At 39.3% G+C, this 144,179-nt stretch overlaps 1 protein-coding gene across 2 annotated transcripts; it reads left to right on the top strand.

Annotated features, from left to right (window-relative positions):
* The first annotated feature begins 51,282 nt into the window (after positions 1–51,282).
* Positions 51,283–117,177, top strand: LOC306881976 (homeobox protein Meis1-like). Of its 2 annotated transcripts, XM_079436379.1 has the most exons (13): positions 51,283–51,946; positions 53,281–53,501; positions 54,564–54,705; positions 54,894–54,944; positions 55,396–55,446; positions 56,381–56,527; positions 66,027–66,138; positions 82,312–82,457; positions 99,787–99,863; positions 110,716–110,774; positions 111,700–111,789; positions 112,294–112,387; positions 115,854–117,170. In XM_079436379.1, exons 1-12 carry the CDS (start codon positions 51,935–51,937, stop codon positions 112,350–112,352), a joined length of 1,167 nt encoding a protein of 388 aa, XP_079292505.1. In that variant the 5' UTR covers positions 51,283–51,934; the 3' UTR covers positions 112,353–112,387; positions 115,854–117,170. The 2 variants fall into 2 exon arrangements, with proteins under 2 accessions (XP_079292505.1, XP_079292504.1); XM_079436378.1 differs by lacking the exon at positions 112,294–112,387 and having other exon boundaries at positions 115,854–117,177.
* The last annotated feature ends 27,002 nt before the right edge of the window (positions 117,178–144,179 follow it).

The following is a 144,179-nucleotide window of genomic DNA, read 5'->3' as shown; positions in this document are numbered from 1 at the left end:
GTCTCAGCCCGGAAAATGGAGCGCAGCTGGAGGAAAACAAAACTAGAGGTATTTCGTATAGCTTGGCGAGAAAGTACCCTATCCTACAGAAAAGCATTAAAAACTGCTAGATCTGATTACTTTTCGTCTCTTCTGGAAGAAAACAAACATAACCCCTGGTATGTATTCAATATAGTGGCTAAATTAACGAAAAATAAAGCATCAATAGGTGTTGGCATTCCCCAAGAGCACAGTAGTAATGACTTTGTGAACTACTTTACTTCCAAGATCAATACTATCAGAGATCAAATTGTAATCATGCAGCCGTCAGCTACAGTATCGCATCAGATCCCCTGAGGAACAATTCCACTCATTCTCTACTATAGGAGAGGAAGAATTGTATAAACTTGTTAAATCATCTAAACCAACAACATGTATGTTGACCCTATTCCATCTAAACTACTAAAAGAGCTGCTTCCAGAAGTCATGGATCCTCTTTTGGCTATTATTAATTTGTCACTGTCATTAGGATATGTCCCCAAAACCTTCAAATTGGCTGTAATTAAGCCTCTCATTAAAAAAACACAACTTGACCCCAAAGATCTAGTTAATTACAAACCGATCTAAAATCTCCCTTTTCTGTCAAAGATACTAGAAAAGTAGTATCCTCACAATTATATTCCTTCTTAGAGAAAAATCGTATCTGTGAGGAATTCCAGTCAGGATTCAGACCGTATCATAGTACTGAGACTGCTCTCATTAGAGTTACAAATGACCTGCTTCTATCATATGATCGTGGTTGTATCTCTTTATTAGTGCTACTGGATCTTAGCGCTGCGTTCGACACTATCGACCACAATATTCTTTTGAATAGACTAGAACACTTTATTGGCATTAGTGGAAGTGCCTTAGCATGGTTCAAATCATACTTATCTGACCGCCATCAATTCGTAGCAATGAATGAAGAGGTATCATATCGATCACAAGTGCAGTACGGAGTACCTCAAGGCTCAGTACTAGGGCCGTTACCATTCATGCTTTACATGTTACCCTTGGGAGATATTATCAGGAAACATGGTGTTAGCTTTCACTGTTATGCTGATGATACTCAGCTCTATATTTCTTTGCAGCCCGGTGAAACACAGCAAATTGAGAAACTAACAGAATACATAGTCGATATAAAAAACTGGATGACGAGTAATTTCTTACTGCTAAATTCTGAAAAAACAGAAGTGTTAATTATCGGACCTAAAAACCCCACATGTAATAACCTAGAACACTATCTAACACTTGACGGCTGCTCTGTCCATTCTTCGTCATCAGTAAGGAACCTAGGTGTGCTGTTTGATAGCAATCTTTCATTTGAAAGCCATGTTTCTACCATCTGTAAAACTGTGTTTTTCCATCTCAAAAACATATCTAAATTGCGACCTATGCTCTCAACGTCAAATGCAGAAATGCTAATTCATGCGTTTATGACCTCAAGGTTAGACTATTGTAATGCTTTATTGGGTGGTTGTTCTGCACGCTTTATCAACAAACTACATCTGGTTCAAAATGCAGCAGCCAGAGTTCTTACTAGAACCAGGAAGTATGACCATATTAGTCCGGTTCTGTCATCAATGCACTGGCTCCCTATCAAACATCGTATAGATTTAAAAATCTTGTTAACTACTTATAAAGCTCTGAATGGCTTAGCTCCTCAGTACCTGAGCAAGCTCTTATCACATTATAGTCCTCCACGTCCGCTGCGTTCTCAAAACTCTGGCCATTTGATAATACCTAGAATATCAAAATCGACTGCGGGTGGCAGATCCTTTTCCTATTTAGCGCACCCAAACTCTGGAACAATCTATCTAACGCTGTTCGGGAGGCAGACACACTCTGTCAGTTTAAATCTAGATTAAAGACACATTTCTTTAACCTGGTTTACACATAACACACTAATACGCTTCTATTATTCAAATCCATTAAAGGATTGTTAGGCTGCATTAATTAGATCAACCAGAACTGGGAACACTCCCCATAACACACGATGTACTCGTTACATCCTAAGAAGAATGGCATCTATGCTAATATTTGTCTGTTTCTTTCTTATTCTGTTTCTCAGTCCGTGTCCAGATCAGATAGTGGATCGGCGCCGGGAGATGATGTCTCCCTGATCATCGGCGGAGGCCGGGACACATGGATGAGCCCCGGGGACATATCCCCAGTGAAGACCTCGACTTAAATGCAATAAAACTAAAACTAAAAGAAAAGAAAATAGCTAAAAATATAATAAAATACCTAACTATATAATACTATTATTGTTAGAAATTGCAACAATATAAAATAGAAATAAATACATTTATACATTTAAAATTTTAATTAAAACAATAGGTAAACAATAAATAAACCATTATCCCCTGGCCAGAGGAGAACTGGCCCCCCAACTGAGCCTGGTTTCTTCCAAGTTTTTTTTTTTCTCCATTCTGTCACAGAGGGAGTTTTGGTTCCTTGCCGCTGTCGGCTCTGGCTTGCTCAGTTGGGGACACTTAATTTCTAGTGATTATCGTCAATTTGATTTAGCAGATACTATTTAAACTAAACTGATCTAGACAATGACATCTCTGAACTCAATAATGAAATGCCTTAACTGACAAATGAGTGTTGAATCTTATTTTTATACATTACTGACACTCTATCCTCCAATTTGATACTGTTAAGTACTTTGACACAATCTGTATTGTTAAAAGCGCTATATAAATAAAGGTGACTTGACTTGACTTTAATTTGAATCTTGAGTCTTTTCAGAACAGAGGAAAATATTCATAAACAATCTTCCCCTCTGCTGAAGCTCTGAAATCACATTTGCTCTAATGTTTGTTTAAAAAGTTCTGTTAGATGATTCATTTAAGCTTTTGATGTTTTGGCTGGTGGTTCCCAGGTGTCGGGTGAGCAGTTGTGACAGTTTATATATTATGAGATGAGGGCACCAGGAACCAGCACATCCACTGCAAGAAGGATCCTGTTACGGGATGAACGAGACGTGAGACATGCGGATCCATTTGCAAGCTTTATTCAAAGGCGTGGTTACAAAACAAGCAAGGTTCATTCAGTGGCAAACAGGAACACCACAGACAAGACAAAGAGTAATCCTTGGGCAAGCGTGGGTCAACGATCGGCGAAAAATATCCAACAGGGGCAAGGAAAGAGATAATCCAGGTTACACGGGCAGGTATCAAACACGAGAAAACTAACAAGGCAAGACTATAACAACTGAGCCAGCTCTGTAGAGTAGCTATCGCTAGGATATATGCTAAACAATACTCAGCAGAAAGGAAGAGGAAGTCCATGGTTTATGTAGGGTGTGTGATCAGTGCAGTCAGTTGTGTGATCAGTGCAATCAGCTGTGTGTGTCGTCAGTGCAATGGATGATGGGAATTGTAGTCTGAGGTGGCGTGCAACAGTTAGTGTAGTGCAAGAGTCCCTGTGGTGAGTGAGTGACCTCTGGTGGTGAGTTAATGGAAGTTCGTAGGCCAGATTCATGACAGATCCACTGAAAGATTTTTGCAATTTTAAGGTGCTCAGTTTTATTTTGGTTTTAAAAAATAAAAGTGATTGCTCTCCTCACAAATCAAATTTTCTTGTTTTTGTTACATGATCTTTGTGCCTTGTCTTGCACTTTTATGTCCCTTCCTGTCTCCTGTTGTCTTGTTAAGCTTGTTAGCCACCTGTGTATACAGTATATAGCCTTAGTATTTCTTCAGTTCTTTGTGAGTTGTTGAATGTAATGGTTGTATGTTTGCCCATCTTTGTTCCCTTTGGCTTTCGGTTTATTGTTTGTTCTAGTTTTTTCATTAAATACCTGCCTCTTATAGATCCTTGCCTCTGCCTGTTTTTCCCAGCTTCTCCACAATGTTACAGTTTTTGACTGGCATGTCTCTTTGACTAGTGCATCTTTGAGCCTATATTTTGAATAAAATACTTAAGTAAATCAGATATTCAATTCAATTCAATTCAAGTTTATTTGTAAAGCGCTTTTTACGATACAAATCGTTGCAAAGCAGCTCTACAGGAATTTAAGTTTCCACAATATATTTATATATTGCAAAACCTTAATATGTTTGACTTATGGCAAAATTTGGTAATTCTGCATTGGCATCCTCCGAAGTCCTCTGAGGGGTTGGCATTATCTTTTCTCAGGTGTTCGGTCATCTCAGATCATTTAAGGGTTGGATCCAGACTGAGGCTTCTGTCATTCCTAGTTACCACGGGATGTTAAGAAAACAGAGAAACAAATAGAGACATAAATAGCGTAGCTGCTGTTCCATCTAAGCAAAAATGATTTGTTCAACAAATGTACATTTGATCAGATATAACTGCAGTACAAGAGTATAAGATGCATTATGTGAATGCTTGGCTAAAGAGATGTGTCTTTAATCTAGAATTAAACAGAGAGAGTGTGTCTGAACCCCGAACGTTATCAGGAAGGCTATTCCAGAGTTTGGGACCCAAATGTGAAAAAGCTCTACCTCCTTTGGTGGACTTTGCTATCCTAGGTACTACCAAAAGTCCAGAGTTTTGCGACCTTAGGGAGCGGCTTGGATTGTAGCGTGGTAGAAGACAAGTTAGGTACGCAGGAGCTAAACCATTTAGGGCCTTATAGGCAAGTAATAATATTTTGTAAATGATACGGAACTGAATAGGTAGCCAGTGCAGAGACTGTAAAATTGGGGTAATATGATCATATTTTCTTGACCTGGTAAGAACTCTAGCCACTGCATTTTGGACTATCTGTAGCTTGTTTATTGAAGATGCAGGGCAGCCACCTAGCAGTGTGTTACAATAGTCCAGTCTAGAGGTCATGAATGCATGAACTAGCTTTTCTGCATCGGAAACAGGTAGCATGTTTCAAAGTTTGGCAATGTTTCTAAGATGGAAGAATGCTGTTTTTGTAACATGGGAAATATGATTTTCAAAGGACAAGTTGATGTCTAATATAACACCCAGATTTTTGACTTTAGAGGACGTGACAGTGCATCCGTTAAGTTGCAAATTGTAATCCAAGAGATTCAGTGTACTGTTTTTTGGTCCAATAAGTAATATCTCTGTCTTATCTGAATTTAATAGGAGGAAATTATTGGTCATCCAACCATTTACATTTTTTACACAATCTATTAGCTTAGATAGTTTAGAAGCTTCATCTGGTCTTGTTGAGATATATAGTTGAGTATCATCAGCATAACAATGAAAACTAATCCCGTATTGTCTAATAATATTGCCAAGAGGCAACATGTATATTGAAAATAGCAGAGGACCTAGGACAGATCCTTGTGGTACTCCATACTTTACTGGTGATAATTGTGATGACTCTCCTTTTAAATGAACAAAGTGGTAGCGATCGGACAGGTAGGATCTAAACCATCTTAAAGCGTGCCCTTGAATACCAGTATAGTTTTGTAATCGATCTATGAGTATATCATGGTCTATAGTGTCGAACGCAGCACTAAGATCAAGTAATACTAGCAATGAGATGCAGCCTTGATCTGAAGCAAGAAGCAAGTAATTTGTAATTTTAAGAAGTGCAGTTTCTGTACTATGGTGAGGCATGAAACCTGACTGAAATTCTTAATAGAGATCATTTTTTTTGCAAGAAGGAGCACAATTGAGCAGACACAACTTTTTCTAAAATTTTAGACATAAACGGAAGATTTGAAATGGGTCTGTAATTTTCCAGTTCATTAGAATCTAGTTGTGGTTTCTTTATAAGAGGCTTAATAACCGCCAGCTTGAATGGTTTTGGGACATGACCTAAAGATAACGATGAGTTAATAATATTGAGAAGCGGTTCTTCTGCTACAGGTAACAACTCTTTCAGTAGTTTAATGGGTACAGGATCTAATAAACATGTTGTTGGTTTAGATGCACTGATAAGTTTATTTAGCTCTTCCTGTCCTATAGTTGTAAAGCACTGCAGTTTTTCTTTGGGTGCGATGAATGAAGCTGAAATACTAGACGCAGTAGAATCTACATTTGATATTGTATTTCTGATGTTATCTATTTTATCAGTAAAGAAATTCATAAAGTCATTACTATTAAACTGTGAGGGAATATTTAGATCGGGCGGTGTCTGTTTATTTGTTAATCTAGCCACTGTGCTAAATAAGAACCTTGGATTGTTTTGGTTATTATCTATGAGTTTGCGGATATGCTCTACCCTGGCAGCTTTTAGAGCCTGTCTATAGCTGGACATACTGTTTTTCAACGCAATTCTAAAAACTTCCAAGTTAGTTTTTCTCCATTTGCGCTCAAGATTACGAGTTAATTTCTTGAGAGAATGGGTATAACTGTTGTACCATGGCACAGTACGTTTTTCTCTAACCTTTTTCAATTTGAGGGGGGCAACAGCTTCTAATGTATTAGAGAAGATAGTGCCCATGTTGCTAGTCATTTCGTCTAGTTCATGTGTATTTATCCGTACACAGAGCAGGCAGGTTATTTGTGAATCTGTCTTTGGTGGCTGGAACAATAGCTCTGCCCGGACGATAACGCGGAGCCATATAATTAATATCAGTAATACGCAGCATGCACGGTACAAGGAAATTATCAGTAACATCATCACTTTGAGGTACGATATCTATATTGGTAAGATCAATTCCATGCGATATAATTAAATCTAGCGTATGATTAAAACGATGAGGGCCCGGTGACATTTTGCTTGCCTCCAAAAGAGTTTATTAGGTCAGTAAACGCAAGTCCTAACGCATCATTTGTATTATCAACGTGAATGTTAAAATCTCCGACAATTAGCACTTTATCAACATTAACCAACAGATCTGAGAGGAAATCTGCAAATTCTTTTAGGAAATCTGTATATGGCCCTGGCGGTCTATACACCGTAGCCAGAACAAGAGATAGGAGAGATTTCTTTTGCATATCTAAGCAGAAGTATTTCGAATGAGTTAAACCTCCTGTATCCTGTTTTCTGAGTAACATTGAGAATATCACTATATATTGTTACCACACCACCGCCATGACCAGTCTGATCATGTTTATAACAGTAGCTTGGTGGAGTAGACTCATTTAGACCAAAATATTAATTTGGTTTCAGCCAGGTTTCAGTCAGGCAGAGTACATCAAAATTATTATCTGTGATCATTTCATTTACAATAACTGCTTTGGGTGCGAGTGATCTAATATTTAGGAGCCCAAGCTTTAAAAATAGTTTTTGTTCATTTATTTTGCATTTTTCTGGTTTAATCACGATCAGATTTTTTCTAGATCCTGCAATAAATTTATATTTTGACCTCGCTATTCGGGGAACAGACACAGTCTGTATAGATTGGACGACGCAAGTACTTCTATCATTTAAGTGGGTAGAACAAAAGTCATCATAGCAGTTATTTGAGAATTGGCTTACTGCTCTGAAGCTCGATGCGAGTCTGGACAGAGGTGTGAGAGATAGCAGTCAGGCTTGAGAACATGTTCGTCTGCTGATGACTGATGGAGGCTGACGGTGCCAGCGTCCATCAGCGTAAGTGAGCAGCCAGGAGCAAATGAGATTCATTGAAGTTAAACGCTCAGGTTTGGCTAGCCGGCCACACAGCACACTGGTGTCATGTCACATTATGACCTGAAAGTGACGAGAAGGGGGAGTGAATGTGGAGATGTGTGAGGAGTATGTGCTCTCTTAGTCATCTCAGAGAACATCCTTACTGCCAGAACACTTGCTTAACTGTGCTATTAGGGCGCATTTACATTTATCGACAATTAGTCCCATATGTCCTCAGTCTCAGCTTCAGATGGCACACCCAAGGTCTGTTCACTGATTTTCTGATGGTAACTGCACACAAAATTGGCAAGCGCTAGCCAAAAATCAACTGAATGGATGGCTTTACACAACTTCCAGCACTCAGCATGCACCAGTTTTGCTGGCGATGAAAGTGTGTTTACAAGGTCCTGGGCTGCTACAATGAGTGCTTTTTGAGGAAGAAAGTCTGGCAATTTATTGATATCAAATCTTTGAAAGATACTCGACATTTATTTGTCACAACTAAGTAAACTTGTAATCCACAAGTTTTTTTTGTTTTTTTTGTTTTGTCTTTGCATCTGTAGTTTACAGGGGGTCGTTAGAGAAATTTGTGTTTCACAGACGTACTTAGTGATTTTAATCCCGTCAAATCTGCCATGTCTGTGTTTTTCTCAGACAACCTCTGTAATAATTCCAGTGCAAATTACCTGCTGTTTTTCAGCAAACACAGTGATCCTCTGAAAAAACTAATCCCGTCCGAATGCGATGTCTGTGATTTCTGGTGAAATTTTTGGAAGAGTTTTCTGAAGAGTTTCCTTGTGTGTTTTGGCCAAAGTGAATAAATGTTTCTTCCTGGCTCAGTTTCAGAGAAAGTTCTGCAGTTTTTGCACACAATATGTGAGGCGGTCTGTGGGTGTACTGTCTGGAGTTGATACTAACTGACAGCAGAGGAATAATCAAATTAGCAAATAAGTGATTGAACTCACTTGATGACACTTTTTATGTCCCCCAGAAGTTGCATTAAATGCATATCCATCTTTACAAAGCTTCTGCTCTTGAGGTAGAATGCCATCCCATTCAACAAAGGAATGACATAAAACTCTGTCTTTTATTCCTTCCGTATTGACTTGTCGCATTTGGACATTGGGCCTTCAGAAACTCTTGGTTTAAAACAAAGAAAGCTCACTATTGTCCCTTGCAGGGAAATCAGTCAGAGGCTGAGAAAACAAAACAAAAAGCTCTTCTAAATGAGACAAACCTTACGAAGATAACATGACAATCAGAGCTCAGTCGATTCATGCCAGCTAAAACAAAGGAGGCCTTTATTGGCCTCTGTTGAATATAGGTGCTTTGATTGTGCAGAAACACAGCTGTGCATCTTTATAGAGACAAACTGATTGTCTGTCTATACCTTGACTGTGCTGTGCAGAATAAAGCCCCATTATCCACAGGCACCTTCATCTGTGTCAGACTTATAATGGAGATTTTATAAAGCTGGCACTTTAGACAAATGTTTTGGAGAGAATGTCACACAGCCAATACAATGGCATCACGAGGCAGCAGCGTGAATAATAAATACCTAACAGCAGATGTACAACGTAATTGTAGAGTTGATTTTTCATTCATTTTAGCCCTTGTCTGTCTTCTGCTATTGTGGTTTCAAGGACTTCTTATTCTCAGAAGTCGAACTAATAATAAGTCTGCCTGGGATCATAAAACTAAATTTAAATTTTATTGTCAACAGCATCAGTAATGGTTAATGTTCATGAATTAAGCCAAATTCAACCCAGGCTAGAGTAAAATCACCAGTGAGTTGTACTAAAAGCATGTTTATAGTTTATCCAAAACAGAAGCAATTTGGTAATATTTTATTTTATTTGTAGTATGTATCATGGCAATTTAGAAATTAAATGTCCGTTGAGTTGTGCTAAAACGTTAAAACTCTATCACATTTAAGAATAACATATTGTACCACCTACACTAAACCCATATAAACATAAGTTATTGTGCTAAAAAAAACAAATATGCAATAAAAAATATTAACTGAAGCAACTATGCTGTTTTAGCTTGCTTCTGCAAGTCTCTGAGCTCTTTTATCATGACTCGTGTTTCACAGATTCTATACCCAAGCATTTTGCATCTCAAGTGCAGTGCTGTAACGGGTGAGTTACTGAGCAAGTTTACTACACCTGGAAAGCCATACATATGGAGCTGGTTATGTGTGCAAATGCCAAAATGTAGTTGTTACGTCCAAGGACGTATTTTGTTTTGTTCTCTCTCTCTCTCTCTCTCTCTCCCCCCCCCCTTTCCCATAAGCAGGAGGTAATGGCTGCAACCTGATTCCAATGATTGGGGATCTGATGTGATTGCAGGAGGAGGGGAAACTGTGAGGATTTAACCTGCACCATTGCACTGCGCAGGGTGTGTGTGGAGGCTGCGTTGTGAGGCTTCTATTCTCAACCCAACAAGCTTTATTAGTTGGTTTGTTTAATATTTTGTTGATTGATTTTTTTGTAGTGTTATTGTGTTAACACGCTTGTGGTGACTGAGGCCTACGACAAGAAGTTTGGTTTGGAAGTTATTATCTGTTTGTATTTTCGTTTGTTATTTATGAAGTTTGTTAATTTATGGGGAATGTTAGTGGAGAGGTGGGTGCCATTTTCTTTACATCTTGATTTTCTCCTGTTTATGCTAGTTAGGGAGTTAGTGTATTTTTATTGTATTTTTGTTTCCTTTTCTTTGTTTTAGCTTAGTTAGTTGCTCCCTAATAGTTAGAGGTTATATGTTTGCTATTTTGGCCTTGCCCCCTCTTGAAGCTTCAACATCCTCTCATAACTTTAAAATAAAATAACTGGTTTCTTGATATTGAGTTGATTGTTGCATTTGTTAAGGCACCGGGGTTGGGAATTGAAACTTGCTGCCTCCACACATCACTTTTATTCTGTTACTTGTTCCCCTAACTGGGACTAGACTAACTGGGAACGTAACTGCTTAAAAAGGTGATGTGTGGAGGCAGCAAGGTTTAATTCCCAACCCCGGTGCTTTAACAAATGCAACAATCAACTCAATCTCAAGAAACCAGTTATTTTATTTTAAAGTTATGGGAGGATGTTGAAGCTTCAAGAGGGGTTGTAACAGTAGTAGTCATACATGTAAAAGCATGCAAAAATGTTTTGAGGTCATAGCATGAGTTTTGTAGTAATCTATAAACTATCTTTACACCAACCAAACCGCTTTTTGACAACAATCAAAAAGACTCAATAGGCACCAAGTATAAGAGCACCTAAAACATTGTAAGCAAAACTTATAATCAGGCCATGGCAATACATGCAGCATTTACAAAGCTCACACATCCCCTCAAACTTTAAGTGTTTTTGTTAGCCTTATTCAGATATCAATAAGCATCTTGGCTCCATTTAACACTTTTGCACCATGTTTCAAACCATTCCAAAAAATTGTCCTTCAAAATAGTGTAGAACATCTAGAAAGATTATGGCAATGCCAAGGTCATCGGTTCAATTCCCAAGTAATGTATGAACTCATCTATACCTTTTTTTTGTAATGTAAGTACATTTGGATAAAAGTCAGAATAAAAATAATCAATACACTGCTTTATACTTTTAGAATATTGTGAAGAAACCTTCCTTGATTTTGTACTATTGCAGCGTTAGCAAATCCAATACACCCGAACCTAATTTTTGTAATTCTTTTTTTTTAACGTACAAGCAGCAGTCCAGCAGTTTTGTCTTCTGCATCAGCCCACCCTGCTGGTGTGTGTACATGCATGTGTGAAACTTGCCCATTTTCCTGCGCTAACACAGATGCACCAACATCTGTGCACTGTGGCTCCTGCGTGCGGCCCACTCCCTCCTATCTCAGCACGGCCCTCTGACTGCCAGAGTGGATGGAGAGAACAATCTGGAACTTCTGTTGCATCACACGTCCTCTGGGATCTGGACTTATCAATTATAAATGTGCTGAGATGACACTCTCTCCTTTATTGTTTTACCTTTTTCTCTCATTTCCCATTTTTAAGTATTACATGTAGCCTAAATCCTAATAGAAAATACGCCATACATTCCCAGTGTTAAGTTACTCTGAAAATGTACTAATAATAATTTAATACACTTTCGATTAAGTAGTTAGTGTCATTACAAACTAAAAACAAGCTAACTATAACTATTTTAACTATTTGAGGGTGCAAGTATACATACATGTTCTAGACCATTCAAAATTGTATTGTTTTTAAAGGAAAAATATTTTTCTTTAGCAAGAATGTAACACATTGACCAAAATGCATTTTACATAGCTACAAATAAATAAATAGAATAGAAAACATGATTTGAAACTGTAAAATATTTTACGTTGTTTACTTTATTTATTGATTAGTGAAAAACAGTACTCAGCTAAATATTTTGCTCCAAAACACATACAAGTTTAGAAAATGAGTTTTTGAGGATAGTTTAGAACATTTGATTATTACGTCAGCTTGATCAAATTATTTATTTTGATTCAAATATAAAGCTATATGCACTATAGCTTTGGAAAAGTTACACTATTTAGAAAACAGCTGAGAAGCTTTAATCTTTCCTGACTGGTGGGTTCAAGGTCTTGAAGTTTACTTTAGTGTGGTAGATAGCTGCAAGTGAGCCTGTAGTTAGTGAACAGCTCAGGGCTAATGACTAGTCTGATAGGGGTGATTATTATCAGCTATCTAACTTTAGTCCACAGCGCAGGCCAAATGAGCGCCTTGTGTTAGCCAAGGCATGTTAATAAGGTGCCAAACCGATAATGACTTTATGATTGGATAATTAGACAAATGTGTGTAATTGCTTTCTCTCCTGGCTTTCTAACTGCAGGAAGACTCCCCACTGACTCGGCAAGGTTGTTTATATGCTGCCATGTGCAAACGTCACCTCCACAGACTGGCTGTGTAAATCTTTAAAGTTTAACAATGATACTTTCTCATTACAACTCTGTGGCTAGTGGTGCAGAAATGACTAACTTCAGCTTCAAAAGTGCACTAATTTCCCTTGGCCTTGAGTTCTTTTTTTAAGATTATATATTATAAAGTCAATTTTAAGGATACACGTTTTCATTAAATGTTATTTTATTAAGCTAGCTGATTAAATGATATATTTCCATTACAATTTATATCCCTAACGTGTATATGTTAGGGATACAGGTGCTGAAAGTTTGGTGTCATTTTATTTTATTTTATTAAGAATTAACACTTTCATTCAGCAAGGACTAATTAAATTGATCAAACATGACATTAAAGATATTTATAATGTTACAAAAAATATATTTCAAACCATAATCTATTCATAAGAATATTGAAACAAAATGTATCATGGTTTGAACAAAAATATCAAGAAGGACAGCTGTTTTGTACATAGATAATAATAATAAATGTTTCTTAATAACAACTAAATGATTGATTTCTGAAGGATCATGTAACAATGAAAACTGTAGTAAATTCAGCTGCTGAAAATACAGCTTTACGAAATAAATCATTTTTTAAAATGTATTATAATAGTAAACACTTAATAATATTTCACTGTATTTTTAATCAAATGAAGGCAGCTTTGGTGAGCATAAGAGACTTACTTCGAAAACATAAAAAAAAAAAAAAACTTTTGAACGGTACACATTCATTAGTTAAATTGTTATCAATGCTTATTGGATATTTTAACAGTTGGAATGCTATATTTGCTCAGTATCCATATGGGAAATCTCTGTTTTATAAAATATAATATTATATATCTTCTACCTGGTACAGAATGTGCTTTCAAGCCATTCAGATAAAAGATGCATGCCAGCTTTATATATTATTTATTTTATTTCATAGTAAAGCCCTTAAATCTCCAATAAACACAGTCCACAAGAGATTCTTATAAAAAGACACTGTAATTGAATAAATGCCTGCTAATTTCCTCTCTCACGCTTCATCAACAATGTTCAGTCTGACAAGTCAATAAGCTCCAATCATTATGTACCAATTACAGAAACTGACAAAACAGTCGGAATACTGACATATACTGAGACTGTTGAATAACAATTTAACAGAGCAATTAAGGCGTCAATTCCAAAGACAATTATGTTAAACTAATAATTAACAAAATGATTAATTCACAGTAAGATCAAAAAATAAATTAATGTAACAATTTCTTCCCGTCTGAAATGTGAAGAGCTTTGGTTTTTAGAGGGGGTATTTCCCTAACTTTCCACAGCCAGGCCTGCTGCTTTAAAAGATACGTTTTAATCCTTTGGAAAATTACTCTCCAGCTAACGAGTTCTCCTCAACCAACTCCAGACATCATTAAGGACTGGCTTTTGCCCAAGGCTGCGCATGAACCCCTTTTTCAGACTGTACACTTTATCCATAATTCAGCTATCTTTCTTCAATTATTCAAGCAAATAGTGCAGGAAAATAATGGAGTTCACTGGATCTTACACATAAAACAATTTTAATGTTAGTTTGAATTTTTGAGACTTTGAATTTGTGCGTACGAGCGAGAGAGAGGGTTAGTAGCACACTACTTCCCCACCCCGAACCGACCGGCCTGCCAGTGCCCATAAACACATTATCAAAGAGCCAGTGCAGTAAATATATGACCAGCGAAGCTGTGTTCGACCCGGTGTCTGACCATAATCGCTCGGGCCCGCAAGAGCTTTCTCCACAAAATGTGAATTCCATCCGTTCGAAGGTCCTGTGTGCATTAAACCTTTACAAATGTTAAAATGTTGAATATGCATCTGCACAGGATGCCAAAAATCATGATGATAATATCAATAAGTCTCTCTAAATTTGTAGTCTGAATTGTTTTTTAAAACGAAATGACATGATTATCCTCATTACTGACAGTTGTACAAACCACGGATTGCTTTGATGCTTCACGAGCCTATATGAATTAAGGGGTTGGCCTCACTAAACTGCTGGCATCATTAAAGATGACCTCTGGGGTTTAAGCTTATGCCGTCCACACACTGCTGCTTTTGATTTGGGCTCCTAATGTGTGAGAATAAAAAGAAAGGCAGTGATACGAATAAAATATGTTGGTTTAAACCCAGTATTTTCATAAATGGCTTCATTTCCAAGAATCTCCATTGGAAAAACTGCTTAATCCAGGGATTTATATGGCATCATCGTGCAACAGTTTGTAGCATCGCACAGAACTGCACAGACGTTAATCTGCAAGCATTTTGCAATAGCCAGTTTTCGAAGTAAAATAACAGTATAGCTTTTCCAGTAACAAATTAAGTAGTTGTACATGTCACATTGTATTACACACTTAACTTTACTGTTGAGTGAGCTGTAGTTTTATCAAATGTGCTTTTATAACAGGTCCTCTGTCTTATATCTAGCATTGATTCATTTTATTGAATCTGTTTGATTTCAAGAACAGTTCACCAATTCAAATGTACAGCATTTTAGGTCCTCTTTATAGCTGTATATATATATATATATATATATATATATATATATATATATATATATATTTAATTCTGCTGTTCATACTGTTTTCTACTGTAATTCAAAGTGTATCCTAGTAGCTTAGTTATATTAAGTGTAAATTTACACTTCTGGTCAAAGGTTTGAAATATATTAATGTGTAAAGATATGATTCATTAAGATATAGATAGTTAAGATATGATTAATTTTGAAAGAAGTTTCATATGCTTACCAAGGCTGCATTTATTTGATAAAAAATACAGTAAAACAGTAATATTATGAAATATTATTACATTTACATTTAGTTATTTAGCAGATGCTTTTATCCAAAGCGACTTACAAATAAGGACAATAGAAGCAATCGACAAGTCTCGGTTAGCCTAACGCAGTACAAGTTTTTTTTTTTTTTATAAAGAAGACAAGAAGACAGAATAATAAAAGAAAGAAAGCTACTGTTAGAGGGTCAGATAGTACGGAGCTCTAAGGGGCTCCGTAAGATAGATACAAAGAAGACTAATAAATACAAAGAAGATAGATAAATAAAACAGAATTAGAATAGAGAGTGCTAGAATTAGAGCGTCAAAAAAAGATGGAAGAAATTAAATTTCAGCAGTTTCTTGAAGATGGCTAAGGACTCAGCTGCTCGGATTGAGTTGGGCAGGTCATTCCACCAGGAGGGAACATTTAATGAAAAAGTCCATGAAAGGGATTTTGTGCCTCTTTGGGATGGTACAATAATGCATCGTTCACTTGCAGAATGCAAGCTTCTAGAGGGCACATAGGTCTGAAGTAGTGAATTTAAATGCATATAAATGCATCATTCATTCAGCCAGTGCCAGTGGTGGTTTTGTAAACATTAATGCCTTGAATTTTATGCGAGCAGCTATTGGTAGCCAGTGCAAATAGTTGAACAGAGGTGTGACGTGCGTTAATTTTGGCTCATTAAAGATTAATCTTGCAGCTGCATTTTGGATTAATTGTAGAGGTTTGATGGAACCGGCTGGAAGACCTGCCAAGAGAGCATTGCAATAGTCCAGTCTGGACAGAACAAGAGCTTGAACAAGGAGTTGTGTTGCATGTTCCGAAAGAAAGGGCCTGATTTTCCTAATGTTGTAAAAAGCAAATCTGCAGGACCGGGCAGTTTTAGCAATGTGGTCTGAGAAATTCAGCTTATCATCAATTACAACTCCAAGGTTTCTGGCTGTTTTTGAAAGAGTTATGGATGATGAGCCTAACTGGAAGATGAAATTGTGATGAAGTGATGGGTTTGTTGAAACCACAAGCAGTTCTGTCTTAGCTAGGTTGAGTTGAAGGTGATGGTCCATCATCCAGCAAGAAATGTCTGTTAGACATGCTGAGATGCGAGGAGCTATCGTCGGATCATCAGGATGGAATGAGAGGAAGAGTTGAGTGTCATCATCATAGCAGTGATATGAAGTTTCTGAATGACAGAAACTAGTGATACTATGTAGACAGAGAAGAGAAGTGGTCGAAGAACTGAGCCCTGAGGCACCCCAGTAGCTAGATGTTGTGACTTGTATACCTCACCTCTCCAAGATACCTTGAAGGACCTATTTGAGAGGCAAGACTCAAACCACTGGAGTGCGGTTCCTGAGATGCCCTTTCCCAAAAGGGTTGACAGGAGGATCTGGTGGTTGACCGTATCAAAGGCAGATCCAGCAAGATAAGTAATGAAGACTTGGAAGCCACTCTTGCAAGTCTTAGGGCTTCAACAACTGAGAGCAAGGCAGTTTCGGTTGAGTGTCCACTTCTGAAGCCAGAGTGGTTGCTGTCCAGGAATATAATATAACATATTAAATATAAAATAATATAATATAATAACACTTATTACAATAAAAATATATATATTTAAATATATTTTAGGATGTAATTTATTCCTGTGATACAAAGCTGAATTTTAAGCAATGAAACTTGAAACAATGAAACTTGAACAGAAATAATTACGACTTTTTAATGTTTTTAAAAGAAGCGTCTTAAAAATACATTAAAAACAGTGATATTGTGAAATATCTTTACGATTTAAAATAAGTGCATTTCATTGAATATATTTTAAGATATAATTTATTTCTGTGATGCAAAGCTGAATTTAACATTACTCCAGTCTCTATTGTCACATGATCCTTCAGAAATCATTCTAAAATGCTGATTTGGTGGTCAATTATTAGAAATACTTTACTTATTTATATTGACTTTTCTGATTTGAAGAACATTTATTTGAGATATACGTCTTTTGTAACATTATAAATGCCTTTACTATCATTTTTGATCAATTTGATGCCTCTTTCTGAATAAAAGTATAATTATTATTAAAAAATATATATTAAGTGGCAAAAAACTAAAGTTTTAACGTTGATAGTAATAAGAAATCTAACACCAAATTAGCATATTAAAATGATTTCTGAAGGATCATGTGACAATAGAGACTGGAGTAATGTTAAATTCAGCTTTGCATCACAGAAATAAATTATATCTTAAAATATATTCAATGAAATACACTTATTTTAAATCGTAAAGATATTTCACAATATCACTGTTTTTAATGTATTTTTAAAACGCTTCTTTTAAAAACATTAAAAAGTCGTAATTATTTCTGTTCAAGTTTCATTGTTTTTGTCATTTTAACTTTAGTGTTGTTTGCTATTTTTTAGGTAGCTTGTAGTGTAGCTTTTAAAGAAGTACAGTATATTTATTGTAGCTGAACTACTTTAAATGCTGACTAACTTGTAGTTCTGGCTACAGTAGTTTCCTCTAACACTGATTTACTCTTTCTATTTTTGTACACTTGACTTACATTACTCCTGCTGGCTCCAATAAAAAAGGCAAGGGGGCTTTTTAAGCAGAAAAGTTTGTTAATTGGGATGCAATCCATATTTTTTTTAACAGCGACTCATGTTTTGAATCTGTCGCTGCGCAGGCTGAATGTTTGAGAGCCCCAGTAGACGGCATGTGCAGTATTTCTCAGTAGGACAAAGACAGCTCGTGTCTGGCTGAGGTAGTGTCTAACTAATGGCCATCTGTGTGCGGCAATAATGAAAAATCTCAATCACGTATGGCCACGCCGGCTCGTTAGGGAGCAAAATAAAACAGACGATGGGCTCCGACGTGTGAGAGCCATTGCGCTAATTTCTCCCTAAAGGACACCTTTCAGATCTTCCAGACAGTGAAGTTTATTTCTTGGTAAAATTCCCTTTAATTTATACAAGACTCTTTCTGATGTAGTTAGTGGGTAGTCTGGCATGAATCCTGAAGGTCTTGTTCTTGTTGCCTAGAGTTAAACAAAACAGAAACAGGCAAAACCCACTGTTTTGCCAACAATCTTTCTTTAGACTGAGTGAGGTCTCGATGTTCCTTTCAAACCTGCTCCCGCACCGGAGGTGTGAACGACTGGGAGAAAAATAAAAACATACCACAGGCGTGTACATTTACAATCGTGGCGCTGTAGATGGTGTGCCTTTGCTCTGCTCAATATCATAATGTCTCACACATGATTCCAACTGCAGTTAGCTGTATGTGTGTGTGTATGTAAGGTATTCACGGCGCTCTCACCCCAAGCGTCCCAGGGCATTGGGTGTGTGGGTGTATGTGAGACTGTCCTGAGATAAAGCCACGCAAGTCCCTGAACGGCATGACTAATTTGACACATATCTCTGCATCTCTTCTCTCACTGTCTGCCACCATCAACACTTCCCTCCTTGCCAGCCTGCTGTGGAAATGATCCCAGCACGGTCCGATGCGGAAATCTCAAGCAGCCTTGACTTGCTTTTATTGTGGCAAAGGATCAGTCCTGGATTCGTTTAACCCCGCGTGAGAGATTGTTATGTGTTCGTCGAAAATTGGATGCATATGAGTGTCTCTCACTTTATGAGCGTCACGGTTTGGTTCCATTTACTTTCTCTTTCACTCATACACGTCTTTGAATAAAAGCTGTTGTGCATAAGTTCCCATCATGGTCCCAACCGCTTGTTAGTTAAGCAAACCAGCATGGCTGTGATGAGTGATAGGCCTGGTATAAGCAAAATTTTATATCATGGTATTGGTGATTTTATACCATTAATGTCTAAATTAATTATAATTCAGCATCTGATTATAAATCAAATCTGATTGGATGAGCCACATTCAAAGCCAATGTAAATAGTAGATGCACACAGCAGTCATAAAAAAATCTGACTATTTTGGTTACTTTTCTTTTAATTATTCACATTAAGAATGATTCATAACACCACTATTAGTGATTCCTTTAGTACTTGTAGATTCAGTGGTATTGCAGTGCCAGAGAAATTTATTACAGTTTTCCATCCAGACAAATGCGCGTACAACACAATAAAGGTTTTTTTTTTGTTGTTGTTGTTTCTTCCAAGAACTAGGACATGTTCCCAAAATCAGATTCTCACTACATGAATATCATCGACAAAAGAACACTTAAACACTCAGAAATAGATGTTAAAAATGTCTGAGGCCCTGTTTACACTTGGTATTAACATGCATTTTGCTCAATCGGATCACAAGTGGACAACACCAAATACAGGTGTAAACGGCTCAACGTTATGAGTTCGTCCACTTTTGAGCACTTCCAGAGGTAGTTCGAAAATGCATTCTACTGGATTGCGTTTGTAAGTGTAGACGCGGATGTGGTTGAATGTGTTCGAGCAGCCACTACTCACCGCCTACTGACCTAATAGGCCTACATGTGTAATCATTGCGAGACGTACAAGGACGTGCGCTTATCAGACGGGATTTAAACTTTGACAGGCCGAATTAGAAGAAGTATTATTTTCTGGTAACATGAAAAAGAAACAACAGCAGTAAGTACAAGCAGACACAATATTAGTGCACGATAACTTTAGCCCTCCTGCTCGTGTTTTGACGCCGACAGAGGGATCCACTCATTTATCCTTCTCTTGACGTAATCAGCACCATGGGGATAATCTGAAGTCAGAAGTGGTCGAAAGTGGACAGAAGAGGCAGATTACAACACCAGGTGTAAATGGACATGTGTCTCTGTTGTCCACTTGTGATCCGATCGACCAAAACGCACCTTAATACCAAGTGTAAACAGGGCCTGAGTGTTTGAGTGTAAGGAGGTGGAAAGATAGTTTGTTGCCATAACTGTATAAAAATTGAATTGCTCTTGTCGGCGCCGATAGCCTCGTGCTTACTGTGTCGACATATAGCACAACTGTGCTCGCAGCGACCTGAGTTTGATACCCGTCTCAAGGTCCTTTGCCGATCCCTCTCTCCACCCAAAACTTTCCTGTCGTCTCACTACTGTCCTATCCTAATAAAGCATAAAAACCCATCAAAAAATTAAAAAACTTACAAAAAGAAAATAGCTTGCACTTGATCTGCACTTTCTGCAGACTGTCTAAAGCAGGGGTTTTCAACCTTTTAGGACATGCGCCCCCCCAAGTTTGTCTAATTTTACTCATAAATCTTCAAGGCAATGTCTCTGAATTAATTGATGCTCGCGCCCCCCCTTGACAGATGCTGGCGCCCCCCTGGTCTAAAGGCGCGTTAACATTATTGAAATTTTGGTGAAAATTTTCAGACAAAAATGGTCAGTTGCCATTAGCGTAGGTGTGTATGAAGCAAAGCTCCCTTTTAAGTCACTTTCAAACCAAGCAATTTTATGTTTGTTAATGTGACAAATTCACACGACCAACTGAACCAATGCAAAATCTGTGTGGGGAAATCTTTCATTAAATTATGTGACATTACCGATTACGTGGATTCCTATTGAAATAATGGATTTCGCCTGTGATTACTCACCAAACACTGCTAAACGTCTTTTTTGTAATCCAGAAAACTTCCACACTGTCAAGCTTTTTTTCAGATGCGGGTAGAGTGTTTCATTTTCTCCAATTTTGTGCTGCAATAGTAGCTACATTGCATCTTTTGTTTTTTTTCCGTTTTATGACGGCCAGCAACCAGCGTTAAGGCGCAATACCGCCACCTACTATGTTGGAGTGTCAAGCAGTTATTGTTGCTGAATTACCATATGCCTAGTATTAACATAAAATTAATGTTTCATTTTTTAAATATTACAGTTGTCAATACTGGTATATCATAGCAACCCTATTTAAAATAATGGAAATACTTTATTTAAAGCCTTTATGTATAATGCCTTATAAAGGAATTTATTATATATATTGCCTAGCATATTGCCTTATATATTTGAAGGTTAATTTGTCATTTATTTTAATGCACACTTCAATGCATACTTTCTGTGTAACAATGAATAGATAAATATTTTAATGTACTATAACTGTGATTACAATTATTCATCCCACTATGCCTTATAAGGTGCATTACAAGGCAAATTTAATGCATTAAAACTATTTTTTAAATGCTTTAAGTAAAGTATTACCAAAATAAGTATAACCGGTTCTCAGTCACCAATGTTAATTTCTCATGATTTGAATTCTATATTAATGTGACAAAGTTGCATTATTGCATCATGGCTAAATTCCACTTTGTATAATGCCTAACAACACAATATATCTAAATAAATATAAATATATCTACTACCATACCGCAAAGTCCTAGTTGCGGCCTTCATTCATCTATGAGTGAAACAGGAAGACAGAGAGAGAGAGAGAGAGAGTCAGACAGTTCAAGTGAATACTAAACAAAGACTTTAACTCTTCTATTATGTCTCTATAGACATCCAATTAAATCACTTGAAGGTTTACATTATTCTTTAATGATAGCAAGTCAGATTATAGCCTGGTGAAATCTTAATGCATCAGACTCTTTTCGGTAAAAGTGGCCTTGTCTTCTGTAATGAGATATGCGCTGTGAAATGTTAATTACACGCAGGGCGAGAAGCAAGAACTGCTTCCAGTTCTGACCCCATTTCTATTCTTTTAATAACAATTACTTGAAGAGAAAGTGGGTTAGAAGAAATTGTAGAGACTTCACATCTGAGACAAAGAAAGCCCAATGCGAACACACCTTACGCTTGCGTTACGCACTGAACCGCCGATATCAGATACTCTTTCTAATATTCTTTCCCACCCTTTCTTGAATTCAAACCCGGACGGAATGTTCTGCGGAATTCTGTGAAATTAATTTAAACATTGTTAAAAGTGATAAACTGACCTGAGAGTCGCTGATCAAATTAGCCAAAATATGTCACAAACTAACTTTATGAACAAAAGTCTTGATTCCATGTGGGCCTTATTAGAAACGTTTTCTATCTTTTTATGAACCATAATAAGCTACACTTCCAATGTGTATTCACACCAGACACAGACTGACAGACGATTAAGAGTATTTCTACTCTTTGGGTGTGTCTGACACAAAACTGTTTCACGAATCTGGTCCTGAGTGCGCAGCGGCTCTGTTATGAATAACAGTAATTGTTCGGTCGCTCGCCGCCTTTGCGCCTTTGCCAACTGGCACCTGCTTCCCCCGCGTCACATGACACTACAGCTGTGTCCACATGTTCCCTGGGTCATCAGTGAGGATAATGCCTGCTTTTGATCAGTCCCCCTGACTTTTTCCAAATGATCTCATCATATTACCGCAGATTGCTACCTATTACGGAGCGATACTCATTCGGCGATTTAGCTACGAAAATTGCCCGGCTCCGAGGCTAATTTCAGCTGTGACATTTTACTGTGCCGCTGCTGGATAGACAGCAAATGACAAAGAGTAATTAATGCCAAATGAGTTCCTCGTTTTGTGTGTGTTTAAAGGTCTAGCCCATTCATTGAGTTCTCTTGTCTGACCCAGGAGGAATTAAACTTTGTGTTTGTCTATTAAAACAAAGGCGAACACAGCAGTGAGCTAAACAGCATAACTCAGGAGTCTAGGGTAATGCTACACTGCTTCAGGGACACTGTGAGATAATTGCTATGTGTTGTGTGTGTCTTACACCCCATTTCCCTCGCACACAAAGAGCTTCACACACTCACAAAAAGAAACACATGGATTTATTGTGTCGCCTCACTCACTTGCTGGTAATTTGTTTGTCTGCTTACAGAGGACATTGTTGTGGCAAAAAAAAAAAGACTGTGAGTGATTAGCTGTTTAGCATGATTGTGTTGCTCGGCCAGTCAGATGAATGAGCCACTGGCTTTTTCCCAGGCATTTCATGACACCACTTCAGGAAGAAAAGCAATTCCAGTGTAGATTTATGCTGGCTTATTTGACGTGAGTTAGTAGTTTTTTCTTTTCGTCGAATTAAATTGTACACAATAGATGTTAATTTGCGATTTACACGTTTTGGCATGTAATTAACTCCGTATTTTTGCTCTAATGTTGTCAGCTGTGTGGGTTACAGGAAGAGAGATGCACACAAAAATACGTCTACGTGCTCAAATAACCATTTCATCTAAGATGCATAAAAAAAAAACCACAGCGAAACGCGCAGAGAGTTATGAACTCATCTCCATTATGGACTGACCCCGGGATTTATGGAAGAGGAAGTTCAGACGAGGTAGTAAAAATGAAATCATGATGACATTTAAATACGCTGCCTATTAAACATACGAAAACAGAAGCTCCTCCTGCCAAAAATAACTCGCTGTGGCCCGCTGTCCAAGGCTAAAGAGTGGTGCATCGATCAGACCCCATATGTCTCTCACGTTCTGGAAAAATCTCCACAGGCTTATATATCGGCAATGTTATCTATTAGGAGAGATGAAAACCAAGAAATATCTTTCGTGGAAGGCTCGGATGATAGAAACGGCCTTGGTTACGAGCAACTTTGGGAAAAAAGCCACCTGAGATGCCATTATTAGATATAATTCCACATTAGCGAATGAACGGCATTCAAATTATATACTAATGATGACCTATTCGAGGATCCTACAGGACTCAGCTGTGTTTAGGGCCAGAAGTATTGGCCTTTGATGAGGAAAAGCCAGACCACTTAATGGAGAGAGCTCTGCAGAGTGGCTCTGCCACCAAAACATATATGCATAATGGAAAAATAATGGAATTTATAATAATTTGTTTAGCTGGAGAGAGAAACAGAGGGAATTAGAGCTGCTTGGTGCTGCAGCCTGCAGACTACATGCACCTCTGCCATAACAAGATTAGAATTTAAACTATGGAGCGAAAGACTCTCTCTGGCTAGATAAAATATTAAAATAGGCCATGCCTTGGCGCTAGGCTGGAAAGCCTAGCTCTGTCTCCTTCTCCATGTGACATTTTCCAATTCTGACATATGCCTGCCAATCAAAGTGATTGACACCGAACACATCAGGCCACCTGAGCCTGATGAATCGCTAAGCGCCGAATAAGCATACGTTACGTTTACGGTATATCTGTTTTTATGTTTTTTTTTGGGAGCTTTAGCCCCCGAATGTTCTATTCGTAACACTATTTGAATGTGAATTGTCATGAATTATCCACAGCGTTCAGGCTTGGCCAGCAGAGACTGGAAGAGCATCCTCATGTGTCTGTTTATTTCACAGGGAGACGGGTTAAAAGGTTGTCAGAGTCTTCCTCGGGGCTTTAGGCTGACGCGAACACGTGTTTCCTCCTGTGATCTTACGGAGCTGTGTGTGTTGTGTGGGGCTCGTCAGAAGGCATTTAGATCTAGAGAATCTCTGAATGATGCAGGAGGTATGGAGCACCGCCGTAACCTGCCCTCCAGGGAAAGAGACCAGTTCCAGACAGACCTGTGCCTGCTCTGTGAGTTGCAGCTCAATCTAAACACTAATGAGACTTTTTTTAGGATGCCATAATGAATAACTTTTGTGTGTGATTTCATTTTGGCCCTGCACTAGATTATCATAGTCGTTATCATAACTTTTGTGTCTCCCAGATGTATGTGTCTGATGTGACTAGGAATTAGTTGTATTATTGAAGTTATGACATCAGAAAGAACACAAAGTGCACTGAGCTGTAAAGGAGAACAGGAAGGTAAAGATTTTCACTCACTAATTTGTAATTGCCACCAGAGGGAGCTAGGATAGTAGCTTTGGGATAGGATGAAATGAGCCGCCTTTGAAACTTTCTTTTCCTGGCCAACCAGATGGAATATTGCAACACAAAAATGCCATTTATGAAACATTAAGAAAACCCTGGGAAAAACAAAGGATTAAAATCAGACAAGATTAAAAAAATTCTTACCTATTCTTACTTGCTAATAAATAAATAAATAAAAAGTGAAAAGTGAAACTATTCATAAAAACACCTAATTATATATTATTATTATTATTAGCATTCTGTTGTTATAATGAGAATAAGATTATTATTATTATCACCATCATCATTATTATTATTTTTATTTTTATTTTAAAATCTCTATTTTCATCTATTCTAATAAGAAGCCTAACTGGTTTAGAATGATCAGAATGCTGAGATAACACTTTTGTTATATTTTGCTAGATTTGTGTCTTCCCTTAACTGCATTCAAAGTGTGGTCAAATTCACTGTTGTCTCTCACATCGGTAACAGGGACCATGTTCCACTGCTGTTTCACCATCATAAATAGAGATATCCCCGACACATCTGCCGCAAGCTCACGCAGCCACATTTCAGAGAGCGCACTGTAAAATGCAAATTCCCTTCTTTATCATCTGATTCTAATTTTGATTTCAATTGTAGCCTAATGTCACGCCATAGCTTCCTGTACGTGAGTCATCACTGAGGAATCTGTACTGGCGTTGCCAGAAAGCTGTTTAGCAAGTGCATAACAGAGCAGCCCAATAGAGATGTCCCTTTATTGACACTGTTAGAGCAGACTCACCCTCACCCCGTGTGTTTACACACACAAATGAGCACACAAGCACCCACACACACAGATGTCCTGAAATCGAAGTCTTACAGCTGCCAACTCTCTCCCTCCTCATACCTGCTGCATTCTGGGATTCTTGTTACCCAGAACTGTTGTTGTATCTGCTAATGATATGTTTATTTTCACTCAGTAGGTGTTCATACTGTAAAAGCATAATGATCAATGTGAATGGAAAGTAAACTTAAAAACTAATCAAATGGACCAAAATGAGAATCTCAGCACAGTTTTAAGGTCATACTGAGGATGTAAAGGACTATTCGGATCGCTTTCTAGGTCCAATAAAGGGGGATAGTTCTGTTAAAGATACTCATGTGTAAAAATACTGTAGTCTTCAAGCATGAATAATTCTTCATGCCCCACAAAAATTGCCAAAAAGGTATAATGTCACACTTAAGGGTTCTGTTTGTATATTTGTTTGGAGGTTGTCAGTATTGTTTGGTTGTAGCTCACGGCTCAACTAATATGGAACATACGTACATCGGGCTAACGAACGGTTGGAGCTGGTGTGAATGTTCACCACTGCAGGGTGGAGATTAACACCAGAGCTTCTGAGATTGACTAGTAAAACACTGCATGGACTCCATCATTTCACAGACTTCTCCTTTTCCCAGTGCAATTTGGAAAACATATTTGCTTTTACAATTAAGTCAGTAGCATGAGGTGTAAGGGCTGTTTGCAACGCTGTCGCTAGGCAGTGTTCTGGGTTGATGTTTTGGCATTGCTAGTCAATTGTGAAAGAAAGAAAGAAAGAAAGAAAGAAAGAAAGAAAGAAAGAAAGAAAGAAAGAAAGAAAGAAAGAAAGAAAGAAAGAAAGAAAGAAAGAAAGAAACAAAATAAAAAATATATTTGGAAATGTATGGGATTTTCTTTTTTAATCAATGGGAAAAGTAGGTACAATCAGTTACAGTTAGTTTGTTGGGTTTTTAAAGTAATCTAATAAAAATGAACAAGACATGGAAATGTTACAGCAAAAAAAAAGAATAAATAAAACATAAACATTAAGTAATTATATATATATATATATAATTTTTTTTTTTTTTTTAAGAAGTTAGCAACTATTTAGCAGGGATGCATTAACAGATCAAAAGTGACAGAATGTTTTACAAAACATATATTTATTTTCAATAAATTCTGTTCTTTTGAACTTTCTGTTCATGAAAGAACAGAAGAAAAAAAAGATTGTTACTGAAGGATCATGTGACACTTTAATAATAGCTGCTTGAAATTCAACTTTGCATCACAGGAATAAATTAAATTTTAAAATATATTGATAGAATATATTTTAAAATTATTTATATATATATATATATATATATATATATATATATATATATATATATATATATATATATATATATATATATTTCTAATGTTTTACAATATTACAGCTTTTACTGTTTTTTGATCAGATAAATGCAGCCTTGGTGAACATAAGAGACATCTTTCAAAAACGTACCAATCCTAAACTTTTGAACAGTAACGTATATTTATATATATTAAATTATTTAGCAATTATTTTGTTAACAGTTTAGCTCTCTATATGCAAAACAGGCTGCTGACAAACAGTATGTTCTCACAGTCCTGTGGAGTTCCATACAGTGTGTGTGAGACACTGAATGGAGTGGAAGATACGGAGAGACACGCTGAGATAATGAAAAAGAGACAATTCTTCCAGACACTGTCTCTTCTCATACTCTGCTTCTCCTTCTGTTGCACAGTTCTGTTTGGAGCCAAACAGTCAAGAATGTGGGGTATCATTTCCTGCAGAGAGATGACGTTCATGGAAAGGAGGGGAAAAAAAGAGAAAATGGCGAAGGAAAAAAAGCCCTCGCCAAAGGGAGGCTTAGTGGTGTCAGACTCAGGAAACAGAGTTTTCAGATTTGAGGGGTTAGAGACTGAATGTGTGGGGAGAAAAGCACTGGAGCTTCCACGGAGAGTTTGTGTGTGTGTGTGAGGCCGAGCGCTGGCAGCTGCTGTTGTAGGGCAAGACTAGGCAGGCTCCGGTGCTCGGCCCCAGGGAAGCACCAAGCTGCCAAAGTGCCCTGGCAGGGGCCCGGGATGGGTCCGCAGGAACAGAAGAGCCTCTTTGTGCTCACCTTGTCAGCAGAAACCGGCCTGCCTCCTCTCCTCCGCACTCGAATCGGGTCTGCTCCGCTTTGCTGTGCTTACCGTGAGATACGGCGACCACGGCTAGCAGCGAAGCCACAAATCAGAGTCAGAGTCATGAAACGAGACTCTTCTCTCGAGACGTTCTAGATGTACAATGAATTCAGATCTTTTACGGACGAGGATGTTGCGCTCGTACATTCTTCTTCGGAGGTGAGAGACGTCTGCCAGGGTCAGGCAACTCTGGAGTCAGCTGTCTAACAGCGCTTCTCAGCTCATTAAATGAAATCCCACAGCCCGCATAGAAGAATTTAAATGAGAACGCGCGTTTGATGTGTGGGACTCCCCCTCCTTACTGGCCCTCCGTATGTGGTATGGTCAGGAAGAGGCTGGGTGGTAAACGCCTTGTTTAAGGCACTGATGGGTGAAGGTCCCGCAGGCCGACCTTGGGGAAGTTAGCTGAAACTGTATATGTGTAAATCCATTGCAAATCCCCAGACCTTTTTTCCCCCTTACAGCCCGACTGTCTCAAGAAACTGGATCACTGCAATGTTTACAAGACCTCATGATTCATTTGGGATAAGGGGGCTTGACAAGGCAAGACCCAGGTCACTATTTGCAAAGATTGTAACCTAAAACCAAGGTCGAAAAAATGTCTTTAATGAGGACATGAGGTAACTAGTATGAAATAATTGGACTTGTTGGACCCTGTTTTTACCTTTATCCTGAAAATAGGAGAGGAATTTAGAGGGTTTGACTGGATTGGGGTGATGCACGATTGAACCATTTTTTTTTTATTTTTTATGTATCTTCAAGAGGGCAACTGAGATTTGGTCAATGACATATGAAAGTGTCCAAAATAAAAAAAAGAGAAAATCTAGTTTAATTTAGTGTACTCCTTGAATTTATGTTGGTTCCATGTAGTTTTGGGGAAAATAATATTTAAAATAATAAATAAATAAATAAACTGGATGACTTCTGTTATGTGGTGTGACAATCAAGTGAAAACTTCAAACATGTTTTCCTTACACCTTGAAAACATGTGAGTGTACACATATTAATAATGATATATATTGTTTATTATTTTATTTAAATTATTTTTAATTTAATTGTTTTATTTAATTATTTTAATTATCATACTGTTTTCATTGTTATTTTGCACAATGAAAATAATTCACTAATATTTATTTTCTATCTAACTTTTTTGAAATTGTACTAATTACTGAAGCAGTTTGTTAAAATTGTTTTATATATTTAAAAAAAAAGATTATGCAAAAGTACTTGACAATGTTTTCTTTTCAAAAAGTTATTTGTGCATTTATTTAATTTTGTGTAATATCAGGACAGTTGTATATTAATTGTATAAAATTTGTATTTTAATTCAGAAATTAAATGCATGCTCATCATGTTGCCATATGTATAAGCTTAATTTTTTGGTATTTCTGAGTAAATTAATGAATAAGATAAAAAGAGTGTCACCTTATTGACCCTTGAAGTTAATAATGTGAAAATCGACTGAAATAAACTAATGCATTCTGTTCTCGATTCTTGATGTGTTTATTTGTGTCAGGCTACAACAAATGACAATGCTTTTGTTTGCATGGTGCCATCCTTTGTATACACTGTAATTATGTCTTACAGACCCTGTTTATGAGCAACACCTTTTTGATATCAGGCTTCTCTCGCTAGGCTGCATTCCCTGTTGGCGTGTTATTTGATTATTTGGTACTCGCACGAAACCACAAGGTCGAAACAATCACCAGCTCATAAATTCGCTGATCAGGTTTGTACATGGAATCATATCCACATGGCCACTCGATAATGATCAAATCTGCGATAAGCAATACAAGATTTTATGGGATATTGCAGAACTCACCCACTTGGCACCTGAGCTTAAGCGGTCGGGGTGGGAGAAATAAAGATCTGAAGCCTCTATTTGAGATAGCTGGAGGAGCTAGTGCATTTCAGAGGAGCATCTTAACCCACCTCAAACCCCCTCATTCTCCTCCTCCTCTCGCACCCCCCCCCCCCCCCCCCCCTCCAATCTCTGTATTGGGTTTTGTAAGGGATTTGCCTCCCGAATCCCTCAAATCAACAGAGGATAGATGCCCATTGTGTTTAATCAAAACACTTCCTTCCCATAATCCTTCAATTCTAACAGGAAGAATGGGAATGTGAAGGGGAATGTCATGGATGGAGCCCATGAAGGCACACATTATACAGTCTCATTTGGATTTCTCCAGCAGGCAGTGCCAGGACCCAGGCCTTGTTTGTTGATATTTCATTTATCCGTTCTTTCTTACTTTGGTTTGTGTGTATTGGGCTGTTTGTGTTTCCATTGCTGGCATGTTCAATTGTGGATAGATGTCAGCTCCCCAATCATGTTTACATTGGAGAATAATTGACTTGTCACCTGTAGAAACGTGCTTATGGGTTTAAATCTGTAGCTGTGTTTGGCAACGTAGCTGCATACTGTTTATGCTCCCGTCAGGTGAAAGCAGCAAAACATGTTGGAGTTGGCTTGCCGTAATTCTGTTCGGTCTGGTCTAGTAATCGAGTTAATCCTCGGGGACTCACCCTGTTTGCACTTTCTCCCATAATTCCCTTCTAACCATTGACGCCATTCCTCCAATGCTAACTTCACCGCCAACAACTCTCCGTTACCAGTGTCGTAGTTACGTTCGGCAGAGGACAATCGATGGGAGAAAAAAGCACAGGGATGCACTTTATCGTCCGAGGAAGCCCGCTGGGACAGCACCGCGCCTACCCCCTCCTCTGACGCGTCGACCTCCACCACAAACTGACGTGTGAAATCAGGGGCGATCAGAATGGGCGCCGAAACAATGCAGCGTTTCAATTTGGCAACCCCAGAAACCTCTGCAGGGCCTTACGGGAATCAGGGATTGCCCAATCCACCACAGCCTTAACCTTATTGAGGTCCATGCGAACTCCCTCGACCAAAACAATGTACCCTAAAAAAGGAACCGACTGTGCATGAAACGCGCACTTCTCTGCCTTGACAAAAAGCCCATTCTCAAGCAGCCTCTGGAGCACTCACCTGACGTGCTGCACATGTTCCTGGAGAGACGAAGAAAAATCAATATGTCATCCAGGTAAACATATATGAACTGATCTTCACAGAGATCTTGTGAAGGAGCAAGGTTGGAGGAATATGGAGCCGGTGAGCCAGAGTTCGTTCCATAAGGTTTCCTTTTGCCCCCGAATCCAGCAAAGCCGAACCATCATGTCTTCCGACCGCCCATTGCAGTCTTATTCAATTGCGGGAGGAGCGTGGTGGTTGAGGATTGATTCAACGATACTCCATCAGACAGTAACCTCAATTCTACTGTCGGACTTGCGCTTTTACTGGACATTCTGCCAGGAAGTGCCCTGACGCACCACATTATAAACACAATACTCTAGCTCGTCAACGCTCTCTCTCATCCCGAGAAAGCCGAGCTCTACCAACCCGCATGGGTTCGCTGTCGGACAATTGGTTGACAGTACGTCCAGACTCAACAGGGGAATAATCAGGTAATACTGGCAACAGCTGATGATGAGATCGCTGGTCACGTTGCTGTAACCGTGAATCTACACGGAGAGCTAAGTCAATCAGTCCATCCAAGCTGGTAGGCAATTCCATGACGAATATCTCCTTCTGGGCCCGGTCAGCCAACCCATGCAGGAACATGTCCCACTGCGCCTCCTCGTTCCACTTGCACTCGGCCGCCAGGGTTCGAAACTCGATGGAGAAGTCTGAGACAGATCTTTCACCCTGACGGAGATTGACCAGCCTGCATGCCGTTTCTCGCCCAAATACCGCGCGATCGAAGACTCTCTTCATCTCCTCAGAAAGTGCGTGGAACGAGGAACAGCAAGAATGATGATTCTCCCACACTGCCGTCCCCCATAAAGCTGCCTTCCCAGACAGCAGGGTGAGAACTAATGCCACCTTGGACTCCTCTGTGGCGAAAGCCTGTGATTGCAGGGAGAAAAATATTGAGCATTTTACAAGAATAGCTCGACCCAGGTTAGGCTCACCGTTGTATGCCTCCGGTGTCGGCAGCCGCGGCTCGCGTTGAGTCACGTTGTTAAGAGGAACCGGGGGAGCAGGCGGGGGGAGTTGTTGAAGTTGAGTGGTGAGCTCGGACACCTGCGCCACTAACGCTTGCACAGCTCGTCCCGTCGCGAGCAACTGCTCATCCTGACGATCCAATCGCGCGTTGTTATTTTCGAGGCATTCTTGAATGGTTAAGGCTTCCGCTGAATCCATTGATGGTCAGATCCTTCTGTTATGAAATCAAGAGAAAAGATTAAATTGCGGATATACAACAGTTTATTGAGAGAACAAACAAAGTCACTAGTCAGGGCGGAGCTCGTGCACAGCGTGGATGGAAACCGGATGCAGGGACGCAATAGGCAGCCAAGTCCACTAGTGGAATCCTCCGAAGCCAGGACAGAGACCAGAACACACCAGAAAACAGATCGAGTGGCAGAACAGGAACACCGAGAATCTCTGAGGATCTGACAATGAGAGGAACGTTAGCTGATGTTAAATATACCCAATAATGAGCCACAGCTGGGGCAGATCAGCCCGTGATCACGAGCTTGGACACATCCACTCACGCCACACACCACAACAGAACAAGCAAGGATGAGACCGTGATTCTATGAACTGTGACAGCACCCACCTGACACCAAGGTATTCTAGACTGTTGTTATTGCGCTTAACACACTGCTACAGGTACGCATGAGTTAAAGGAATATTCTAAGTTCAGTACAAGTTATGCACAATTGACCTGTGGCATACTGTTGAAAACCACAAAAATTATTTCTCTAATTTTAATTTTAATTTTTTTTTAAATCTGGGTTACAGTGACAAACTTGCAACGGATATGAATTTAGATCACTTGTAAACATGAAAATGCTCACTATTTCAATAGTATAGTAGCAACAAACAAAACATTTTATTGTGAAAAAAATGCATGCTAATCTTTCCTGTGTGACGTTATATCCAATTTATAACACTGTTTGCCATTATGACAATGCCATAAACAAAAAATCTTAAAAGGAACACTAAAATCGATTTTAGATTTTAAAATCTTTACAGATGAAACAATACAAGTTTCAGAAGAATGAATGTAAATGCTTTTCTAAAATAATAGCTACCCAGGCTCGTTGGAAACACATGCTTGTGGCGATGGAAAAAAGTACCTATATGTACAAATCACTTCAGTTTCCAGTTGAAATGAACACTAGAGGAAGTAAAACTCAGACAACTTTTACTCCTTTTCACACAAAATATGATTTACAGGGCCAGAGCTTCAAAGAAGAAAGCCTAATTTCCACACCGTTCCTTGCACAACATTATGTTATGACTGCAAAATGATTTTAACATGCTGCGAGATTTGAAAACTGATACTTTTGAATGTTAGTGTCACATATCCAGCTTCATATGTATGGGTTTTCTAATGCAATAAGTTTACCTGGTAGCTCACGGGATATGGCGTTACTCTTGTGTGTCGAAATATTTTCACACAATTTGCATTGTTAAAAGCGCTATACAAATAATAGTGGCTTGACTTGACTTGTGAGACTATGGTTTGACAAAACAGCTCAAACTCACATTTAAGGAAGTTAAAATAGCACGGATGCATCAGTGATTGTGTTTTTATATCACTTTTGCTATTGTTAACACTCTCGGGTAGATGTAGGTTTGAGTTTGGTGTATTTCAAACATGATAGAGCACTAACCTTTTAGCGACACTCCCCAGACATTTGAATTCTGAACCGCTGCAATACGTGCCTGAAGCAACGTAATAAAAATGTAGCCACAGTCAAATATTGAATGCATGTTTTAGTGTCACTCCATGGACAGTTCACTTTGAAACTGCTGCGAAAAGTGCAATAAGGTGTTGCAGAAATGTCGCCATAAGCACATATTTTCAGTGAACCTGGGTTGAATAATAAGTTTCACATTTCATCTTTAAAATCCTCCAAAAATTTGACCAATTCTCTTTCATTCTAATCTCCTCACTATAGCATTGTTTATTTTGCTTGTTTTTTTTTACAAGTCCTAATCAACATTATGCTACAAATGATTTACTTGTAGCAAACCTAGAAGATTAATTGAGCATGTTCTGCTGACTAAAATGCTTGTGCAGAATCCAATTCCCAAAACAGTATGTCATCGGCAAAGACGGCAGGCAAGAGAAAGCGGAGAAAGCAAAATGGTTTAAGTTCACACGACATGGACTCTTGGTGGATCATTCATCCTTTACTCTGGACCACAAGCCTGGGCTCAGATCCAAGCAGATCTCAGCCAAGGCCTTTCCATGGGCCTGTATTACTCCTGAGGGAAAGGTATCTAAGCCTTCCCCGCTACACAATTTCCCAGTGCCTTTCTACTTGAGTGGGTGGCCCCCATGTGCCCTGGCTCCTGGTCTTTCAGTGACAGAGACCGCCCTCTGCTCTGGAGGAGGTGAAATCAAATCCCACCGTCAGAGACAGCAGCGAACGGCAGGAGACCATAGAGCGAAGATTAAAGATCCATCTCATATTTTCCCTCCATGTGCACTGAATAAGCATTGTAATCCATGGAATCAAATGCTTCTAATGTAGCCCTCAAGGGTCATGATATCTCGCATGTGACATTTAGCTATTTTAAAACGTTTTCCCATCTCATATCAAATACTGACAGTGAAGTCTGAACAGAATACTGTGTGTCGTCTATACTGAAGGTCTGACAATGACATTACCTTGGATCTCATGCATTTCAGCTTGAGCTGGAAACAGATACTTCTGTATGTGATGTGTAAATTGATATTGATGATCAAAGTAAACAATGTGACCCTTCATATGAGGCTTTGATTTGAAACTTTTGAAGGGAGTCCAAACTAATTAATCAAGTTTGGAGTAGAGTCCCAAGAGCTTCATTAGAAGGCCAAACGGCGATTTCAAAGACAGCTGCCATTTCTCTCCTCTGGTTTCCTCTCAGCCCCATTCAGCACATTAGAGAACATCTAACAGTTCATTTCAGCTCAAAATTTGTTCAAGAAACCCAATTGCTGAGTAGAAATTTTGGGGTCTAAGATTTGAGAGAATGGAGCCAAACTAAGTTTCAGTTTCTTCTCGGAACATGACGTTGTCAGACAAGGATAAATGTCCTCCTTCCTGGGAATGATTAATGATGGCTGGTAATCTGACTAGGGTAGTTTAAGAGAGGAACAGGTTTGTTGGATATTGATAGCTATTCCCATCTTGGGTCATTCTCCAAGGAAACAGGAAGTGGCCATTGAGACTACTGAGCTTAGGAGGAAATGTGTTATAGCTGTTTGTGTCACTTGAGACAAGGAGTGCATTTAGATTTTTTACAGTGTTGGAGAGTTACTAGTTACATGTAACAGCATTATGTAATTTAATTACAAAACAAATGTAACTGTAATCTGTTACATTTAATGAGAAAAAAAAAGTGTAATTAAATTACAGTTCATCAAAAATAAGCAAATGTAACCAGTTACGTTACTTTAATTAAGTATTTGAAATAGTTGCACTACTTACTGCATTTTAGATATAGTAACTTGTAATCTGTTAACTATTACATTTCTAAAGTGTAACCTCCCCAACACTGGATTTTAATAAGCTAAATTGAGGGTTGAAAAAGAAAAGAAAAATAGACGACGGCATTACGTTTTTTTTTTTTCAAACTTGGTAGTACAGTGTGTATTATATAACTAGAGCAAATCAATGGCTTTTGGCATCATTGATATCAAATTTTGGCTGCATGGAAAAAAAAGCTAATGGCAATTTTTCATAAAAAAAACAAACAATTTGTTTTCAATCTGAATTTATTCCTCTTTTTAAGCTCCTGGGCTGCACAATTTTAGTTAGTGATTATACAAATCAATATGACTACGATACTACTAGCCTTGTAACTGCCAGTTTCTAAGTGCTTCTCATTACAAGTTTGGGAAGAAGGTTTGTTCATGTTACGTTCCCAAATGCACGTTACAAGCAACTTAAACACATGGACTCAAAGCATATGTATAGATGAGTTCTGTTCCACACTGCTCTGCTCTGAGATTATAAAAACACCAGATAACGAGCTGCTTGTGTGTGAAAGAACACAGTTCACTCACATATATTTATTTAATTAAATTACAGCCTTTGCAATCTGATAATCATACTAAGCCACATCGCGATTTCAGTTAATTTTGATTGTAATTGTATCTTCATGCATTTTGTTTGAATACTTACAAGCATGAAAGAGATTTGAAATAAAATTCAGTGTGTTCATCACATAAATAGCTTCAGAAGACTTGAAATACAGCGGTGATGTTGTAGAAGTAGTCGTACAGTCTTTTATGGTGTGATTACTAATTTTCATCTCTTAGCAGGACTGGGAGTCATACAGTTTTGGAACGACAAACTATAATGACTTGGGATTTGTTTATATGTTTATTTATTAAATGCATTTATTTGCATTATCATATATACTTTAACAGTTTTGCATTTAAACCTCATTTCTTTGGAGAGCGGCTTTTTCGTGCGGCTACTCTTCAGAAGTTACACACACTTATGAAAAGCAGCACAGCTTAACCGAAGCCGGCCTCCTGCAGGAGATTTTGTCAGTTCGCTTTTTTCCACCAGCAACAGGATCAGCCGTAAATACTCTCTTCCCAGGAGTGCGCATGGCTTCTCTTTTACAAAGATTCACACACTCTCTATAGCTCGCTCGCCCTTTCCCTCTCTCTCTCTCTCCCTCTTTTTGTGACTCCTACAAACAGTCCAACTCCTTTCTCAGCCATTGGTTCCTAACCCAGATCAAATGTTAGGGTTTAAAAAGCTAAAGTCTGATGTGGATGAGCAACTGCCCATAAAACACTTTAATCCCTAATGCTGTAATGTATTTAATTTCACACTCTCTGATGCCGTTGCCCCTTTTTAGGATTATTTAGGGTGGGGGCTGGGTCAGGGTCTGGGACAGAGGGGGCCACTCAAGCCCTTCCAATGCAAAAGATGAAGATTGAGGACGCCGCTCTAAAACAGTTGAGCTCTTCATAGAGCCAGATCCACAGAATGCCTCTGCACTGTTTGGACGCTTGTATTTAAATTGGAGCGGAGGGCTTTAAAGAGCAGGGGAATGCAATGATATCTGCATTGTCCTAAACCCCTGCTTGAGAGACCCGGGCAAATCCCATTGTATGCGTGTTACTATGGAGCTTCATAACGTTGAAGACCAATATAGTTGTGCCTTTATTAGATGAGGATCTGCACAGGCGGATGGGATATTGGATGCAATAATTCCCTGCTAGGAGCGCACACATAGCCTCTTTTATATCGCCCTCTAATATCCAATTTACGGGCGAGAGGACCTCAGCCAACTGAACCCACTAAGTTAAAATGCAAAGTCTTCAGCGTGAGATGGAATTAAGGCCAACTTTTCCTCTCTTCTGTTTGCCAACACGTTTGAGGTTTAAAGAAATATGAAACTTTTCCCCTTTTTTCTTATTTTCCCTAGTCTCATTCACATGTGAGATAGATGCAACTGAAAACAACAACTAACTCGGTGGGAGATGAAAACCTGCAGCTTTGTGGTTTCGGTGTTTGGTAAAGGGTTTATATCATGTTTGGATAACTGTGCGTTTAATTAAAAAGTAAATTAAGAAGATGACTGGCAAAGTTAGCAGTGTTGGGGCATACCAGCCATTAACGGTTTCCTTTGGACATACTAGAATCCTGTTATCCGGGTTAGGAAAATAACTTGAAACTTAACTTTGTGCTCTTTAACAAAAAAGAACAGACTTCTATCTGTTAAGACAAATCCTTTAGTGCCATTGTATTCAAGTGCTTTAGTTTCCCAGATCTTTGCTTGCATCTTCTAAGAGGTTTGTTTTACACATACACACACACACAGTCACTTTCCACTTTCATTCGCTGTCTAATTCTCCCATGGACTCTTGACACAATCACTGCCAGCGGATGTATTTACTCATAACAAGGGCTTAGCTGCAGCCCTGTAAATAAGAATATATGGTGATTTATACGCTAAGCAGCAAGGATTGTGTTGCCCTGCTGGTTTAAGCATTTTACACTTTGATACACTCACCCGAGGCTCTCTGCCACTTTGGGTACTAAACCCCCAGTGTTGACCCAGCCCTGCTGCCTTTTGCCCTATTAAGCAGGCAAAACCAATCTGATAAGTGCACATGCCGTTTTTTGGCTCTAAATGTTGTTAGAGCTCGCCATGCAGCTTTTGTTTTGGAGTTGTGGAGATGACCTCTGCAAAAATATCACTGAAAACAAAAAAAGCAAACCCATTGTAAAATATCGATGTCAGAGGCGACGCAAAAGCTTGAGATGATTTGGGATGTTTACTGCATTTATTATTTACTTTCCTGAATGCAAAAGCTAATGACAGTGTGCAGAAGTCATAAAACAATCCTCCATCTTATTATTTGATCATTTCTACTTGATGGCTTCATGGCCAAGAAAATGGAATGAAATACTGGCCATGTCAATAGTGGATCCATAATGACTGCGCTATTTGGCTTTTGCTTTAGAATAATTTAAAAGCTCAGTAATCAATAACTAATCTTGGCTATAGTCAGATGAAATGAAATAAAGTGGTAAATGATGAGGCACACTTTCAAAAGGTACGCTCACACCTTCCTAGGGAAAAATCACTATCACAATGACTTATTCGAAGAGCTTTGTTTTTTTTCTCTCTGCATTATTTGACGTGTTAGGTGAAAAATCTGATCAATTCTGTGGAATAGATCCTGACACAATTTGTTAAATGAGCTGAAAGTGCTAAATGCTGCATAAAATCATTTTCTTAATGACTATCTTTGTCTTGTTTCCTAACAGAACAATCTAAACATCCTTTAAACAATATTTTACCTGATTTGTCTGACATGATTTTAACATGTTTGGGGGGGGGGGGGGGGTCCCTTTTTTAAGGTTCCTTAAACAATTTTACAACTTTACTAATTAATAAGCAGAAAATTAGGAGTTTATTGAGGTTTATTAGTTTATTAATAGAGAGAATTAGACCTTAAAATAAAGTGTGACCAAATATTGTGTATAACAACTCAGTTCTCTGGAAATCTGTAGAATTATTTTTTGCAATTACAAACTCCCTTGTGGGTCTGCTAATTTCTGACGATTTTAAACTTTACAATCTGGAGTAAAACAGAAAGTATCTACAACTGTTAGGCTTGGGATCATGTCAAACTTCTTTATGTGACAATTCAAGTAGCCCAAAAAGTATTAGAAATGTCTGAATACCACTGCACTAAAATATCAAACCCATCTACACACAAATGCAACAGTTGCCTTTTCTGAGCTTTTTTGCAATGACTTTTGATCAACTGGTGTTTCTGTGATTTTTCGTGAATGTATGAAGTCGGTTCTCCTCAAATCCACACAGGTGCCCATCAAAGTAACCACAGGCTTAGAGAACCTCATTAACTATCAACCTGATCCACAAACATTTAACAACCACAAATGCGTTTCACAATACTTTTGTCCTAATTTGATCAGAATATATTATTTTATCATTTAAAACCATCAAACATCTTTTTTATGAAGTCCAAAGACTTTTTGGGGCCACTGTATGTAAAGGACATGCTGTTCACAGTGCAACATTTGAGACATGCAGTGGAATTCGGCTGCTTGCATTTATTAGCGCAGGCCCATCTGTAAATGTTTCTGGAGCTTTAGTGTGTAGTATTTAGTGGACACGCTCACAGCTGCTTTGAAACAGACCACTGCTTTGTGCAGTCACCCTGTGCCCTCTATGACCTCTACCTGCACTGCAGAGCAAACAGAGAGTCAGGAGAAGAGAAAGGATGAGAGTGAAAGAGAGGGAGAGTGGAGCTCTGTTAATTCTTCCATATCTAAGCCTCTTTGCTGAGGCTCTCTTTGTCTTCAAAGTCCGAGTCATTAAGGACTAATCCTATCACTCCACCTAATCTGAAGTCGTGGAGTCAGAGTCCAGCTTTCCCTAAAATGGCCTTTGTAGAGGCCAAACAGACACGGTTAGGTTTTAGTCAAGAGCATCCAAAAGTGCCCCTCTCCTCTCTTTTGCGACCCCGGCCCTTCAAGCTCAATCCTCCCCAAGAATTTAATGGAGTGCTGTTAATGAATCTTCCCCTTTGCTCCTCCTTCACTGCAGAAAAAGAAAGAAAAAAAAGAGCGCCGCTCTCTTTCACTAAAAAATAACCTGGTTAATTTTGTGGAAACTAAATAGACATTGAGATGGACAACTCCCTCACTACACTGTAAACATGATTTTTAGAAGTTGCAAATAAATAAAAAACACAATTTCAGTCTTTATAATTCATAATTTTATATGTGTTACTGTCACTATTTGTGAAAGTTACTACCAGTCGTTTCAAAGTAAATCCTACACCAGTTTTTTTCCTATCACATTTAAACTCGAATATGTCCTTCGTTTTGTAGCGTGCTTTAGAGCAGCATGACAACTGCCAGAGTGGATTTTCCCCCGGCTCTGTTTGAGGACAGCTGTTCCTAAACACACTGTTAAGGCATAGTTGTCTGCTGTATGAAACCGTTAAGAGAGTATTGCTCAAATAGTTCAAACCATTTGATTCTGGAGAGCACTGGAGGGAAGTGTTTACATAGTGTCTTTCTGGGGCTTGTTAGCCAGGCCGTTGTGGAGAGAGCTGGGTCTGCTCTGGTGAACTGGAGTGCTTTTGGCAGTTGCCCACCCTATTCGACTAGATGTGGCTTAATTAGGCTCAGACAAAACTTTGTAAACATCTTAAGGTAGCTTGCTAGTTAATGTGTTCCTTATCAGGAGCTGAAGCAGGAAATGAAAGATCAAGAAGTAACCAACGCAGATACTCTATTGTCTGGTATAAGTGAAGCATTTTTGATTACTATATGTTTGTGAGAGCCAAGTTTGTAAAAATGTCCTGACAAGAAATCTGTCAAGGATATGTCCGGGTTGTATTTCATGCCAAAAATCAGAAGAAAGAAATAAGCCTATTTTTAGGACCATTCATATTTTTTGCTTCGGTTGGCACGACAGTTAAGCATATTTTCAAGACATAAACATGCCTTCTTTGCAGTGTAAAGGCAATTACAGATGCATAGAAAGATGCAAAAAATAAACGACCAATCACAATTCAGTATGCAAATGAACACAATAAAGAAGAGCAATAGCGTTTGGTGTGCAGATAATTCAATGAGGTCACTGCTGTTATTTTAAAGTTGAATAGCAAACAATAATATAGGATTTGTAAACTTTAATATTAAGTGTCTTACGAAAAATTTAAAGAAAAATCTTACATTTATAATTGTAATCAAAAATTTCTGAAACTATTCAAAAGTGTGGGGTTTGTATGATTTTGTTTTTGTTTTTGAATGAAGTCTCACCAAGGCTGCCTTTATTTGAGCAACAATGCGTTTGAAGCTGTAATGTATCTATAATGGTAATAGCGTATAATGGTAATATATAAAAAAAAAAAAAAAAACAGTGAAAGTAAATTCAAACATTTATTTGAAACACAGATTTGCAATATACCCACTATGTAAACATGAAATTCGCAATTATTATCATATGTGTTATTTGCATTATTTATTTATTTAATAATATGGTATATTGCACATTAATTCCATGTAGAGACTTGCGTATACCCACCTTCAGCGATAAAGCCTGGTGTCTGTCGTTCTGCTTTTATCGTCACTGGAGGAAGAAATTAAACCCATGTGTCGTTCAAGTGTAATTATAGTGTTGTAAAGTGACAGAACAACAAGAGTGTAGTTTTACTGTGCCTTAAATGCAGGTACGAGTCTTTATCAAGGGATCTCATGTTGCAGGAATGCTGGTCTGGGAACTCTGATCCTGCCCATGGAGACACAAACGGCCCTCACTGTGGCTCCAGGGCCCCCACCCACACCAGGCATTACACCAACACAGAAGGGTCAGGGGTCAGTCTCTAAAATGTTTATTCTCCATCCTGTGATTTTGAACTCCCCCCGCTATTTTGGTAGGAGCCCCAAATTTCAAAATGACTTCAAATGTGTGTTTTTGTTGTCGCAGACTGGAGCTCTGAGAGATTGCTGGGAACACTGTCTCCGAAACGGCTGCTCTCGCAACAGCCAGTCGGCCGGTTATGGCTATACCGCATTAACTGCCATCACTATGGTGAACATAATGGAGCATATATCTTATTTTAGTTCATTATAAAATCAGGGTTATTATCGTTAACTAAACTAAAACAATAAAAAACCCTATAAAAATGAATTAATAAAACAAACAATATCAAATAAATAATAATAAAGCATTTTATTTCAGATATTTCAAAAATATTTTTATTTGCAAAGACAGAATTTGTCATTTTCATTTAGTTAAACTTGAAGTACTAAAATAGCTGAAAATAAATGAAAATTAAATAAAAATAAGTAAAACTATATGGACATATAAAAAACAAAAAAAGATAGATCATACTTAAAAAAGAGAAAGTATAAAAGAAAATATAAAAAGAAAATATCATTCAAAATAATAACACCATAAGATACTAAAATAACATTTTTTTTTTTTTTTGTCTATGAAGTACTTCAATGACACATTTCAATAAAATATCTGTGAGGCACATCAGTTCATGAAAAATATAATAACCTGTCGTAATAAGTGCCATTCACAAAGGCTAAAATTGTATTTGACATTTTTTTAGAATAGATCTTTTTATTAACCGCAAAAAATCCCCAGCATAGGTTTTTTAATAAAGAAAATATCATCTATATGTCAACAAAGTCACAGATGACAAACACGGCTATCTCATGCCCGTAACAACCTTCTTGTAAAGCCACACAATCACTATAGGGGGGTAAAACTCTGACAGCTTGTTATCTTTCAGTGACAGAAGCCAAATCAACCTGGCTTACCGACCCAATGTAAATCAGCAGTGTAAAATAAGCAGTGGCTAAATCAGCCAGAGACAGAGAGGCTCTTTGTTGCAGAGTGCAGATTAATATCTTAAGCGTGTACCATTGTTCAGAGTTATGTCACCAGTGGCCGTAATGATATCTTAAATTAATGAAGTGATGAAAGCGGCGAGGGAGAGGCCTGTGATTTACAGGATTGCTTTTAGCTGATGCACACCGCCATCACTGGAGATAAATCAGCCGCTGGGAGCCATGGGGGAAAATGAATGGATCTGCACACGGGTTTACAGTTCAATTAGTAAAGCACAAGGACGCCAACGCAATGTAATTCGCCCCGGCCAGGTGTTTGGATGAAATGAAACAATGTATGTTCTGTTGATGGAGGAACATCTTAGGTCTTTGCTGAGTTTACATCTAGTAAAATAGATGTACAGTAAACACATTATTTCAGAACTTTTTGATGTTATGACTTTGTGACTCCAAGGCAAATTCAATCACGTCAAGGCAAAGTGTATTATTCTTGCACAAACTAATTCTAAATAATAATTTCTAAACAGGAATTGATTGGTTGCACAAACAGACAGTCCCGGCCCAAACTCACACTATTGGTCCAACTGATTGAGATGCAGTGTTTAATAGAACCAGAACTGTCATCTCTGCATGTTCAGCTGAGAAATATTTTAACAGAAAAAAAACAATCAAACGTGTGTAACTGATAATGGTTAAAGTTCGCCCTGATTACTACCAACCTGAGCCGGCTCCCCAGTAAAGCAGAATGACCTCCACATGCCCTGACCTTCCTTTTATTCTGCTTAAGAGGCAGGCTTAGGTAACTGCTGAGGTAACTGATGCCACTTTCTCAGAAAATCAATAATTAAATTCGGTCGTACACGGACCGGTGGCCTGCACCTGAACTGGAGTTTTGTATTCCATTCCCCCCCAAAGTGGTCCAGCATTCGCTCCAGATTACTTTCCGCCATGTCAGATCACACACACCACCAGTCAAAAGTTGGGACACACATACTCATTGTTTATTATTACTATTTTGCACGTTTTAGAGTAATAGTAAAATCTGTAATGAAATGTCTATGAAGACATGGAAATTATAAAACACTAAAAAAAAATAAAAAAATAAAAACAACTTTATGAGGCAGGATGCTTTATTTAACAGTATTGAAGGAGATCACATGCTGGACACTTGTTGACTGATTTTCATTCATTTCACTAATCTCATTAATTGCATTAATATTTCAGTGTTCAGTTTGATTTTAATTGTTACTTAATTTTTTTAAATGAATGGATGGATGGGTGCAATTATTTGATTAAAAAGTAATATTGCAGTAATATTATTGAAATATTATTAGCATGTAAAATAATTTTTCTAGTTTAATTTCTGGATGGATGGATCAATCAATCAATCAATAGACAAGCAAATAAGCACAAGTAATATTATTGTAATATTATCAACCGTGATAACAATAAATGTTTCTTGAGCAGCAAATCAGCATGAAGGATCTTGTGACACAGAAGACTGGAGTAAATGATGCTGAAAATTCAGCTTTGATCACAGGAATAAATTTCAAATTTGGAAAAAATATTAAACTAGAAAATTATTTTACATGCCAATAATATTTCTGAATATTATAGCATTTTTTTTAACCTTTGTGAGCATAAGAAACTTTTAAAAATCTCGCCGACTCCAAACTGTTGAACGGTAACTCTTTGAGGTCTTGTTATAACATCAATTCTCAGCTGTCAGTTTCCTGTATATGTTTAAAGGGTGTTGTGGCATTACCGTGCTGTAGTTATCACCTTATCTGATGTTGTTTTTTGTTGAAGTGAGCTGTAAACTCATTTAACGGGGTGCTGCATGTGACAGTGGTGTAAACTTCACTCTCCAGCAGCACCTCAGTGTAAACCACATTCCCTGTGGCCCAGCTCAGCGCTCCTGTTCCCAGACCATTTGTTCACAAATGCAATCTCGCTTTCCTGTGGCATGAGAGCTTCACCTTGTGAGTGAGAATAACTTTGCTGGTGAGCCCTGTTTGTGTAATTTGACTTGTATGTTAAACCATCTTTTAATGTACTTCTCTGCAGTATAAAATTATAGTGCGTTTTGTATTTGAAAACTGCTAATTTTTAATGTTTTTTTCACAAATTTCATAAACTGTAAATGTGATTACAGATCAGCTCACACACACACACACGACCAGCGATGGCCAAGCTTATGTTTGCCTGAATGCAGCCCGTTTCGTCTTGGAGCACCTCTCTCACTCTCTGGTTTAAGTTTCCTTTAGGGATTCGGCGAGACCCACAGCGTCAGACCCCATTCAGTCTATTGTTAATCGAGAGCGTCTACAATCAAAGTGTGGAGTGTTTGGGTCAGAAGCCTCAGCGATTGTGGCCTACCCCAGGGAAAGAGTGTGGCCCCCTGAGACACAAGCTCACCAACCTCCTTTACACCGCACAGCTATGAGGTTTAGCCTGGGGACTCGAGTACTTCGAGAGCTAATGACCAACTCCAGAGATGTTTGCTTGATTGAGTACGTGGTTGACTTGAAGGCTACCTTTTTTCTCGTATTGATCCACAGGTGAGGTCTTCCGTTTCACTTCTAACCAGCCAACTCATTTATCAACCTTAACTATTAAAGTGAAATTGTAGTAGCAGATGTTCACTCGTTCATTCATTCATTCATTCATCCTATCCTATGCATCCATCAAATATCCAGTTTTCTGGCTTTACACTTTACAGTAAGGTTCATTAGTTAACAGTAGTTAACAACATTAGTTAATATGAACTAAGAATGAACAATACTACTACAGCATCTATTAATCTTAGTTAATGCTATTTTCAGCATTTACTAATGCATTATTAAAATCAAAATTTGTGTTTGTTAACATTAATTAATGCACTGTGAGCTAACATGAACTAACAATGAATGATTATATTTTTTATAAACTAACGTTAACAAAGATGATTAAATACTGTAATAAATGCATTTTTCATTGTTTGTTCATGTTAATTAATACATTAACTAATGTTAACAAATGACACCTTATTATAAAGTGTTATCCATAATTCAAATAATATTAATGACTCTTCTTGCACCAATGTGCATATCCAAATTTTTGTCCAATAAAATGCACTCTAGATATCAAACAGCATAGTATGGTTCAAGGCTATGAGATAAATGAAAGGCTGTTGCTGTTTAAAGATTCAACCATTCAACATTGTTCAACACTAGAAAGAAAACTATGTTCATCAAGCCATTTCAAAGGTTTTCAGAGATGGTGTAACCTCATGAGGTTGATTATATTTTTCAACTTTAATAGAACTGGCATACTCATTTTTACAGTCCACGCTCATGTATAACCTTAGTTGGCATTGGTGTACAGTACAGTACATCCAAAAGCATGGGCTATGTCTTCAGTATGCAAAAGCGCTGAATGTAAGGAGGTAGATGTGATGATGAACAAGAAGTGCGCTGGCCCGGCCCGGCCCTCAAAGATGGTCTTAATTTTAAGACAACCTTTCGGCGTGTACAGACAGAGCTCATTAGAGTGTGCTGGTACTCTGAGCGCAGGCCTGGCCCTCCCGGTGTCCTTGCACGAATATATGGGTCTTCACACGTCCTCTGCAAAAGCACTCTTTGCATCCCCCCCCGCTTCTTTTTTCCCCCCTTCTCTCTTTCTCTCAAAGGTGCTGATCAATTCACAGCCTCCTCTGGAGGTGTGAGACTCATCCCTGCACTTTGTGATTGGCTCAGGCGTCACAAACCTTCTGTAGTCCGCTCCCGTTCTCTTTCTCCCCCTCGTGCTATCTCTCATTGAGGGCAGCTGCCTACTCTTTTCACCTCTGGGCTCTGCCAGCCTGTGGCCAGGCTTCGGTCAAATGAAATCACACTAATCAAACTCCCCCCTCTCCTTCTGCCTCTCTCTCCCACTTTCTCCTCCTCTCTCGTGGCTCTGAGCCCATTAGCACACCTGAAATAATAACTCAAGTGACAAATGTTTTGGCACTTATAGCTGATAGACCAAGAGAAAGGGTGGGAGAGAGCACACCAAGCTCTCAGAGACTCAGACACGGTATTTTCCAATCCCAACTGTGTCAACAGGGCAAGCTGACAAATTCAGAAATCATCCTGTGAAAACTCCAAAGCTTGATGTTAGTAATAAAACCACAAATTCAAGTGCAAGTATTTGTGTGTTGCTTTAATAGAAATCTCATTTTCAAGACATTGACAGAGAGCTTCATTGATAACGTTGTTTTAACAGTGCTCTTATAATATAACAAAAATCTCAAAAGTGCTTTTTTATGCTTGACAATAATTTACTGATATTTATTGGAAACTTGAAAGAAAACTTAAAGGAAAGTATGTAGTAGTATAATTTGTGAAGTGTATCGACTCTTCTGTTGTTTGGTTCCTAATTTTTAATTTTGACGCAGCCGTGCGTATAGATGAAAGACATTATAATTATCTGCATGTTCATTTAGATTTATAATTTTAATGTTTCTGTTTGTGCTTCATTCCTAACTGATGTTTGCTAGTTACGGGAAAATACAACATAATAATTTGCAACCGAAAACTTCGAGAAGGCAACGGGCAATTTATTTAATTCATTTTGGCTTTACCCTATTAATAAAGTGAGACATTTTCAGTTGATTTGTCATTAGCGTTCTTCTTAACAAACATTACCCAAAAACACATCAGTCATCATAGTAGTATCATCTCATACTACTATGATAAACAAGGCAGATTTTTGATATATATATATATATTAATTAATGGAAGAATAAACATTTTGTAAAGATTTTAAGTTACAATATCTGTCACAATGATCCGTCAAGTAGTTTTAAATGTGAATGAATGCATAGCCTGTACAGCCTCCTAAATTGTCATAATTGATTATCATCATTATTAAACTAAGAATTAGTGTTTTAACAATTATTTAGGAGTTTCGCGACATTATTGACTGCATTTTGCCTGTTTTTGTGCGTGCAGAAAAGTAATTGCGTCTCATTAAGAAACAAAGAAAGAAAATCCTGTATGTTTCCAGTAGAAGGCGCACATGATCAAGCATAGAGGACACTGCAAGCCTTTGCATATGATAAATATGTTTTTCTTTTGGATCTTGTGTGGTAGTTTACATTATTGCAAATCCAATAGGGCTGCAGCACGTTTCTCAATTAAGAAAGTTTGTTAAAATTATAAGATTAAGCCTAAATTAAAGCAAGCATGAATACAACAACAAAGTTAAATACAATAAAAACACACTGATTTCTAATTTTTATTAGACCTATGAATATGTACATCAAAATACATAAATGCTCAGTCAAAATAGCGCGTTCTTTTTAATGTTTCCAATTAATAAAATGTAAGGAAAGGCTAAATTTAATAATTTTAACTACACCTGTAATATATATATAATTATATATATTTTAGCCAGTGTGTTTTTTCCTTCAGACTAATCGTAGCTAAAGTTCCCGGACTCATAATTAATTTACGTATAGCCTATAAAACGTATGAACTATCCAAAGTGCCCAAAGTTTTTTGTATAGTTTTACAGTTTTGCCATCATTTTATAGCTGTGTAACCTTGTCAAGTCAATGAATTTAATTTTCCTCACGATTAGAAAAAACTCATTCCCTTTTATTATTAGCTATACTAATTATCTAAAACGTCTCTGTTGCGCGCTTGGGTAAGGAAACTCTTAAAATAAATAGATACACGATTATTTGAATATTCACACAGTTTACAATTGACAAGCACTTGAAACACGCTGTAAGAGCATTATAACCAGGCAGTGGCAAGATCAAGAAAAAGTTAGTAGCCTGCTGTTTTATCCCAGCGCGTCTTACCCATTCCCGATAGTCTTGTAACTTTGAGGCAGTTGTCAGGAGTGGAGATGGCAGGGTTCACTGCTGACTGGCCCCTGGTCGCAGATTGCTGCGGGGGGGATATAAAGGATGACCTCCGTTTGACTTCTAAACCACAGCGGCATGTTGATTTCAATAGCGACTTGGGCAGAGAAAGATTCAAATGAATAACAAATATTGAGGCAGAATGGGAACGTTCCTGTAATAAACACCCAAATGACTTTATGCGTTCCAACACGTTCTTGTTTTCAAGATTAGGACTAAAATGAATTTCTGTTAGATGGAGCTGTCGATTTATTTAGAGGGCCCTTGTTGTAAAAATAGGCAATTTTTTTTATATGCCACTTCATACTAAATACATATGTATATAGATATTTTCCTAATTATATACATACATTTGAATCAACAAAATAAATGACGTCTAAATTAAGTTATATAAAATATTTGTAAGCGCACTCAACCCCATTGCGCAGTTGTACAAATGTTGCCAGTGATGCAAAGATATGCTTTATCTTTTTCATTTGATAATGCATCAGGCGCACAGTTCAATTTACTTGGTAAAGAGTCGGGTTTGTTTTTAAACTCCCAATTTAATTTCACCTCGAAAGATTCACATCTCTTTCTAAATCCAAATTATCCGAAATGATGGCATTAACTCACTGATGCGTGCTGCAATCTGCTGACCCTCACTAAAAGGCAACCTAAACAGTGAAAGTCCGTGCCCTCATTGTGCTCTATAGCGTGCTTTTATAGATGCTAATTGAAGGAACTTAATTACTTTATAATGCTATTCTGGTACTGTGACAGCAGTTAAGCGTTTGGGTAAGCACAGCTTTCATGTCATCCCGTTTGCTTCTCACATAATTGAGACAGACACAAAACTAATGTTGAGATTACAAACATCAATAAAACAATTGAGTTCACTAATAACTAACTATAATATACAGTACATACTCAACTGAAATTAAAATAATAATTTAGGTAAACCAAAACTTTATTGTCATAGTATGTACTTGAAAAAGACATTATAGCCTACTTACCACTAAACGCGAGCGTGTTTATCTGTTGTACGGCGTCGGGTTAGGCGTATATCTGTTCTATCTGTTGCATGAATCCTCCTTTCATTTGAGTTTAAGTCCTCATCAGATCCCTCGCCCGCGTAACGCGCACCCATCGTTTGCCGAGCGCTTTGGGGATTTGATAGTAATTTCATGCCTGTAAATGTGCGCGGCGGATCCTACCGCTGCTCTTCCGCGGGAAGCGAGGGTTGTCTGATGCTCACGGCAGCTGATAAGACACTGTTCCTTGCATTAATCGCTTCTGATCGATGACAGATGCTCCTCAGACAAACTTCATACACCTTGTCACCGGGTCAGTTGCATTGCCCACAATGGTGCACTACAGCAGTCAGCGTGCGCCTCTTATTCAGCTATTTCATTTCAGCATTTTATGGAATGTGTATTATTTATATCAACAGAGAGGTTCCTTTATTTAGGCAGGTGTACCCTATTTTAATTTTACCAGAACACAAACCAGTTCTCCAAATTGTAAATCTGAATATTTTGCACTGTACAGACTGACAGTGAAACTACTGGGATGCCTGTTAAAAGTTCTATCCTCGACTATAGGAATATGATGGCAGGAAAGAGTTATTGTAAGAGGAAAAAAACAACAACAAAACTTTATAGCATACAATCTCAAAAACATTCTCGGTTTTCCTTTTAACTACAAAATAAATAAGTAAATATACATTCACGTTTATATATTACACATATTTATTATATTTTCTCAGTGAGTAGGCTATTATGTGTGTTTGAGAGACACTGTGTGTATGTGTATGTGTGTGTGTGTGTGTGTGTGTGTGAAAAGGAGAGAGAGTAGCATTAGAACAAAACAGAATACAAAGACTATATTTTCCCTCCAGATTACAATATTTTCATTCCACCCTTTCTTCATTTATGGAAGCATATCGACCGATAAATTAATGATTGATCATTCTTTGAACCAATAGACGACTTGATTCACTGTAGCACGCTTTCATTGGACACTGCACCAAACTCCTAAGATCCTACAGTAAGTGGATGAGCCCATTCACAAATGGTGGGGGTGTTTTGGCTGAGAGCGCACGCAGCACTGCTGAAGCGCAGCATATGCTGTTTCTGAATAATGCTGTTTGTGTGAAATGTAAAGTACACAGGCATATGGTAAAAACAATATTTCGTATTATTAGTGCAGTTCATTTCTACAGGCTTCCGCGTAAAACACAGGCGTGCCGGAAAACTTCATTACGCACACTAAACATGGTTTCCAAGTTTCTCTACTATTGTACATAGCGCTCTACCATTTGGATACTCTGATCAGAAGTGATAATAAACAGTGTGTTGAGAGTGACCTGATGTGAAAGAGCCCACGTTCCATTTGGAGCTATATTTAAAGCATTGTTTGTGTATAAAACCTACATTACTTTATACATCGCGTGTCTTGGCACGCACAACGAACGCAGTGCAAACAGCGCGGTCTCTGCGTGTTAGAGCACGGTTCATGTTGAATCGTGGTAGTAGTGGTCTGCGCTTTTCTGCGTCCCACACATCTCACCCCCCTGCTTTGGTTGGAACTTGATGTTGCCCATCGCATTGTGCAAGACGCGACCTGTTATGGCCACCACTACTTCCGGGTTTCAGCAGTCTGGTCCAGATTCAGCTGCTGAGCCGCGTTCAACACACACTCATTGTACACAAACGGGGAAAGGCAGCTCGCAGCATCGATCGTGGCTCCTTTAAGAAAAACTAAGCCAGAATTATCAGCCCACCTCCTCTTGATCTCATTTAGAAGCTATTGCATAAAAAATCAACTCAGGAGCCGAGAGTGATCAAAGAAACGAGAGAGAGCTTCATTTTTGTGCATTTGAGTAGTATTCTCGTTAGGGGTGCTAACCAGTGGAAGCGCGCAGAGGATCATCATTCATTCAGCACTTTGACAAGCTCGCGTTTGATTGATTGACAGCCGGAGTGGCAAAAAGCCATGAGATGCGCTAGTTTTGTTTGAGGGGCTATTTTCATATTGCTTTGGAAAAGAAGAATTTGCTCGATCCTTGTCGCTGTCCACGGGAAAGCAAGCGAAGGGGACCTATACGCTGAACGCGTCTGGCTGAACTTGTGGTGAAGGACTGGCTTCATCGCTCGCTTGAAAGAGGCAGTTGGATTTTTTGGGGAAAACATATCCCACGTTTGGAATTTGCGTGCTTATTTCCTATTCACCCTGGCCTCATAGGGGATATATTTTTGATTAAAGGAAGCCGAGGGAGTGTGGAGGGCGATGGCGCAGAGGGTACGTATCCCGAAAAGTTTCTTCGACTCCGTATTGTTGAATGCAGTTGGAAATACTGAAACGTGGCCGATGACAGTCAGACTCGCAGTCAAACTTTCTCTTCTTTTGCCTACCAGCTTTGTTGTAACATTCAACTTTACATCGCTCACATTCATGCATGTGTCTCTGTATAGAGTTCTGAGACACTGAAACCATTTTTAAACAGAATACTCTCTAATTATGTTTGACAGGGAGCAATTCATATTTTTTTTAAACCATAGTTTTTCTATATGCACTGCATTTGTTGAAGTTTCTTTAGTTTCGTCGTGTGGACAAATAATAAAAAACTTTAAAACCAATTGGAATAGTTCAACTCTCATAACTAAAAGTAATTACAATACATGTTATGATAATACACTGTGCAGGAATATTATTAGGGAGTTCAACAAATTCAACTCAGCTATATTGTTTATATATTCTATACAAAATAGTCTTATTTTCAAACAGCATTACAGTGAAACATAGTTGTGCGCTTTAACTCGTAAAGTTGACATTTACGGGTTGGACACATTTTCTTTGCATTTGTAATCAAATGTAAACTATCACATCGCAACTCTCCGACCTTTTGCTTTTGATGGTGGAAGTACAACAGCACCCTGCTGTCTTGCTTACACCTCTTTAGATTTAGATTTCAAATGTGTTATGGTCTCATCATCACACTTTCCCAACAATATCATGAAATTATAATAATTATGATAAATTGTCAATGCCACTGATATATTATTTTAAACAAACTAATCAAATGTTTCATTGAACTGTCAATGTAAATTTGTGTTTAATTAGACTAATCCTAAAAGTGCTACGTATTCGAACTAGTGTATATAATGAATTTAGTTTGACAACAGTAGGGTATAATAGCCTATATAATACACAGTTATTACATGCAAATGACATTATTACTTCAGTTGCATTTATAAAATTAAAAATTCGCATAAAAAGTGGCACAACACAACACTGCTCAGTCGTGTGATATTTTTGTGATCTCAATAAAGCTGTAGCTCATTACTCCATGTTGATGTGTCCGAAGTCTGTCTGTTTCAGTCTGTTTTTAAAAAGCATATGAGTTTTGCTAAATTTTTAAGGTTAGAACCACGGGATAGTCTGCATGTACCCTTGATATATTTAATTACTTTGTAATACCAGAACAAAGTGTTTTCATTTCGCAAAAGCTATACTTTTTTTTTGTCCGAGAACATCCGATTTATATTTTCTTTTAGGGTATTTTTTTCCTATGTATATATTGTGTAAGAGGTAAAAGTGACAACATGGGAATGTTGCCCTTCGTGTGTGTGCAGTACGAAGATATACCCCACTATGGGATGGACGGAGTAGGAATCCCGGGCACGATGTACGGGGACCCGCACGCCGCCAGATCCATGCAGGCTGTTCACCTGAACCACGGGCCCCAGCTCCACTCCCACCAGTACCCACACACAGCCCACGCCAACGCCATGCCGCCCAGCATGGGCTCATCCGTCAACGACGCTCTAAAAAGAGATAAAGACTCCATTTACGGGTACGTGCAGATAGCCAAGACATATTCTTTATGATGAACACTGCCAGTAACACATTATTTGACCTGCAGTAGTTTCTGTAAAAAATAATGTTTGTTTGAATGTTTAATCCTTTTAAAAGTTCCTTTTATTCTAAAAGTTCCCCTCTCTCACTTTTATGTTAGTTCACCATCTGCCTTTCTTTTTGTGACATGCAGCGTTCTTTATTAGTTTGTTTAAAAAAAATCTTACTAATATTTAAACTTCAAAATTAAAGTTGATAAATAGCCTACTGAACTGAAAAAAAAAAAAACACGATTGCGCATAAAACATCAATATGTTTTAACCTATAACTTTTTAATTTGGTTAAACTTCAGGCCTAGTTATTAGTTAAATGTATAAAATACAATTTTGGACAGCTGCGCAAAGTGATTTCCGTGAAAATTACAATGAACACTGACAAAACCATAAAGGATATTTTCCATAGAGATTATCGGTTCTGGTCATAAAATGTGCAAACATATCAGGACGTGCGGAGTTACTCTAAATGCGCTCGAGCACAAGAGTTCTCATCACAGCACTGTTTATAAATGTTTTTGCAGTTCAAAACAGCTATTTATGCGCCATAGAATTTATGAATTAGATACGTTCCTAAACATTTACACAATATTGAATGCATGGTTAAATTGCATGCTTGGCCTAGACTCAACGTGAGCATTTCTTAGATGCTGTGACCTCGTAGCCCACTGTTTATATTGACTGCTGTCTTCGATAATACGTTCAGGAATCCAAGTTACATGTGTTCTGACACAGTATTAAACACAAGTAACAAGCTCGTTATAATGTAAGTGACAACACAATAATCGACATAAATTTACGCGTAAACACATGATCGTGGCGCAGTGGTACGCACGTACTTTTGCTTGATGAAAAATTAAATCTAAATTTCTCAAATGCAAATTAGATTGTTCTAATGCTTTCTGTAGAGACCGCTTATACACCGAGAAGGAGCTGTAAACTCATATTAAATGGCATGTGCTAATCCAGAGCTTTCCCCGCACTGACCTCTGTGTTTTTTATTCCAGGCACCCTCTGTTCCCACTTCTAGCACTGATTTTTGAGAAATGTGAATTAGCCACTTGCACACCTCGAGAGCCCGGTGTGGCTGGAGGGGATGTGTGTTCATCAGAGTCTTTCAATGAGGATATAGCAGTGTTTGCAAAACAGGTCAGAAACTGTTTTATGGCGCAAAATGTTTTTGCATATTTAATTGTGTAGTTGCTGCCTTGACGTATTCTCTGTAACTTTAAATAATAATAATAATAAATAATTAATACTAATTAATGCTTTTAAATTTATTTAATTTTTTTGTTTTCTCTCACCATTTTAAATTATTTATATGCATATCGTCTCAGATTCGAGCAGAAAAGCCGCTATTTTCATCAAATCCCGAGCTGGATAATTTGGTGAGTGCAAAAATGATTATTATTTTGTATTTGCCTCCAAGAATTTTAATTTATAACTTTTATAAAATATTCAGAAAGTGTTCTTTAGACATAATGGTCTGATTTGTTGATGGCATTGCTAATCGTTATGGATATTTTTTATTTGTTTTGTAAGAGTTCAATTTTTGTGCAAATAGTTTTTTTTGTTGTTGTTGTTGTTGTTTTTTTAATATTAACGCTTTATGTTGGCAGAGGACACACGTCCCTCTCATTAAAACATGGATTAAAGTGATAATTTATTCATAAATGAAGTATAATTTAACTTAATTGCATTGCATTGTCTAGAAAGTGATCTCAAGCCAGAAATGATCCAAAATGTCATAAATCACTTCATATGTTTGTAATTGTCTTGGGCCTGTTTATTTCGTCACATTTAAAGTGAACTTTTTTCTTCATTGTCAATTTTCCCCAGATGATACAAGCCATTCAAGTTTTACGGTTTCATCTTTTGGAGCTCGAAAAGGTAATCAAAGTTTACCCCAATTGGCCGGTCCTCTCTTCAAACCTATGGGCCTCATCTGCATAAATGTATTTTTCCTGGTCTGTTGTAATTAGTGTCAAAATCAATCATGCTGCCTATATCTCCTCCGAGTTTAATTACAATGCAACCTGCTACCACGGCCACAGATATTTCATAGCAGTTATTTCAATGTTTCTCCTCATGCTGTGTCATCTAAAGTAGTTGTAAACGTTTTTTGTTCATTTATTCTATGATACCGACTATATTTATTCCGGAATACAGTCGACCACGTTGATGGCACGTTTTGCGCGCTTATCTGTTATCAGCAATACACTTTGGAGGAATTTTATCAACACCTGTTTCCACGTCGAGAGTGGGCCTATCAAGTGATTTATCGCCAAACCATATAGTTTTACAGTATTGAATACACATAATAACCATTGGCTCCAAATCTCCAGATATTTACATGCGCCTCTAGGGATGTGTGTGTTGAGATAACACGGCGAAGCGATAGTTTGAGCATTCAGCCATAAATGAAGAATTCTCCCCTCGCCACTGAATGTCATTCACCAGATTATTCCCTTGTAAAGAGGTGGTAATGAAATAACTAGACGAAATTAAACAGTTTACCTTAAATGTCAGTCAAGCAGGTCATCTCTCTAATGGCCACAACCCCGGGAGCAGATGAATTTAACACGGGTGTTGAATACGGTGTAGCCCGTGAGTCGTCTTGTCAGTGTCAATTTTCGGCGATATCTCTATTTTGAGAGGGAGTAAAGTTATTTTACATTCTGGATGCGTCTGATAGCTATCAGAGAAGGCCATTGGGAGAGGTTTTCCATGTCAATAGGAGTTCTGGATGCACTTGTCAGTTCTCTGTGATGACCCTTTGTGATCCCCCCCCTCCCTTCCTTCCTTGCTTCCCTTGTATCTATAGGTACATGAACTTTGTGACAATTTCTGTCATCGGTACATCAGCTGTTTGAAGGGAAAGATGCCCATCGACTTGGTTATAGACGACAGAGAGGGAGGATCAAAATCAGACAGTGAAGAAATTACAAGATCATCGGGGCACCTTGATCAGGTACGTGCAGGAGTCCATTTCTTTTCTGGCCATTCAGCTCGTCTTTTTGGGTCACTTGCTCTGCCTCGCCGTTATTTGCATACGATTAAGGCTTTTAAATGCCATCGGATTGAAAAATTTGGAATAATGTGGCCCATTATTGCTTCATTACGGTTTGATCCCGGAACTGACCCGAGGAGATTAGCTCGTGAAAGCATTGCCATAAACTTGACCTGTTTCTTGTCGATTTTAATTTAGTCCTTTCCCTCTTCTTTTCTCTCGCACGCCTTTTTTTAATCAAACCAAACGGTTGGGTATCTGTGGTATCTGTTACTCTCAAGAACCAAATGGAGACATATCTATAGTAGACATTTAGAGATTTGGTGCTTTGGGTTTCTGCTGTTGTTCACGCTTCATTAGTTGCCTTGTCAGTGTTTTTCCTCAGACGAGTGCGCGCAATACGCGCAGCGTTCTACTCTCAGCCCTTTGCGCGGTCGTGTTTGAGTAGCAGGCTACTGTGCCATACAGAATTTTGTGTTTATAGGGAAATGTGTGGAATTCTGTTCCTCTGTGCCTTTTTAATATGCGGCTGCTTGTACTTGTGGATCCTTTGACGTTTTTCAACTCTAACCCACTTCCAATTCAACTTTTACATCTTATTCAGTGCTTTCATCTGGACACGCTACAAAATGTTTATATATCTATTTTGAATATAATCATATAATATTTGGGATAGACAATTATTTTAAAAAATGAAGTGGTCACATTAAGGGGATTAGCAGATTCACTAGCATAAAAAGTAATGAAGCGATTAAGCTAAATAATTGAAATCCGTCATCTTCCATATGGCTGAGTGATCGAATAAAGCATTGACCAGTTGTAGCTTTCCAATGACTGCGTCGGCCACCAGTTTTTATATGAGGGAGAGAAAACCCTGTCCCATTCATTACCAAACAGGGACTCTTAAGACTTGCTTTAGTCTTTTCGGCTGTACTTATGATTATGTTAATGATCGGATCTGTACAGATAATGCATCTAATTCAAAGGAAGCATTAAACAACATAATGTAAATTGTGTTTATAACTCTTTTAACAAAACTCTATCATTTATTTTGAATAAATGAATTATTGAGCAGAGATGAATTTAAGCGATAAAATAAATTAGGCTTATATGAAGACCCCTGGGTACGCAGGTATATAACTTGATAAGAGCAATTTATGCTTTGCTGGAGGCCACGAATACAGATATTTAATTGACTTTAAGATGAAGACATGTCCTATATATTTTTTTTTCTTGACGTGTAACACCTAAATATTAGGGTTAGTATTAAGTATTTACATCTTCACGAAAGTGTGATTCCCCAAAGTAAGCTGACCAACTTTTCAGAAGTTTGTTAATGCGAGGTAGATTCTGTTTCTGTTTTATTATGAATCCTAAAAAAATGCAGCTGGTTAGGATTGTACTCATTTAAAATCTGATGAGCAGTAAATAGAGCTTTAACACTTAAATAAAAGTCAATTTAAATATAAGTTTAAGATAACTAGATTTTTGGTTAACAGCTACAGAGTTAAAGTTTGAATTTAGGTCTTATGTATTTTACATCTCTTTTTTTTTTTTTTGTGGTCAAATTTCTGAGCTTGCTAGGCGGTGACATCCCTAACGAATTTGCGTCGCTCATGCATTATCTCGTTCCATATGTATTTTTAATATATGCCCTTGGGCATTAAGTTGAATTGGACTGGAAAAAAAAAAATCTTTGTGCAAATTCTCAACAATGTTAACAAGAGGGAGATAGGCGGTTCATTTATTCAAAGGCCAATTTATTCCAGCAGGAATACTGCAGCATAAGAAAATCTGAAATATACATAGAATTGATTAAACTCCGCGGTCCAGCGCTGTGCTGTGTTTTCGTCCTCCGTGCAGCGATGCATCCTATCAATAATGTCTCAACTCCAGCTTAGCATTGTTTTGTAAGTATCGAGTGAAGAGAAAGAGGGGCAGAGCTCAGGGGTGAAAAAGTCAGAGCCTCTCTCTCTCTTTTCTCTCTCTGGTGAATGCGGCCCAGCCAGTTTGGATCACGTTGTTTTCCTCGTACTGCGCTGATAAACACGCGGCCATATGAGCCTCAGGTGCCATATGAGCGGAGGGACTAGTTAGCAGCTAGTTAACCCCTTCACTGCGGTCTTCATTCTGGAGAATCTTGTTGAAGTTTTTGATTGTGTGACAGCTACCACGTCACATTAAGTAATCACACTACTGGGAAAAAAACTACAACATAATTTTACATGTAGTATATGAATCTAGTATTAAGTATAGTATAATATTAAACAATATGAGCGCTACTGTAAAGTGTGTAAATATATACATAGACTATATAATGGTTAAACTCTTTAAAACTATGTTTCAAACTGGAACTTATAAGATCACAAGCTTGATCAACCTTCAAGTGTATTTTTGTATAATATAGGCTATAATTCTTATAATGTGTTTTATTGACTTGTTGGAGAAAGTTGGATAAGTTATCTCTGAATTAAAATACTGCATTGGTAAAAAAAAAAAAAAAAACATGGTCACGTGGTATTTTCATTCAACTTAAAACTAAAATATTACTTTTACTACTACTACTAACTAAATAAATAAATAAAAAACTCTAAAATGATTTGTGTGATGGTAATGACGAGAACTGACAATCATTCTTTGTTATAAAACATTAAGGTAATTGTAATTATAAGTGAACTAGAATTATTAAATTAATTTACATTCTTAGGAAGTAGTACAAAGTAGAATTTCCCAGATTTAACAGTTTTTATGTATTTATTATCAAGAAGTTATAAAGACAAAAAAAGAAAAAAAAACTTATGAAAAATAGTTATCTTGAAAATATTTGAGCTTTTCTTTTCTTTTCTTTTCTTTTCAGGGAACAAAAAAAAGTTGTCATAGTTAAAGAATCACTCTCATGATATCTTTTTTTTTTCTTACAATTCTAGTTTGATAATATAAAAGTGTGCTGTGTTACAGAAATAGTTAAGTGAAATTAGTCATGTACCAACAAATACATTAATTGTCGTCAGAGTAATGACTTTATCTTTTGTTTCGGCATGTTTATTGTCTTCTTGTGCCTCAGTGCAAATCAGGCTAATTTGTTTTCCGATTGGCTGGCTCATGGTAACTTGTTTATGACGTATTTGCTCCGTGCTGACGCTCACTGAAGGCAAAGTAAAGAGTCTGAATGCATTTCCATGGGCTGCAGCGTTTGCACAGTTGTCTTTAATTGCAGAGAGGCACTGCCATTTGCTAATGAACTCAAAGCCATGAAAACCTCCGCAGTGCTTAAGACTTCAGTACTGGAGGGCTCTTTAGATTATTCCATGCGGCCTGAAGAGGGGTTGAAATAATTGAAATGCTGAATAGTTTCTCTGTTTGCAGTTTGCTTTCTGTTTTGTTCAGGGCCAATTTAAAAACTAAGGGTGTTATTATAGAGTAAGCCATGTTATTAATGAGAGAGGCCACCCAGAAGATACGTTGTTTTTGTGTTTAATAATTTGTGATACAAAATACAATTTTGCATGATTTATTATTATTTTTTTTTTTGTAATATGCTCAGCTTTTAGTGAATGAGAACATATGGGCCTGTTTTAAACAGGGTTGCATAAATAATGTCACCGTTTCCCTGTCATGAGAGATTCTTTTAGTTGATGTTATAACCTCACTGTTGAATGTATCACTTGTGCTCAAGAAAACATCTTTTTTGCACTTTTTGATGAGAACGGAGTGTACAAAATCTGTTTTTATTTACTCTGTTTTTAATTGAAGTTAGTTAAGCAAAACTTCACGTGCTTTTGTTTTTGTTGTGAACCCAAAGTATTGTCTTTTTAAGTGTAGATTATTTGCTTCTTTTAGTAGTACACTAGTAGGGCAATGTTGAAATTATTACTGTGCTGTAATCATAGTCTTTGTTGAAGTAATGAGAAGGTGAGATCCCTCGTTCTTTATCTTGACAACTGTTGGCTGGTGTCAACGATTCAACAAGTGATATAAAGAACAAATATGTGACTATTTTACCCTTTGAAGAAGTGGCACGGGAATATCAAATTGTGGTTACTTCGATCAGTTAAATTGAAAACAGGCATTATGCATCGAGTTAACTGCTCTTTTTAAAGAGCCGCTCTGAGTTAAGTTTATGAAATTTGTTTAAAAGAATTAGCCATATATATATATATATATACTATTTATAAACATATACTGTTGCTTGTGTGTAAATTTCTCCCAAAATGATAAGTTTTCCATAGTTACACTCAGCAATTCCATATTTTTAAATTTGTCTAAGAGAATGGTCAACGTTGTATTTTTAAGAAATTAAGCTTGAGGATGACCCCACGAATTGTTTTTAAGCCCGTGATGTGAAAGCTATTGTAATTAAAGGAGATGTGTGATTATCCTACAGTGCCGTTAAGGGTGACTCTACTGCTTTTTAAACGAGATCTCACCCACAGGCCATTTTAAGAGATTTCACTTTCTCTGAAGACCAAATCCAAGCAGATTTTTTTTTAAGCAATTATCCCCCCCTCCCCAATTTTGCTCCATTTTGCTTTGTAAGATTTGTTAAAGGAGGTGTTTGGGGGATTGGACCGTTCTAACATTCACCCTCCCTTTTTTTGTTTCTCTGCATGCCATTACTGCATGCCATTACCACATCCATTCATTTAAGAAGCCTTAATGTTTTTGCACAGAGTTGAACCAACAGCCACTGGTCTGTTATCAACATTGAGGATCTCAGCCTTATCAACAAGCCAGAGTAAACAAATAAACAAGTGTCCGGAACAGATTTAGTTTTTGGTTGCAATCCACTGGGCAGAGTTCATGTGTGAATCTTGTGCTTCCCGAGTATTTCCCAGCAGAGCTTGAGTATTTTAGTGAGCTTGTTCAAGTGTCCTTGCTAATCTTGTTTGATGAGGCATATAAAAACTCTCTCTCTTTCTCGCTCTGTGTGTGTATCTCTCTCTCAGTCCGTTTTGTTGTGCTATCTAGATGAAGCCAGAACCAAAAATAGTACAATGTGACACTAGTGGGTGTCAAAAAAAAAAAAAAAGGGAGTGAGAGAGCAGTCACTGTGGCATGAAATTGTAAACATATACTGTTTATGAGTTTTCTTTCCCCTGTGAAGTCTACAGTAACCTGAAACATATTTATTTATTATTATAAATGAATTGGAAGCCCAATGTTCTTTGCATGAGTGCGTGTATAATGTGCAGAGAAAGAGAGCTTCCATCTAAGACCCAACACAATGAAAATGCAATGAATTGGAATGCCTCACCGATCATAGCAGAATCAGAATTTCCAGCAAGGAAAATCTTTTCATGGCGAATTAAGTGGTGGAGGAAGAAAATGGTAATGAAAAAAAAAAAAAAAAGGGAAAGGCACAGATGACAACCGTGCTCCCTGGGCTACGCACTGCAGATTTAAGAACTTTAGCTAAAGCTATGCAGAATAGAATGTGGAAAATTGAATTTACTAAACAATTAAGCATTGAATCAATCTACATCCTGCACTTGAGAAAGAGAAGGACATGAGGAGGGATAGAGAAAAGGAGCAAGGGAAGAGAAAACATGTGGAGGGGGAGGGGACGAAGCCCCCCCCAAAAAAAAAAAAACCCACGACTGAATAAATCCTAGCTAGCTCATTAGAGGGACAGTGAATATATCAAGTGTGTTGTTGTGTGCAGCAGGACAGCATTCTCTCTGTCACGGCACTCATCTCTCCCGTAACCATCTGCATCCACACCGCCTCCACCCGCTGTTCATTTTGGCCCACATATTTACTCCTTCTCTTATGCGCCTGTGCGGTTTCCTCTGGGTGTCTGCTTGCTGGTGGACTGCTCTGCGTTTTGGACATTTTTTTTTATTATTATTATTAATTAGCTGTTAGATCTGTGGTGGACGAGATTGTTGGGGCAGTTATAAATAGACTCGAGTGCACCCTGGAGATGTCACTCACCCTCAGCTGAGACCCTCCCCCATTCCCATGGGGCCGAGCGGCAGCCTCCCACAAGCCCTGCTGCTCTTTTGTTCAATTACAGTTAATGCAATAGTTTGCTATTTTCTCGTTCTAATTATATTTTCAAGTGGGATTTGTTGTGCGTAAAAAACATCCTTTTACGTGTGGAGGCTCTGGTATTCTCGGTCTCCAGGGTGCTGAACCATTCTTTTCCACAAAGCTCTGAATAAACAAGTTCCCTCCATTTTTTCCCCCTCTCTCTCTTTCTTTTACAAAGGGTTGTAGAAACTGGCAATTTCAGTTTTAACTGTTTGCTCCCTGGGCATGTGTTCTAGATTACCTCTTACGGCATACTTTTGGTATGCTGCAGAATACACCATTTTTTTCCCCTGGATATTTAAAAAAAAAAAAAAACATATCTGGAGTGGCTGGCACTATTATGCCTGAAGTTTCTAGGAGACTTGTGGTCAGTCTATAAAATGCAATTTGGATTGTTTCAGAATTTAGGATTTTTTGTATTGTTTTAGAATTTTATTTTATTTTATGTATTATTCACCTAGAAATATTTTGAGTAGTTTTAATTCAAAGAGTACCGTATAAATAAAGGAGAAGAATATTCATGTTTCATATTTTTCTGATAAAAATTTAACTTTTTTTCACAATCGTGTTTGTGCATACGTTTAGTAATAAACTATCTGTGGAGCAAAGCCCTTATTATATTTCCTCAGAAATAGAAAGAAATTAATTCCCAGAGTTCTACTCATTTGCTTATGTAATATTTTGATTATGTTCTCAGTAAGAATACAGTATTTTAACTACATTACACACGTTTAAATCCTGAGAACTGTGAATATTCATTGCAAAACCAGCATTTAAAAACATCCAAAAGTCGGAGTCACATGACGTGCTCATGAACCTAGTTGCACTTGAGTAGAGCTCCGTACGTTTGGCCCCTTTTTGCAGTTTTTTTTTTTTTGTTTTATTTTAAGTTTTATTCATTAATAATACTTTCACTGATGGCATACAATCGGAAACAGCAGGAGTTGTCTCCATCGGCTTCTCTGATTAAGAAGAAATCAAAGTTACCGACCCCGAGCAATATGGTGGACAAGATGGCGAACACTGTTACACACTTTGAGGATATTCTAATAACCGAGTTGACGGCGATGCAGAACGAGTTCGCTTCTCACATGTCAGTTGTTCAGTCGCTGTGCTCTAAACTGGATCTTCTGCAGGGGAGATGAGAGAACAAAAGAAAGTTGTTGCAGATCACGATAGGCGAGTTGCCGCGCTCGAGCAACAGGTTGTGGACTTACAGGATCTCAATAGGCGCAGCAATCTGCGTCTGGTTGGATTGCCTGAAGGTTCCGAAAAGCACTACCCAATGGGCTTTTTGAAAAGATCACTACCGACGTGGCTCCCGTCTCTGGTGGGCATCGCATGTACACAAGGCTCTCTTCAGATCGTGCTAAACCACGGGTTTTCATCTTTAAACTGCTGCGGTACACGGACAGGGAGCTCATTCTGTGGGCCGCCAGACTTCATGCCCTGGTGAAAACATCCGATGGAGCAACGCTGTCTTTCTTTCCAGATTTTTCTCCAGTCACCACAAAAAGAAGTGCATTTGTGCCAATTAGGAAGGAAATGAGAGATGCTGCAACGCTGAAGGTCATTCTCAATCAAGGTGAACCTAAAATGCTACACTCCCGAGAAGAAGCAAGAGATTTTCTCAGATCCCATTCATCCACCAACTCTCATTGAGCTTCAGCAGGACATTTGCTGTCTAATCGGAGAAGAGATGCTCTAAATGGTTAGGTGACTGTGTCTTTCTAACCATTTAGAAAAACACAATAGTGGAGAATAGGAATATTGTATTTCTTTCAGTTTATGCCCCTTGTACTTTTTTCTCTGTTTTGTCAACCTAGCTCTTGAAATTTTGGGATTTTGAAATTGTATTAGATGCAGACACGAATTCTGTAATGTCGCATATACTAGATAAATTTGGACCAAAGGAATCACACTCTCAAGGTCTTTTTTTTCCCGAATATGAATCTGTCATCTTCTCCTAATGGTAATCTCTGTTCGCAAGGATCTTTAAGCACGTTTTCGCATAGTTTTTTTTTTGGGAGTGCCCTTCTCTCTCATCTTTTTGGTCTCACAGGACCTGTTATATTTTTTGGGTACTGAGATATGTTTGACTCCGCGCCATTTTTTCACGAATGACTTTTGGGACTTCACCTTGTCCGTCCAACAAAGATGTTTACTGTTAGCTGCTCTCACAGCAGCAAAAAATTGCTAGTCAACCGTTGGAGTCCTCCTCACACAATGGACGGACAAACCTGGACTGTGTGTTTGTTGGACATTGTCTCGATGGAACTCTCAACTTCTCGTGTGCATGGATCTAGTGTGGAAACTATACGTTTGTGTCATTCAGCGTTTGATGTTGTGTCATCTTTTTTGGAATCCATGTGTAAATTATTTTACTGTGAGTTGGGGTGGGTTCTGAATTTGCACAGTTGTTTTTTGTTTGTTATTGCTGTTTCAGGAAGAACATTTTATAAAAAGTTGTTAACAAAAAGTCTAAAGATTTTCTGGGCCTACTCTTAGGAGTTCTCATCTCTGATAGGCATATTTTTACATCAGAAAAGATGCTGCGGCCTTCATCTCATATTTTCCTACTACAGTTAATGTTACTTTTGTGGAGGCAGCCATTGATAAGAGGCAACATCTGTTTTGTTCTATAGTACAAGTAGACCCTGCATGGGGCTGAGTGTGTGCAGGCCCCGGCTCGCCATTGTTCCGTCCACTTCTCTTTATCCCCATGTCTGCTCCATTTGCCACATACCATCCGCCCAACAGCTGACACTTTCTCTCTATTATACATCTAAGCTTAATTGTCAATAGGATTTCTCTCTGGGTTTTTCTTCCTCCTCTTCCCAACTTGAAGGAGAATGGCTCTTATTTGATTTCATTTTGATTCGCTAGGCCAGCAAACTGGCAGACACGCACACACTTATACCCTCCCTCGCTCTGGGATATAAGAGTGGTGACTGACTGGCTCTTGTTGTATTCAGAGATCTCAAGTTAGCTAGTATGGACAGGCATGCACATCTTAGCTGCTATTGATAATTCATCTGTCTTGGTTTTTATATTTCGTTTCTGGATTATGGATATCCTGTCACTGGTAATACAATGTTTTTTATGATGTTCTTTAAAATAGTGCAATTGTGCATTCTGGTCTGTGAAATGAAAAAGAAATGTCTATAAGAAAGCCAGCGATTGTGTGGCGTCATTAAAATGCTCAGTGACAGGGTTTGATTCAACCGTTCCTGTAAACTGTGCTGACTGAATTGTCGTGTGATGTTGTAGGGCCTGGAAATAGGATGAAAAACAATGAAATGAGGAACATCTGATAAAGCCAGCTGTCTTTGGAGCATGGGACTGTAGCCTGTGTGTGTTTCTCTGTGATCTGATGCCTGATTGTGTGCCTTATTCCCAATCTGTTTCTCTCTCCCTTTCCGCACAGACTTCATGGAACAGAGACCATGACGATACAGCTTCTACACGCTCCGGAGGAACACCAGGACCATCCAGCGGAGGACACACATCGCACAGCGGTGACAACAGCAGCGAACAAGGTAAGGATCTGAGACACCCTTTGATGCATATTAAAGGGATAATGTAGTCAGCCTGTCATTGACAGTTACTTATCAATTATACAAATAAAAGGGCAGGGAATATTGATTTTAGTTTATTAAATAAATCACAGAGTGATAGGAAAGAAACTAGCACAGTTAGGTAGAAAATACAGGACAACGATTAGTTGCACAATACTTGATTGAAACATTGACCAATCAGAGTCAAATATTCCAGAGAGCAGTGTAGTAAGTATGCTTCTATGGAAATGCTACTGACTATGCAGATGTGTCCAGCTTACCATCTGAAGCCGAGCATGTGTATGGAGAGAGTTAAAGCAGATGTTTAGGCCGCTGCTAGCTGGTCATGTGGCGTAGGTCCATCAGCTGGTTGTGATAAGACTGCATTAATGAGCCTTCCTGGGCCCATATGGACAGGGTGTCTGAAGAAACCGCTGGTGACGACAGTCTAACAAAAGAGCTTTTACACTGATGGAGCTTTATGCGTTCTGTTATATTCCAGATGAAGATTCTGGAACTTTCAAAGAGAAATTAAATATTCTCCAAAAAAAACAAAAACAAAAAAAACACCTCTCTTGGGTATCTTCTTGGTAGGATTTCTCTCTCAACGGAATAAAAGCTAACAAAAGCCAACTTCATTTCAACTGTAAACTGAGTCATCTACTGTTTGACACTGTGATTGGCTAGTTCTGTGGTATAGCCAATGAAAACCAGTGTGGGAGGTGCCGGATGGAAGGGTGGAGGAGGGTTTCAAACAAACTGTAGGCAAAAATCAACTTCATTTATTATTGAAAGGGATGTCAAGGCAGCAGTTTGAGGGCTGCACAGCCAGCAGGCAAAGCAGGAAGAGAGCAGAAAGGACCACATTATGTTTCGGATGACTGAGCAAGAGCAGGAGAGCAATAAGAAAGAGGCCGGCACAGCCTAGTCAGTCAGATGGCCAATGACTAATGGCCCGGCTGCTCACCACACTCTGATTGGATGCCTTAATGAGCACATTTTGTGCCGAGTTTGGGCTCCTGCTTGCGGTGACCTTTGCTCTTTATTGACCAAAGTGACACGTCATTTTTCACATACTTCCAATTATCGCCAGGCTTTTAATGTTCACCCCCTCCTTCCTCCCCTGACGTTCCCTCACCCCAGTGTTTTGGATGAGTGTTTGTTGTGTCGTACGCTAGCGGGAAGAGGCAGAGCTATGAACCTGGACATATGCTGAGTGTGTTCAGCATGAACAAATGACCCAAGCATTTCAGCCCCTTCAGTCTTATTCACGCCAGTGGAGGTTTAGTGGAAGTATTATGTTAATGTGGGTTAATTGCTGATTGTGTAAAGCAGTGCTGCTAACTGTATTAGCATGTTCTGTAAGGAGTGACTTCATAATCCCAATAAGACCATTGTTCTGCTGTTGGCCAAGAAACTCGTGCCAATATGTCCCCAACTGGTCCCCTCACTCACGCTCAGACACCCCCCCCCCCCCCCCCCCCCTCTCTCTGTATTGTGCTTCTTTCTATGTGCTTATGCTTAATAATTAGCATTAACAAGCTATCTATGTTACAAATATCTGTACAACTTCTGTAAAAAGGCTTGTGTTGCTACTGGACGTTTCCTGCATGTTTAAAACCAAAAAATGTCAGTGAATGAAATGAGAATGGCTTCTATACAGAAACGGCATCATATCAAACAAGGATACGCCTTCGAACTGCATAGGAACATTGTACCCACATGCATAACACAGTACATCTGTAATCCATCAACGTAGAGATTGGCACCATAGCTGATGGTTCTAGTGGTTGCCATCTGCACCATGTTTTCCATACCGCACCTAAATAGCATCTCAGTATGACTGAGGACAGCATTTTCCTTGTTCGTGATTCTGTACCCTTCAAAGTGCGAGTGTCCCCTTAAGGGAGGAGGATAAAGCCCGCTCCTCCCTCTCTGCGCTCACAGAAACTTTCTTAGCGGAGTCCAGCAGAGACTCAGCCCGGCCCATCTCTAATTAGACCCCATTTATTAGTGTGGTGTGCTTGTATGCACCCGCCTTTGTTTAACAGCCGCCCTCTCGGGGGATATCTTCTTGAATTGTATCTTGAAGCCATCTTTTCTGAGTGTCCACCCTCAGTGGGTAAAAAGAAAACAAATCATTATTATGGACTGCTGAGTATTGCTCGTTCTGGACTCTTGGCAAGGCTAGCGCCCATCCAGATTAAAAGAGACACCCTTGGGCTGCAGCGGGAATGCAGGCGATATGAGCCCCTACCAAAAAGGGGCAGGGCACGTGGAAAATGACATGCTCTCACATACGCAGAGATCATGCTGAGTGTTTTGAAAGGCTTTGGGTTTCCTCTGCCTCATCAAAGGGTCTGGGAACAAGGTGATGACTACAGGAGTCAGATATGTATCAGCAATTACCAGGACCCATTTGCGAAAGGCCCCATGTGTGCCAAGTCAAATAGTTCCTGTGAGGCTCTTGTTATTGTCTGCATAAATTTACATGCAGAGCCGTGGACTCCAAAACTGTACTGCGGTAAGTCTATGGGAGCCAGTGAGAGCTCCAGTGAGTTACTCAAAGCAAGTTAAGAAGTTTATTTACTTCGACCGAACTCTACAGGAATGACTATTGACAAATGCGACCATTCGGCTGCGGTGTAAACAGGTCAATGTACAGTAAAAACCCACTGAAATGTGTGAAAAATTTTTCTGCTGTAATGTTACATGGTCTTGTCTGGTGCTTTTACTTGTGTCAAGAACAGCTGCAGCTAAACTTCATGCATCAAACTGATCATTATTTTGTTAGATTGATTGTGGTGAGTGCTGTTGTCATCATTGACTTAATGGTCAGTTTGCTAACGGCTTGTGTGAAGGTCAGTCTGAGCGAGAGCTCTCATTGGCTCCCGGCCACCATTACTGATCTGCGATTGGCTGGCATCAGAGACTGACCAGCAGACATGGCCTCTGACAGGATGCCAACGAACCTCGGAGCCTGGATCCGCCCACCTAGCCCCCGCCTCACGTGTTTGTCAAAGTCACCCGTTAATTGCAACGATTGTCCAGCAGACTGGAAGAGCCCAGCCCCTTTCTCTCTCACGCTTTCTTTCTGTCTCTGAGTGCCGCCTGCATGCCTTTGCATTTCTCATGCGCTATTTTCAGTGCTCTCCTCAATTGCTGAGTGCACTACAATGCTGATCACTTTCCTTTTTGATTTTACAGCAGGGTTCTGGCTTTGTTTAGCTCAGTCACTTTGAGCTGTTAAGAGGACGCCTCTCCGTTCGCTTGTTACTGTCTAGATGCCCTTGCTCTTTGACTTTGTTTTTTTGCTTTAATCGTGCCTGGTGTATGCTTCAAAGAGCAATAGGAGCTCTATGTTGTCATTCAGGTGTAGTCAGTCAGTGGTTGTTCCTGCCTCACTAGATTCTCCACTGTGCATGCAAAAGTGCTGCACACAGGAGGGGGAGGCTGAATGCTCTCTGCGCTCCCCGTGTATTAGTGGCAGCACGTTGGTGGAGTAATCTGGTTAAATCAGAGGCATAATGGCTGATAAAAGGTGTGTGGTTTTTATAGTGCAGAGATCCAAGAGCGGCACCGGGCGGCCCGAGCAGCCCCTGCTGTTTTCCTCTCTCATTCACATCACACAACACATCATACACAGCCACAGAAGGAGCAGAGAAGAAAGAGAGAGAGGGGAAAGCATAGGGAAAGCAAGGGATCACAGGAAAGAGAACAAGGTGCCAATTCCAGTAAGTGTTTGGAAATGCATGTGCTTGACAGGAAGTACGAAATCAAAGAGCAGTTTTTATTTCACACAACACATCCCCTTCGCATGATGCTCTCATGAATTTCACATTGTGCCTGCAAATGGCTATATTTAGCCATTACGACAAAGTCAAGGAGATGCCAGCCGGTGTCAGTGAGGGGCACAAATGGAGCCGTGTCCTCAAGAGCCACTTGGTAGTTTTGTTAGGTTACCTAAGGGAAGGATCCAGCCTGCCGAACCGAGGGGAATCTGAACCACTGGCGTGTTTATGACCCCACTGAATCTCAGTAGTGATGGCACAACCAACAAGCTACCACTTGTTTCTCCGAATACGATCAGTGCCAATTGTTTTATAGCCCCACTCCTGATAAGACTCTGTGTACGCACTGCGGTCCCATGGGGAAAAAAGGGGAAACGCCGCCGGTTCCCACACCAAGGGGCAGTTTGCCTTTGGGATTAGCCTGATGTCCTGTGTCATGTGGGAAAAGGAGAGTGAAAAGTGAGAGAGTGCAAGCAAACAACCTGTAACCCCCCCCCCCTTTCCCCATATATCAGCTGTTTCTTCTGCTTTTTTAATCATTGCCTTTAACTAGCTTTCATAGCCTGATTGAGCACCTTGTCTCTGGGCAGATAATACTCATAAAGCTGGTATGATAAAGTGTCACTGTTGTGTTTGCTCCTCTGTTTGCTCTGGGATTTAACTACTGCTGAAGTACTTCTCTTCTATCCCCTCACCCACGATCATGTGAACTCTGGGAGGTGGCTGGCTATAGCACTGTTGACATCTTTCTCCTCTTATATCCACTCTTCTTTTATTCTTTGATATGAGAGTTTGGTTTAATGTGACTGTTACATCTCTTCTTGTCATTTTGATGTGGGCAATATACGTGCCTCTAGTGGCACCTAAAAGAATTGCAATTATTTAAATAACCCAAAATTGTCTCAAGCTATTTTGTGGGGTGGGACTGCTTGTTTGTTCTAACAATGGAAGACAGGGGAGTGTTTGAAACATGTCATAATTTTTGCAATTCTCTGTGGTACCACTAGTAGTGCAGAAATTACACTCTTCACCTTTAAGGATGTTTAGCCCCAGGGAGAGGGTGTTTCGGGTCGGACTCATTTGCTATGTGCTCAGTTTAAGTGGGAAGCAGATGTTAAATTTAGATCAAATGCTATAATTGTGGTGTGTTAATGATGTAGACACTTTGCATCTGTCTCCATGTGTACAGGAAGTCCTTCTAAACCAATCCTTTTTTTCTTGCCAAAACCAGATTGTTGGTGTTTGCTAAATATTCCCTTTACAGCCACTCACTGTCATCATCGCTCATATGCTTCCAAATTCTCAAGCTTGAAATTCTTTTATCTCTTTTCTTTCTTCATTAGATGTTAGAAACATCACTGTAAGATCGGAGCAACTGTAGAACTATTAAATTGTCATTGATAGAATGGCGATGATTATTGAAATAGCTAGCAAGAAGAGCTCTTTTTCTAATAAGTACTTGAGATGTCCACTTCATTCATCGTTGATTCGTCATATGCAGGGTCAATGTAAGGGGGGGGGGTCATGTTATGTTTCGCAATTTATGTTGCCTTTCCTGATCTGCCTCTAAAAGCTGGGAAATACCATTGCTCTGTCTGAAAAATCCCCATGCCGTGCCCCGTCATCTGATCTGTGCTGGAGAGGTTCATGTGAATTTGACAGAAATCAGCGCAGCTCATCACTGACGTGTCACAATGCATTAGGTCTGCTGTAGAAGACCGGAGTGAACATTACTCAGCACGACCTGGGAGGAGCAGTGCGCACCCACCGGGCGACTATCAGATACACACACATCCAACTTTTCAGGAAAGAGCTGATATAACCCAAAGAGATATGCTATCACCGCTTTGCTTGCCTGATAGAGAGGGTAGGAAGGCCAAGGAGGGAGGTGAAGAGGAAGGGAAAAGAAGGGAGGGATGGAGGGGATGTTGGGAAGGGAGTCTGAAGAACAGTGAGTGACAGTAAACAAACAGGCTTTAACTCTTTGTTCATTAATCAGGTGCTCTTGTGTGGCTGTGTCACATGCACTCGCCTTATTTAGGGCTTATTTTATGTTTATTTAGGGCTTTGATAAAGAGATTAGCAATCTCTTTTTGGGGTTGTCCTCTGCCAAAAAGATGCCTCTTGTTGACGATTCTTTTCTACAATATCCCCAATGACCTGTAGGAGCTATTCTAGTCAACCATGATGAGCGCCTGATAGATTGTTTCCAAATAAAATTAGATTAAAATTATAAATCTTTCTGCAGCCATAGCAGAAAAAAACATTATCCCAGCAGGATAATCCTCCCGTGATCTGTAGGGATGTACATTCTTTCTCTAAGCAGGAGGCCAGTCTTTTTATTAGCGGTATCAGAGTGGGTTCGAGTCCAGCTTAAAGCCACAAACAGTATTGTGCTAATTTTAGCCTCTAAAGAGGATGAGGATGAGATGCCTGCTGCTAGTTTGCCATATGCTGCCCTACCGATATTACTGCGTGAGGAATATTTTCCTGCCGATAGCGACTGGGACTGTGCGTGTGAGGTCCTGGGACTGTTACAAAGATACGTGAGCTGTCCAGAAGAGATAAGACGAGGAGATGCTTGGTAGCACGTCAAATTGTACTGATAGACCAAATTGTATTCTCTGACAGTCAGTTTATTCTTCCATATGTCATCCTCTTCAAATTTCTTGACTTTTCCAATGCCTTTGGTGTGTCAATTGCTGCTTTCCCTGACATGTAAATTTACCCTGATGAACAGCAATTTTTGTACACCACTTGAGACCAAATAATTAAATTTGGACATGTCAAAGCTCCATCACAAATACCATTAATGCATGAAGCCTAACAAAGAACGAAGGAATTCACCAGGCCTGTTTGGAGAAAGCCCAGAAAGCCAATTTCATGCGAGCAAGCACCACCAAAGCTCCATATTTGGGGAATCTGGCTTCCCTTGCACTGTGTGCTAAAGCTATTTGACCTTTGTATTTGTCACCAGAGACTTCTCACAGAGAGGGATTATTTGCTGGGGTGCTGGAGTTTTGGAGTGACGGTGGACGAAGGTGTGTGCAGTTGGAGACCGGTGCAAAAAGCACCAGGGGGAGGGCTGTGTTAACAACAGGTCGAAAGCTTGACCCAGGACTGACCCTTACTAAACAATCCTCTCCCAGATCCCAGCCCTGGTCTTTTGACATGGATACCTGCTGAAGGGATTTAGGGGAAAAGATAAAGACCTCCTCAAGCGTTTTTTTTTTAAGATTTAAGGAGTGAAAGAGAGAGAAAAAACAAACAAAAGTGTGTATGCTTTTAGAGGGTGTGTATGTGTATGGAGAGAGGGTGTGTTTGCCTTAATGTGTGCTTGAGAGAGAGTGAATGCATATGTGTGCGAGCATGCATGCACGTGTTTTTTTTTTTTTTTGCAAGAGGTAACCTGATCACCAGCCATGACCTAGGAGCCCAAACGAGTCAAAGAATGGCAGGAACCAGAAAGATTCCCAGGTTGATAACCAAAAAATGCCAAAAAGGTCCCAAGAATTGTTCCTGCTCTTTGTGAATATATGTTCAAGTGCGTGTGTGTGTGTGTGTGTGTGTTTTGTGGTCTCAATAGAGGACTGCACAGCCGAGATGTAATGGTATCGCCCACGTCCAGCCGCCCCTGCTCTGTTGCTGTCAGGAAGCAGACGTTCAGCCCAGCTCTGTTTCCGTCACTTCCAGCCCTGAGCCTTATCTCCCTAGTTCACCCCAAGCTGATAGAACTACAATTCCCCCACATTCCCTCTGCTCCACTTCCTGTGGCCTCAGCATGTCTGACAGGGGTGAAATCGAGGCCTTCGTTAGATTGCAATATGTGTAGGCATAATGGATTTGCCACTTTAAATGAAGGACAGCATATGAAAGACGGAAATGTCCCCTGATGTTACAGTTCATCCTTGAATGACTGTTTTCCTATGTCTTTATCTTTCCAATGTCTTTATTCTTAACCATTACTCCTAACCAAGGGGTCAAGGTTTGGCTGTCAGTATGAGTCCATTAACCCCTGCTTGTAGATGTTGTAACTACACTATTTCTCTACTGAGAGCCAATCAACATAGGGTTTGTATTCTGACTGATATAGCCAATATGTAAATCTATACAATATACACAATATATATATATACTCTATATATTAGGGCTGTAATGGTTCACAAAATTCACGGTTCGGTTCGATACGACAGTGGTGTCACAGTTCGGTACGTATTCGAAACGCGGGGCGGGGTAATTGGTTATGCCGCAGTGTTGGAAATATTTCTGTTTTAAGCCATGAAGGTGAGCCATTGTTTATCACACAAGCACGCGTTTGCCCACGTCTGATTTTGTCTGGCCAGAGGAGAATGACACTATTTCGACAAACTATTTCCCCGTCTAAATACTGTAAAGCTGATATAAAGCCACCCAGCTTTATATCAAGCTGATGTAAAGCTGCTTTGACACAATTTGCATTGTTAAAAGCGCTATACAAATCATATTGACTTCACTTGACAATATTTATACTGGTGAACAACATCTTAGGTGTCTCAGTCAATTCCCTATGCAGAAAGTGAAAGTAAAAACGGAATGACGGAGTTATGACGGAGCTTTCGGCATCTGACACCGCTTATTCTCTCAGAGACGACGAGGCGAATCTACTTCAACATATGCTGATAACGATATAGGTTATAGCTGTTTTCATTTATTCCCTTAATATTTCTCTAGTGGCCCATACATAGTGAAAAGAAAAAAAAATTGAAGAAATGTATTTCCTGTTAAACAGGTTGTTTTTGCAAAGTCAGCGCTTGAAATAAAGTCGGTACATTTTTTTAATTGATTTTTATTGATGACTGCAGGGTTAATATTTTAATTATAGGACTATAATTCATTGTATAGCCTAATAGACCTGTTTTAAAAGACCTTTTTAAAAAACATTTTAACTGAGGAGTAAATAGCCTAATCTTATCTTCTCAGAGTGTCAGTTATGGGGCAAATTAATTGTAATTTTAATTTAATAATAAAAGTAACTTCATAATAATAATAGGCCTAATAAAAATAAGAATGTAAGAGGCCTACATTAATTGGAAACTCCAAATACTCTAATACTCTAATATTGCCAATAATTTATGTTTTTGATAATATCTCTGACTATCATCGATACAAGATCGTCGTCTTTTGACGCATCCCAGCAAGGTGAGGTTATCGCGGGGCAGAAAGCACGTTGCCTATTACGTCGTTTCGGCTGCCTTGTTGAGCGCAGTGGCACTGAGAACATTATATTTCACACACTTTAAGCTCTTTTATTTTCCAAACGTAATAGGATTAGTCCAACGAATCGTTCGGTTTGTAATGCGTTCCGAACCGAAAGCCTCGTACCGAACGGTTCAATACAAATACGCGTATCATTACACCCCTAATATATATATTCTGTATTTTTGTTGAAATAACTGTTTCTTCTTAATTTTGTTTCTCAGGGTTGTATGTTACATCTAATGTAGTTAGAATGTTTATTGCATTATTTCAGTTTCATGTGTGTTACTATGATGGTATTTAATATTTATGTGAATGACACTGCATACCTTCTTTATTTGTTAGTATTTTCCTACTCAGCTTGTGGAAAAGCTGCTTGTGATGAGCTTTGGTTCATCATGTGACTTTCTCATCACCACCTGCTTTTTGTGGTTATCAGTGTATTACAAGGGTACTAAACAGATTTCAGTACTTCAATAGATTGGTATATTAACATCATATCAGCTAATGAAATGTAAATTTTAAGTTAAATCTGAAAATCCGTATTTTTTTACAGTAAAATTCTGGCAGTAACATTTTTACAGTGTTCATTTATTTTTTGGCTCAGATGCAATTGAGATGAATGGCAGTGCTAACTGTTAGGTTTCTCCTGCTTTTATAAACTCCTTGGGTGAAACGGGGGTCTTCGTTAAACTCTGGTATGTTTAGACATAATACATCCGCCAATCTGAATGAAGAGCAGCCTATCAAAGATAGAAAAGCCATTTGATGTTACAGTTCACTTGGATGACTTAATTTTTTCTCCGTCTTTTCAGTAGTAACAGTGCCGCCCTTTGCTTTATAAGCGTGGCTCATTGTGTGTAATTCTGCCATACAATTCACTCTCAATGTTAACTAGATTTAACAAATGCAGGGGAAGCCAAGCAGGCTATTATTAGAAGTGAAATACCCTCACATTATCTACTGTACTACAGCCCAATGGATTGCGATACGCCGTAGTTGGGGAATATCCCTGTGCATTAGAGCACTTATCTCAGCCTGTGTCATTTAGATAGCTGCCATGTGGAAAATTATCTGCCAGAAGACCTATAATGAAGACCGCCGCAGTTAACCACACGGCTCTGGTTCCATTTCGCTCATTACCAAAATATACAAAAAACACAAAGGAACAATACAAAACAGTTTGTCTCCAGGCCCCTGTCTGTTACCCATATTGAAATGTCGCTATGCACAATTGAATTTCATATTTCAGAGTCAAAGGATGGGTGTCATTTCTTTATTTGGCTGTGTGTATTGTTTCAGATTCACCTAGAGTAGATGATGAGAGGTTTAAAAGCATTGAGATGAGTTGAATTCCAGGCAGATTGCTGCAGTAGGGCTGTTTTTGCAAGCCAGTGAAGGCTCTTAGCTTTTGTTGCGAGCCATGTTCCTTTTTTAAAAAACACTTTCCTCTCAGCCATCCGGTCTGCCTGGATATCGAACAAAGCTGGCCCTGGAGAAGGTGTCAAAAGCTGTCTGAGAGAGAGAGAGAGAGAGCGAGGGAGAGAGAGGGAGAATAGAGTATGTATACTCTTTGTGAGTAAGTGAGTGTGTTGCCTCAGTGGAATCAGAGGACTCTTAAAGTGTTCCCGTTTGAACCTCACCAGCCTGCCTTTTCTGCCCGCCTTATATCTTCAGATTGAAAAAAAAAAATTACAAAGGAAAAAAAATCAATAGTTACACAGTAAAAGTGCTTGACATGAAAGGGTAAACTCAGGGCCCTACACTTTCATTTGACCGTTTTCCCCCTCGACACACGGACCGGAGGAAGAATGAAAAGAGGAGGAGGGGAGGGAAGGGGAGAGAGTGAGAGAGACCTCAGTTTAATGCTGTGTTTGTGCCCCTGGGCCTCAGTACGCTTTCCAAAGTGTCAGGGGCTTCAGTGGAAGTGACCCCTACACAGACACGGACGAAAGAGAGCCGTAACATTTGCAATGACATTTTTGCCATCACCTGTGGGTATGTCAGCGGCCTGATCCCCGAGACCTGGGAATATGCATGAGGAGCTCTCAGCTAGGACTCACGCTGGTGACTCTGTTTAATTAGAGGCATTATAACACTGAATATGAGCCACATTATGCACTTATTACCCTCTCCGTTAGCCCTGCTGCGAGGCGTTGACAGAGACACACGAGGTACGGCTGAAAGACTTGTAATTACACTGTTTTTTCCCCACAAATGATGAATTACAGATCTGTCATTGTCATCATATGCATAAGAACAGTGGGGGGAAAAAAGCACTGTCATTATTTAAGATGCCTGCAGTTATTTAAAACTGTCATTATTTACTGTCATTATTTAAAATGAATCTCGGCTAATTACGGATTGTAATTAGTACTTACAGAGCTATTTTATTCTACATAATTATAAATCGGAAAACTAGTTATCTTTGCAAGTTCAGCATAAGTACACAAATATGCACAGCTGTGCATGGAAATATCACAAGACACACGCGATCAAGAGGCAAACAGAGTCAACATAACTACAGATCTGCCACATTGCCACCATGTCGCATCTCATTAAACCCTCGACTTTCCTTTATATTTATCCCTCCAAATCAGAAACTAGAAGAGCTCGGGCCATTTTTTACAAGAGGAGCAAGTGATTGCAGTCAGCAGACCGCTACTAATGTTTGTATGTATTTTAGGAACAGAAAATGTATGGTGGGGCAAGCGTGCACGGCAAGCTCCCTGCTAATCTGAGTGTCTCTTGTTGGGAATCATACCGCAGGAATTCCTGCATGTTCAGAATATTTTTGAGGTGGGAGGCGCTTGTGACCCATGCAAAGGGAACCCCCGCTGCCTAGTCCATTCTAACCATGTGAATGGCCTGAATACAATGAACCCGGCTTTATCTTTTCTTCCCCAACCCTCCCTCTTCCCATTCGCCCACTCTCTTTATATGTGACTCTGTGTGTGTGTGTGTGTGTGTGTTAGAATGAAGAGTGTGTGAACGTGTGTGAATGTGTGCATAGCGAAAAGAAGGCGGATGGCGGGCCCTTAAGGCTGAGGTTTTGCAGGACCAGGAAAGCTGTAGTACAGGGTCTGTTTGAATGCTAAGGGAGAGTGAGAGAGCAACACAGGTCACCTGACTCCCTCCACAGGGAGAGGCCAGAGGTGCTCTAGAAATCATCCATGGACCAAATGTGGTGTAAAGCAAAAGCCAATCTGTTTCCACAGCTTGGCCCCATCCATCAGACCATGGCCAATAAAATTTCGTCAAAACACTTCTTAAAATTGGGCAAGAAGCTGTACTGCATGAGCTATGACAGCCTGACTTATAACCAGGGCCTAAAATTAACACACGCCAAGTGCCAAATGCAAGTAAAAATCAGTGTTGGTGAGTATATGTGTGCTACTCGCCAGTGACTTTTTAAATTTTTCTTAATTTCTAACAATGCATGAGAATGTGATATGATTTAGCACAATTATCAACAGCACTGCTGCTCCACACAAACTCCATCTCTGCGAGTGTTTTGTGTTTGAGCCACCTATAACATGCATTTGAAAATCCAACGTGCCAAGCATCTTCCCAAGTTTGTAACGAGAATGGTTGATAAATCTGTTACAGTTCAATAGTACTTTAAGGATATTTCTGTATTGATTTCTTTTCCATTGCTTGCACAAACAGGTAGCCCCACCCCCAAACTCACACTATTGGCTTATCCAATGCTGTTGTTTTTGTAATCCAGTTTGGTGCCACTATTGGCACATACATTGCATACTTCACTATTACCAGCAAGTTCTGTTGGATCTATAGGAGCCCCCATCTAGACCTAACCAACCAGCCTAAGCTGGTCTTTTCAGCAGAGGTAGTGGATCTCAATATCAAAAATGTCACGTCAACTTCTTCGTAGCATGTAAATAAACGCTTGACATAGTGACACGGAAATGTGCTCGATGGATCGGAAGTGCCATTCTGCTAATTTGTAAAGCAGCAGAAAAATGGCTTACACTTTGGAGTTTTGGATGCACAAAGTGAGAGGAACAGGTAGTGTCCTTTTCGAGTAATCAGATCATAACAGATTAGCCCACATCTTTCTGATAATGTCAGAAAGCGCCTTGAGTAAGTAAGAGAGAGTGGTGGAGATAGAGAGAGAGAGACGGCTGGAAAGAGAGAGAGAGCAAGAGACAGGTATCGAGATGGAGCATATGAGCCAATCAGAAGAGCTGGCTGACAAAGGCATGTTGGGAAGCTAATCTGATTTTAGCAGCAGCCAGGCAGCTAGAGCGTCACAGGCTGATCTCACACGTGGATGTGTGTGTGTGCGCGTGTACGAGGGGTAGTGATTTTCATAAAAAATTCTCTCCCTGGTTAGCCGCGGGACATCCTCCTCAGCCTCTGGCCTGCTCCAGTCACTGGCCTGCTCTCTAATTGCTGCATAGACTCCACCACACATGGCCAGATGAGATGACATTTTCCTCTCTGTCAGTGGTGAACCGGACCGAGCGTCCCCCCTCCCTGCAGTAGTTGCTAAGACGCTGTCATAACCCATTAGCAGTTGGCCAAAGTTCGCCCGTGGCATTTCCTCACGGAATCAGCGAAAAGGCGCATAAATCTGCCAGTGGAGCCTGCTGCTGGACTAATGAGGCTGTGAGCTTGTTTATGGACTAGCATCATTTTTATGATTATTTCCACCTTTTCAGTCTCGCCGCCATCGCTCGTCTTTATTTGGCGCGGGAAGAGTGCAGAAGCTCAGCAACGGGCTGACATTTTGACACAACAGTGCCGTATAGACACTGCCATATGCCTGTGCATACACTCCGGTGCTAAAATAGATGCAAAATTAACCCTAGACGAATAAGGTGAACTGCATCGAAGATGGAGAAACCAATAAAATTGACAGCGACAAGCACATCCTACTTCCTGACACACTAAAATAGGTGTCCCGAGAAAACCCACATCCCCGTGATAGGCCCTAGACTCTGTAAACAGCGAGAAACAAGTCAGGGGAGAGACAGCTTTTTAGCCAATCAGAAATGCTCTTTTCTTGTAAATCATTTTGCATGTTTGACTTTGCTGAAATGATTTTGGAGTGCAGGGTTTTGGTGAGCCGTGTTGCAATGCGGAAAATGGCAGAAGTTAGCAAAACGACTAAAATCACATCAGTCACATCACATTTTTTAATAGCATATATATGAACATTTTGTCTAAAACTGTAACTGGATAGACACTGCCATGTGCTAACAATGGCAAAAAAGAGGCAAAATGAGTCCCAGACTTGAGTTGAATCGGTATCAAATTGCGTCAAAACTGTAAATCCCAATAAAATTGACAGCTTTCGTTTCTCTCCCCCTCGTTTGCCTTGAAGGTCTAGGCCATCAGAGGTCAGTTTTTAAGGAAAAATATTGGGGAAGGGAGGTTAAATAGTTCAAAATGGCTAGAAGAGGCAGAAGGCAAAAGCTCAAGAGAGCACACACGCAACAGAGTTACCTCAGATATCACTTAAACGCCCCCTGCTCTCTTTTACTCTTTTACCCCCCCCCCCTTCTTCCTCCGTCTGACCTGATATCCAGTGTTTGCTTCTGTTTTGCTAACTCACATGGGACAAGCCTTGGGTTTATTATTTTAAGCTTTGCGGAACACAAACTAGTCTTTACACCGGATTTGGAGCATTTGCTTCTAATGAAAATGGTGTCTTAGATTACAAACCAGCGGTGCCACTGCCTTCCCAGATGGGAGCTGGGAAGTTCTATTTGCCTAAAAACAGTCGGAAGACAAACTGCTCACTAGGCCAGGGCTGTTTTTGGCATCAGTTAATGATGTAATCGAAACTCGCCTTTGACGTCTTATATATATTTTTTCTTGTGTCTGTGTGTGTTGGGGGAGGGCGATTCGGCTCTGGTCAGTTTCTCAGTAAGTGACTGACTGAGGGAAAGTGCCCTTGTGTAAAAGGCAAAGCCATTGTATCTACATAAGTCTTCACTTAAAAAGTCTCAGTCTTTTCTGGGGCTTCTCTCATAGGCGAAGGGCTGGCAGAGTGTTTTATATGGAATGTAGAAAGCTTTCGCTCTCCTAATGGCGTATATAATTCAGGTGCCCGCAAGGCATGCTTTCAGGAATTCTTTTGCCTGAGGTAATGGGGAGCAAAGACTCTTTTAGACCCTTGATTATTCTATTGATGCATGGAGCTGGGAAAAAAAAATTATCTCTAACCGGATTACTGCAGACATTTCCATTAATTATCAATGATACAGGTGCCTTATGTCGCTGACTGAAAGCTACAGCGAGAGAAAGAGTTAACCCACCATAATCTCTCTGTACGAATAGCACTGGGGCTTTTGGAGGTGCTTTATATGTAATCAATAAGTTACTCTCTCCATTCCTGAAACCCTTGCAGTGTGCGGTTGTTTGCCTCGCTCGTGTTTCTTTTATGGTGTATTATCTGAATCGTGGCTTCATAATAACAATTATCAGAAGTCTTCTCGGTGGCGTGTTTGGGCTCTTGGTGAGGGAGAATGCGTACGATAATTGAGGATTGGAGTAAAATCAGCGTACGCAAGCAAACCGGCAACATCAAGCTGAAAAGGCGACGTAAGCCATCTCCTCTGCTCTGGTATGTTGAACTGCCCATTATAAAGCCTTATCAAGCACCCACAGGTTGCTGAAAACACCCATGCAGCATTGTTATTAAAATGCAGCTCTTTGAAAAGCAGCCGTTTTGTACGGCATCCATATTCAACCCCCTCCTTCCTCTTTTTCATATTGTGTAACTCCCCCACCTGAGGTAAAAAGACACCGGGGCGAGCTTCAATCAATATTTCCCTGGGATAATGAAGACTAAATCTCTCTGTCATTCTCAATTCTTTGGTGACTCACTGTGTTGGAAGGCAGGGGGGAAATGCAACCTTACAAGTCCATTGTACTCTCTCTCTCTCTCTCTGAGCATTGTATGGGGGATGAGGAAGGGGGGGGGGGGGGTATTTATAAAAAGTATTAAAAATTAATGCATTCAGACGTGACGCTTCAAAGCTATACTGAAGCACTGTTGTTGCCAACTTACCCTGTTACCTGTTACCTAAAAACTTAAAACAAAAAATAATGCAAGGCCTGCTTGACTCATGTGTGTATGTGGTGTGTGTTTTGGCAGGTGACGGGCTGGACAACAGTGTGGCGTCACCCAGCACAGGAGATGATGACGACCCCGACAAGGAGAAGAAGAGGAATAAAAAACGTGGTATCTTCCCTAAAGTGGCGACCAACATCATGAGGGCATGGCTCTTCCAGCACTTGACGGTGAGATCAGTAGAGTGATGTTTCCTCTTTCTGCTTCTCTTTGAGCTTTCTACAGCCAATACTGCGTGCTTGCACTTCAAAGCCACTGAAATGGTCAAACGTAGTGCTAATGCTATGCACATGCTTGCTCACACACACAATTTACCTTATCTTGCCTAGCCCTAACCACACACGCTCTAAGTTTTAAGCCAAGAAAAAAAAACAGCCTCAAGCTAAAGATAGCAGAGATAGCTGATACAGAAGAAAACTGTCATTTTCCATTCATTGTACTTTTATTTGTGGGGAATTTTAGGAAATCTCTGTGCAGTGTTTGTCAGGGAATTATCCGTATTAAAGACTGGAGATAGGATAGGTTACATACAGTGGTCCCAAAAATATTTGCGACATTTCAAGATGTAGGGATGTCATTTAATTATATAAGAAAATATCAAAACCAAGTTTGTTGGTTTGATGTTCAAAATGAAGACTAAAGTAGTTGTAGTAACATTTTAAACCAAGTGGTGTAAACATTTAAATAATTTTGGGGCTATTGTACATCTAGGTCACATGATCAAAACTGAGTTAGCTGGTTAGTTGAATGTGTTTTGGGGACTGGTGGTTAGTTCTCTTACTGTGGCTGTCCACACCTGCTATAGAGAAGTGATAGATCAGCATGGGCCATTGATGTGGTTGGCTCTTCCTCTTGCTTTGATGGATTTCACTTCCTCTATTTCATTTACCACAAAGTAATCGGAGTGCTGTCAAGACACCACTTATCTCCATATATCTACCCTTCTCGCAGGCTTAACGCACCTCTGCCAGCCTGTCTCTCTCACATACACACATGCACACTCTGCACAACTCATAATAATATTGTCTCTTAATTAAAGACAGTGAAATGTTCACATAGGTGTATTTTCAATAAACATATTACTTAAGCCTTCACTTGTTTGCGTTACGCTTTATGGCTGAAGTAGCTATTATGGCTCAGCAACGTGTATTTTTAGGTGTTGAAAGGAAATGTGTTTCTAACCAAACTGGAGTCAAAAGGGAGTCCATTTGATCAGTGCCAAAAGCCCCCACATGCTCGTCCCCCCTTGGCCCCTCCATTCCTACATCTGTGCCACAGAAAGGCGCCTGAGCACCCCAGAACTTCACCTGCCCCAAGCACGCCCCCAACACACACATACACACTCTCAAACCCCCACCAACTACCACCTTTAGCGGCCCCAGGAGAAAGGTGTGTGAAAAGAAAGCCATTTGCCAGTTCACACAGGCACGCACACACGTACACACAAACAACAGTGTGGAATACCCACAAGAGCACAGACTGATGGAAGTTTAGTTGCCTGTTTGTCTTGGCTGACCAATTTGGTGGACAGTATTATGTCATTTAGGGCTTGATCGGTGTTAAGTATTTGTGTTTAACTATACTTTAGGACAAAGTTGTCACAAGGAAGTTTGCTAAATCTGACAAAACCCTTTTTATGGCAGCTTAAAAGTAAAAAATAATTTATAAAACATATATATTTTTTTTATTATTATTGCTATAGAAATGCTAAAATACTATATATATAGTGTATGGTTAGGGTTTAGGTAAGGCTTACAATAGTACTCTTACTATTACTTAAACCTTAAGTATATCTTAAGTATTAAACTAAAGGACGGAACTTGTCATTCATGCTTTGCATATCTTAAATCATGTGGCTTGTTAAGGAAAGATGTGCTATTACATTTAAGCACTCAGACGTAGTATTTTTTTCACCCCTAGCAAGCACTTAGCAGTGCTCTAGCAACCACTTAGAACACCTTTGCAAACAACCACATAGCAATGAACAAGAAAACACCCCTAACATCCTAGTATCTTGACGGCAAGTGCACAGGACTCTTTTGCAGTAAAAGGGTATTTACAATGACAGTGATTGCTCGTAGACGTTCCTACTTGACTGTAGTATTCACCTGTATCAGGCTGGAGATCCGTTCCTGAAATCCCATTAGTAGTCGCAGAATTGCATCCATGCTCATTCAAATAAAGTTGAACTATTTTTGCTATATCATGACCATTATTGCTGTGCATTCCATTGGCAGTGTAAATGTCGTTTAAACTCAGTGCATGAGATGAAAAAAAAAAATTTAGAAACTAAGATGGCATCATAGTTCCTGCTAAAAGAGTGTCTGAGAAGAAAGTGTGAGAAAAAAGAAGGGATATATTGACAGACAGACCAAAAGAGAGAGAAAGGACGTTGACTTTAATACAGAGACAGAGTGTCAGATCGAAACATAAATGGAAACACTGTAAATAGGTTTGCACAGCGCTCCTTACAGCAAACTCGGGAAATTAGACTCATTTCACTCCCTGCTCCGAATGCTTCAGTCTGACAGCTCAGAATTTGTGTGGGGAACAAAACAACACACTGCATGTGAGGCACGGATGACTGACCATACGGGCAATGCAGTCGTCCTGCCTTCCATCTCCAACTGGCTTTTAGTCAAAGGACGTCGGAAAGTCTCGAGTGGGGCCACAAAGATGTGGGAGAAAGTGTAAGAGCACGGGATTGATGGAAAAGGTAGTTGCTGAACCTCTCATGTCCCTTTTCCTCTGAATTGATGTGTGAAGGAACAGACTTCAGGTCTGGCCCTTGGAGATAAAGACAGTGGCAATTAGCAAGCGGCACAAACAATACACACATATGATAGCCTTCTGACTCAGAGAAATATAGATTACATGTGTGTCTCGCAGTTCATGGCCCAACCGCAACAAGAATGCACTCTTTGCATGTCACATGAATCAACCAGCGAAGCCATTGTGCCGAGACGGAAGTGTGAAGTGGGTGGCAGTACAAGATTATTCTGACGAGCAATTCGGTGGAAGAGAGGAGGAGAGGAAAACCATAAGCGGAACAGGGAGAGATACAGAGGAGACTGTGTAGGCTTATGGGGTAACTCCACCCTGAAGCTGCTCTTTAATCAGTTGTTTTCAGTGCCTGGTTATTAGCCGGCTTGCGAGGGAAGTGGAAGCGGGCATTTGCAGGTCTGAGAATAGTCTGGAGAAAAAGAGAGAGAGATGCTTGCTAATTACTTGCCACTCACAATTGTTTTAGCATGCTGTAAAGCTGGCGTGAACACGTTCCAATAAACTTTGTGGTGAAGTAAAAAAAACAACAACAAAAAAAAGCAAGAGGCCCTAAACTTAGGGCTGTTATTTTTCCTGCTTTAACTGTTGTTTGTTTTCTTTATTTTATCTGAACAGAGATAGTGTGATTGTGCCAGGCATCCTGGAGAGGAATGCTGGGTGCACTGAGCAGCTTTCCTTTTCCTGTGGCCGTGAAATTGGACTCTCTGCCCCCCTCCTTCCCATTCCTTGTTCCCTCCTGATTTTCACCCTCTATCTCACAAACAGTATTTTCTTGTTTAATTTAACAAGAAATGAGTAATAAATGGAAGCCATTGCCCCAAATCCCGCTGTGCTTATGTTTTTGCACTCAGCTCCCCAGTGAAAGGGCAATTTGCAAAATTATGTGATAGAGTAATTAGATGAAAGCCAAGCTTCAGATTGTTGCTATGCAGCCGCAGTGAGGACCGATCCTGGAACAGCCGAATATTAGGCTGGCACGCCGTGCTCTGGGCTTCATTCTGTTTGTACACAGAACCAGAGAACAGGAGGGAGCCTCCATCACAGCTCGTAAAAGCAAACCACAGCACAATATGCAATTGCCCGTTTCCCCCCCACCCCCCATTTTACATGCTGCTCGTGTTCAAAATGAAATTGGAAGGCATAATCGCTTTTAATGCAATTAGGCTCCAATTTAGCACCCTCTTCACACACATGTAACATTTCTGGTGGAGGCAACATTCTTGTTTTTCTCTTACTCGCTGGGAGCACATTTTGCCAAACCTCAACTGTGCTGCATCTTGAGCAGAACCAGGTGTGAAAAACCCTATAACTCATTTCTGCACTCGATGGAGTGAATCGTGCAGAGGGCCTTGAGATGGAGGGGGAACGGGCTGTGTCCTCTTCGGGGAGTTGGGCTGAATTTGTTGCCCCATAGTTGGAGGCTGGAGTCGGGGGGAGAGAGTTGGCCTGCTGATGATTTCCTGGGCAAAATTACAGATGTTCAGCATATGACCTCCTCAAAAAGCAGTGCTTGGAAAACACAGAGGGGTTTTCAAGAGGCTGGACTTTCTCGGTTTTACTTTAAAACAACACTGGCGGGGAGTCATACATTTGGCACAAAACAGTGAATTTTCGTTCATGTTAGGGGTGTACGATATGACGATTTTTGATCGTGGACTTTTTAAGAAATATCGTAGTATTGTGCTACAGCGCACATTATGTCAAATACAGTTCTGGCGCCTCCGTCTCTGACAGGACACTGCACTTATTCGCGATTGCAAAAGTATATTATTTGCATACAAGCCTTGCTGGTTAAATGTTCCATTCGCGCGCTGGTCTGACGTGCGCTTTTTCTGAGCGCATACACCTGAAGCACGGACACTAAAAAGCGTGTCTGACAGCGCCTGATTACACAACTAACTTATCTTTTGCGCTAATACTGTCAAAACACACAAGGTTTACATACAGACTCAGTTGGTTATCTCTAAAATAAAAGTAAATAGTTAAGAGAGAAACAGATGCGTGCCTGTGTATTAGATGCGTGCAGCTCTTAAAGAGACAGGACACTAAACATGCTGTCGACTGTCATTAAAGGGATAGTTCACCCTAAAATTTAATTTCTGTCATTATTTACTCACTCACATGTTGTCCCAAACCTCTATTAATTTCTTGTGCTGAACCCAAAAGAAGATATTTTAAAGAATGAGGGTAACCAAACAGTTGCTGATCCACATTGAATTTGATAGCAGGAAAGAAAAATCCTATGGAAGTCACTGTGGACCAGCAACTGATTGGTTTTCCACCTTCTTCAAAATAGCATTTATGTTCAGCAGAAGAAAGAAACTCATTCAGGTTTAACACAACTTTTGAGTAAATCACGGTATAAAAATAAAACATTATGACAGAATTGATAGACAGATGACAGAATATTTATTTTTTGGGGAACTATTCATTTAACGTTAACAAAACAACAAAACGCAAACAGAAAAATCACTCACTATTCTTGACTGAAAAACTTTAATACAGTTGCTTTAGGAATCAGTCTATGTAGTGTTTTATTTTTATATTTGTTCATTCGATTTCATTGAATGCTCCTGCCTGAAAATAAAGCACTGTTTGTTTTATTTGTATATTATATATTATGTGTATCTTTGTTGTTATTTTTTAATAAGAAAGATAAAATAATGACAAAGATTTTTTTATCTTCGCCCACTTTGGCCTAAATATCTGCCATGCATCTTTGTCTTTCTAGTTTGGCTGTAATGCTCAGACAACTTGTAAAACCAAAATAGTAAAACTAACATGACAAAGAATCGTGAATCGTGATATTTCTAAAAAAAATTGTTTTATGATATTTTTCCCATATCGCCCACCCCTACTTCATGTCCATTTTAATTCACTTTTTAAGTCAAGTTAATTTACTCTCACATATCTCCCACATTAATCAAAATCTAGGAACTTGTGCAGGGCAGAAGAATATATGTGGTGTAAGTGTAGTGCATAGCAAAATATGAGCATTTGTAATTATATTATTATGACCAAATGCCAGATCGATATTTTTTTAAAAAGCTGAATAAAAATGCAGTCTTATTCATAGTGCTTAGCATGGTAACACTTTATTTTAATGTTTCTTAACTAGTTGCTTATTAGCATACATATTACTAGAGTATTAGCCATTTATTAGTACTAATTGAGCACATATTAATGCCTTATTCTACATCCCTAATCCTACCCAATACCTAAATTTAATAGTAGTTAATAGTGAATAAGTGTTCCCTATTCTAAAGTGTTACCCTTAGCATTACATAGAATCCTAAATGTTGTCTGTGAAATGGAGTGCTGCTGTGTGTTGACATTGTTCAAACAGTAAGACCCTGACACTCATATCGCCATAGCAACCGGGTGCCCTGACAGAGCTTATCACAAGGGTTTGGGCCAGATGGTATGCTGCCCTGACCACCTTTGGTTGTCATGCTAGCTTGTTATCATGTTATCACCTCTACAAGAAAAAATAATAATAATCATTTGAATTTCACATAGCAAACGCATCAAAAATGGATTGCCAGACATAACAATTTTAGAAAAATCTTTACAATGGGACAGTGATGTTATGTATGCCATAATATTTACACGTCACGCAAAGAATACCATGGAATTACTATCATGGTAGTTTTCAAAAACGTGACAGTACAGCTGCAATTTTTGTAAAGATAACAAGCATTTGTACAGTCCACCCAAAAAACATTAGCACCCTCACAATTGCCTTTCTACATAACATCACAGCATCTTGCATTATATCTCACCTTAATACATGGCTGCCGTTATTGCAGGTGAGGTTCTTTGTCAAGAAGAGTGACGTCCTTTAGGCATGGTAACAGTTAGCCAAGAGCCCACTCTGAATGGCCTTGTCAAAAAAGCCACCCCAACTATTAGAGGTCAGAGGCCAACCAGACCTCAGATATCATTAGTCCGTGATTATTTCCAAAGCCCTTGGGTGTCAGGGCACTGGACACCCATGGCAACCCCAGTGTGGCACTTCGCATTCGGCCTGGTAGGGAGCCTACTCTCAAGTTTTCTCTCACCTTTACTACTCAATTCCAAACCTCAACGCAAATCAAATGACCATTGCCAGTCACTCCTAAGAAATTGGAGCTCTGAGTGTATATTGTTTTTACATTCATTCATTCATTTTTTTTTTAATAAGAGCAGAAAGTCCATGCAGATTAATATCTGAAAATTGAATTTAGCAGCCTAAGGTCGCTGGTTATTTCTTAATTTCATCTAAGTAGCGGTGAGTACTGGAGGCGACACAAAATTGAAATAGCTTCAAGGAATTCTTCAGACAGTGTGGATCTTTGAAAAAACAATTGCCTCCTTCTGTACTTTGTTCCTCTGAACTGTGTCTTTGCCATTTTACTTTGTTTTCTGCAGCCAACTGGGATTTTACATCAGCTGTTGTAGCTGTTTTGGTCTCCGTGGTGTTTTTGTTTGAGAGAGAGTATACATGTTTATTTATGTGTGTGAGACATTTGGAGGCAATGACTTGATGCTTTTTATAAAAGTTGGTGTCAAAGAAGAGGCAGCTGAGTCAATCTTAGGGCTGTGGCTGCCCATTGAGGCAGGATGCGCCCCCCTGCTCCAACATCTTGTAATGAAAACATCATCAATTACCCCACTGACAGGCCCCTGGGATGTGGGGCAGGCAACTCTTTGGGGCTGGTCTTTGTGGATAGACAACCCCCTGCACCCCCACCCCTCACCTCCAGAGAGGGAAAGAGAGAAAGGGTGGAAAAAGACTGTATATCCATCATTGGCAAGGCTTCCAGGGTGACAGCGTAAAAGGCATTGGTGTGTCATGGACAGAATGGATCGAATTGGTAAACTCCACATGGTGCAAGGAGAGGTGGATGGACGCTGCTCTGTCACTGCTGACACGGCCTTTCACAAGCCATCTGTGCCATGATTGATGAGCACCACATCAGTAGAAATTTTTCTCCACAAGCCCACCATGGCGTCCCCAACATCAGCTGCACTTTTGGACAAAGAAAGAGCCGTGTTTAATTGACACCACTCGCTCTTTCTGCGTCCCTACACGGTGAGTTGGTTCCCTTCCTCTGTAATGTCCCTGAAAGGCAGTTAAGTTTTACTTCATGTAACCTCTGAACTGTTGGCGCATAACTGGTCCAGATGAGAGCTGTCCCTCAGTCTTACTCTCTGCTCTCAAGAACCTGACAATTTTATAATGCCCAGAGGGCCAGCCACTGTTGCAGCCACGTCATTGGAGAAGATAGTGTTCATGTACTCCATTTTCCACAAGGACACAGGTGGGCCTCACTGAATTCCATCCGTGCAGCTTGTGAACATGCACTCTTGGGCAGTTTCATTACATTGTCAGTTAGAGAAAGTTATACGCTGGCCTGCTATATTATTATAGTATTGTATTTCATTATCAGCTACTTGTGAAGAGTTAGCAGCTAGCGTCTATTTAGTGTGAGATCATGCCAGGCCTGCATGGTCTCCTGTCTGCATACCAGCCGTTGCCTTAACATGAGAAAGTGTGCTCTCAGTTTTAGTTTCTATGTAAATCCCACTAAAACACCCTGCCAGCATGAACTCCACAGCTGTTCTAGAGGAAGCTTGTAGCTCAGGTGTGGTGCAAGGTTCTCTAATATTCACCACCTCATGAGCAGTCTGTCTGTCAAAGAAATTCAGAAGCCAACTGAGGAAATAAAGTATAAATATCCTGAAGTCTAGTACATTCCATTTAAATATCCACTAAGCACCCAGTGTTGGAGACCACAGTGGTGTTAGATCAGTTGTCATTGGGATGGAGTTATGGGGCATTTAGGGAGGATGTTAATCAGGGATTATGGTAGGTGCTTGATCCACAACTGTCAAAGCTGGGAAGGGCAGAGGGTACAACCCGAGGTGACATAAGGACAGTGGAGACAACAATGTTTGGATGTCTGTGCAAGTCTATATTCTACAGCATTGCCAATTTGAAACTTTGGGTGTCAGTCCAGCATGCTCTGTTCTGTAATCCATTTTAATCAGAGGTGTCCAGTTGGCCAGGGTTTAGCTATGGTCTGGTAAAGGTCCATTGGTGTTTTTAGATGGTGCTACGTTTGTTGATTCAGACCAGGCTTTGCTGAATTATCCTAGCTATGCTGTAATCGTCAGTGCTCAGGGATCTTTCCGACTGCAGTCAGCAGCTCAATACCTTTTACTTACAGCCACTGCAGAGCATTCCCCCACAGAGCAGAGCTCCAGCAGTCTGTCCCAGATACTCTTGGCTCACTCTGTTTGTGTGCATGCGCTCGCCAGTGTATGCCTGATGGATTATATGGCAGGAAAGACGCGGTAATCAGTTTGCACGTTTGCTGAACTAATTTATCAATTCGGTTCCTCCTACTTGTAATCTCAGCCATGCGTGCCACTCTGAGCTCATTGTGCTTTTCATCTGGGGACAAACAGTTCTTCAGGAGGAAAAGGCACTACCCTCAGGCCTCTTGATGGGGATTTTTTCCCCTTCGTGAAGAAGTCACAGGGCATCAACAGAATAATTGTCTGGCAATGTGTCTGGAAAAAAGTACATACACATAAAAACACACATGCTCATTTCTGCATCAGTATCATGCACACCTAGACTGATACTGCTTTATTTTGCATTTCCCCATTCCATTTTTTCAAGCGGAGTGGCCTGAAACCGAAAAAAAAAAGAGGGCAAGCATTTTATAGTCTATAGTGTATCATTAAGTGTGCTGGCTTGGAGAGGAGATAAATTCAATTATTTTATACCATCATGCGTAAGTGCATAAATTGTTTAATGGAGCTAGCGTGCCCTGTGCATCGAATCCAAGACCCTTTTAAAGTGCCGTTGTCTTTGTTGTCATTGATTTCCCAAGGCGATGAACAAAGGGGAAATGATCTCAGACACTTAAAACCTCTTAGATTTGTCTTATTTGCCTTAACTTTATCCAGGACCTGGCATATATTCAACTATTGAATAGGATTCTCTCTATTTAGCTCCGATAGTGGATTTTGACCTTTTCCTGCCGCGCTGAGTGCATGGTGTTTCCTGTCGCAATAAGGGATGCATGGCTGCATGGGAGTTGCATTGAGAGCACCTGCTGATCCATGTCGTCCCCATGGAGATTGCTGCGTGCAGCCAGAGGATCACTCCCTACTGTGTGAGGAATCTGCAATGTGTGTCTTGAACCACATTTCATCAGATTAGATTCACAAGTTAATAGAAAGTGAGGTCACTAAGAGAAGGGATGAGAGTGTTGGTCCATGGGCCTTTTTATTCTTATTTTTGTTATCAGCAGAGTGTTTTAGCTGTGGTGGAAAAGGAAGCAGACAGAGGCAAGGCGCTGCTCACTTGTTTGTTACGACAGATTAAGTCATTGATTTGTATAAGCTGTGCACCGATGGAGAAAGATCCGTCTTCCGCTCAGTGAAAGAGAGCTAGAGAGAGAATGGAAGAAAGAAGATGTAGGAGAAGGAGATAAAACAAGATGGCAAAGAAGAGGAGAGGATAAATATGTTTCTGTGTTCTTCCTTCACCCTGCCCTTCTTTTATCGAGACAGTGAAATGACATAAGGGAGCAATTGTAAAATGCCTTTACCTTCTTTCAACTCTTTTCCAACCGTGACCAGGTTTCTCCTCCCCCTCAGGCCCTCCACTGAACATTAATTAAAATGGCCAGGGCAAAAGGGTAATTATGATAATAACATAATAATATCGCATAGGTTATTAGAAATTTTTTGTGGTTCCGAAATTGCTTCCTTTGAGTATTGCATTTCAGTGGAATTAGCTAAAGGATAATTTCCTTGAGAGTAAAGGCATTGGAAAGGATTCCTTGGTCAAGGTGCAATATGGTAACCCGATTCTCTTAACATTTAATGCACCATGAGTTCCTGCTCCTGCCATTCGGCCCCCACCTTAAACAAACCCAGTTTTGGCTACTGGGAGGCAGGAGGGTGGAGTAGCTTGTTTACCGAAGCATGCATTAATAGCTCTGCTTTGCATTTCACTCTCAGCCCTCTTGACAATAGCTAAAACAATCATTTGGGTTTTTATCAGCTTTAAATGATCACAAGCCGTTCTGATTTTGTGTGTCAAACAAAGCCGCTGGCAGGCGCTCTGGAACAGGGCCGGCCGAGGTGGCATGTACCTCTTTGTCCGTGATGCTACCTGACTGACTGTGCTAAAATCCCCATCCCAACAGATATTAAACTCCCCCGCCGAATGCCGGCAGCCCACCTCCAGCTGCAGTCGGCGTGGCACGGCACGGCACAGCTGAATTGCTTTTGAATGTTCCCCCCTCAAATAGGCTGTAATTACAAGCTTAAAGAGGTTTAGTGGTCCAGTAAACTACATAATCACCCCTGAATTAGCCCGGGCTCATCAGCCGCAGTCCACCAAGCTCCAGTCAGTGTTTGCAGGCTGGCCCCCTTATTACCTTGTGACTGTGAACAGCAGGTGTGGAACAACACGCATCCCCCTTAAACACAGACTCCCCACCCTTCTACTGGGATCTGTAATGAGACCGAATAAGAGGCTGCTTACCCTACTGCGACTGACTTTAGATCAGTGCCTGAACCTGGCTTACCTCTTTGCAGTGTCTGGTGGCGCTTGAAGCTATAGGCCACCCCATGAAAAATATAGCTCTGCTCTACTCTATGTAAAGCTATTCAAATATCAGCCACTGTCTTCAAATGAAGTGGCTTACAAATCCGGGTGTCCAGATATGTGTTATTTTGTCTTTTGCCTGTTGCACTTTGCATTTTTGAATGCAAAGCCTATAGCTCAAATTTGATAATGTTGATTTAGCACATTGTGGGCTTGAAAGTTTACACAGATATGGATAGATCTGATTTGTATTCCAGCCCACACCCATCCTTTAATTTTAGACTTACATTCTGTCCTCAGCTGCCTCCAAACCGAGAGTGCCTATTCCCTACCGAAAAGCACTTGTGTTACACCCTCTTCCCTAAACCAACAAAAAAATGTTTTTTAACAGAGGATGACTAATTAAAATGCTGGAAACCAAATTAAACATATCTTCTTTTATCAAAAGTAGAGATTAAATGGTAAAAAAAAATAAAAAAATTGCTTCCATGGGTGAAATTTCCCCAGCTTTAGCTTGTTGTAGTACAAGGATTTCTAAAAACGCTGCGTGTGAATAATTCATGTGCCGGCTTTGTGTTGACTTAGCTCGCTACAAACTTAGTGGCGCTCCCAATGAAGCACTCTCACTTTCTGTGAGCCAGGCAGTCACCAACTCCGCCAGGGCATCTTAAGCCCTGGCCTCCAGTTGTTTTCCAAATCTAAGATCTTTCTCCCTCTTTTGTTGTTGTCTCATTGGTGAATCAGTCTTAGGAAGAAATTGGGTTACAGAAGATTTGCTGTTTTGTCTTTTTTACTCTCGCTCTCTCTTTTCAGTTTTCCATATGAAGCATGTTTTGTTTTGTTTTCTTAATGAAGGACAAAACTTTATGTTTATGCCACGTACACAAAAAGGAATTTGAAATGTCTCAACTCTTCCTCAAGACTTACTGTGCTTTCTTGAGAAATAACACTTTCCCTGATAATAAATAACTTTCCAACAAAGCGGTGATTGTTTCTCTCGTGCGTGTCTTACTGATGAAGACAACGAGTGCATAATTTTCTGGTGAGACGATAATGCTCTTTGCCAAATATCAAGGGTAATCCTTCCTCCCACACCCTGAGGTTTGGGCTGAATGTTGTAGGTGGCCCTATCTGAAGAAGGCCTGAAGCTGTGGCTCTGGTGCAGTTAATGCTAGCAGAGCTGGAGTAGGTGGAGCACTAAACTTCAGACCTAATCCTGTTTTCTCAAAGGCCAAGCCACAGAAGAGTGGTGGACGCAGCCCACACGTACAGTGGCTGGTTCTGAGATGGGATGTTGAAATGATACTCAGTAGACACCTTGGCCAAAATGGCCCCTGGATCAAGCCTCAGGCATTCCTCAGGGGCAGCTTGGCTTCCATGGGGATTAGCCACAAGGAATATGGAAGTGAGGCAGCGGTAGGAAACCTAGCTGAAATGAACCCATAGATACTCACCTTGAAAGGACCTGTTGACCTGAGTCGCCCCTGCAACATATTTACTATTTAGACAGCACGTTGCTTAGCGAGGAGGAGGCATTGTCAGATGGAGCCACTAGGATTAATTCCCATGTCCTGCCACTCAAGGGACATGCCTCATTTTTGTGCCATGCCTCCCCACTCTTTTTCTGTGTGAAGAATAAGCACCATGTTCAGCACACACTTATTTTATTAAGTTAATCTTGTGTGGAAAGCTTCTTTAATCCAAATCACACAGGATAGAGAGAAATGTTCCCTTAAATAGAACATAACGATAATAACGGTAATGTGGGTAATGAAGGCAGCGGAGTGTGGGGGGGGGGATTGTGGCTGATTGTAATTAACTGGTTAAATGGAACACAAAAAGACGTGTCCACAGCGAATGGGGGGAGGATGTGTTCAGTATGTGGTCCTAGCCAACCCTGGGAGTTGACGGGTAAAGAAATACTGCTGGGATTCTGGCTTTTTTTGTGGGGGAAGCAAAATGATGAAGAAAACACAGAGATGAAAGGAACTTCCAAAATAGTTCTCCCCTCACAGTGAACCAGAGGATCCTGTCTAAGGACCCGATAAGGAGCGCAGCTGGAGCTCATCCAGACCTCCTCCTCCCTGTTCTACATAGACACAACTCTCCTGACAAAGACATAAAGACCAAGAGTACACACCTCTCATGTTTCTGATCTCATAGACTGGGTTGTACCTCTCAGCTTCCAGGGTACAGTGCAGTAAATTCTGTAATTCTACCCTCTCCCATGGAAAGGTCTCCTGACACAACTTGACTCCTCATATCTTGGCTGTATTCAAAACAGCATTCTCAGCCATCGCTCGGAATTGTGAGTAAGGAGAGCAGAGTCAACCAAGGGTTAGGGGGGAAAGTCTGAGTTTGGTTTCGAGCAGCAATCTTGGGCTCAGAGAGAGCACGAGAGAATGGGAGGGACCTGTTCGCCTCTCTTATATCACCGATAGGACACGGACTCTACGCCCTTCCCCACCATTCCCTGTCAGAGGGGGCCGCGGAGGAAGACCGGGAGGGACTATTGTTGATGCACTGCTAGACACAGACACACACACACACAGATAAGATACATGATGGAGAACTGAGCATGGGGAGGACATTGTTGGCTTGATATCCACCAGTGCAGAAGAGGCTGGAAATTCTGATGAAAGGAGTCGTATATTTGGACAAGACATATCATTAAGATAGGCGAAAGGAAACAGGGAGGATGCATTGAGATTTTCCATCTGTTTTTTAGGCAGTATTATTTCTTTCTCACTAAAGCATCACGAGACCCTGAGAAAACAATTCTCACCCAGTACTGCTGCCAAGAGGATTGAAATACTCAGTCGCTCTCTGACTATTATAAAATCTGTTGGTTTATCTCAGTTAAACCAGAATCTAAATCACACTGTTTTGACACATAGGGATAATTTGGGGTTTGGAGAACCAGACAAAGAAAAAAAAATTGTTTCTGAACATATCCACTTCATGAGTTTATGAATGCTTTTATGAAATACATCAGTATTACAAGGATGGAAATGGTGTGTGAGAACGTTGTTCAAAGAGACAGAATGGAAGAATATGTGTAAAGAATGTGAAAAAAAAGGTCAGACATTCTACAAATGTATGCATTTAGCGTACACATTTAGCGTACAGAAAGGTCCAAAACAACAACAAAAATAATATCCCAGTTATTTTAGCCACAGAATTTATCTGTCACCTGTCATGATTGCAAATAAATACTGGACAATTTACATATAAACCGAAAAAAGGCAGGGCTTAAGTTAACACAAGGGCTTTGTGTGAGCAGCTATTAATTAAAAGTGAATAAATCATATCTGGATTTTTTCCGGATATGACAATAAGTGTAAATGGGGCTTCAGTCACTGCTGCCCCATTCTGCTCAAGTACAGGTGTGTCTACCTCGATGTCGTTATGACAACAAAGGTGAGGCATGTACGATGCTGTGGGCGGAAGAGCTTGACCCAGTTGGCGTTTGAATCCTGTTTGGGTACTGCTAAATGCTCACGGTCGGAGCCACCTGTCAATCACAGAACAGCTCTTTGTGTGGGGTTTCTAGGATTTAATGAGAAGTTAGGATAGGATTAGGTTACATTTAAGTTGAGCAGAAACTTGACTGCTCGTTTTCTCCAACCCATTGTGCATTGTTGTAACATTTCATTTTGCAAAGTTGTCTAACAAGTTGCCTTAGTTGACAGTCCTCCTCCCACTTCTTTTCTTAAAAGCGAAGCCAATACAATGCATTCTTCATTCTATATCTCATCAAGATATTTGAATTTTAGTGTGAATGACTTAGTAACCCATACCTTTACAAGTTTAGGCCATGTCATGACTGACAAAACATACAGTAGCTGTAGAAGAGACAGTTTCAAAATAGTGGATTGAAAAAGAATCTTGTATGCAAATGGTCTGGCAAAAAGAGAATTTCTTGTTTCCAAATCATGTTGTCTTAAGTGGAGCCAAGCTGGAATTTAACCTGCTGTCCTTAAAATATTTCAGTTTAGGAGAGGTATGTGTGATGTGTGAATCTCATCCGGCCTATTTTCTCATACCTGGAACTGCAGCGGCCCAGAGCTGGAGTCATTCTTTGTAAGTCAGCACCATAACAGTCAGTGTTTGTGCTGTAACACAGTCTTTGGCACAGCTTTCCCCTTAAAAGTCATGAGGCCTCTGATACTTTTGTCCAGACATGTTCACTTTACTACAGGGCTGACTAGCCATCATGCCACAATCAATGCCATTTTTTACCTCCACAGTTCACTTGTAAAGTTGAGCATGACCGCTGTTCTCTCTCTGATGAATTGGTGAAGTACATAACAGGGCAAGGATGACATAAATGTGATGTTGGACTTATACGTTGATTTTATGATTATAGTTGCCATTACATTTTTGATGCTCAAAGGCCTTCTATCAGCAAATATCACTGATCAGATGACAGTGAGAGAGGCTGGAATGTTGTTTTCTCACATTTCCAGTCCTGGCCCTGGTTTCACACAAACCTCATCTTTGTGGTTTACAAGGATGGACACTGGAAACATATGATAAGGCAAAAAAGAAAAAAAAATCTTAAAATCTATTTAGAAATGGCTGGAGGCTACACTACAATTATAACTTTCTGCATGAATTTATCCACAGTTTGTTCCAATTACCTACAATTGGATCACATGAAAATGACAGAGCGACAGGAAAACAGCTCACTTTCTCTGGCAGTACCAGTAAATAAACATGCATTCAGCAACATGAAAGACATTCCAATTTATTATTGCTCGAAAAAAGAGCAGACAACCCGTGGCGCCAACCAATTTTACATTTCTGTTTGTTCATTTGGAAGCCTTGTTCTTATTATACCTCTGAAAGGGTGAATCAGAATCACAGTTGCCAGTGTCTTCCTTTGCAGTGCTATATGTTAGATCACATAAGTACAAGTAAATTATATTCATAAGTGCCCTTTTACCTGTGACATGCTTGGCTACTAGTTACTTTGCTGCAGTGTCAATGATTTTGACTCGCTATGGTTTGAGGACTAGTAGAAAACATTCAGATTGCCATAGTGATATGCTAATTTCTCTGTTAAACAGTGATCTGTTGTCACTTTGGTTGATTTGCAGCCCAACGTCAAGTTAAAGTCTCTATTAATCCCTAGCAGGTTGTGCAAGGTTTGGTAATGGGCATAGAAGGTCTGAATCTGTTAGCACAGTTAGACAAACAGCGCATCGAGTCATCCACAAAGACTGGAGGTGTCAAGGTGTCCGCTTATTGTGTTAACAAAGCATTATATGAAAATATTTTACCACAGAAATGGTAGAGGTGTTTTTGCTGTGTTTTAAGACCAAAACACAGGGTTCTCTCTCCTTTATTCTCTCTCTCTAGGTATAAATGTGGTGTAAACATCTTTGCACAATGTACCTCCCATTTTACATGCTCAGCAGGGGCCTCAACGCAGGCTCTGTCTTGTCTTTTTCATGAACAGCACCTTGTTTAGACTCAAAGCTAGCAAGCTCAATACTTCATACTAACGCTAGTATAAATAAAACAAATTTCACCTCACCTTTATTTAAACAGCTGGATCAGCACAACTCAAGTTCTTAAGAACTCAGCTGTATTGAAAACTGTTCACTGTACTTTAGTACCACCCATGTTGTTACCTTTTAGCTAACTGGCTAATCATCTAGAATGACGATTAAAAAAAGGAAGAGGTATATGTCAGATTTGTGGTCTGTATTCCACACAAGGCTTCAGATATCCATTCTCTATCATGCATTCATGGCAGCAAGATGACTAGAATAAATTTCAGTGGGGTTGCACGGCACAGCACTCTAATTACTGTTTCTGTTCCCACACTTCACTTAACTTTATAATTGGCTTGCCTTTTTCGCTGCCATTAATTACACGATTTCATATTCCATTAATGACTCTAAGAAAGAGGCACACCTCACTTTTTCACACTAATTAACAGCTGCTTTGCCACTTTCCTGCACAAATGTGTGAGTAACGTCTCCCTTCTGTACCTCAGACCTTTCTCTCACTAACAAATGCGCTCATTAATTGATTTATTTACAATATTTCTCATGTCATTTCCTGTTTTTTTCCCCTCTCTCTTTTATCAGCACCCCTACCCTTCGGAAGAACAGAAAAAGCAACTGGCACAAGACACCGGGCTCACTATACTACAAGTGAACAACTGGTAAGTCAATTGTACTTTTGTGTTTACATGCAATCAATAGCTTCGCCCCTGGCAAGCGGCTCTTAATGATTTGAATTAATACACCCTCCCCCCACCGCGCTTTTGCTCGCCCCTCCCATCTGTCTCCCACTTAATCGCCTCATCTCCCTTCAAATCAATTCACCCAAAGGGATATTGCCGCTAGGATTTTTCCGACTTTTTATTTTTTTTGGTCACTCATTCAAATATGAATCCCTGTGGGAGCAGCTACTATTGCGCCTCTCTGAATCCTCTCTCAAAACTTGTCTGTCCCATGCTCACTGTGACACGGGACTCTATGTCTCAGCCTAAACAGCTATTGATTTAGTTGTTTCCACCGTTAAAAGTTCCGTAAAGTTTGACAGAACCTTCACAGGAGTGCGTTTGTTACCAGAGATGGCTATCAGCACATACTTACTGTTATTAGCCTTGTCTAATGAAGGGCCTGAGATAGGGAGTGGGGAGGTGAAAACTAACCTTCACCACATATTTCTTCTTGCCAGGCCTCTTTTCGCAAACTCACTCTGCTCTTGTTCTCTAAGTGTCAGAGATTGATGTTTCCAAGGATCTGATTACATGCCCTAATCCATTTTGCTGAATAAACCGGCCTTGATGTAGGCGCTCCCAGCATGGGATGGGAGAGTTGCTTTAAAAACGCATTCCGATACAAATTAGGAATCACAAATTATTAATTACTTCACAAAGGCAATCGGTAGACTAATCATCCAAATAGCCAAATACGAACCATTAAACTACTTTAAGTTAAAAGAGAAAAGCAAAAGAAACTAGATCACATATATACATAGCCATTTTTATAGAACGAGAAAACACGTATGCACACATTGAAAGCATTTTTCCAGCTGTTGTCATTTCAATGAGCTGGCAACTTTAAAAAAAAAAAAAAATGTTTTGTTTCACTTAAGCGTCATTTAATTTGTATGTGGTAGTTACAATTACTGTAGAAACTGGTTGTTAGAATCGGCGCAGTCTAATGTAGCTGATGTGGATAGTGCTACGGAATGCCCATTTGAAAGTTTGTACTATAGTACTTGTTGGTAGTACTATATATTTTTAATACTCATAAAAATTTCCACTAGCAATCATTGTTTTTACAAACCGCATTTCTAAACATATCACATTTAACTGTAATGCAATATACCTTTGTGTCCTGATTACATAACATTGTTATTCCATCAGGCTTCTCAAGCTTATTAACAACCAATCAACAACCAATCCCTTGCTATGTACACCAGATGTTAGGAGAGAGAGAGAGAGATGGGAGACGTATTAAAACCCATTACACAAAATGTAATTTCTGACAACATAATCCTTACCATTGTTCGGTTCGGTACCTTGGAGACAACCGGTGACTAAGAATGAGGATTAATTTACAAAAGTGGCTTATCAGTGGGACACAGACTGACGGACACAAGAAAATCTTGTTGGGGTTATCAATTTCTGTGACCTCACAACAGCCCATGGGAGATCAATTCTTTCAGCCATATTAGTTAGCAGAGAACACACAGGCAATTACTTCACACACTGTCCTGTCCTACCCCAGCATTCGGCTACTGGGCCAAATCATTGTGTATCAGGGTTTGGTCTGTGTTGGAAGAATTGTTAAGTTGCCTGTGTTTGTGTGGATGCGGGAGAAGGAGCACTTGTCTGAGCAAGGCTGTAAGCGATGAGCCAGAGGTGGTCAATTTAAGTGGCATTAGCTGCTAAACCCTGCATGCTGGGATCTTGCAGCCTTCTTTTAGATTGTGTGCATCAGTGTGGATGTATGCTCAGATATGTGTGTAAGGGTGCAGATGACAAAGTGTGTATGAAAACAGAGGGTGAGAGAGAGACGTTCAGCACATTAGGGGTTAGAGAGTAGGATCTGTCATTTCATAGGCCAGTGGTTGTGCTTTGTAAGAAGCTCACCATTGGGTGTCTCCATGGCAACCCCTGGTGATGTTACCTCCTGACCTGCTGATTTTTAGAGGCAATTTCCCTAGCTGTAATTCTATTTATCAGACTAGTCAAAGCACCGGGCCAATACAGCTTATTTCCAACATACAATATTCGTGCAAGATAAATTCCAACATTCCACTCTAGCATGCAAGCATATAGATTTCATTGGCTTAGCATGCAAGTCAATCATTTAGCCATATCTCTAAACAAAAATTTAGTTGATTATAGGACTTAAGGGTGAACATGTGGAAACCACAATGTGACATCAAACAAACAGCTAACAGATGGAGCTAAACAAGAGATCAACCGAAAATGACGGCTTCCTTGAGCCCTGCTTCCATAGACTTGTTAACACACATGTACGTGTCCATTATTGATGAGGACTCAGAGAATCCGCGGGCTGAAGATTAAATAAAAAATGCTAAAGGCCGTGTGGGGTGCGGATCACTCATGAATTATTGGCGCTAACATAACGTGAGGGACTGCTGCAAATCTGGGTCCACGTATTAACAATTGATCCACGTGGGTGGGTGCGTTGTTTTGTCAACATGCATTGAGAGTGTCTGAAAACTATTCTTCAAATCTGGACGATATGCAATAGACGTACACTTAGTCACACCCTTATGGACACTCTTACGCACACATGAGCACAGACGCATACGCACCCGTGGACACGCATGAGCACACAGAGACAGCCTAAGACGTGGTGAGCGAACTTGGCATCGAGGAGGCATCGACTGTGAGATCTATTTTTGGAGGGAGATGTCAGAGCTTTGATAAGGATTATGTATAACCACATAATGAAGACACAGTCAGTTGTTCAACATACACATGCAAAACTTTCATTGTATAATATGATGGTAGAGTAAGAAAAAGGAAAGATGCAGAGAGAAAGAAAAGTTTTAGCCTTTGACGATAAGAGAAAGCATTCTCAGAACACTCCATAAAGATCAGTGATGTAAAATCAATGGGCGGGTCATCGGGTTTCACGTGTTGCCCGTTCTTCCCTTCCTGACGGAATTTAATAATCCCTTTAAAGATGCTGTTTAAACCTTAGGGATGGATTGTTTTGTCAATAAGGCGGCTTTTATGAAAGTCTTAAAAGCATGGAGTGAAGTGTAGCGGGGCTACTTTAGAGAAACAGCGTCCACACACCCTGGATCAAGTTTCTGCGCCTGAGAGAAAAAAAGGAGCGAGAGCAAAATAAAGAGAGAGAACTGGATGACTGGCATGCTTCACTTCTCTGACAGCCAAGTCCGCCCATGTCAAGAGAAGTTGAAACTTGTTCAAGAAAAGCTCTGGATGATTGCTTTATGTGCTCTTCGTGTGTAGTATCTGGTAACGTTCTTATAGCTTTGGGGGAAAATGTGACCCCTGACCCGGTAGGTATCTTGGAAAGGCAGTTTTACCTATACGAAAGCAAAATCACAAATGAGATCTGTGTGGTATATCAGTTGTTTCTCCTACACCACGATGAGATTTAAATTGAAAGCAAATGGAGACTTGCTTCACAGCAAAAATTACAGTTTATTTTCAAGACAAATTGATACTTAGGTAAAACATAGCAAGGAACTAAATTAAGTCTATCACAGAGCAACATCTGGGCAGTAAAATCTTCCTTTGGATTGTATGTGTTTGCTAGATTTATAATTCTGGATGAAGTGTATTATTTTCTTAAGCTGAGCATGTGTGCATATGTGTGAGTCTCACTGTTCATGCATGCATATGTGTATGTGTGTGTGTGTGAACGCAACAGCGGCCCAAAGGATGCAAGCAGGTCTGGGTGAGATGAGCCATTGCCCATGTCCCGAAGCAGCCTTCACACAGCCTTCCTGTCAAGGTGCTTTAGCGTGAATATCCGTGGCCTTTCAACAAAATACCAACACACCCTGAGGTCAAACCGCCAAACAAAAGACATATTTACACCAGTGAGACACAGGCATGCGGCCCTACCTACACCCTCAAAATCCCCTGCTACATCAGGTGGAGATGGAGACATAGTGGAGAGCTCAGCTCCACGAAGCTGGATGGATATAGGGATTGTTTGCCTTTCTGCACAGTTGGGCTCAGTCTGTTCTCAAGTGTTTGCTAACAATTCTGCCATACTGGAATTTCAGCACTTGCTCAGACCTGAACTCTGTGTTGTGTCAACAGCAGACAAGTTGGAGTGGTTCAGTGTGTGTGTGTGTGTGTGTGTGTGTGTGTGTGTGTGTGTGTGTGCGTTTAGTCATGTGAAGTCGTTTGTAATGTGTGTTGGACCACGTGTGCGTGTGTGTGCGTGCGTGTAAACGAGACCAGCGCAGATAAAATAGTTTCTTTGTTTCGGAGAGAATGCGTCTCTATATGTGGGGATATATGTGCATGGATGGCTCTTTGGCAGTAAGTTGTCATAGGATATGTGCGTGTGTGTATGCATGCATTCGTACAGAGTCTGTGAACCATACAAGGGTGCACCCCCCTCTTTCTCTCCCTCTGTCTTACATCACAACAGGCCCCAGGCACTGCCTACATTTTTTGCTTCTTTTCTCTACTTTTTTTATCCTCTCTTTTGTGGGGGAATGTGAACATGACAGACGGAGGGTGGATCGGCACTAGAGCATATTGGTTATGTTTATAAATCTAGGAACAGATTGGACCGCTGATTAGCGAGCCGACCACTGATTAGCTAATGAGCTTTTAGCATTACAGTGATTGCAAGGTCACGCTGATCTTCACCCCTCCAACAACAACCACAAAAATATACACGCTAGAGAGAGTAACACTCCATATATGCATTCTCTACGTATAACGCAAGTATAATAAATAAATATGAAAAATATTGCCCTAGCCATATTATCTGCACTGTTTATTTCACCAAATGAAATTTCACAAAATGAAAACGAAAATAATGAAAACGCCTATCTGTCATTGGTTGGACAAACAGATTTTTTTTTACATCATGTCAACACTTACCTAATAAATATAATGGTGCATGAATCAAACAGTGCCATGGTACTCTATATAACAGAAAACCCAATGTGATATCAGCATGGTGCTGTCACAGTTTTTGTAAGCGAAGCTGAAGTAGAAAAGTGACTAAACTTGTCAGACCACAAATCTTAAGCTTTCATTTATGGTATCTGGTTATTCAAATTACCATACCATCAGGTGTTAAAGTAAAACAAGTTTTTTTGTTTTTACTCAGGTAAATTCCTGGTTCATGGTGCGTGTTTAGTAATCCCAGTCAGAGCTTATGTGTAAGGTCTTGTATGTGTATCAATAGAACTGGCAGTGCCAACATGAGCTCTACAGCACCCGGCAGAGACCACCACAGTGACAGCTAGGCGGAGGCCCCATTAAACCTGCCGCCGTGATGTCATTTCCTCTCTAACGTTCCATGTGCTGCCACACACGGCTGCCAGTTGACGTCCCAACACTGCGGTTGTTTGTTTGCCCAGACAGAGAGGCAGTGCCCTCTGGCCCAAGCGTTTGCCTCCGGCATCAGGCTTGCACGAAGAGCCCTCGGAGATAGACGACAGCATGGAACGGAGTGTGTTCCAATGTTGTGTTTGTGAAGTGGGCATATGATGGTGCCCTCCCTCTCTGATGTATTATTGCTCTATTTCTCTTGCTCTCTCTGGGCTGGGTGGGGAATCAGAAGAGAGCAGGCAGGCCATGTTCATGCCAAGAATGACCTCATAGTCCCCGGCTCCAGAGGAGTGGGGAACCGTCTCTGAAGCAAGTCCAGCACTTCGCAGCAGTTGCACTCTGCTTTGTTTTTCGGTGGTCGTTTGAATGAGCAAAAGAGGTTGATCACAGCAATGGTCTCCTCTCGCCTCAAGCTGGAGGTTTTCTGGTCTGAAGTCTGCATTTGTCTTCCTGGCTGCGTTGATCTGTTGAGCAACTCGTAGCAATCTCTGCTGCACCCCTCTCTTTCTCACAGACCGGCTATGTGTTTATAAAGTGTTGTTCCTTAGCCCCCAGGCGGCAGCCCCACTCTTTAAAAGCGGCTTTAGAGGGAACTTCACAGCTCTGTTAATGGAAAGGTTTCGACTTTGTTTGGTAAGAGGAGCTTGTGGGGGTGCACCAGGGGTGAGTTTGCTGAAGTAATGGCCAGCCTCTGTTGGAGGGGGGCTGATTCAGCAGGGATTAGACCAGCCCCTACTTGAGACTTCCCCAAAAGCACCCTTTACATCTCCTCTGTTTTCTTTGGGCAAGCTGTTTTGCCTTGCTAGAGTGGACCAGGTAATCCCGGTAAAGTCTGTGAATCTCTGGCCACATACACACTGCAAAGTTTTCGGGATGATGACTAGATTTAAATGTGATATTGAATCCCCCAAATTAGTGTTTGACATGAAGATAGCTGTGCAGATCTCACAGTTGCATGCAAGAAACCTGGAAGCCACCAAGTTTGGGATTAGCTGGTCTAAGCAACTACAGAAAAATCTGCAAATATGTCAAGACACATGCTTATGTTTCTGTGATTTTCTAGCACCACACCTCAGATGAGCTGTAAGTGTCTAAAGAAGAATGACATCACTGTACTAACAACAGTTCACATTCATGGTTCCTGCTTCCTTAGACCCAGTAGAGTGGGTTCTTCTTATGGGATTCCACCAACGCAGGCAGGTCTAAGAAGAGGGACAGAGGGGGAGGCTGATGTTATTAAGAACATGACGAGAGGTGAGAAAGGCAGGAATATGCAGTGCGAGGGGAGGAAGAGGGGTGTGATGTGGCTGAATGGAATTGTCTGAGGTGAGAGATGCAAACGGGTGTTGGAAGTTGGTCCTTTATATACGCCCCATTCCCCCTTGTCTGTCTCCAGCAATGGAACAGGTTAACGCCACTCCTCCAGGCCTGGGTTGCTGTGCGCTGATTAAAAGAAGTGTGTAAATGTATTTATAAGTGTGTGTGTGTGTGAGTGAGTGAGAGCGGGTGGATTGGGGGGAGGCAAGAGTGTAAATGGAATTTGTGCAGCAAACAGCTGGACTAGTTTATTTAAGCACAGGCAGGCCATAGCGACTGACCCCAGCTTGACTTGGAGAGAGGAGGAGCCAGGATGGACTTTAATGACTTTTAGGTCGAAATGAGATGCTCGTATTTATGAAATTTGCCTTGAGGCATGCCAGCATGCGAATTACTAATTACTTAAATAAATGGATCTCCGGAGCAGATACTGATAATAAAGTTGGTTTCACCAGAGGGGTCTTATTGCGTGATTAGCTAGTTGAATTATAGCAGTTAGCAAGTTAACCGGTGTGGGGGAAGCTACTTCAAAAAATGGAGTTTGCCAAGATACAAGCTACACATTATTTGAAATTGTTAAACTCCAGTTGAGCTATAATTTTGAAAAAGTAGATAATTACATTACAAGCTAACAAAACATAAATTGCATTGTCGCTAATTAGGGAAGCAATCTAATTTTAATTTTAAAACTATTTGATGATTTGATCAATTTAGAATTACATTTTTAAGTACAATTTAATTTATATAATTTAAAACTGGCACAAAAACTGAATAAAACTGAATGAGTGTTTCTGAATGAACATCTAGGTAGGGTGACAGCATTACATTGAACCTAAATGCATAGCCAAAAACCAGAAAGGACACTAATTTAAACAATTTCCATAATAATGAACATAAGCTTTCATGAAATATTTTGCTTCATATTTAAATATATATTTTTTTAAATATTAAAGAATACCTAAAATGTCACCGAAGGACTCAAATATTTATTTATTTTTATTATTTTAGATTGAACAAATCAATGGATATTACATTATGTATGAAAATTACTTTGTGTATGCACAATACAGTGCAACATTGAAAACAACAATGTAGCATGGTCAAAAAAAAGCTTGTAACTGGAAAACTACAATGTTTTGAAAACATCTGAGCTACTGTCACACTACTAAAATGTAGTTTGTAGATATTTTTAGCCAGTTATTTCCCAACACAGAGTTAGAACAATGACTAAATTGATCATTTTAACTGATAATTATCTTAAAACCATAACATCTTTTTTATCTTTTCTTTTAATGCATATTTTTACTGGAGATTCCTGTAGAGAGCCACAGATGCATATCCGAATCATCAGATCATTCTATTCCATCGGTATTACTGATATGCCTGTTTGTGGGTTTTTAATATACATGTAAATGTAGCTGAGTGTGTTGAAATGCGATTTCATGAGTGAATTTGGTCCTCCGTAGTCATGCATGCGCCCCCTCACACAGTTTACATCTGAGAGAGAGAGAAAGAGCGAACGAAGGGGGCATTTCTGAGAAAAATGACATACTTCATATGCATTTAGATAGACATACTGAAATATAACCTTTTGTATCTTCAATCTGGATCTTTCCAGCAATGCTTATTAAATTATTCCCTAATTGGTCACGCAACAAAGGCAGCTGATGAAAAAGACAATTTCTTGCTTTTAATTGGCCATTTCACGTGCCGTTCGTGCTACACCTGTGCGTTTGTAATGAGAGTGGGATATTAGCAGAGGCCCTGGCAGACCCGACAGAGATCAGATCGACTGTCAGTAAAGGCGGGAATGAGCAATAGCGCTCCAACATGTTATGAAACACACACGTGCTAAAAGAATGAGAAGAACCAAGCCTCTGTCTAGGTTCATTTGGCTCATAAACACTCTCATTTCAGTCTTTGTTTCTCATCCTTTTAGTAAAGCTGTGTATTTTTAACCCTCCTCTTTTTACCCTACTTTTGAGGTGCCACTAGTGGCGTTTTGCTTTAAAATAGCCCCCCATTGTCCAAGGCTGGGCTGAATACTTGGCTTCATTGTGTGCCTAAGGGAAGTAGAAACTGAACAGGCCATAAACGCAGTCCTATAGCGCGGAGAGGTCGCGTAAAGGTGAACTTTTACTCCTAATGGAGGCTCCAGCTTTAGCCTGGCCCATATGGCTCTCTGCTCCTTTTGATTGCCTTCTTAACCGTCAGCGCCAGGGCGTCCGCCTGGCTCACAGAACAGAGCATGACCATTCTTTCTCTTTTTCCTCACACTCCTAAACCCCCTCCCTCACCCTCACCACCTCTCCATCCCCCTGCCTGGTATTGTGTAGCACTTGTCCTTTGTTCCAGCTTTTGGCGCATCTGGCCTTAGATATAAGAAGGAACGAGAGAGGAAGCTTAAGATACCTTAAAAAGAAAAAAAAAAAAAAAAGAAAGAAAGAAAGAACAGCCATTTCCACAATTCAAAAAAAGAGAGCGAAAAAAAGGCAGAGGGAGAGCGAGTGAGCGAGGAAGGAAAATCCAAACGGCAGAGGTCAGCAGATAGACAACAGTGCCCCCCCTTTGACCCCAGCTTGTGATAAAGGCAGTAAAAGGAATGCCTAGCCTGAGACTCCCCCTGCTCTCCAGCCCGCTGCTGGTGATAAAACCCCAGACATTCTCTCATTTGATGGTGCACTGCCATGTCAGTACATTCCTCCCCTGATCTTTTTTTTAAGCCTTTAAGGTGATGTCGTAGAGTGATATTGGTGATTGGTGATAGTCATGATCTCTGGTACAAAAGAAAAAAAAAATATGTTTTTCAACTTTTACTCCATGAGAGATAATTTATTACAGTACTATTACCATGGGTAAACATGAAGAGTGCCTAAAAATCCCATTAATCATGGTATGGATGGATGGCTCACTAAAAAAAAAAATAAAAAAATATATATATATATATATATATATATATATATATATATATATATATATATATATATATGGTTCAATAGTTACTTTTATTTAAAAAATAGTTCAGTTTATTAATAATACTTATATTGTGAATGTTAATTATATCTAGAGTAATATAGTTAATTATCCAAACTGCAGGTGGTTTACAGTTGCATTTTCCAATGGCTTAAACACAATCAAAATTTGAAGTTGGAACGATCCGTTTTATAACTAATAAAGAAGAAGCTTAGCAGATGCCTATGTGAACATTTCTTTGTCTGTTAGTTCTGCTCTTTCTCTTTATCTCTCCCTTTCTCTCTTTTTCTCGCTCTCTCCCTCCACCCCGAGCTCTCCTCCCTTGCTTTTTTCAGCCTGAAAAGAGTAGCGGAGCTATTGTTTCCTTAAAAGTCTACTAATTCCCCCCTCAAAGGATGAAATGGAAGTGTCCAACTGTGGTAACAGCAGGAGGACATAAATCAAGTTGGAACCCCTGAGCATGGTCTCCTGGAGGTGACCAGGGTCACAGGGTCACTAGAGGGGATTTAGGCACAACAAGGCCAGAGCACTCCGATGTATGGTGCAAAGAGGCTACGGGTCAGAAGCTACAGGGGCCAAATATGTTTTTGTCACAAATGTTAAGCACAATACGCAGAATTGCAGAGCAGCCTGTTCTTTTTGGCGGGGGAAAAAAATCTCCTCATTGAACCCACAGTTTCATTATTCTCCCTCTAGGGAGACAGAAGGGAAAAGAAAACATGGCTTGTACTTGTGTTCTTTGACAATGCAACACTTTTGCTGTTAGCAAACATTTCCTAAACATATTAATTCCTGTGGTGCATATAAACTGCGTTACATCTGGCATCAGGGTTTGAATGGTTCAGTGGTTTAAAATAAAGTTGTTAAAAAAGAACTGCACAGATAGAGGAAAACACCACTTTCTTCAAAGTGCTATTGTGCACTTCGCTTAGTAGGCAATATATATTAAGCTAGCACAAGTTTGTACAAGTTGTAAGCTTTGCGAACATTTCTGTGTTATGGAACAACTCTCTGACACTCCCACCGGAGTACTAGAGGATTAGAAAAAATAATCCCTCAATTACTCCTCCAATTAGCTATCTGGGCTGATCTGGACAGCAGCAGGCTTGGACGTGACTGTGTTTACAGAAAAAAAACTCCAGTAACTTTTCAGTCATATGTTGCATCTTGTTTTTTACAGGTTCATTAACGCAAGAAGAAGAATAGTGCAGCCCATGATCGACCAGTCCAACCGAGCAGGCAAGTCCCCCATAGTTTCTGTATTCAAGTCCCGCAGGCGAAAGCCCCCTGCAAGCCATGCACCCGGAGGCCCACCTGCCGGTAAATACTTAGCCCAGCCTGGATGTCAACAATGATTGACCACTAAAATCCCTCTAATTAACCCAAAGCACTAATCACGCTGACTTGGGCACTATATAACCCAGTGACGAAGAGAAGCGAGCAAACACGTACGATGGATTAAAGTATTGAAACAATAACTACAACTGGATCTTCTCTATCCAACTTATACTGGAGAACAGTGGAGAGTTGTTCGGTCAAGTACAGAGGATATCAGTCTTCTTTTATTATTAATATTATTATTCAATATTAAGTTTTAAAAACTTAATATTTTATTTTGAAGTGGCCATGTTTGCTTCCCAGCTCAGTTCTTCCTGTTAGTGAACAGTGCCCCGGTGCATGGCTTGTTGTGGACTGCTGTAAATTTTATTACCTGTAATAGGGTTCAGGGGGCAGGGTTGCATTAGGGACTCAGTAAAGTTCAAAGGCATTCATTGGGGTTGAGCTGTTGTTTTTTATCAAATAACCCCCCAACACACACACACATACACACACTTTTAAAAGCGTGAACTCAAGGTAAGTACATCTGAATTAGCTTGTGTGTGTGGGGGAGATAAATTTGGTTTTCCTTAATTTTTTTAGGTTGTCTAAAAATGTTTCCTGCAATACAGAATATAGGCTTAGCTCTTTGTTCCCAGTACTTAAACTTCATTGGGCATGTTCTGTCAAGTGTTTTATCTCTCATGAAACCCAAAGAAACTGTGTGAAATGCCTAAGTCTGCATGTGTGTTAACAGATTATGTTTCTCCTGCGACTTAAACTTAATTAAAAGCACTAATTGACCACTGTTCGTTTCCCCGCATTCCCTCACCATGCCCTCCTGCAGTAAGTCAAGGAGCTCCCTACAACCCAGATGGTCAACCCATGGGAGGCTTTGTGATGGACGGCCAGCAGCACATGGGAATCAGACCACCTGGTAAGGCCTTGGCGTGTCTTCTCCTCTGACATCTCCCACCTTCCCACAAGCCCCCTCCTTCTCTTCCTCACTACCTCCTTCTCAGTCTGATTCTAAGACCCTTGGTTTGCACAGGTGTGGTCTAATGCATGACAACCCTTTGTCCCTTGATGTTTCCTTTCTAATACCCATCTTCCCAGAATTTGCTCTTCTCTCTGAATCTAAGCCTCTTCCAACCCGTGTAACTGGTCACTGTTGCTAACCACTCATCCCCTCCCTCCCCACCACTTTAAGCTGCAGGATTTATCCAAAGCCCGGCTTCCTTCCAACCTTTAGCCTTTGAATGCTATATTTACTTGTTTGTTTACTTATATTGTCTTATTTGTACCATATGGTGTTCTTCTCTTTTCTTTTAATAAACGGGGAATTGTGCTTTTGTTTCTTGACCTCCTGTCTCTGAGCTGTGGTCTGTTTATTTTCTCATCTTTCGGCATCTTCTTCTTCGATTGTTTTCTCTCCTTCTAGGGCCTATGAGTGGGATGGGCATGAATATGGGCATGGAGGGACAGTGGCACTACATGTAACCTTCTAGTTAACCAATCGCAAAGCAATGGGGGAAGTAAGTACAAAAGCAGGGTCACCAAGCATCCACAATTTCTGACATGTTTTCAGCGATTAATTTGAGTTGCTTTTACGAAATGGGAGAAACCAAATGTCTCTTTTCCTCCAGACAACAAGCTGCTTTCTCCTGCTTACCAATACTAATATTTCCTGTACTTGTGGGTGACGAGCTCCGATCAAGAGTTTGTGTGCTTGTGTATGTGTGCTACCTGTGCTGCCCTTTCTGAGCATTTTTGGCCATGTTACTAAACAGTGCATAGAGTCATACATAAAAAGGGGAAATGCGTGTGGGCGAAAGAGAGAGAGAGACAGAGAGAGCAGGAGGAGGAGGAATAGCTGTGTGGGGAAAGAGGCAAATGGAGGGTGGGGGGATTGAGATTGGGGTTTTGGTCGGAGAAGGGGAGGGGTGTGTTACCATAGCAACAGACTGATTGGCAAAATGTAAGCAGTCTGCAGCAGTGCAAGGAGAGAAAAGTGCATGTCCCCAAAGTGTCATAAATCTGTCTCCCTACAGTTGATGCATGAGTTACATTTATACACCAACCTGCGAGGCAACGCACAAAGAATCACTCTCTCACCCTGCAGCCAAATACATAGCCACACATTTGGAAATTATGTCAGTCTTGCGTGGAATGTTTTAGGTGGAGCTGCTTCTATCGACCCTGACTTGGTCCACTATTTTCTTGTCTGTCTTTCCTAATAGGATTACTAATGGCAAAGGCAGGGGAGAAGAAGGAGTGCAAAATGGAGGTGTGCACAGCAGGGTACACAGCTTAGTCCAGCCTAATTGACTATATCCAAATTAAATATGCCATCACAAGCGGTGTGACAAATGGATTTGACTTATTCAGTATACAAAAATAGCGATCATTAACGCAGCCAAGCACAGAATACCTCTGTTGTCAAAGAGACTCTCTACCTCACTGTCTTTAACTGAGAGACATGAGTTCATAACACAAGCTCTGTGCTTTAAAACGTCACATCCCCGCTTTGTGTGCGTATCTAAACACTGAGAGTGTTTTCCGGTGTCCAAATGGCTGCTTACAGCAGCTGCCGTAGTTCCCAGAAGAGACAGAGAAACCTGCTTTAAACAGCCTCAATTTGCTTGCCGAATTCTGTAATTGGGCCGCGTGTGGAATCTTAGATGAGATGGGTTGAGGGGAAAAAAGAGAGCAAGCGAGAGGGGGAAATGAGGAAAGAAAAGGAGGCAGAGTGTGACAGAAATATGTCGCCATGGTGAAGAATGCCTGGTCTTTATGGCTTCATCGCTGAAATTTCCTAGCTTGTCTAATTTAAATATTGTTACTATAGTTTCTAGGTCAATTAAATGCAAGTGATGTGTTTTATACTTCGCGACCAATTAAATTAATAGGTTATCACAAAAAACGTTATCTTATTTGATTAAGAGACCAAGGCTTCATTATATTTTATAAGCAATTTTCATTAGTTGAGGAATTCTCCTCAAGGCGAGATTAAGCAGTTATTTTCTGGGAAGTCCCAAGACCTGAAATTAAGGTGTTCCAAGCAGTCACACTGCAACATTACTTAAAACCAAAGCCAATTAAACCTACTTAGCAAAGCGTTATGCTTTCTGCCCATGACGATTATAGAGCTTATAGCTCTTCGAAACAATACACCTGTCAGCGTGGATAAAGCCTAGTTACTCAAGCAGAAGAGGGCAAACCTTTGATAAGCGAGGGAACGACTGTTTTATGACCATTTCCCCCAGTACCGTTCTTTGTGTTTCTTCAACAAAATTAGCCAAGGGTGGCCAAAATTTTTTCATTTTAATTTCAAGACAATAGTGACCGCAGAGAGCATTAATTATGGGCATATGGACAAAAATGTCGCCCTCCCCGTCCATACTTGAACGCAGCTGGTATGCTTTGGTGAGCTGGAAGCTCTGCTGGAGACTCCTTTGTCTGAAATTTCATTCCTCCCATTCATTAAGCAGAAGTTTGTTAACCTTTTGCAGGGTCAAGGTACCCATTTTTTCTGCTCTGAACTTTTACTTTTAAGGGGGGAAAGGGTCTTCGGGGATTTGGCTCCTGTATTGTCCATGTCAAACATCCCCTGTTGATTCGGTCCCATGGCACCTCAGAAAATAGACAGGCAAGGAACTCAATGTATTGATTGACTTATTAAGTGAAAAACCACATTTGCAACGTCTGCCCTTTTCACATCCAAGCATTGCTTTTCTGATAGACTGGATGTTTTCCTTCCTCACCAAACAACGTGTTCAAGGATTGAAATCAAATACAGAAGATGACCCCTCAAAAGCTCGGGTCAGTCCTTTAGTGGTAAATAATTGCAGGGGCATACAGATTACCGCTTCAGTGCTAGTGCAAAACACCAATCATTACATATGCCATTCTGAAGCTGAAACCTAAAGACCTACAACCAGGGCAATAACAAAAGGGCTGTTTTTTTTTTGGTTTTTTTAACTTGAGGTTGATTTGTTGCTTTGAATTGCCGCTGTCACAGGGTTAGTGGCCTTTCTGGTCATGGCACGTGCATGCACCCAGGTGAGGCCTCTCAAGTGACGGCCTTTGTAAATTTTCACCTTTCGTCTTTAATTTAAGCACAATAGTGGCATTTCTCTGAGGGGCTCTCAGAGCGAGCCACAGACCTTTGCTCATTGTGTTTAAAGTGAGATAAGTGAGGGGAGAACATAGAATAAAGGCATGGCTTATTTTACCTCATTTGTCATTGTTGTGGCTTCCTCTGGCATAAAGACTTGGCTTGTGGACACACAGCAGTTAATTTCCACCTATGTGCCATTTAGTGTTAGAATTTCATTTATATCATTTCGAAGGTACAAGCATGTGATTAAAATGCTAAGAGAGAGAAGATTTATCGATGAAAAATTATTGTTGTAAAAATCATCATGTAAAAAACATAATAACAAAGTTAATGCCTTTTAGAATATAAGCACATCATAGTCACGGTGGGGGAGCGAATTATATAGATTTCATCATAGCATTGCTCTCTTGAGATGAATATAATATTAGCAAATAAAGCCTAATAACAGCTACATATCGACCTTCTGGTTGACCTTAGTGAAGGACAAACTTCCGGTTGACTAGTCGGGTATGACTGTGGCATTTCCAGACCTGATGGATACGACACTGAGTACAGATCCCTGGTGCAAGCAGCAGTAAAGTGCTATGCTCAGGCCCGTAAGTTAGTCCCTAGAGAGCCACCCTCTCCCACTACACAGATTCCTCTTCTAGTCTCTTCCCATTCATTACAGAGGACAGTCCTCTCTCAAAGGCTTCCCTTACAACCACATTACTCATATGCTTTCTGGTGCTGTGATTGTAGAGTCAAACCTTCCTTGTAAAGGAAACGATTGGTTTAATGACCTTCCAAAATATAATATACATAGTGTTATGTCTGACTATTCCAAATGCATCAGTAATAATCGCTTTAATCTTCTTTTTTTTCTTCTTATTCTTCCTTAGGACTACAAGGCATGCCAGGGGATTACCTGTCACACAGTGGCCCGGTGGGTATGGCTATGGGGCAACCAGGCTACGGTGCCTCCCAGATGCCCCACCACCCTGCTCAGTTGCGGCACGGCCCTCCCATGCGTTCCTACATCCCTGGATACCCCCACCACCCAGCGATGTTAATGCACGGAGGACCACCTCACCCTGCCATGCCCATGTCAGCCTCTAGCCCCCCTATGTTCAATCCAGGAGACCCTACCATGGGAGGACAATTCATGGACATCCATGCCCAGTAATTTACTAAAACGGATTCTTTAAATGACTGCTACGGATAGACGAGGAGCTGCGATTGTTTTTTTCTGGGGCTTGCCAAGCACCGATTACATACTGACTTGCTACAGAGACTGAGGAGCTTGTATCTTGGCTATAGATTCGGACCAAGAAAAAAAGCCAGATTTCTGTATACTATGGGACACTTTAAAAGGAGGTGCCCTTTGCTTAGACACAAAAAGAGAGCGAGTGAGAGAGAAAGAAAGATTGAATTTATTACTATATCAGCCTCTAAAGGGGAGGGATGAGGACATACTGTATACTGTTGTAAAATTGCATTGGACTTTCATAAGAACTGGGAAAAAAGTATTGTAAATGCTATCGTATTGTTCTGCATATTATGTTGTTTCTAATAGATTTTTTTTAAAAAGGATGTGAACTTTTTTTCTTTCCACACTATGTGTGTGCCATCTCCATAGACTTTTGGCCTCCTTCATAAATCACTTTGCGTTTAATCGAGAAAAAAATATATGTGAATAAATCAATAATTCATTGAATACATGTTTGCCAGGCCATTTTTTGTCCTGCGGGAGGGCGGATTTCCCATGACCTATCATGGCCTTAGGAAGAAACTGAGTGCTATCCACCTGTCTGAGCCACATCCTCCTGCCTTTCAGGAGGTCTCCATTTTGCATTCCCAATTTGTACATCATAATAGAACTGCCCCCAAATCAAATTATTTTCACTTACCTATACTGGATGTGTGAGAAGCTGAATGTGAAGAACAAGCATGTGTGAGTGTGTGAGTGAGTGTGTGTGTGTGTGTATGTGTGTGTGTGTGTGTGTGTGTGTGTGTGTGTGTATGTGTGTGTGTAAAGCCAACCCATCAAACTTTCAACGTTTAAGTTATAAATGGGATTTGGGATTCATATATGCTTTTGATTAAGCAAACCTGTTTTTGGGATATTGGTTTAACGTGTTGCTATCACTTGTTTGAATTTTGAAGAGTTTATGTATACATTGTAAATGAATAAATTTTGTGTAAAAAGAGGGGGAACTATTTTTCATATATTTGTGGTTTCCAGGCCTGGTTTGGTTTTCATAGGACTGGTTCATTATACGAGGCTGTTTACTGACCCAAACATTTAGGTTTTGTATGGCTGTCATTCACAAAATACTACAAATCCTTTAAATATTTTGGGTAACTTCATTTCACAATAGATAGCAAATAACAGTGTAGTACTCTGTTTCTCATTAACACATTTTCATTAACCTAATATTTAAAACATTATCCAACATTAGATAACTAGCATTTTTTTTTAGTATCTTAAAAAAATCTAAATGGTTCTATTGTTCATTAGCCAATGTTCACTTTACTTTGATTTGCAGCTTTTTTTCTAGTCAATTTTGATAACATGCATTGCCCTAAGTAATGAATCGAAAATTAAACCTCCTGATCTAATTCTCCAAATTATTAACTGAGGTGTTCAAATTTGAGATATCAAGACCATAAACCTGGATCCAGGTGTTTAAATCAAATTTTATGAGTCTATAAGACATTTACAGATTATAATTTGAGACATTTATAAATTAGACCTACAGGTTTATCCCATCTAAAATTATTGGGTCACACCTTTCAGCAGTGTCCAATTAAATAATTAAATTCTGAATAACACAAATTAACGTTATTATTTTATAAGTTGCATGTAATTACAAATTGTTTGTTGTAGGCTAATTAATTAGGCCTACAAGACAAGTGTGAACATGAGGCTCTAAATGCACAAGGTGAATCCAACTATAAGAAAAGGACAGCATATATCATATATAGAGAGAAAAATATGTAGCAAGCAGATTGAAATGTTTGTCCAAATGCTGCATATTCAACTTTCTGTCGTACATTTGCTAATGTGCAACAAATGTGCGGCCCGCTCGAAGGAGGCCTAAACGGGGGGCTAGATGAGGTGGAGGGACGGATAAAGGAAGAATTATCCCCCGTTTAGCATTAAAATTCATTTAGATAAAATTGCCACAAACACTTAAATGGGAAGATTAGTTCCCCCTCACGCCTTATTTCACTCACTCAATGGCTCCATCAAGAGACGCCATTATCCAGACGACGACTGTTTCCAAGCTACCGGCTAAAACAGACAAAACTAATCGAAATGTATGTTTACGATGGATTCGACAAGACCACGACAGGGAAACGTGGTATATTCTTGTGACAATGCTGGAAAAACTTACCCAGCTTATAACTAAATCATGGGTGATGCCAGGTTAAACTACACTCCCATAATAAATCAATACGTTTCCATTATCAAACCCGTCCCTCGGTTTTCTATCGCCATTGTATTTTTATTACCTTCTCTTCTGAATGTTTCGCTCTCAAGCAACGCGTTTCAGCTCAGATTTGAATTCCTCAACTGTTCGCCATTCGGTGCTCTGGAGACACTGGAGATAAATCCCATGTTTGACTGCCATCTTTAGGGGATCTGGGAAACTGTCCTTAAGGGGCATGTATATTTTATATCTTGAAATTTAAGCAGGTATTTACTATGGACTGAAATAGTAAAGTAGCCTACTAAAATGCATACAAATATTTTGATAATCGTATATAATTACAATATCTTAATAATAAATAATTAAAGTGTTTTGTCACGCTTTATATTACTGTGTTCATGTTATCAGCTGCAAATGTTAATGAACAATAGGCTATATAACTATGTCGTATTTATTTAATTATTTTTTGAAGAACCCATTGTTTGTTGCTGTTGTAATTAACTATCTGTAATGTGTATCAATAATAGGCTACGTGTAATAAAGCACTGCGTGTATTTTTTTTAGCTAAACCTTTTATCAAATCTATGTAATTTAATAAAGATATCAGGAAGCATGCCTACATTAGTTTAGAAAGATCGTCTGTTAGTTCCCTGAGTAGGTAAGTTTCCTAATGAGCGTTTCGTGACTTTTGCAAATGAACATGATTATTGATTTTCTTCATTTATCTGCAGTAAAAGACATATAAGGACGACGCCTTTTCCATCTGTTGTTAAAGAAGAAAGCTTTTATGTGGCTTTGACCACATACTGAACTCTGTGAGTAATGACTGAAAGAAATTTGTTCCATAAGCACTGAGGTGCCCAAACAGGACTTTCTGCCTCCCATAAAGAGCAGCATGGGCTGTGCTGTTGCATGTTTCTGTCATCTGTACTCTGTATTCAAGTCGTTTTGCTTCAAGTTGAAAACTTTCACAAAGGGTCATGTGTCTTCGCAGCACGCATGCAAATGTGGTCCACTCTCCATCCACTGGTCATATTTTAGAGGGTTATGTCCACTCCGTGAAGTGTGTGTGTGTGTGTGTGTGTCAGTGATTGATTTGACATTTATTTTTTTTAATAGGCTATTTAATTTTAATACTTCAAAAACAAAACACAATTTCATTACATTTACATACTGCCACAATGTATTACTTATTGTATACAACAACAACATTAAAATCACTGTACACTTACAAATATGTCAGAAGAGACACTATAGACAATATGATTTTAGTGGAAGGTGCTAGAATAAACAACTGAAGTTGGCCTATATTTAGAAGCGTTATTTTACTTTAGGATTGCAGGCACGTATGCAATTGCAAACAATGCAAAGTGTTTTTATAACCTAAGCAACATTTCAACTAATATATTTAACATTCATTTTAATTTTTTACAGCGTATATGTAAAGTAAATAGCCTATGTCACTTTTTTTCTTGTTTCTTTTGAATAACTCAGAAGACTATGTCGGCAATCACACCAGGTCAACATAAAAACAAATAAAACATAGCCTAAATAAATGAATATAAGCAGCTAGGTCGATTTATATCAAATTGAAAGAGCAATAAATAGACGGAATTGTGAGAAACCGATGCCGAATATGCATGTGTTAAAGTGCAATTGTGTTTCAGTAAGGTCGCAAGCGTGTTACTACATAGAATAATGTTATGTGGCAGCTGGTGGACTACTGGAGAGAAGTCTGGAGTGAAGAGATGGAGCGTCCAAAACTGCAGGGCCATTTTGGATGTCATCTGTTTCCTTGGTGACTTCGCCCACCCCTGAAAGCCCCTGGGCTCCAGGATTGTTGGAGAGAAACGCGCTATTTTCTGCACTATCATCTATCACTGTCACCACGTAATGATTCCCCTCGCAGCTCCTTATTGATGTTTGTAATTGCATTATCTCATAAGGGGGTGATCAATGAAAGCGGGCTGCATTCGGGGGTCAGAGGATGCAGGACTGCTTTATTGTCCGTTCAATTCAGCAAGCGCTTATTATACAGCTTTGCACTTCACAATTAAAGAATATCAAAAAGACATATCGCGTGCAAAACAGCACAAAATTAAATTAAGTAATAAGCTTTGGAATAGACTGTTTATGAGGACTTAAAACAAGAATATTTAGGCTATAAATGTTTGTGCTAGAGCAGACCCGAAGAATATTTAGAAACACGAAGTGATTTTTTTGGGTTAAAATGCTCTTGGTGACTTTAAGAAGTTGAGTCCAAAACGAAGCACGCAAATTAAGTAATAATATCGTGTTTCAGCTTTCAGAGGGAGGTTGGTAAGCCCACGAATTAAACAAATGCGCCCTTTTCCGTGAAGGACGGACAACAAGAGCTTTCCCACTGATGCAGCAACGCTTTAAGAGCAATTAGAATGAATTATCGAATCTCTATAAAGACAGCATTGAATTAGTAAATAAATAACCTAATATTTTAACAGAAAATACAATTTGTGATTTTAAATAAAAAGTTAGTAAACACCAAATGCGCTGCAAAAATAAATAAATAAAAACATTAAATAGCTATGCATGTTCTTTTTTTACATTTTCAATATTTTTAAGCTACTGTCATTATGCTTTGTGAAGTGTTTTGAATAGCGGCAACAGCACTGAAAATACGATCGATATATTAATTTACTGATGCATAAATTGAGCTCTTAGCTCTGTTATGGCACAGAAGAGCTGCTGTCCTCAGATATGAATGCAGATATTCCACAAGACGCGCGTGCTAGTCTGTTTCTGCAAATACAATAATGCTTCTGCTGGAACAGTGTGTGTCTCTAGAAATTATTAGGCTACATTACGTGTTTATTGTTTATTTACACAGATATTAGGCTATTATTATTATTATTATTAATTCATGTAAAATGCGGTATAGGCTACTGATTTGTCTGTTTAGATGGCAAAAGTATGTATAGGTAAAGTAGAAGGACCGCTGATATGTTGAAGTTTGGACATCGTGCAACAGAACCGCGTAGTATCTCTGAACCTCTCTCTCACTTTCTCCCTCGATCACTATCAAGGTCAGCACAGCCGCGGCTTACGAAGGACAAGAGCCGGTAAAGCAGCCTCGGATGTCAGTGAAAGGTGCGCCAGCCCGGCTCCCATCTTCACCTGGTGAGATCCGATCCAATAATAGCCGTTGTGTGTTAGGCTTTAATGAGAGCTCACCGACCCCCACCTGCCCAACAGTCCCGATGAATGCCAAAACGCACTCAGCAGCATCATTTCTCCGCTCTCTTTTATGTTATGAGGTATTATGTTTCGCTTACAATAACCACTTATGTTCTCTCGTCGCTTTGATCCCGGTGAGACAGTGAAGGACGATGCATCTGCTGTTAGGGGCGAAAGATTAACGCAACACACATTCAAAGAGCAAAACTAAAAGAACCTATAGCAAGTTATGAGAACTTTTGCACGATCACGGAAGTAATACAGTATTTTACAAACAGCAACTTTTTTTCGATTATAAATAAATAAAAATAGACATAGACTTCATACAGATATTACTAAAGGTTATTAATTGCATGCATTATTAATTCAGCTAGCCTAAAACTTAGTGTTGAAAGTAGCACAGGCTCCTACGAATAATAATAATAAAAATAATAAAACTCTTAACAATTATTTTAAATCAAAGTATTCTACTTTCTATATGATAAATACGTTTGAAAATTATTTTATTTTATATCTAACATAATGTAATTAGTAATAATGTTGCGTTCATCGCAATATTCAGATATGCTATAGCCTTCGTGAGGAAATTAATCACAATGGCAATATTGGAAATAATTATTTAAAGAGTGTTAATATGCAATTGCTTTATGCAAAGCAATATATATATACAAATCTTGTAACGAAAATTAAATTATTATTATTAATTCCATTCTAAGTATGTATAAACCAAAAGACTTCTTAAGTCTAAAGAGAAACGTTTGATACAGTAGAAAATCCCTGTGTGTCACATGACTGGGGACCGAAGGTGAAAAGGTCACGACTGCTTTAGGTAAATATGTGAGCTGCAAGTTGAGACAAGGCAGAGAGTCACAAATTCCACTCGCATAGCAGAAGAGTGATAAACCTCTGACCCGAGGCCAGTGGCCTCCTCATTTATTTATTTTCGGAGGCTGTAATTCGGTCTATGGGAACGTTTCTTTTTGATGTGCCAGTTTTGCTGCAAGAATCTGATGGACAACGAGCCAAAAATGGCAAAAAAAAACGATACATCAAAAAGAACCATTCAATATTACAGTAGCCTATTATAATAGCTTTTACCCTGCATTATGGTAGAAACTAAAGAATTATCCAGTGTATTAAAATATTGGCGGATTTAATTATTAAAATGTGTGAAAATAATAATAATGTGCAACTTTTTCATTAATAATAATAACTTTTATCAAAGAAACACAAAACAGAATTAAGCTGTGATTATCAGAAAATGTGTACGGTATAAATAGATCATGATTAGATTCAGATTTGGGAATGTACATGAATCTGAAGTTGTTCAAATATTTACCAAAAATGAAGCATGCACATGGGGAGAGTTAGAAAAAAAATCCAACAATGTATGTGGGTGAATGAAAAATAAAGAGATACAAATAAAATAAAATCTAGCCTATTTAAAATGTGTGTCAAGCCTGTGTTGATAATATACTATGTAAAAAAAAAAAAAAAAGAAGTGGTGTTACCATAATAATAAAAAGGTCTAAAGTAATCGTGTACCTTTAATACACTTGGGTCTATACATCCATTATTACTACAAGGTTTTCTAATATTTTCAAGGTAAAAACAATCAAACAAATACAGTGTAATGATCATTAATGGTTTACTTGTGATTAGTCCAGTTGACCTGCACGCTTTATTATTAACGTTTTATTTAATTCCTGTTCATTTTGTTTGGTTTCTTTCTTGTCACATGAGAACAAAAAGTTTAATAATTAACAAAACTATATGAGTGTATAGCCTATATTTAAATGACATACATACTATATGCCTTTAGTTTGTCTTGACGCATTGATCTGCTTTTCCTCTGTGCACATGGCGTCTTTGTGCTCTGGGCTGATTCTCTAGTAATGCTGTTAATGAAACAGTTGTTTATTCACACATCAAGCTCCGTTTTAAGACAACCATTTCCTAATGATGAATTAAATCCGGTAGCGATTTCAAAGAAACACCCAGAGTGTATCTGTTCCTTACAGCGCGCATAATTATCAGCCACACATCCGTGGCGGGTTACAAATGTCAGCAAGAAGCTCTCTCACCTTGTCAGTTTTTCGGAGTTGCCTGTTTTCACTTTCCCACCCTGAAGTCCTAGTGCGTGAATCAGACGCAAATACTTTGTTATTGTTGCAGTGAAGAAGCACGCGCAAATCCACAGGATGGTATCATGCATGCATTCGCAATTCATTAAGTAAATCTAATTATAAGTTTTGGTATGCAGCTGTTTTTTTTTTTTGTTTTAATCAACGGGAGCCATTTTCACGCTTTATCACTTGTAAACACCGTGCAAGCGCGGGGAAACTATTATTTAGAGAGAATGCAAATTCCTCAAGGGTGAAATAGACAAATTTCAACATGAGACTCTTATAAAACAATCATAAATATGAACGTTTATATTTCTTTGTGCAGCTTCAAATCATTAGCATGCAACAATCTTGTTAGAACCTTTTCAAGTTGTTATTATCTTTATAGCAGACCTTTTTAGCATGATTGACAGACCTCATTATACACAGATTCTGTCAGTGCAGAAGCATCAGAATAGATTATCCTGCTGGCTGGTTCACACAGCCATTTGAAAATCTTTATATTTACCCATTTATTAATCTGTTTTGCTTTCTTTTCAGTCGTCTCTCACTGTAAGCTTATGGGTACAGGACGTATATTTTGTCTGACTGTGAATCTGGCGTTAGACCATGTGACAGGCCACATGTTTATACCAGTAGGACTGTTTATTTTACACAAGCATTTTAAGGCGCACCCATTCAGGCAACACAGGGATGGGCACTTGGCTGGATTATTAATTTAGCTGCCATGGTGTCATGATGCCAAAATACTGGCCCCATCACACACAACTGGGAACAGCTGGGGGGAAAAAAAGTAAGAGAGCAATAAGAATATACTTTGAAATAACCTGCTTGTATGTCTTTTATGTGAAGAAAGTGACCCGGTTACAGTAAGAGAAGCTTCCAGAGGTCTAAATCCTGAACTTGCACAACCCAAAGCAACGCTTTCTGCTGTGTAGTTTATGGTCCATAGGCAGTTCATAAAGAGCAATGTAGTCTATCAGACCTCTGCACAAGAGATTCAGTTACTCACTCTGCTGTGGAGGTTTTCAGGTAACAGCGGGAAGCCCATCGGCTACTTACCCTAAACTAAACATTGAAAGAAGTGGAAAAGCCTCTTCTAGCCCTTTAAACTGAAAAACAGAGGAGAACATGCAAAATGGATGACATGGCCTATATGTTGTTCTGCTCTGCTTGTCCAGTTTTGGGCAGAAAAAGAATTAAAATGGCTCTTTAGGGTATACATGTTTCTAATTCATTCATTTAATATTTTGATAGTGATTGATTTTCCTAAAAAAGCCATATTTATGCATTTTAAAATAATAAACACCCTGTAATTCTCCATCCTAGTATAATTCCCCATGATTCCACAGTAATTTAACATCTACCTGTGGCAATACGTTGAAAGCCCAATGAAGGATTAGCTGAAGTGTGAGTAAGAGACAGATTTACTGATGTGTGAGAGAGATAGAAACAGAACGCCCAAATAGTTGAGCTGATTCGAAGATGTGCCACCTCCGTTCCTGTTTATGTCCAAGATACATCTCTCTCCACTTAGATGTAAAGGAAACAAATCCATCTGATAAGGGACCCTTTGCCCCCACCCCTCACACTTTACTTTGGACAAGGCTACACATTTAGCATAAAAGCTTTTAGTGCACCGTGCCACAGTCGAGGCAGGCTATTGTTAGGCTTTGTGATGGATTAGCCTGAGATCCAACTAAGAATGTTAGTGTTACACGCTATAACATTTTTGAATTTATTAGAGTTTGTATAAGCAGGGTCAGCGACACTAAATGGGATGTCAATGGGTAAAACACAACAGGAAGATAAATAATAAGCACTTTAAATGAGTAACCTGAGTTGCACCTCCGCAGATCCGGGATAAAAGCATTATTTGAAGTGAAGGGTGTTGGCTTAGGGGTTAGAAGGACAGGCAAACCGGTCAAATGCCGCCAGGAGTTTTCGACTAGATTTTACATTAAAAACAACATCCATTAGCCTGAGTCATGTTTTATTTTATTTTAATCTGGTACATTTTTGTTCTAGATGTATGTGGTGCTGTGATGTTGTATTAAAAATTGCTTTCTCTTCCCTGACTGTGTTATAATTCGTCTTCATCAGTTTCACCTGTGAGTTGTGTTAATTACATGGTAAAAGGATACCTATATTTTACCACATTATGATATCATGAGCATTTCATGCAAGTGCTCATAGTCTTTGTGGTGTAGGTTTTGTTTTCCATTGCACAATCCACTTTATGGAAAACACAGGCTTAGAAGCCTATTTTCAGAAACATTTTAAGAAATTTAATTAGACTGATGCATTGTAAGCTTAGGCAAAAATATGTAAAAGAAAAAAATTGAATTGAAATGTCTCCCTTGCTGTCTCTCTCCCCTGTTCTTGTTGTGATGGTGTAGTCCATGTCCACTCTTGGGACAACAGACCTTGATTTTTCACTTACAGCAGCAGTTCAGTTTACCGATGAATTGTAGCAGGGTGCTAAACTGTGTCCGGGCCGCAGTCAATGTTTATGTCTACCAATCAACTGCAGTGTGCTTATGTTATATGGTATTATGGACACAGCAACCTTAAAACATGCCAGGCGTATTCAGAGGGGTAGATTTATGACATGCTGAATTTCAGGAGCTGGAAAAAAAAAAGCATGTGGGAGATGTGTGTGTGTGTGTGTGTGTGTGTGAGAGAGGGTGTTTGTTTTCTATGAAGAAAACCTCTATTGTTTATTCTTCATTTGCCCACTGTTGATGTAGATTCTTAACTTATACAGTTTGTAGGTTTTTATGTTCTCATGAATGCATCTATGTAACATTTGTTACAAAATGAATTAAAATGAATGTAACATTTTGCTTTGTGTTGTTTGCTGCCTTCTAGGCAAGGTCAGTGAGTGTTTTTGCACAGTTAAATAAAGGTAACTTAAATTAACACACACACACACACACACACATATATATATATATATATATATATATATATATATATATATATAGATATATATATATATATAGATAGATATATATATACAGTTTATTTAATTCATATAAACCTTTTGTATGGCTCAAGAAGACTTACATCATCCTGACCGTTTTATAATACTTTTCACTGTGCTTTTGCATCCTTTAACCATTCATGGTAAAGAGCAACAATACAACTCTTTAAAGTTTCTCCTTTTGTGTTCCCAGGAAGAAACAGGGAATTGTACAGGACTGGAGCACTGAGAGGATGAGTATATGATGACAGACTTGCATTATGTTCATTACTGGGTGAAGTAGTTGTTTCCATCCCTTTTATAAAACAGCAATGAGGTTGAGATGCTTTTACTCAAAAGAGCTTTTTTTGTCATTGAACTGCACATGAGCAAAAAGCAAACAGACACTTAATCCTGACAGAGAGAACAACTTGACATCAATTTGTCCCTAGAGGGGACAGATATAGTATTCAGGTCCTTTTTCTTCAACCCCCCCCCCCCCCCCCCCCCCCCCCCCCCAAACAAACGCACATGCAAATCCCCCACCACCCTTCATTCAAAATGTTGTGCCCTAATAATAAATCCATAACCAGGGAGCTATTTTATAAACATAAAGCTAACCATAGCTAAAATCAAGAGATATCTTATTTATTGCAATTTTGCTCTCTACACATGGAATCCCCATCGTGCAGGACCTTCAGTGATTGAGAGGTTTTTTGGACTTTCGGAACCCCAAGGGAGAGGTCAGTGGGCCAGAACACACTAGTGCAGACAGAGGAAGTTGCCCGTCCCCTAATCCCATGCAGACTCTCTACATGGCCGTCCCTCAGAAGTAGAGGCCCAGGCCAAGGGGAGTAGGGGGGAGTGTCTGCTAGAGGCCCAGTCAAACATCCTCCCTTTTTCCTCTTCTCCATAAGGTAAAAAAAGCTGCTGAAAACCTAAGGGGTGACTGAGAGGACACGGTGTCATGTAAAACACATGCACTTAATATTAGAGCCATAAAACTTGTTAAATTAAAAGCTATTTTGGAAAATAGAAAGGGAAATATTTATGTGTCTGGCCCATGATAGAAGCCATTTTATCCTAGGGCCAAGGGTCTGCCAGGGCACAGGTAACTACTGTCAACAAGTGAGAAACCCCGCGGTACGAATTCTCAAGTGAAATGCTCCTTTTAACAGGGCTGCACAATTCACTTGACTCAGAAAAAAAGAAAGACATGGCATAAATTAATACGTGAGGTGAAATTAAGAATTAAGAATGAGGTGAAAATACCCCTGGGCCGTTGTGTATGGTTCAGTCCTTAGAATAGAGTGAGAGACAAAACAAAAAGAGCTCTCAGTGATTGAAAAGCTGCAAAAAGCAATTATGATGTGAAAATATACAGACCTCTGGTTGTAGCCGCAGCAAACGCCATAAATCGTGCCGTGTGCTGTGTTTACACTGCGCTGACTTCACAGTGCCCGAACGGGATTGGTCGGCTTGGAGGAAGCATGACCTATATATATAGTATAAGTATAAAATAAGAATGAATTTAGGATCTTTCTTTAAAAAATAATAATAATAATATATATATGTCATGCATATATCAAATTTAAAAATAAAAATCATTAATTAATTTTCATTTTGCTTCATTTACCTTTTTAACTTACCTTTTGTTCACAAATGTAAAGATAAAGCCCATATTGTTTTACTTCAGCATTTTATTTTGTTACTTAGAATTCCTAAAATTCCTATTGATTGTTGTTACGATATAGAAAATTTAATTGATTTTACTTTTAAATCTCATACCTTTAATATGAACAATGCTATTTTCATTTTGCATGAATGTGCTCCTAAATCTTTTGATGCAGCAAAATGCATGGGATGGTTTGCCTTCCAAGGATTTTTCGATCTTTAATGTAAACCAGCAAATACGTGAAGGAACTCCATAGAGTTCTGAAGATTTATGGACCATTTGATCTTAGAATGGAAAGGTGCTTTAAGGCCCACAATGGTTTCGGTGCGTGTATGTGTGTGCTTGCCCTCACTAAAACGACAGTGAAAAGCCATTATTATTAAAAATAATAAAAACACAGACGCACTCACACGCCGAAAGACACATGAACAGACATGCATTTACCCAAACACATAGCCAAAATGCACTAAAAATTTACGGCTCTAACATTCCTACAGGGTCAAGCAATTTATCAAATCCTCCATATTCTGGTTTCAATTACACAGCCTATTGTGAAAAGCGGCTATTTTAGCAGGTTCATTTGACTCAGCAGGGGACGCGAAAGCTCTCGGTTAATGCTCCTTCTCTGAAGGCTGCTAGTTTGGGCCTTGCTGAGGAGCCGCACACCGGAGTTTTGTGAGAATAATGGACAGTTACCTCCCTCCCTCTATCGGCTTTTAACAGAAAGGGCTATGACTGTGGTAGAGAGGTGATAAATCCACTTTTTATTACTGATGAATTCCACTCACTCCACAGGCCTGACAGCTCCCCACGTTCTCAGACCCTTTTGGACAATTTCGACACCATGTCCATCTGGTTCTGATTAAATCCCAACTGGCCTGCATCGCATCCAGAGCGAAGAGGCGAGATGGCAAGAGAGAAGGAAGAGAGAAAGACGGCAAGGTGAGAACGAGGAAGAAATGGCAAGAGCCAAAACGACAACAAAGTGAGATCGACGCAGAATGACTGAAAGACGATGCCAACAGCAGAGAGATCTGTAACTGATGCCCAACATGGGCGTCATTACCGAAACACAGGATTGTTACATTAATAACCCCGCCATGGCCAAAAGACATTATTTGGAGTGAGTCTCCAGCTTGTAGCTGGTGTTTATTAGCCTCTCTTCTGGCACCTGCTCCCACACGAAGCATGCCAGCAGTCTTCCTCGCCCTCATTCTGCCTCTCACCATCAAACTAATGACGGTGGTTAAAAGAATAGTTCACCCAAAAATGAAAATGTCACCATTTACTCACCCTCTGTCTTTGTCAACAGACACAATTTAGCTTATTATTTACTGATAATCAAATCTTATTCAAATCTAACGGCCACAAGAACCAAATCTCAAGTTTCAAATCTTATTAATGCACCATTTTGATCTACACTGATGATAAAGTCTAAGTGAACTAGATATATTCAAGTCAGAAATATTATCAGAAAATCAACCTAAATACATTAACTACTTTATATGGGTTTAATTAGGTAGAAATATAAAGTTTGGGAACAGTAAGATTTTTGATGTTTCTTATGCTCATCAAGGCTGCATTTATTTGATCAAAATACAGAAAAAAATCAATAAAATAATATTGTGAAATATTATTGCAGATAGTGGTTTTCTATTTTAATATACTTTAAAATACACGACCGTTCAAAAATTTGGGTGCGTATTTTTATTTTATTTTATTTTATTTTCCTTTTGCATGAAATTTAAACTTTTATTCAGCAATTTAAATAGTCTCACCAAATCATAACCCAAATATTGCCCTAAGCTAAACTCATTGACAGCATCTGGCCAACTCTCACCAAAACAACCTTCACTTCCATATCACACTGATTAAACAGCGATCAGGGAACGCAGAGGTTAACCAGCCTCTGTTCTTCCCACAGAAAACGTCAGTGGAGATAGGTTATTAAAGGAATAAACACTGGATTAAAGCATACCAGTGTTTATTTCTCACAATGCAATAGTGTATTGCTGGGACAGTATGGAGGTAGAGGGAGGTAATGAGCATGTGTGTGTGATGGGATGGAGGTGGGTCAGATGGTGGAGGTGTCATGGTGTGTCTGACCCTGTGGAGACCCCACGCCTCATCAGACAATGAAACTCACCTACGCAGCTCGGCCTTTTCTCTTGAAGAGGCTTCTCTGTAAAAATAGTGTTATTAATAAAAAACAGATGTGGACATTGCAGTCCGGATGCAGTCCAGCACTCATCATGTGCCTCAGATTCTCACAATGAAGGAATACTTCTTATGGATTAATAAAAAAGTTAATAAACACACTGAATGGACTTCATTCAGCACCTTTATACCCAAAAAATAACGATTTTATGAATAGCTGTATCTTTTTATTAAATTTTTTTTCTTGAAATTCAAGAAATTAGTAAATTAAATAATATGAATACTATCATGATTTTTTTTTCCATAATCTTAAAAAAATATGTATATACTATAAACACTATGATCATTGTACAAATCATTACGCAGACTATATAGATCATATAATATGTGAGAGTACATTTGCTTGATATGTGCATCATAACTCTGTGGAATAACAATATCATTAAAAGCCAGACCGGACAGATAAATCATTATTGCCATTAATGTCTGCTAACCTATTCAAATAGGCTTTTCTTTCCTAAAGTCTCCCCATCTGTGTGGGCTTGTGTTATATTCAAATCACCATAATCAACTTTGCTGTGTGTGTGCTGCATCTGGAAACCATAATTAATGGCATTGTTTAAAACCTAATTTTTGCATCCTTGATAAATGAATAGATTGCTAATGGTATCATTTGAATAAAAAATGAAAGCTTAAAAAAACATATTAGTAGGAGGGGACTGTTGATCTGCAGTGAAAAAGAGGTGCAATCTGTGCCGTGGTTATGGTTATTTTGAGTATGAGCGTGTTGTAATGGCATTCCTAGTTCAAGAAAATCTTCGTTCAATAATCATAAAACTAAAAATGGGATATGAAAGCTATTTCATGCACTGACATCACTCTGTCTAGAATTCCTAAATAAATGAAATCGCCGCAATCAAGCCTCTGTCATCACCTGCCATTTGAGCCTTATTCATGTCAAATCATCATGTCATCTCTGCAGAACTAAATCCACACAGCCATGCTGTGAATAATATTAATCACAATCTTCCATTTCAGATTTTGTGGAATATTCCTTTCTTTGAGGTGAACCATATTGTTAAAAATGGGATTTGGTGACTTTTAAGAGCAACTTTTAAAAAACTGCAAGGTTCAAGAGAATCTCAAAGCAAATGAAGTGACACAACATAAATTATTAAATTAATAAACATTTCCTTGATTTGCATAGGTTCAGGAAGCAGTAAAGATTATGAGTGGGAACTCAGAGGCCTAATTAAACGTGATGGATCACATGGCTTGTGATTTTATCCACTATTGATGAGTGTGAGCTTTGGCTGCAAGAAAAACAGAAATGCAAGCCGCAGACATGTTAGGCTACGTCAAACTATCAGTTCCCACTTAAGCTCGGTGACATGCTCCTTAAACTGAACGGAAAACTGAATTTAACACCTAAACACTCCAGATTTGTTTTAACACAGAGAAAGGCCGATATGACGCAGACTGATAGGTCTCCTGTAAGCACCACTCGGACTGCGATGACACTGATTATGATTTTCAGCCTCTCTGAAGTCGATCTGCCCGCCAGCACAGTCAGCCTGACCTGCTAATGCCATATGTCTAGAGTAAGAGCTTCTGGGTAGAAAGGAAATCTGACTCTGGTCAAATTATACCGTCTGCACTGTGGTAAAATCACTCCGCCTGGTGTTATTTCTGCCACGGTGGCCAATATTTTTGAAAGTTTGCACCGGCAGAGATTTTAAATCAGCCTGACAAGGCTTCGTGAATGCTCAGATATGCTCCAAAAGCATTCGCAGGTGCAGCAGATGTTAAGCAAGCACACAAGTGCAATTTACGAGTCAGGTTGGAGAGCAGCCTCCCAGAGATGGGGGAAGTGTGAACAAATTAATTTATTTTGGTAATCTCTCTCTGCCTCTCTCTCTCTTTTTGCTGTCTTTGTCAAAATGAATGACAACAATTTGGCTGAGGATCTGGGATGTGCAGGCGGCATTGACAGGCGAATTATCAGGGGCCCAGTGCTCCTTATTATCAGTGGAGAACTCATCAGAGGTGCGGGTCCAGGAGTCCTCTCTGCTGTCACTATCTGTCAGTAGGACCAGCTCTGCTGCAAGGGCCAGCTGACAGGTCATTTCAACAATAACAATTACTCCGATTACTGGTGTCATAAACAATTCACCCAAGGCAGAGCAATAACAAAGCTTTATAATTCACAGCCACATAAATAAATGCCAGCAGGTAACAAGTAATTTACCAGAGGAATGGATCCCAATACATGACACGTTTCATTGTTGCGGGCCAAATGAAAGCCAGGCACTGGAAACATACTTGATAACAAGAAACAGGAATTCGGCCATTAGAAAAATTACACGTTAAACCAGTGCACAAGGTGTACTGTGCAATATTACCGCACAATAAAAATAGATGTGGTTATACAAATGGTAAAAAAAAAACACGGTTATTACACTTCTATTACAATAAAACCATCGTTAATTTTCGTAAGGGTATATGTTCTGATGTTTAGAGATATTGAGCTTTTTAAAAAAAAAAAAAAAAAAAACAATTCAGAAAAATAGTCGGTGCTGTAAAACAGTGATTGCTATAAATTGGCAGCGCGTTTGATGCGGACAGACATCAGCTCTCCGCCTGCAGCACTTCAACAATTCCGAAATCCCTAATGAGGAGAGCTGTTGAGCAATTAACACATGTCAAACTCGCCATCATCAGGTGCCTCTCATTTTCTCACTAAAGGGCTACATTTTTCCTCTCGTTCTGTGTCTATACCCGCGGGCACGTGGGAATCAGATTCTGCTCTAATGATTTCTGTTTTTCTGTCGCGCGCGCAGCTCTTCTGTGGACACCAGCTCACGAATCCTTCACTCGACTCATTAGATTTCTGTCTTTTAGCAGCAGTCAAAGAAGACAGATGCTTAACGAGAAATCATGGTAGCGGTCGCGATGACCATCGACTTTGTTGAAAACAAACACACTTTCAAATGACACAGTTCTCCAGGCTGGATTGCTGTATCCAAAAATGGTCATCCGTATTTCGGCATGCATTTTACTAAATATTGGCTCTGTAAATTTAGCATTCTATTCTATTCTATTCTATTCTATTCTATTCTATTCTATTGGAATAGACTTTGGTATGATTGTCACCTGTCAAGACTTAAAGCATATTCTCGCTTTTAAATAATTCGATTTTTTTTGTGTTCATTTGCCGTTTAAATCTGCCCTCAGTCATTTGCCTGAATTTATTAAACGAACATTTGTATTAAGAAACGTTTTATATAAAATTCCAAAACGTTTTATAAATCAGTGAAATAATAAAATGATGTTTAACGAAAAAAAATACGCATGGAAATGCAAATATTATATTAGTTAAAAGGTTTAATTCTGCTCACTGCCCAGAAAACTAAAAGAGGCAGAGAATCAAAACGAGAAGACGACATGCTTCAGAAAACTGTTGATGACTCTCCACAAATTCAATTAGAAGAGAAATAAAGCTCTTATTTAGAAAGGAAGGGGAAATCAATATTAAGTTTGTTATAAAACGACACTGCTTTCATTTTATTAAACGTAAGCAAATAGATTGGCATCAAACATGCACTTTGCATTAAGACAATTTATTGCATTTATTATAAATGTATGCATTTCTGTGTAAAGATATAAATATATGAAAAATACAAAAATGAGAAAAACACATCTTTCTTTATTTTTAATAGCCACAACTGTAACATCACATTTTTGTCAGCTAATAAAAATAAGATATGTAACAATTTCACAGTTGTAAACACTGGTTCACCATGCCTCAGAATTAAATGTACAAAATTAATGTGCCAAAGCTTTGCAGATTAGATACAGCAAAACACAATCATATTTCTGCCAGCATTTCTATCCACAAGAATCCTCCTGACATTTCTAATTATTCCAGCTACATCTGATTGAATATATCTAGAGGAATCAAGATCCAACTTCACCCTGACTTCTGATTAACTGAACTAGTTAAGCACAATTCCACAGGGTGTAATTGAACAAAAGCCGGTAAGAGCCTTGCCTACAGTGGAGGATGAAAAAATGTGCTTTTGTTACCAGTTCTCAGATGAGAGAGATAGTAGAGCTCATCCTGGTGCTGGTTTGGGGAGGGGGGACTCACTCCTCTCTCAGTCAGCTGCAGTTCGTCTTCTCTTCTTGGACCACCATCCTTTTTGGGTTGTGCATCTCATTTGCATACATTTGTTTCCAGCCGAGGAGGCCTTCAGCTCATTAAGGTGTTCTCTTACAATCTCCCAGAATCCTGCTGCTTCCAGCCACTACCTGCTGCGGAACGAGAACACTGCTAGGCGCAGAAGAAAAAAAAAGAAAAAAGAAAGAATGAAAAGAAAAGAAAAAGGAGAGGGGAAGAAAGCAGAAGGGAGGGGGAAAAGGCAACACGTTCTTCAGTCCAAAACAAAAGCCGAGGGCTGGTATAAAGGAATCCACTGTGTGTGTTTGTGCCTTGTTTTCTACTCTCCCTTGGAAGCGGGCACCGTTTTGTGTTAAGTAGCCGCCTGTCATGATAGATACCTCTGCGGGTCAAGAGTCAAAGTTGAGGGGAGGGTCAGCAGCACAACATGCGAGCCAAGCACCGAATGGGATACCTATCTGACTGGACAGCACTGGCTTTTGGGTGTCTTTTTTGGAAGGTTTAAAAAAAAAAAAAAAAAAAGCACACAATCTTTCAAACCATCAAATAATTAGATTTTAATGTTGCTATGCTTTTTCAAAAACTGTCAAAAATTCCATGTCTGATTGCTTGGAAAAGTAACATAATTCAAGGCATCCTTCATATGATATGGGATAAATTTCACACCAAAGTATATTTCTTATGGAGTTAAGGGTTTGTTCATAACCATAACCCTGAGTAGGAGAAATATTGATGCTTGCCTTAGCAAACACCACTAATAAACAATCCATTGAGTCTGAAGGCATGGGTAAATGCTGATACGGGGTGAAGTGCTGGAGCGACTTCAGTTTATTTAAAGCATGACGACCCCTGGCCAAAACCTGCTTCAGTGGAGGGATGAATAAAATTTTAATGGCTCATAAAACACAGCAATTCCTCTCAGTGAATTTTTTGACCGCATTATTCGTGGCCGCGCCGTGTCGCCTCTTTTTGTCTGCAAAGTGAAAAGCTGCAGTGAGTGGCCACGGTTGGAGCTCTACTGGCATGAAGAGAGGTGGGAAGAAAAGGAAAGCCATGAATACGACGGCATGATTAGTGGCGTGAAAGAGACTTTCACACACACACACACACACACACTTACTTATCTAAATAAGGACATACCACACTATTGTTTTACACTGAACTAAATATATTTTCTATCCCCTAAACTTTTTTTTGCATTTTGCAATTTTTATTAAGACATTTTTTTAAAATGTGTTTATTAAGCTGTTTTTCTCGTTGGGGCAGTTGTCTGAAGTTGATGTCAGATTTTACTATCCTTATGTATCCATTTGGTCCTCCGTTGTGGGAAAAATCTGACCCACACATATATTTTCAAATGAAGCTAATTAAAAATACTGAAGATTAATTCTCAACTAAACCTTAAGGAATCGTTTAGCAATTTTAGAATTACTTTTGGAAACGCTTTATTTTAACATGGCACAGCTATACATGTTAAATGCACTTATTATAGAAGGCTAATAACAGTACATTTTGCATAATTATAAGCAACTACATTGTAATTACACTGTAACCTTCTTTATTTTTTATTTTTTTTCATTCATTCAATTGTTCCATTTTTGAATCAACATTGTAATTAAATTTTGTCATATATAGCTTACTTCTGGGGACAAACTATATAACAATATGGTAAGTACATTGTAATTACATTGTAAGAAAGTAACCTTATTTAATATTTGAATCAATATGCAAATTAAGAATGCCCCCAAAAGGAAATTCTGTGATATTTAGCTTACCTCTGAGGTAAACTAAACCCAACACACTAAGAGTAAAAACTGTCACTTTCAGACTCTTTCAGATGTAAAGGCAGTAGGCTCCAGCACAATGGGAGGGGGTTAAAAAAAACCAAACAAGCATTGTCTCATGATTAAAAAACCCTCTCAGCCATATTCATGTTTGCTCCACCCATGACATGCGCCATTTGCTCACATGGAAATGGCCCTGGTGTTGATTCACTCACCAGTCGAGCTGGCCTGGGGGCTAGATAAATAAACATGCATCTGTTGTGTTATTTAATGCTCTGTTTCTTAACTGTTGGGTCCGAGTCTGCAGGCTTCACCAGATGCAGCTCGCACTGAAAAACTCAGCCGCCCCTCTGCCCTCAGCACGATAGCTAATGCTGTTAGCATAGCGGCAATCCATCACTCTCTGGATATGTGTGTCTGAGTAAACGTATGATAGAAATAGAGATGTAAGCTGGATCTCCCTGTGTGCCTGCTTTCAGAGTTTGTGTGTATTAGCGGATTATGGAGAGCGGCTGTCAGACAGACTCTATATCCCTGCTCAGTATCAGTGGTCACCACGTCTCTTCAGGGTTTCAGGGGCACATTTTATTTTTTGCCTTTATATTGCTTGTATATACTTTTGAGATTTGTTCCAAACTGTCAGGCTATAATTTATTTGTATATAATATATAACTTTATTTCTATATTATACATTACATTATAATATAACTGTGATAATATATATGTATATATAATTTTTCAATGTGTTTCAATTTTTTGTTGCATATCTGAGATATGGAAAGGTATGCATATGCTGATTTATCTAGTATATAGTATACATTAAGTTCATTATTTTAACTTCAAATCACATCATGTATTTTCTGTTGTTATGAAAGTGCTTTAAAGGCGATTAATTCTCTTGCTTTTCAATCAGACATTGTTTTGTACATATTTTTAAACTCATGTTTTCTATCTATTATTTAACATTTAAATTTATCAAACAAACAAATAAATAAATAAACAAATAAATACAGTTTAATAATCTCCACCTGACTGATAGAATGCTCAGCATTCAAATTTGTATTAAGTACAATGGTATTATAATAATATTTGCATATTGGTGTTCTTTCATACATCAGTTTGCATAATGATTCAAAATAAGTATTTCTTTTTCCATATATTTATCCAAAACAAATTCTTTAGAAAACTCTTTATTTATAATTTTCACTTTTGCCTTGCAATTAGTTGTGTTTACTTCAAAAAATGCAAATCTATTTATATTTAATGTCTATTTGTGTGCATGTGGATCAATGTTTCTTTGTTCTATCCTGCTGCAAGAATATTGCCCTCGAACACACAATAAAGATATACTACAGCTGTTAGTATATTGGCATTTTAGAAAGCCTATATACTTTATAGCCATTATGGCAAGCATTATCTTATCAAATCACTGGAATGAGCATAACTGAGCGATATTATTATTCAGACCTTTCTAATGATGACAAATAGACCCAGTGCTTTGAAAATTAGCATGGAGGCTTGTTTATATGAATAGCATTTGTAGACAAGAAGGTTTATTCGTTGGTTTTGGATTGTTTGTGTATATGGAGGACTAGAGCCCTGCTCTTGAACTGTGGATCTGCTCAGGTCGTGAGACTGTAAATATACAGGCAGAGACCTGAACCCATAAATCCGTCTGTGCAGTGCCTGCCGTCTCTTACACATGGCCATTACAGCATGCACACACACACACACACACACGAACACACACATCTAATGTACTGTACCACAAGCCGCCCCAAAACAACAACCATGACCCGAACTGTGTTAACAGTACAAGTTACTTATCTATTTCTCTCATGCAGCCTATTAGGACATTAGTTTCTTCATTCATAAATGACATGCTGCATGATTTCAAAAAGTAATATGAAAAATCTGTCTTTGAAGGCAAATCTTTGTAATAATAAATAATAAATAAACTGCTTAGCTAGTAAGGTAGTTTTTAAGTTTAGGAATGGGGTGGATTAAAGGATCTAAAATATGGTCATGCAGAATAAGGCATTAATATGTGCTTTATAAGGACTAATAAACAGCCAATATGCTAACATTATGAATTTTAATAAGCAACTTGTTAATAGTAAGAATTTGTCCCTAAACTAAAGTGTTACCATCCGTCTATAAGGAGTTAACAAGCATTTTGCCAACTGTAATGAATTTCTGAGGTGCTTCCAGGAAGAATTTTATCTTTTTGGGGGGGGGAGTATATTTATTTGTTTTGTAAAACTCCCAGTGTCTTAAATTAATGTGTGTTTTCTCAAGGGCACATATACAAAAGTGAATAAATGGAAAAGCATTTTGTCATGATTTTTACTGCTCAGAGGGGATTTTGGCATCCTTGTTCACCTAAGACATGCTGTGACAGTTCCAGTTTGATTGCAAGCCATTATTTCATACTTTTCTGAAAATAATTTATCATCAGAGAAATACAAATCTCACAAAACAAACGTGATTCTCCTTGACTATTGTCTGGTTAATTTGTTTGTTCTTTGAAACACAATTGTTTTGTTTTTCCATTTTTTATAAGTTGTGAATGCACTTGTTGGGCAGTGTGTAACGTTAATTGATTTTCTTTTGTTTTCCTTCTCTTATTTACCGTTTGTCTGGATTCACCGTGCAACAAAACCACCTGGTGCCTGGGCTTTCTTTGTCTCTTGCACAATGCACTTTAATGCTACCCTGGCACACAAAACATCAAATATAAATTAAGTATTAATAAGCATCAATAAAGCATTACTTTAAACTAGAATTGTTTTTTATTTGATATTATTATTATTATTATTATTATGACATTAATTGTATAAAGTAAACTAATAGCCACACAAATAAATAAACAAATAATTAAAATTATAAAAATAAATTAACAAACAAATAAATAAATAAATGCACACACAAAACAAATAAATGGATCATATGTATATTCTGTTACATGAGTACTTCATGTGTGTAAGCGTGTGTGCTTCTTGAAAATAAAATAAATAAATAAACAAATAAATAAAATAAAATAAAATTACAAAATAAAATAAAATAAAATAAAATAAAATAAAATTAAATTAAATTAAATTAAATTAAATTAAATTAAACTTCTGAACAAAAATGTATTTTGTGTCTATCAATTAGAAAAACATAGCACAGGGTCTCCTGGCACATCGCTGCCTTATCTCACTCGCTGCCATGGTGCATCTGTGATTTCTCCAAGGCTGACCTGATGTGAAACACTCTCGGAGAGCTGCTGCTGTTGTTGTGTATGAGACAAAGCCCCTGCTGCCCCCTACAGCCTTCCTGTCATGACATCTCTACCTCAATGTTTTCACACAACACACCATATCAGAGCAAACTAATGCTTGAAATGACGGAGGAAAGTAATTACTGTTTACCAAAGTACACTCTTAAGTAAATATTGACTCCACGGCATAAAGTTCGATACAGCAGTCATTTATAGATTAAGAGGTGGATCTTTAAACACACATATTTTTAAGGCTGTGATGTCTGTAATGTGCTCATTAGAATTCATTGTATTCACACAGTTAGCAAGGTCACCACTTTGCATTGAGTGATGAGTGCCGGAAGAGAGAGTGTGGAACTGTTTAAAAGTAATTGCTTTAATTCAAGCACACTAGAAGACCTTGAACCTGGAACTGAAGTTTAAATCACCTTATGGAGAGACTGCTGTCCTTTTTAGGCGGCCTATAATGAGTGTTGTTACAGTGCTCCTCATACATTTTCAACACTGATATAATTGATAGAATATCAAATAACTCTAAATTATATGTTGTATTACAGATTTAAGATGGCAGAATAAAATTAATACACTTTTCTACATTTCCAGAACAAATGTGGTATAATGTTGCCAAGGTTTTTTGCATTTTGTTTGTGTGTGTGCATTGTTATGCGGTTGCTAGGGTGTCCTGGATGGTTGCTAAGTTACTTGCAAGTCCAAGTTAAAATACATAGTGTATAGTCCACTTTAAGTTTATTTTTTTTATCTTCTAACCACATGTATTTGCTGGTGTTATGTTAGTGCCTTAAAGGCTATACATTCTCGTGTTTTGATTTTTTTTTACATTTAAACTGATCAAATAAATAACTAAACAAATAAACAAATACAGTTTGCAAATCTCCCACTGACTGATAGAATGTCCAGCATTCAAAATTGTATTAATTATAATAATTATCATAATATTTGCATATGTGTGTATTTTCGTAGATCTATTTGCATAATGAATCACAATTAATATTTATTTTTTCATATGTTTCAATTACTTTGCATGTTAAAAAGTTTGTCACCAGTTTTTTTTATCCGCAAGCTGAAACTCATGAGTCTGATCACTTAAAAATGCATCACCACATCTGTCACGGTCGGCCTCTTGGCTCACCACCAGAGGCTGCCAAACACATATACACCACATGGACTTTATCTTGGACTCCATTTCCCATCATGCTCATTGATTACACTCTCAGCTGTTTCCAATACCAGACACTATTTAAGCCACTCTGACCCAGCATTCTGGGCTCAGTATTGTTAGATCTTTCTGTATACAGTGCCAAGCGTTTTCCCTGTTTCCAGATTGTTGGTCCTGCCTTGTCGTGTTCCTGACCATTGCCAGTTGTTATTGTTTTTGACCTTTTTTCCTGTTACCTGGATTTCCCGTTTGCCTTGCCCATTTGGATACTGTCCTGCTGGTATATGACCTCTGCCTGTCTGACTACTCATTATATTAAAACTGCATTTGGATCCACAAGCTTCTGTCTCAATTTCACCATAACAACATCTCTCACATGATTTATTATGTAATATTTCATTCAAGTATGTAGTAAATTAATATTTAAGGTTAGTTGTTTGTTGAGATCCCTAACAATAAAAGGGTAACATTACATTTTTACATTAAGGTTTTATTTGTTAACATTATTTAACTAAATTAGTTAACAATGAATAATATATCTAAAAAAAATTATAATCTTAGTTAGTGTTTAATTTCAACATTTACTAATATGTTTTTGGATCAAACGTTGTACCTGTTAACATTAGTTAATGCATTGTAAACTAACATGAATAACCAACAGATAAATATATGTTTAGCAGTAACCTGTATTAATAAAAGATTTGGGGATTTATTTCTGACTCTTAGTTTATTTTACATAATGCATTAACTAATGTTAACAAATGAGACCTTATTGTAAAGTGTCACCAATAAAAGTATAATAATGTAAAATACTAATGCTCGGCTTGGCAAGCAAATCAAGTCACCTTTATTTATATAGCGCTTTTTACAATATAAATTGTGTCAAAGCAACTGCACAATATCAAAAAAGGAAAATAATGTGTCAATCATGTAAAATGAAAAGATAAAAAAAAAAAAAAAAGATTTTCAGTTAAAGGCATTTCATTATTGAATTCAGTGATGTCATCATCCAGCTCAGTTCAGTTTAAATAGTGTCTTTGCAATCAGGTCGACGATATCACTGGAAATGAAGTGTCCCCAACTAAGCAAGCCAGAGGCGACAGCGGCAAGGAGCCAAAACTCCATCGGTGACAGAATGGAGAAAAAAACCTTGGGAGAAACCAGGCTCAGTCAGGGGGGCCAGTTCTCCTCTGGCCAAACGAACCTGCAGTTCAATTCCAAACTGCAGCAAAGTCAGATTGTAAGGGGTCAACTGGTTCCAGTGGTCTTTCCCGATGGCTGTCTAAGTGGCGGTGTCCTCACTGGGGATCTGTCTCTGGCGCTCATCCAGGTGTCCGACGATCAGGGCCACATACATCATCTCCCGGCACCGATCCACCATCTGATCCGGACACGGAATGAGAAACAGAATAGAAACAGACAAAATTTAGCGTAGATGCCATTCTTCTTATGATGTAACAAGTACATCATGTGTTATGGGGAGTGTTCCTGGTTCCGGTTGATCTAATTTATGCAGCCTAACAATACTTTAACGGATTTGAATAATAGAAGTGTAGTAGTGTGTTATGTGTAAGCCAGGTTAAAGAAATGTGTCTTTAATCTAGATTTAAACTGACAGAGTGTGTCTGCCTCCCGAACAGTATTAGGTAGATTGTTCCAGAGTTTGGGTGCTAAATAGGAAAAGGATCTCCCGATGCAGGCGATTTTGATATTCTAGGTATTATCAAAAGGCCAGAGTTTTGAGAACGCAGCAGACGTGGAGGACTATAATGTGATAAGTGCTCGCTCAAGTAATGAGGAGCTAAGCCATTCAGGGCTTTATAAGTAATTAATAAGATTTTAAAATCTATACGATGTTTGACAGGGAGCCAATGCAGTGTTGACAGAACCGGGCTAATATGGTCGTACTTCCTGGTTCTAGTAAGAACTCTAGCTGCTGCATTTTAGACCAACTGTAATTTGTTGATCAAGCGTGCAGAACAAATTCAAATTTGTTCTGCCACCCAATAAAGCATTACAATAGTCTAATCTTGAGGTCATAAACGTATGAATTAGTATTTCTGCATTTGACGTTGAGATCGCAATTTAGATATGTTTTTGAGATGGAAAAACGCAGTTTTACAGATGCTAGAAACATGGCTTTCAAATGAAAGATTGCTATCAAACAGCACACCTAAGTTCCTAACTGATGAAGAAGAATTGACAGAGCAGCCGTCAAGTGTTAGATAGTTTTCTAGGATATTACATGTGGGGTTTTTAGGTCTGATAATTAACACCTCTGTTTTTTCAGAATTTAGCAGTAAGAAGTTACTCGTCATCCAGTTTTTTATATCGACTATGCATTCCGTTAGTTTCTCAATTTGGTGTGTTTCACTGGGCCGCAAAGAAATATAGAGCTGAGTATCATCAGCATAACAGTGAAAACTACCACCATGTCTCTGGGTAATATCTTCAAAGGGTAACATGTAAAGCGTGAAAAGTAACGGCCCTAGTACTGAGCCTTGAGGTACTCCGTACTGCACTTGTGATCGATATGATACCTCTTCATTCACTGCTACGAACTGATGGCGTTCCGATAAGTACGATTTGAACCATGCTAATGCACCTCCACTAATGCCACCAAAGTGTTCTAGTCTATTTAAAAGAATGTTGTGGTTGATAGTGTCGAACGCAGCGCTAAGATCCAATAGAACTAATAAAGAGATACAACCACAATCAGATGATAGAAGCAGGTCATTTGTAACTCTAATGAGAGCAGTCTCAGTACTATGATACGGTCTAAATCCTGACTGGAATTCCTAACAGATACGATTTTTCTCTAAGAAGGAATATAATTGTGAGGATACTACTTTTTCTAGTATCTTTGACAGAAAAGGGAGATTTGAGATCGGTCTGTAATTAACTAAATCTTTGGGGTCAAGTTGTGGTTTTTTAATGAGAGGCTTAATAACAGCCCTATATTTATGTATGTATGTATGTAAATATGTATGTATGTATTTATTTATTTATTTATTCTAATATTAAATAAATAAAAAAGTTTGCTTAACTTGTGCAACTTTATGTATTAATACATAATTAACATGCTTAAGTGGATGATAATAGACATAGTTGGTACACATGATCGGTCACTGGACTCATCTATCCATCATCAGGAGATTAGTAAAAGGATCTTTATGTTTTTTTGTGTTCTTTACCGCATTGCATATTTGACTGGATTTGACTTGTGTAATTGCAGATTTAAATTTCCTTTTT

Source organism: Barbus barbus (assembly GCF_936440315.1).
Source record: "Barbus barbus genome assembly, chromosome: 16".
NCBI lineage: Eukaryota > Metazoa > Chordata > Actinopteri > Cypriniformes > Cyprinidae > Barbus > Barbus barbus.
The sequence above is the reverse complement of the archived record's forward strand: the minus strand, read 5'-3'. Positions and strand labels throughout refer to the sequence as shown.

What these genes read in the sequence shown, in the direction of transcription:
- LOC306881976 (XM_079436378.1), top strand. An exon ending in GATAAAGACTCCATTTACGG is followed by an intron (nt 53,502 to 54,563) that starts GTACGTGCAGAT and finishes TTTTTATTCCAG; the next exon opens with GCACCCTCTGTTCCCACTTC. An exon ending in TAGCAGTGTTTGCAAAACAG is followed by an intron (nt 54,706 to 54,893) that starts GTCAGAAACTGT and finishes ATATCGTCTCAG; the next exon opens with ATTCGAGCAGAAAAGCCGCT.